The 128,135-nt window shown below is 45.3% G+C and overlaps 1 protein-coding gene, 1 non-coding gene and 1 pseudogene across 4 annotated transcripts; 1 reads left to right on the top strand and 2 right to left on the bottom strand.

The window, feature by feature from the left end:
• Positions 1-53,507: 53,507 nt before the first annotated feature.
• TRNAA-UGC (transfer RNA alanine (anticodon UGC)) lies at positions 53,508-53,583 on the bottom strand. The gene has a single exon. It is a non-coding gene; the product is annotated as a tRNA-Ala (tRNA).
• Positions 53,584-63,465: 9,882 nt separating this feature from the next.
• LOC136311038 (AP-3 complex subunit sigma-2) lies at positions 63,466-127,310 on the top strand. Of its 3 annotated transcripts, XM_066240186.1 has the most exons (10): positions 63,466-63,670; positions 65,837-65,912; positions 68,451-68,583; positions 69,548-69,754; positions 70,142-70,305; positions 85,100-85,191; positions 85,610-85,721; positions 97,095-97,166; positions 124,404-124,511; positions 126,077-127,310. In XM_066240186.1, the coding sequence occupies exons 1-10, from the start codon at positions 63,579-63,581 to the stop codon at positions 126,203-126,205; spliced, it is 1,185 nt and encodes a 394-aa protein (XP_066096283.1). In that variant the 5' UTR covers positions 63,466-63,578; the 3' UTR covers positions 126,206-127,310. The 3 variants fall into 3 exon arrangements, with proteins under 3 accessions (XP_066096283.1, XP_066096282.1, XP_066096284.1); XM_066240185.1 differs by lacking the exons at positions 85,100-85,191; positions 85,610-85,721; positions 97,095-97,166; positions 124,404-124,511; positions 126,077-127,310 and adding an exon at positions 71,615-74,790 and having other exon boundaries at positions 63,468-63,670; XM_066240187.1 differs by lacking the exons at positions 63,466-63,670; positions 65,837-65,912; positions 68,451-68,583; positions 69,548-69,754; positions 70,142-70,305 and adding an exon at positions 77,863-77,994.
• On the bottom strand, positions 89,655-91,984 carry LOC136310657 (arginine/serine-rich coiled-coil protein 2 pseudogene; annotated as a pseudogene).
• Positions 127,311-128,135: the final 825 nt, after the last annotated feature.

Here is a 128,135-nt window from a genome sequence, read left to right as displayed (position 1 = left end):
GAGAACAGGGATGAAACACAGCCCTTCAGTGTTTCGATTGATGTGTTCACCAGAGTAACCGCTGGGAGATTAGCAGGTGATTATTAAGATCTGTTTCTCTCATTGACAGAACCAGACAAACATTTAAAAAAGTATCGGTGGCTTTGCAATATTTAATGTTCGATGTTTAGTACTAAATCTCCCAAATGGAATCGGCCAATGGAAGGTGTAAGACCCCAAGACTGAACTAAGAGGGGCTGCAGAAAGCAGATATTTCATAAATCTCTTTCTCTTTCTCTGTCTGTAAACATTCACATCATCCTTCTTAAGCAGAGGTGGGCCCTGGGCTCACTGGCGATGACAGGGGGACATGGAACTGGTCAAGAGTCACTGAGAACCAAGGTGATGACCAGCATCCCATGGGGGATGTGTTGGGCAGCAAATCAAAATTCTCAGAAGTATATAATAATTTAAGAATAATCTGGTTGGGGGAAATCCAAAGAAAGCAAAAATCTGTGTAGGGTGAACAGCTGACATTTGCAAATGATTTTTTTTCATGAGTTGTGGCAGGGTGCATCAAATTATCTGCCTCTAAGGACCCCACTTGTATCAATGGTGCATGTTTGCCTGGTTTTAGTCCCAATAACTTAACCAGCCTTATTTGCATAAATATAAGACTAAAAATACTCCAAATGAAACATAAGCCATCAACCATAAACAGGAAACTGCCAACTTCACCAGTGAAAATAAAATAAATACATAGAAGCCACACTGATGACACCCATTGCTATGGAAGAGCTCATTGGCACAAAGCCTGAAATATAAGTTAATATTAGCAATCAAGAGAAACTTTAATTCTGTAACTTCAGTTCTAGAAATCTATTTGAAAGGATCAGCATTGTGTATGGACAAGGATATGTGTTAAGGATGTTTATCAAAGTATTACAGTATTTATGTTGGCAAAAGTTACAAACAAAAAAAAGGAAAAAGAAAGAAGGAAGAAAGGAAAGGAAAGAAAGGAAAGGAAAGGAAAGGAAAGGAAAGGAAAGGAAAGGAAAGGAAAGGAAAGGAAAGGAAAGGAAAGGAGGGAGAAAAAAACCTGAGTATTCACAATGAGGTGTTCACATTAAGTATTCACATTAAAGAAGTAATGGTGTGGACATCAGATGTGATACTATAAAACTATTAAGAAATCATGTTTTTGGCCCTGGCCGGTTGGCTCAGCGGTAGAGCGTCGGCCTAGCGTGCGGAGGACCCGGGTTCGATTCCCGGCCAGGGCACACAGGAGAAGCGCCCATTTGCTTCTCCACCCCTCCGCCGCGCTTTCCCTCTCTGTCTCTCTCTTCCCCTCCCGCAGCCAAGGCTCCATTGGAGCAAAGATGGCCCGGGCGCTGGGGATGGCTCTGTGGCCTCTGCCCCAGGCGCTAGAGTGGCTCTGGTCGCAACATGGCGACGCCCAGGATGGGCAGAGCATCGCCCCCTGGTGGGCAGAGCGTCGCCCCTGGTGGGCGTGCCGGGAGGATCCCGGTCGGGCGCATGCGGGAGTCTGTCTGACTGTCTCTCCCTGTTTCCAGCTTCAGAAAAATGAAAAAAAAAAAAAGAAAAAAAAAAAAAAAAAGAAATCATGTTTTTGAAGAATATTTAGTGAATTAGGCAATGTTTGTAGTATACTAAGCAAGATACAAAATTGCATATGGCATATACAGAATTATATAGATATATATTTTGTGTGTGTGTGTGTGTGTGGCAGAGACAGAGAGAGTCAGAGAGAGGGACAGATAGGGACAGACAGCAGACAGGAAGGGAGAGAGATGAGAAACATCAATTCTTCATTGCGGCTCCTTAGTTGTTCATTGATTGATTTCTCATATGTGCTTTGACCTGGGGACTACAGCAGACCAAGTGACCCCTTGCTCGAGCACACGACCTTGGGCTCAAGCTAGTGAGCCCTGCTCAAACCAGATGAGCCCGTGCTCAAGCTGGCGACCTCGGGGTCTTGAACCTGGGTCCTCCACATCCCAGTCCGATGCTCTATCCACTGCACCACCACCTGGTCAGGCCAGAATTATATTTTTGTACAATTTTGTGTATGCTTGGATATTTATTCCCCAAAATACATATAAAATACTTAGAAGAAAATATAAACAAGTTAAAAGTTATTTCCGTTTTCTGGAATTATAGGTGATTTTTATTTTCCTCTATTTTCTTAGCATATTTGCCAAATTTCTATGATCATTATCTTATTTAAAATTTTAAAAACTATTGATTTTAGGCCCTGGCCGGTTGGCTCAGTGGTAGAGTGTTGGCCTGGCGTGCCGGAGTCCCGGGTTCGATTCCCGGCCAGGGCACACAGGAGAAGTGCCTATCTGCTTCTCCACCCCCCCCTTCCTCTCTGTCTCTCTCTTCCCCTCCTGCAGTCAAGGCTCCATTGGAGCAAAGTTGGCCCGGGCGCTGAGGATGGCTCTATGGCCTCTGTCTCAGGTGCTAGAATGGCTCTGATTGCAACAGAGCAATGCCCCAGATGGGCAGAGCATCGCCCCCTGGTGGGCATGCCGGGTGGATCCCGGTTGGGCACATGCGGGAGTCTGTCTGACTGCCTCTCTGTTTCCAGCTTCAGAAAAATACAAAAAATACAAAAAATACAAAAAATATAAGAACTATTGATTTTAAAGAGAGAAGAAGGAAGAGAGAGAGAAAAACATGATTTGTTTTACACCTATTCATGCATTCATTCATTGATTCCTGTATGTGCCCTGACCAGGGATTGAACTCACAACCTTGGCGTTCCAGGATAACTCTCTAACCAACTGAGCTACCCATCCAGGGCATTTATATTATTTTTAAGCAATAACATAGAATTAGAGAACAGAGCCTAGGCCTCTCATTCACTCCACAGTCAAAGGCCCAATTCAGGTCTTCAAGGAGCTTACAGTCCAAAACAACCGAGCAAATAGGAAGTTACGCTGCAGAATGCAGTTACTTCTCCTGCCTTGGAAATATCTGAAGACCTAGAAGGAAAGAGGAACCAGTGTTTTGGTTGCTGATGATTTGCACTCTGGGTTGAATAGACTCTCTATTGTGAAAGTATATTGTGCAAAAAAAAAAGAATGGGGCTTTTTGTGAAGAGAGATAAAGAGTTGTGGGGTGAAAACTGGGAGGATAGGCAGGCCTGGATGCCGTGGGTGGATTGTGGGCAGGCCTGCCCTCAAGGTTGTCCTTCCCAGCCTGCACCTGGGTTGCAGTGTCCAGGGCCAGCCAAGTACTGGGGGGGGCTCAGTGAAAGTGTATTGTTCATAAGAATGGATGAGTGAGTCAGCATGTAACCTCGAGGACCACTCTTATGAATGTCCTTTAAGGTATTAACTAAACATGTTGTCTGGGGACAAAAAGACACCATTGTGAAGTCATGATGATGAGTAAGATGAAAGGAGCAAGGTAGGTGTGTGCGTGTTTGTGTCTCTGTGTGTGTACCTGTTTTAACGTCAGCAAGAACCTGGATTCAAGTTTGAACATGGCAATGGCTGGAGTCTAAGATGCTGCTGGCTGTTTCTACTCGCCAGCTGTGTGACCTTGGCCAGACTCAGTCTCTGAATGCTTCATTCCTTAGAGAATGGTCTCAGGGCGAGCTATGTTGTTAAGAAAATCAAATGAGGCCCTGGCCGGTTGGCTCAGCGGTAGAGCATTGGCCTGGCGTGCGGGGGACCCTGATTCGATTCCTGGCCAGGGCACATAGGAGAAGCGCCCATTTGCTTCTCCACCCCCCCTCTCCTTCCTCTCTGTCTCTCTCTTCCCCTCCCGCAGCCAAGGCTCCATTGGAGCAAAGATGGCCCGGGCGCTGGGGATGGCTCCTTGGCCTCTGCCCCAGGCGCTAGAGTGGCTCTGGTCGCTGCAGAGCGAAGCCCCTGAGGGCCAGAGCATCGCCCCCTGGTGGGGGTGCTGGGTGGATCCCGTGGGGCGCATGCGGGAGTCTGTTTGACTGCCTCTCCCTGTTTCCAGCTTCAGAAAAATACAAAAAAAAAAAAAGAGAAAAAGAAAATCAAATGAGATAGTGCTGTGTAGACTGGAAAGCACTTTGCAAGCGGAACAAACTATTGATTTACTGTGCTTACCTCTAAACTCACAGGTATCACCTGCTTGACAAGGGTGGGGGAGGGGTGCCGTAGGGTGATGGCTTTGCTGTGTTGAATTTTCCGACATTAATTCTCTTTCTGGCCTTCTCCCTTTGCCTTTCCTCTTCACTTCATCAGCACACATGTACTGGGAACCCCTAATGTGCCGGCCACCCTCAAGGGTCTCCCAGGCAACCAAGGGTGATGATGGAAGACTAATGATGACATACAACAACAGAAGGGGGGTGCCCAGCTCTTATCTTAGAAGAGGTGATGTTTAAAATGGGCCTTGAAAGAAAAGTGGGAACCTGTTCAGCAAAGTAAGAGAGACAGGGCTGTGAGCAGGGGACAGAGTTTAGGAAGTTACTTAACTTTTCTGAGCCTTGGTTTCCTGCTCAGAAGAACCCCACCTGACCACCGAAGGATATAACAGCGCCAACGCTACTATATGCTTGGCCTTGCATCAGTACTGAAAAAAAGCCAGTTATTTGTCCCTCTGTATCAAAATCACTTCCTATTTGAAGCTTACTTCCTGTTCACATTTTGTTCTGCCCCCCCCCCAGTTCTTGGGGACATAGTGACTGTTGGCTTGGGCTGTAAGTTATTCAGTCTGCTTTCCAGGATTTGCAAAATAATTTTAAAAAACAGATCATAATTTCTTTCATAAAGAAAATCTCAATGCATTTGAAATACAGCTGTCATAGGGACCACATTCTTTGTTCGCAATATGTTAAAAGAAGAAATTTATATTAGAAATCAACAATTGAAAATTCTCCAAAATAGCTTTTGGATAAAAGAGGAAATCAAGAACCCAGGGTTAATTTAGAAAATAACACAAAGAATTGTACCTACAAAACCCAGCAGAATATGTGCAAAGCTTTACTCAAAAAGTTCTGTAGCTTTTACAATGATGTTATTATTAAACTCTGGAAAAGTTAAACAAAATATTCATGCATTTAGAAATATTAAAAGACAACACCCTGAATAAAGATGAGGAAGGAAGAAATGGGGGGGCTGAGTTCTGAGTCCAGATGGTTTTATTGGAGATGAGGGATGTCATCTAAAGTTTTGAGGCATGGATAACCTCGTGTTATATAAATTATTCCAGAATATAGCATTTCCTATATGAAGGAAATTACAATTTTTTTCCCTAAAAGTTATACAAGAAGACCTTAATATGGAAAGGCATACCCAACCCTGGCGGTTGGCTAAGTGGCAGAGTGTTGGACCACTGTGTGGATGTCCCAGATTTGATTCCCAGTCAGTATACACAGGAGAACAGAAAAGCATAAGTTAGAAACTAGAAAAATAGTTGAACAAATACTTATATCCTTGAACCAGTCCTTTTTTTTTTTTTTTTTAAATTTTTTCTGAAGCTGGAAACGGGGAGAGACAGTCAGACAGACTCCCGCATGCACCCAACGGGGATCCACCAGACACGCCCACCAGGGGGCAACGCTCTGCCCACCAGGGGGCGATGCTCTGCCCCTCCGGGGCATCCCTCTGTTGCTACCAGAGCCACTCTAGCGCCTGGGGCAGAGGCCAAGGAGCCATCCCCAGTGCCCGGGCCATCTTTGCTCCAATGGAGTCTCGCTGCGGGAGGGGAAGAGAGAGACAGAGAGGAAGGAGTGGGGGGTGGAGAAGCAGATGGGCACTTCTCCTATGTGCCCTGGCCGGGAATCGAACCCGGGTCCCCTGCACGCCAGGCCGACGCTCTACCGCTGAGCCAACCGGCCAGGGCCGAACCAGTCCTTTTAATATAAACAAAGTCTAAAGCAGTGGTGGTCAACCTGGTCCCTACTGCCCACTAGTGGGTGTTCCAGCTTTCATGGTAGGTGGTAGCGGAGCAACCAAAGTATAAATAAAAAGATAGATTTAGGCCCTGGCCGGTTGGCTCAGCTGTGGAGCGTCGGCCTGGCGTGTGGGGGACCCGGGTTCGATTCCTGGCCAGGGCACATAGGAGAAGCGCCCATTTGCTTCTCCACCCCCCCTCCTTCCTCTCTGTCTCTCTCTTCCCCTCCTGCAGCCAGGGCTCCATTGGAGCGAGGATGGCCCAGACGCTGGGGATGGCTCCTTGGCCTCTGCCCCAGGGGCTAGAGTGGCTCTGGTCGCAACAGAGCGATGCCCCGGAGGGGCAGAGCATTGCCCCCTGGTGGGCAGAGCGTCGCTCCTGGTGGGCGTGCTGCGTGGATCCCGGTCGGGCGCATGGGGGAGTCTGTCTGACTGTCTCTCCCCGTTTCCACTTCAGAAAAAAAAAAAAAAAGATAGATTTAACTATAGTAAGTTGCTTTATAAAGATTTATTCTGCCAAACTTAGCGAAAATCCGACATAAAGTACTTGGTAAGTAATTATTATTATATGCTTTAACTTGCTGTAACTCTGCTTTATAAATTTTATAAAGTAAAGTTAATTCCCTACTTTATAAATCACTATTACTGTGGAACCGGTGGGTGGTTAGAAAATTTTACCACTAACAGAGATACAAAAATGGGCGGTAGGTATAAAAAGGTTGACTACCCCTGGTCTAAAGAATACAATGGACAAATGCAATGAAGAAAAAAAAACACCAGAAACAAAGCCAACTTAAGGTGAGGTAAATGGTGGCCATCACAACAGAAACAAGCTAAAAATATAAGAGAATATTATGTGGAATTGCTGACAAATTTGAAAACTTGAACGAAATAGTTTCCTGGGGTAAAAAAAAAATAGAGAAGCTTCCTCTATTTGGGAGACTTAGAAGCAGAAAATGTAAACTACTTCCATGGGTTTCTGTTCAGAGGCTCCGTGGACAGAATCCCCTGATCAGCTTTGAAAGCTGCGATCCGTCCCCACCCCCATCCCTGTTTCACTTTCCTCAGCAGCTGATCTGACATATGTCTAATTGCTTACTTGTTTCGCCTTTTCTCTCCCCACTAAAATAGGAGCTTCCTGAGAAGAGAGAACTTTCCTTTGTGTTTCTTTTTTAATCAAACATCTTATTTTGAGATAATTGTAAAAAAACCAACATTGCTTTGCATGCTGCTGTGGCCCTACTCGACAAAACGGGGCCTGGCACCTAGCAGGCATCTGAAATAAACACTGTTTCATAGATAGATGAGTTGAGGAAGAATTTAAAAAAGATAGCAAAAACATTGTCATTCCCAAAAGTTCTTGAGTCCAGATGGTTTTATTGGAGATGAGGGATGTCATCTAAAGTTTTGAGGCATGGGTAACCTTGTGTTATATAAATTATTCCAGAATATAGCATTTCCTATAAAGGAAATTACAATTTTTTCCCTAAAAGTTATACGAGAAGACCTTAATATGGAAAGGCATACCCAACCCTGGCAGTTGGCTCAGTGGCAGAGTATTGGACCACTGTGTGGATGTCCCAGATTCGATTCCCAGTCAGGACACACAGGAGAAGCACCCATCTGTTTCTCCACCCCTACCCCTCTCAATTCTCTTTCTCTCTTCCCTTCCTGCAGCCATAGGTCTATTAGAGCAAGTTGGCCCCAGATACTGAGGATGGCTCCATGGCCTTTGCTTTAGGTGCTAAGAAGAGCTTGGTTGCTGAGCAACAGAGCAACAGCCCAGATGGGCAGAGCATTGCCCCCTAGTGGGCTTGCCAGGTGGATCCCAGTCCAGACACATGTAGAAGTCTGTCTCTCTGCCTCTCCTCCTCTCACTGAATAAAAAAGGGAAAAAAAAGAAAAACATACCCTATGCCTGATGCAAAAGTGAATTAATATAAAGATGGAATGATCAAATTAATTTACAAGTTTAGTACAAATTCAAATGTGAGTCTCTTTCAAATTTTTACTCAAAGATTATAAAATTTATTTAGCAGAGTAAACAGAATTTCAAAGAAAATTCTCTAAATAAGAATAAGGATGGAAAAAATAAACCTTCTAGGTATAAAATATATTAGATAATTATAATATTTAAAATTGTGTGGTATTAAAGCAAAGATGAACAGTTGTTTTAGTAGATTAAATTAGGTGGCTCAAAATGAGAAAACAATATACATACTAATTTTTTTTTTTTGTATTTTTCTGAAGCTGGAATCGGGGAGAGACAGTCAGACAGACTCCCGCATGCGCCCGACCGGGATCCACCCGGCACGCCCACCAGGGGCGATGCTCTGCCCACCAGGGGGCGATGCTCTGCCCTTCCGGGGCGTCGCTCTTACATACTAATTTAATACAATAAAGTACCATCACTGGGAAAAGAAAGGGTTATTTAAAAAATTATTTTGGGTGAACTGGCTACAATTAGGGGAAAAAATTGTACCCTGACCATATATAATACAACAAATAAATTCTACTGCAAAGAATAACAATAGCATTAAAAATTGCAAGGAAAATAAACTAGACACTTTTAAATATCTGGAGAAGAAATAACTTTTAAAGCTTAGAACCATTAGAAGAAATTAAGAGAAAGGAGAATGTTTTGGTTATGTAAATAAGTCAAACTTTACCATGCTAAGAAAATAAAAGTTACCTCCATGCTATATTGTTAAGTGAAGGAAGCAAGTTGCAGTTAGTATAATGTTTGCATACAGAATAAAAATGTACACAGAACAAAGCTATATATTGTTGTGTGAATGTTACATGCAAATGCCTATAGAGTGGTCAGGAAGGACATAATGTGATAGTGGACAAAGGGGACACAGCTTTATTCAAAGTGTATGAATTTTCATTTCTTACAGCAAGAGCATTTCATATATCACTTCTGTCATTTTAAAAGAAAAAGTGTCAACAAAAACAAAAAGACAGGCCCTGGCCGTTTGGCTCAGTGGTAGAGCGTTGACCTGGCGTGCAGAAGTCCCGGGTTCGATTCCCGGCCAGGGCACACAGGAGAAGCGCCCATCTGCTTCTCCACCCCTCCCCCTCTCCTTCCTCTCTGTTTCTCTCTTCCCCTCCCGCAGCGGAGGCTCCATTGGAGCAAAGATGGCCTGGGCGCTGGGGATGGCTCCTTGGCCTCTGCCCCAGGCGCTAGAGTGGCTCTGGTAGCAACAGAGGGACGCCCCGGAGGGGCAGAGCATCGCCCCCTGGTGGGCAGAGCGTCGCCCCCTGGTGGGCAGAGCGTTGCCCCCTGGTGGGCGTGCCGGGTGGATCCCGGTGGGGCGCATGCGGGAGTCTGTCTGACTGTCTCTCCCTGTTTCCAGCTTTCGAAAAATACAAAAAAAAAAAAAAAAAAAAAAAAAAGGACAAACTCCGTTAAATATCTTAAAGGCCATTTTTTATTATATAAAGAGCCCATATAAATGATTTTTTTTAAACTGTAGAATCCCAATAGGTATATAGTCAAAAGACACCATGAGTCATATTGCTGAAGAGAAAATACCAGAAAACGAAACTAGAAGAAAATGTTCGCAGTCACGGTCATTTTAATAAACCCAAAATGGGACCTGGCTGTTTAATTCAGTTGGTTAGAGTGTCATCTCAATATATCAAGGTTGCCGGTTTGATCCTGGGTCAGGGCAGATACAAGAATGAACCAATAAATGCACAACTAGTGGGGCAGCAAATCGATGTTTCTCTCTCTCTCCCTCACTTCCTCTCTCTTTAAAACAAATAAAAATATGGGGCTGCAGGCTCACAGCCCCTGTGTCCACCCACCACCCCTCCCTGGGCAGAATGCATCCGATGGGTACTCTGCGATCGCCATCCACACACAGTGGAGGCATCTTGTCATTTACACGTTCTTCTCATTAAAAAATGAATTAGCCTGACCAGGAGGTGGCGCAGTGGATAGAGCGTCGGACTGGGATGTAGAGGACCCAGGTTTGAGACCCCGAGGTCACCAGCTTGAGCGCAGGCTCATCTGGTTTGAGCAAAATCCCACCAGTTTGCACCCAAGGTCGCAGGCTCCAGCAAGGGGTTGCTTAGTCTGCTGAAGGCCCGCGGTCAAGGCACATATGAGAAAGCAATCAATGAACAACTAAGGTGTTGCAACGAAAAACTAATGATGCTTCTCATCTCTCTCCGTTCCTGTCTGTCTGTCCCTGTCTATCCCTCTCTCTGACACTCTGTCTCTGTAAAAAACAAAAAAAAACAAAAACAAAATGAATTATACTCGGAAAAAAAACCCAACAAATAAAAATAAATAAATAAATAAATAAATAAATAAATAAACCCAAAGTGAAAGGTAAGCTTTAAGGATTAGGATCCAACTTCCTTTCTGGGCTGCAGGACCTGCTCACTCTTGAGAAATGGGTGACTTGGGGAACCTGCGGCAGAGAAGTCAGGAGAGGGAATGGCGGAAGGAAGCCCTTGCCCCAGTCCTCCGAACTGGATTTGGGAAGCATTGGTTGTCCACCCCCTCTGTGTGGTCAGGTAGTCCTCTCCTGCTCCTTTGTTACCTCCCTGCCTTTTCTGTAAAAGGGACAGTGAGTGTGGGGAGAGAGCTCTGCAGAGAACTAGTGGGATGGCCCAGTTTCTAGACAGTGTCCCCACACAGGTATCCTTTCCTGGGGACTGACCACCAGAGCACTGGCAAGGTTGGCTTTAGGGCTTCCTTGAGTTGGGAGGAAAGATCGGGAGAGGTGAGTAGGGTGATGAAGACAAAGGATTTGAATTGATTGGAGTAGAGTATAAAAACCCTTGGGGACAGAGACTTTCTCTTTCACTGTTAGTTCTCCAGCCTTTGTTTGAGCATGAGAGAGAGAGAGGGAGGGGGAAGGGGAAGAGAGAGAGAGAAAAAAATATTCATCTGTTCCTGTAGGCACTTTGAACAGGGACGGAACCTGCAATTTGGCATATGGGGACGGTGCTCTAACCCAGGGGTCGGGAACCTATGGCTCGCGAGCCAGATGTGGCTCTTTGAATGGCTGCATCTGGCTAGCAGACAAATCTTTAATAAGAAAAAAATCTTAAAAATATAAAATATTCTCATGTATTACAATCCATTCATTTCCTTCCACTCATGTTCATGGTTGTGGGTGGCTGGAGCCAATCACAGCTGTCCTCCGGGACAACACCAAATTTTTGTTGGATAATGCGTACCATACACGGGTCTTTGTATGGCTCTCACAGAATTACATTTTAAAATATGTGGCGTTCATGGCTCTCTCAGCCAAAAAGGTTCCCGACCCCTGCTCTAACCAACCAAGCTACCTGGTCAGGGCCTGAAAGGTTTTGACAAGGTGCAGAGGTAATGGGATCATCAGATCTGTGATTCAGGCAAAGACTGTTTATGGTTCAGTTGCCAGGGGGCAGAGAGGCACAGGGAAAAGGAGAGGGTGACATGTATACAGTAGGCTTGGTTCAGGAAGAGGGAAGCAGCACACGTGCATGTCACCCGCCAGCAAGGGAAGCCTCAGCCCTGGCTTAGGTTTGCTGTCCCTATACTTATAGATGTGAGAGGGCTCTGAATGCATCTTGTGGCAGTGATAAGTGTGGGGAGAAGGATGGCAGCTCTCTCACCTACTCCCTCCAGCAGGTAATTTCCTGTGCATGTCCGCCTCTCACATTTACTTTAGGCAGGTTTGCTCTACCCCAGCCCCACTCCCGCCCCCTTGTCCAGCTGCTGAGGGACCATCTTCTGCTCTTCTCTCCTTTCCTTGTGGGTCCAAAATGATCGGAATCATGTGGAGTTGCAAAGACTCACACCTTCCTTGTACACTTGTAAAAAGGAGATGTAAGAGGAGTATTCTTCTTGATACATCTATATCAAGAAAGAGGAAGCCCATAATGTGAAAAGAAATTCACACACAGAGAGCCCCTCCGTCAGCCTTCTAACATGCTCAGAGCTCCCTCAGACCTCCACTGGCGCCTCCATCCGATTCTCGGTAATTTAACTTGCTTTCTCTCAAGCATCAGTATGTGTAACAAATACAGACAAGGTTTCAGATCCAAAACCTTTTTTTTTTTTTTTGTATTTTTCTGAAGCTGGAAACGGGGAGAGAGTCAGACAGACTCCCGCATGCGCCTGACCGGGATCCACCCGGCACGCCCACCAAGGGGCGACGCTCTGCCCACCAGGGGGCGATGCTCTGCCCCTCCGGAGCGTCACTCTGTCGCGACCAGAGCCACTCTAGCGCCTGGGGCAGAGGCCAAGGAGCCATCCCCAGCGCCCGGGCCATCTTTGCTCCAATGGAGCCTTGCTGCGGGAGGGGAAGAGAGAGACAGAGAGGAAGGAGAGGGGGAGGGGTGGAGAAGCAGATGGGCGCTTCTCCTATGTGCCCTGGCCGGGAATCGAACCCGGGATTTCTGCACGCCAGGCAGACGCTCTACCAATGAGCCAACCGGCCAGGGCCCAGATCCAAAATCTTTTTACTTATCACCCATGGTTGTAAGTTTTGCTTTATTTTTCATAGCAAATATCCAAGCATTTAAGCTATATCATGGATTAAAAAAATGTTTTCAGCTAGCTTGGGAACTTCACAATGAAAAATTCTCCTTCCCCGTCCCCGTCCCTGTCCCCTCCCCCTCTCCTTCCATGGAATCCCACACTCTGCAGCTGCCTCAGTGCCAGGAAGGCCCAGTAGGAAGGGTCCCAAGGGTTTGCTGCTCAAAGAGGTGTGCAAACCCCAAAGCTCAGTGCATGAATCCATTATGGTATTCCTTGTGTGAATGACGCTGAGGCCCTTCTTGGAAGAATCCTTTAACAGTAGACTCCACTCCGTTTCTTTATTGAAGCAAGGATCTGTGTCCAGCGTTTAGATCGGATTTTTAGAATTCCTCGGTATTAAGAAGTTTCCAGAAGCTCCAGGGTTCTACCTGATTGGCCATTCTGAGGATGAGTTGGGGAGGGGGGTAGAGCATCAAAGCTCATGCTGAGCAGCAGAAGGTGGAGGGAGTCAGAGTCTTTGAGAAGTCACTCTTGTGTGTGTGTGTGTGTGTGTGTGTGTGTGTGTAGGGGGGAGTGTCTTGTGAACCAGAGGCTTCTGGGACAGAGAACTCTGTCCTCTATGAAACCTTAGGTTGTTATACAACAGGCTGTAATTAATATGACCCAGGCCTGGAAAGACATCCCATCATTCTAATAAAAAATGAAAGCCAACTGGGCCCAGTGCCCAGAGCCTGCAGACACTTGCCAGGCCAGGATCCTCCAGCAGAGGGCGCCCACAGGGGGCCTGAGGTGCCTCATGATAATTAATGCCCTTAAGTGCCGCCACCTGTAGGAAAATTCAGCCCTGGCCCATCTGATCAGCAAAAGCAGGGCAGGTACCAGGAGTCCTGCTGCCCCAGTGGATAAGAGTTATTCAGAGGAGAGGCCTGGGAGTGTCGGGGGCAGGGGGAGTGCTTCCATCTTGGTGCAAAGCTCCGAGGTTCAGCCAGAACTTTCCCTACCTCACAGAGTTGCTGTTGTGAGGATTAAATGTGAGAACACGTATGAACCACATGACTGACACATGATAGGACTAGTAATAAATGTTTGCAACAATGATAATGATACTGCTGTTGGACTAATTCCTCCCTTTGTAACTTCCCCCTCTTCACCCAACTCAAACATTTCCACCCTTCACAGCTTCAAGCTACGCTTCCTTCTGGAAGCCATCCCAGGATCACTTCAGGACAGTGATTTACAAATCTGGGGCCCTTCAGAATCACCTAAGAAGGTGATAAGTTTTTCTTTTTTTTTTTTTAATTTATTACCTTTTTTGCATGGTTGGAAAAAAAAAACCTTTTTATTATAGCTAAAAACACATAACATAAAATTTACCATCTTCATTATTCTTCCATGTACAGTTCAGTAGTGTTAAATATATTCACACTGTTGTGCAACAGATCTCCACAACTTTCTCATCTGGAAAAACTGAGACTTTACCCACGAGACAAAAATTTCCCATTTCCCCTTATCCCAACTAACTTACTTATCTGGTAACTAACATTCTACTTTCTATGAATTTGACTACTTTAGATACCTCATATAAGGTGGAATCTACAATACTGGTCTCTTGTGACTGGCTTGTATCACTTAGCATAATGTCCTTAGGGTTTATCCATGTTTAGAGCTTAACAGGATTTCCTTCTTTTTTAAAGCTGAATAATATTCCACTGTATGTAATATACCACATCTTTTTTACCCATTCACTTATCAATGGACATTTGGGTTGCTTCCATCTTTGGCTATTGTGAATAATGCTGCCATGAACATGATTGTGCAAATATCTGTTCAAGCCCTTGCTTTCAATTCTTTTGGGTATTTACCCAGAGGCGGTATTGCTGGGTCATGTAGTATGTAGTTCTGTGTTAATTTCTTGAGGAACCTCCATACTGTTTTTCATAGCAGTTGTACCATTTTACTTTTTCATTTTACTTATTTATTTTTTAAATTTATTCATTTTTTTTAGAGAGGAGAGAGAGAGGGAGAGGAGAGAGAGACAGAGAGAGAGAAGGGGGGAGGAGCAGGAAGCATCAACTCCCATATGTGCCTTGACCAGGCAAGCCCAGGGTTTCGAACCGGCGACTTCAGCATTTCCAGGTTGACGCTTTATCCACTGCGCCACCACAGGTCAGGCCCCATTTTACAATCCCACCAACGATGAACAAGGGTTCCAATTTCTGTACATCATTGTCTGCACTTGTTATTTTCTGTGTTTTTTTCTTTTGATTTTTTAAATGGTTATTAGGTGATTTTGCTTTTGCTATCTGTGCTGTTAGTTTCATAGCCAAGAAATTATCACAGGCCCTGGCCATTTGGCTCAGTGGTAGAGCATCGGCCTGGCGTGCAGGAGTCCCAGGTTCGATTCCCGGCCAGGGCACAAGGAGAGGCACCCATTTGCTTCTCCACCCCTCCCCCTCTCCTTCTTCTCTGTCTCTCTCTTCCCTTCCCGCAGAGAGGCTCCATTGGAGCAAAGATGGCCCGGGCGCTGGGGATGGCTCTGTGGCCTCTGCCTCAGGCGCTAGAATGGCTCTGGACGCAACAGAGCGACGCCCCAGAGGGGCAGAGCATCGCCCCCTGGTGGGCATGCCGGATTGATCCTGGTCGGGCGCATGCGGGAGTCTGTCTGACTGCCTCCCCATTTCCAGCTTCAGAAAAATGGAAAAAAAAAAAAAGAAATTATCACAAAATCTATGTCATGAAGCTTTTTCCCTATTTTTTTTCAAGGAATTTTATAGTTTTGGGTCCTAAGCTTAGGTCTTTGAATCCATTTTGAATTAATTTTTGTACTTGGCATAAAGGTCCAATTTTATTCTTTTGCATGAGGATATCTACTTTTTCCAGCACCATTTGTTGAAGAGATTTCTGTTTCCTATAGAGTGACCTTGGCACCCTTGGTGAAGATCATTTTATCATATAAGGCTATTTAGGGTCCCTTGACTTGAATGACAAGATAGACTGATTGCTCTGGCTAGAACTCCCAGTATGTACTATGTTGAATAACAGTGGTGGGAGTGGGCATTCTTGTCATGGTCCTAATCTTACAGTATAAGTTTTCAGTCTTTCCCCATTGAGTAGAATGTTAGCTATAGACTTGTTATATACATATATGGTTTTTATTACAGTGACCCCCTCCCCAGTTCACAGTTTCATTTTCTAAGGTTTCACTTACCCATTGGTCAACTGTGGTCTGAAAATATTTCATTGAAAATTCTAGAAATAAACAATTCATCAGTTTTTAAATTGCTCTCATTTTGAATAGCATGATTAAATCTTGCGTGACCTACTCATTACCACTTGGGAAGTGAAACATTCCTTTGTTGGGGTCTCCACACTGTAGTGGACTTTCCTTCCCATTAGTCATGCGGTAGCCATTTTGGTTATCAGATTGACTGTTGTGGTATCTTGATGTTGGTGTTTGAGTAACCCTTGTAACCCTTATTTTACTTAATAAGGGCCTCAAGCACAAGAGTAATGATGCTGGCCATTTGCATATGCCTGAAAGAGAAACTGGAAAGTGTATGTATGTATAAGAAAAAGCACAGTATATATATACAGGGTTTAATACTATCCCTGGTTTCAAGCATTCAGTATGGGTCTTGAAACATATCTGTCCCCTTTGGATGGGGGGGAGGGGAGACTACTGTTTGTTAAGGTAGTTTCCTTCCATTTAGAGTTTATTGAGTGGTATTTTTTTGGTCATAAAACTGTTGAATTTTGTCAAAAGCTCTTTCTGCATCAATTAAAATGATCATGTGGCTTTTGCCCTTCATTCTGTTCGTGTGGTGTATGTATTACATTGATTTTATCTATCTATCTATCTATCTATTTATTTATTTTGGAGGGAGATGAGAGACATCAACTTGTGTTTGCGGCACTTCAGTTGTTCATTGATTTTTTTCTCATTTGTGCCTTGACCGGGGGACTCTAGCCAAGCTAGTGACCCCTTGCTCAAGTTAGCGACCTTGGGCTCAAGTTACTGATGTTGGGCTTCAAGCCAGTGACCATGGGATCATGTTGATGATCCCACACTCAAGTCAGCAACCCCCACTCAAGCCAGTGACCTCAGGGTCAAACCAGGAACCTCAGCATCTCAGGTTGATGCTCTGTCTACTGCGCCACCACCAGATAGGTATGTGGATCGACTTTTTTTTAAGAGAGAGAGTGGCAGGGAGAGAGAGACAGGAACAACAAGCTGCTCCTGTATGTGTCCTGACTGGGGAATCAAACTGGCAACCTCCATGCTCTGGGTAGATGCTCCAACTGACTGAGCACTATTCGGTCAGGGCTTAATTTCTTTTGATTTATTGTTTCAGAGGGACAGAGAGAGGAAGGGAGAGAGAGAGGAGGGGGAAGGGAAGCATTCATTTGTTGTTTCACTCAGTCATACATTCATTGGTTGCTTTTCACGTGTACCCTGACCAGAGATCGAACCCACAACTTTGTTGTTTTGGGATGATGCTCTTAACTGATTGAGCTAATCTGCTAGGGCCTTGATTGATTTTTTTTTTTGACAGAGACAGAGAGAGGGACAGATAGGGAAAGACAGACAGGAAGGGAGAGAGATGAGAAGCATCAGTTCTCCATTGCAGCACCTTAGTTGTTCATTGATTGGTTTCTCATCTGTGCTTTGACCGGGGGGCTACAACAGACTGAATGACCCCTTGCTCAAGCCAGCGACCTTGGGCTCAAGCTAGTGAGTCTTGCTCAAACCAGATGAGCCTGCACTCGAACCAGTGACCTTGGGGTTTTGAACCTGGGTCCTCCTTGATCCAGTGCGATGCTCTATCCACTGCACCACCACCTGGTCAAGCTTGATTGATTTTTGTATGTTGGGTCATCTTTGCATTTCAGGAATAATCCCCACTTGGTCATGACATATAATCCCTTCAATGTGCTGCTGCATTTGGTGGCTAGTATCTTATTGAGGATTTTGGCATCAGTGTTCTTCAGGGATATTGGTCTATGCTTTTCTTTTCTAGTAGTGTCTTTGTCTGGCTTTGATATGAGGGTACTGCTGGCCTCAGTGAATGAGTTTGGGAGTGCTTTCTCCATTCAACTTTTTTTCGAAGAGTTTGAGGAGGTTTGGTGTTAATTCTTCTTTAAATTTTCGGTAAAATTCTCCAGTGAAGCCATCTGGTTTTGGGCTTTTCTTTGTTGGGAGGTTTCTGATTATTCATTAAATCTCCTTACTAGTTACAGGTCTGTTCAGATTTTCTTTCTTCTTTTATTAAAGTATAATTGACACACAGTGTTATATTTTAGTTTTAGGTGTATAACATAATGATTTAATAAGTGTATATGTTCAGAAATAATCACAACAATATGCCTACTTAACATTCATCACCATACATAGTTACACATTTTTTTTCTTGTGATGAAGACTTTTAGGATCTACTCTCTTAGCAACTTCCAAATATGAACTATAGTTTTATTAACTATCATCACCATGCTGTACATTTCATTCCCCAGATTTTCTATTTCTTCATGTTCCAATCAGTGCAGGTGTGCATTTCTAGGAATTATTCATTATTTTTAGGTTGTGCAATTTGTTGCTGTGCAATTATTCACAATATTCTCTTATAATCTTTTATTTCTTTCTTTTTTATTTAGAGGGAGAGAGAGAGAAAAGAAGAGAGATGAGAAGCATCAATTTATAGTTGCATCATTTTATCCTTTTTTTTTTTTTTCTCATTTATCTGAAGCTGGAAATGGGGAGAGACAGTCAGACAGACTCCCGCATGCGCCCGACCGGGATCCACCCGGCACGCCCAACAGTGGCGATGCTCTGCCCACCAGCGGGTGATGCTCTGCCCCTCCGGGGCGTCGCTCTGCTGTGACCAGAGCCACTCTAGTGCCTGGGGCAGAGGCCAAGGAGCCATCCCCAGCGCCCGGGCCATCTTTGCTCCAATGGAGCCTTGGCTGCGGGAGGGGAAGAGAGAGACAGAGAGGAAGGAGGGGGGATGGAGAAGCAAATGGGTGCCTCTCCTATGTGCCCTGGCCGGGAATCGAACCTGGGTCCCCCGCACGCCAGGCCGACGCTCTACCGCTGAGCCAACCGGCCAGGGCCATATAGTTGCATCATTTTAGTTGTTCACACAAGAAGATTAAGGTCGGTTGAGGCCCTGGGTGCAGAATAAAATATTGGGCCCCTTAAAAAAAAAGAGAGAGAGATAGGGAAAATAAAAATACATGTTAACCATACTTTTTTTGAAATATATATATATTTTTAGATTTTTTATTTATTCATTTTTAGAGAGAGAAAGTAGAGAGAAAGAGAGAGAGAGAGAAGGAGGGGAGCAGGAAGCATCAACTCCCGTATGTGCTTTGACCAGGCAAGCTCAGGGCTTTGAACCAGCAACCTCAGCATTCCAGGACAATGCTCCATCCACTGTGCCACCACAGGTCAGGCTAACCATATTTTTAAATAAATAAAAAAATATTATGTACTACTAATGTTAAAATTGCATATATGAAACAAAACTTGGTGTCATTAGAAAAAACTGTAAAGTTGGGGTTTTGCTGAGCCCTTCAGAAGCCAGGGCTCAGGGTGCAAACCTGATGAACCCACCGTTAAATCCACCTCTGGTTGTTCATTGATTGTTTCTCATATGTGGCTTTGACTGGGGGCTCAAGCAGAGTCAGTGACCCCTTGCTCAAGCCGCTGACCTTGGGATTTCAAAACTGGGACATCAGCATTCTAGGTCTACGCTCTACCCACTGTGCCACCACCGGTCAGGCTTATGATCTTGTCTGTAAAATTAGTTGTAATGTCTCCTCTTTCATTTCCAATTTTAGTTATTTGGGTCTTCTTTTTTTTTCTTCATTTATCTAGCTAAGGGTTTGTCAATTTTGTCGATCTTTTCAAAAACCAACTCTTCATTTTGTTGATTTTTTTCTGTTGTTTTTCTAGGCTCTGTTTTGTTTATCTCTGCTCTAATCTTTATTATTTCCTTCTTCTGCTAGCTTGGGTTCAGTTTGTTTTTGTTTTTTCAGTTCCTTGAGGTATGAGGTAAGATTGTTGATTTGAGATCTTTCCTCTTTTTTAATGTGAGCATCTATAGCTATAAACTTCCCCTTAGCTCTGCTTTCGCTGCATCTCATAAGGTTTGGAATGTTGTGTTTTTCTTTTCATTGGTCTCAAGGTATTTTCTAATTTCCCTTGTGAATTATTCTTTGACCCACGGGTTGTTTAAACGTGTGTTGTTTAATTTCCCTGAATTTGTGGATTTTTGACTTTTCCTCCTGCTATTGATTTTTAGTTTCCTTCCATTGTTACTGGAAAAGGTGCTTTCTGGGATTTCAATCTTTTAAAAGTGGTTCAGCATCAGTAGGATTGAGGGGGAATAGAGGGGAAAAGGGTAGGGAGGGAGCCTTGGGAACCTGATGGAGAGGTAGGAGGGGCTGAGGCATTGAGGCATGGAGGACTTTGTGGGCCAGGCTAAGGAGTTAGGCTCTATTCTCAAGACTCTGGGGAGCCATTGAAGATTTTATGTGGTATAGTGAGTCCCTAAAATTTAATTTTAGAAAAAATTTCTAGTAGAAATATGGAAGGTAAATTGGAGAAAGGAAATATAAGCATAAGGGAGACCAAGCAGGAGGCTTTGACCAAAATCTGGGCAAGAAATCTCGGTAGTATAAATTTAAACAGTAAATGTGAAAAGAGTAGATGAATTTCTTAATGTTTTTTCTTAATTTTTTTCATTGATTTTAGAGAGAGGAAGGGAGATAAAGGGGATGGGAGAGACAGAGAGAGAGAGAGAAACATCAACTCGTTCCGCTTAGTTGTTCCAGTTAGTTGTGCGCTCATTGACTACTTTTTGTACGTGCCCTGACTGGGGGTCGAACCTGCAACCTCAGTGCACTACGATGACACTCTATCCATTTAGCCACCAGGCCAGGGCAAAGAATAGATGAATTTAAGAAATACTAAAAAGAAAAGATTGAGGGGAGTTGGTAACCAGGTAGATGAAAAGGCGAGAGAGGCGTCTTAGTGGCATTCATTCACCCTCTTTGAGTCTGTATGCTAGTGAAATAATCCTAACTATTAAAAAGTCTTTATGCTAAAAAGATGTTATTTCCAGGGTTATTTTTGGCAGAAAAAAAATTGAAAGTATTCTGAGCTGGTTTGAGGTGTGTTTCCCCTGTATCCACCCTGGAGACCTGTGGAACTGGTTTAACTTAGAGAAGCAATGACTTAGGTAAGTCACAATTAGTGATTTCTAATGTGAGAATAGTCCAAGGAAGATGATATAGGCCATCTGAGACCTCAGAAGGCCAGAGACATAGTTACTTTGCGAACTCCCACCCCAGGTCACATGAAGCATATTAAAATGCACTTGCATCCACAATGAAATGTAATTAATATCTAGCTGCTATGTAGGAGTCAGAATCCTGTTGCTTGCTTGACACCTAATAATGTTTTGCAGACAAACATTTATCAATAGTGATTCTACTGTGTTTTGGTTTTGGAGTCAATCTTCGTTTGAGTGTTGTTTAATTATTAGGTTGCAAATGTTTTTTTGGTCTCGGCACCGTGCTATGTGCCTGGTGGGTGAAGCAGCGTGGGGTGTGCCAAGGCCAGTGGGTGGTATTTGGGGAGCCTCTGCTGGCTCAACAGAAGGAGCTTTCTAACCATGAAAGAGATGCCTCCATCAGAAGAGCTTCCTGTTCCTGGAAATAATTTTATTTCAGGCCAACTAACATCTGTTTAACACCGAGTACATACCAGGTACTGTCCTGCCATCAGAAACACTGCAGCCTGACCAGGAGGTGGCACAGAGGATAGAGTGTCGGACTGGGATGTGAAGGACCCAGGTTTGAAACCCTGAGGTCACTGGCTTGAGCATGGGCTCACCAGCTTGAGTCACTGGCTTGAGCGTGGGATCATAGACGTGACCCCATGGTCGCTAGCTTGTGCCCAAAGGTTGCTGGCTTAAAGCCCAATGTCGCTGACTTGAGCAAGGGGTCACTTGCTCTGCTTTAGCCCCCCGGTCAAGGCACATATGAGAAAGCAATCGGTGAACAACTAAGGTGCAGCAATAAAGAATTGGTGCTTCTCATCTCTCCCTTCCTGTCTGTACCTATCTGTCCCTCTCTCTGACTCTTTCTCTGTAAAAAAAAAAGAAAAGAAAAGAAAAATAGAAACGCTGCAGGAAGCCTGGCCTGTGGCGGCACAGTGGATAAAGCATCGACCTGCAATGCTGAGGTCATTGGTTTGAAACCCTGGGCTTGCTTGGTCAAGGCACATACAAGAAACAATCAATGCACAACTAAAGTGAAGTAACTATGAGTTGAGTTGGTGCTTCTCTCCCTCTTTCTCTCTCTCTAAAAAAAAAAAAAAAAAGAAAGAAAAGAAAGAAAGAAAAAGAAATGCTGCAGGAAAAATTTCTGGCCTGGCCTTAATGGGAAACAGGAGAACATGGTCTCTGGAGGCTCTTTGAGTTTAATGATTTCATGGGCGTGAAGGCGCGATCTAGCAGCTGCCACCCAAAGTGTGATTTCTGGACCAGCAGCTTCAACCTGGAGCTTGTTAGAAATACGAATCTCAGGCCCCACCCCAGACCTGCTGAATCAGAATTTACATTCTCACAAGATCCCAAGTTACTCTGTCCATGCATTACAGTTTAAAAAGCACCACCTTAGTGCCCCGACATTGCTGTCACCAGCAACAGCTCTAAGTCTAAGAACTTACTTGTAGAGTAGGAATGGACGCCACCCTGAAATGAACTGATGACCACAAATGCATCTCCAGCCAGCAGCTGCACAGAGGCTCCAAGGACGCTGCTCAGGCTGGGGGTGGGGTGGGGTGGTGGTGGCTGTGGTCTGAGGTCTGGGTAGGGCGGGGCGTGCTGAGAGCTCACTCCCAGTCTCAGGTACCGTTCTGTGCCGGCAGACCCTTGGCTGACCTGAGGTTAGCGTGGGGGTATCTTGGCCTTTATTTGATGTTCATGCCAAGGAAGCTGCTGCTATGAGGGGTTCTGTCTTTGTGTGAGGACAGAATGATGCCTGTATGGAGCCTGTCGGGGAGGCTGCAATACTGATTTCGAGCCTGGGTCCTCTGCGTTCCAGTCCGATGCTCTATCCACTGAACCACCGCCTGGTCAAGCTAAAATATTTTTATTTATTGAGTTTTAGTGAGAGAGGAAGAGAGAAACATCAATTTGTTGTTATATTTATTTTTGCATTCATTAGTTGATTCTTGTATGTGCCCTGATGGGATTGAACCTGCAACCTTGGCATATCAGGATGATGCTCTAACCAACTGAACTACCTGGCCAGGGCTATCTTTCCTTTTTAAGTATTCTCATTTTACCTTCTATCCTTTCAAACCTTTTTAGCCTTCTGGTTTCCTTTCATATCTTCTCTTTAATAATCTGTTTTTATTGTTATAGCTCTCTTCAACTTAAAAAATCATATTTTTCTGACTAGAAAAGTATACTGTATTTTTATTGCTAAATGCTTGGAAAATATAAGAAAGGCTTTAAAGAGTAAAATTAAAACATCCCATTAAGTCTCCTCTAGGAATAAGCACTGTTGCTGTTTTATTATATTCTCTTCCACTACTTTTTCTTTCTTTCTTTCTTTCTTTCTTTATTTATTTATTTATTTTTCTCTTCCACTACTTTTTCTATTCATAAACACTTAACACTTAAAGATATTACTTTAACCCTTTGTCTGGCTTTGAGTGTTGTAAAACACTAATGGGTCTACAGCAAACAGTGAAAGTACCCTGTCCCCCACCCCCTCCTTTCACACCTGTCCCTGGGAAAAGCAGCCCAAGGTAACCACCATGCACCATTTTGGCATATGTCCTTGTAGACTTTGAAAATGCAATTTCCTGTATGTTTTCAATAATAAATGTATTAAACACACTATTCCTCTTTTTGCTTTCTCACTTAGCAATACATGATGGGCTTCTTTTTTTTCTTTTTTTTTTTTTTTTGTATTTTTCTGAAGCTGGAAACGGGGAGAGACAGTCAGACAGACTCCCGCATGCGCCCGACCGGGATCCACCCGGCACGCCCACCAGGGGCGAAGCTCTGCCCACCAGGGGGTGATGCTCTGCCCCTCCGGGGCATCGCTCTGCCGCAACCAGAGCCACTCTAGCGCCTGGGGCAGAGGCCAAGGAGCCATCCCCAGTGCCCAGACCATCTTTGCTCCAATGGAGCCTTGGCTGTGGGAGGGGAAGACAGAGACAGAGAGGAAGGAGGGGGGGGGAGTGGAGAAGCAAATGGGCGCTTCTCCTATGTGCCTTGGCCGGGAATCGAACCTGGGTCCCCCGCACGCCAGGTCGGCGCTCTACCGCTGAGCCAACCGGCCAGGGCCTTTTTTTTTTTTTTTTTTTTTAGTGAGAGGAGGGGAGGCAGAGACAGACTCCTGCATGTGCCTGACTGGGATCCACCTGACTGGAATCCACCCTGCAAACCCACTAGGGGTCAATGCTTTTCCCATTTGGGGCTGTTGCTCCACTGTAATCAGAGCCATTATTTTATTGCCTGAAGTGGAGGACATGGAGCTATCCTCAGTGCCGGGGCCAACTCACTCCAATCAAACCATGGCTGCAGGAGGAGAAGAGAGAGAGAGAGAGAGAAGGGGTGGAGGTAGAGAAGCAGATGGGCGCTTCTCCTGTGTGTCCTGACTGAAAATTGAACCTGGAACATCGGTATGCTGGGCTGATGCTCTACTACTGAGACAACTGCCCAGGGAGATGGGCATCTTTTCAATTTTATTTTTTTAAGTGAGAGTAGGTGAGATACAGAGACAGATTCCCACATGTGCCCTGACCGGGATCCACCCAGCAACCCCTGTCTGGGGCCAATGCTCTGTCCACCTGGGGCCATGCTTGCAACCAAGTTATTTTTAGTGCCTGAGGCAGAGGCTCCATGGAGCCATCCTCAGTGTCAGGAGCCAATGTGCTTGAATCAATTGAGCCATGGCTGCAAAGAGGAGGAGAGAAAGAGAATGAAGGAGGAGGAGGAGGGGGGAGAAGCAGATGGTCGCTTCCCTTGTGTGCCCTAACCAGGAATCAAACCCGTGACATCCACATGCTAGGCCAACACTCTACCACTGAGCCAACAGGCCAGGACCAGGATGGGCATCTTTCGACCAGCTCTGAACAGGTGGAGGTGGGGTCTAGAGGGGGCCACAGCCAAGGCAGGGCAGTGGCTTTGTGCTAGGCAACCATGGGAGGCTGCCCTTGGCTGTGATCAGAATGGTTCCTGAAGGAGCTCCTTCCTGAATGTGGGTCAGTAACCGGATGAAGATCACAGCATATTCATTTCATTGTCAACTGAGCAAATGCCTGATACCAGAGAGGCCTGGGTTTGAGAACCAGCACAAAGCATGCGCCTTAATACTTTCGTATCATGGCAGTTTCATTTGACTGCAATTAGCGCACAGGAGGTGAGTTTCAGTTGACATTGCTAGGTGACGACAGGCTGGATTGTTAGAAAGTGGCTTCTCCAGTTGCTTGGTTCCCTCGTGGGAGAGGTGCTAGGGTAGCCAGGCTGAAGAGGGTGGAGCTCTGTCTGGGTAAGGGTTTTCTGAATTTCTTAGATTCCATTGTAATGATGGTTGAACTCAGTGGTCTCCAACCTTTTTTGGGCCATGGACTGATTTAATGTCAGAAAATATTTTTACGGACCGGCCTTTAGGGTGGGATGGATAAATGTATCACGTGACCGAGACAAGCGTCAAGAGTGAGTCTTAGGTGGATGTAACAGGGGGAATCTGGTCACTTAAAAAAAATAAAACATCGTTCAGACTTAAATATAAATAAAACGGAAATAATGTAAGTTATTTATTCTTTCTCTGCGGACTGGGACCAAATAGCCCATGGACCAGTACCGGTCAGCGTCCCAGGGTTTGGGGACCACTGGTATAACTAACACATCGTTATTCTGTGCCAGGTACAGTTCTGAGAAGGTTTTACATATATTGATACTAACGCGTCTAATCTTTATAAGAGCCCTGCAAAGTAAATATTATTTTAATGATATTTTAGTGTAGTAATATTTTACAGTTGAGAAAACTGAAGCAGAGAGTAGTTAGGTAACTAGTCAAGGTCACACGGCGAGCTAGATGTAGAACCTAGATTTCAGCACAGGCAGTCTAAAATCTATGCTCTTAGCCAATGTGCTGTTCTATCTCCCCAGCTAGTTTATAGGAGCTTTTGGTTATTCATGTCATCTAGATCCAGCATCTGGGTCCATGGGACAGTTCCTTCCCACGGAACAACGCCACATTGCTGTCAGTTCTCTGCTTATAAAGTGACAGCTAGACATTGCCTATTGCAGTTGCACTGCAACCATGTGAGCATGGATCGTCATTTGTCTTCTGGGTCAGGAGGCCTGGCTGTAAATTAGCAGGCCCAGCTATGTCTGCCACAACCTCACTCAGGATGCAGCACAGAGCCCCGGCTGAGTCTGGGAGTCTGGCAAGCCCTAAGGTAAGGAGATTTGGAGCTGGTCAGCCGATTGCAGTTTGAAAGCATGGGTGAGGCGTGGCCAGGCCACCCCAAGGCAGCCACTGCTAGACCACCGGGGTGTGCATGGATGGGCAGCATAGAGCAGACCACGCGTGTACATACGTGTCCTTGTTACACAGTGACTTCAGCCCTGCTAAACAGGGCCTGATTTAAACCCAGCTTCTCCTTTCCCCCGGGCTTGGGGTGTGTGAAAGGAGGTGGCAGAGGAGTCTTCCCTACACTTACGTGCAGGACTATGCATTCTTTTTAACCACAGCACATCCCATAGAGGATTAATCTGTTTGCAAATATTTAGATTCTCTCTCTCTCTTTAAATATAAGCAAAGCTTCAGTGGATAAATCTCACTCCTTCTACCAGGCTCTCCATTTTTCCAGAGTTTTTTTTTAAGTCTTCTAATAAGGTTGTATAGTTTTGTCATTCCAGATTTCTTGTTAAATTTATTCCCAGGTATTTTGCAGCTGTGGTTATTGTGAACTTATGATATATACATATATATGCCTATGTGTGTGTATATATATATTCACACATATGTGTACATGTGTATACATATACACACACATATATAGTAGTTTTATATTTTTATATTGTCAAATCTGTCCATTTGTTTTTAATTTACTTACTGATTTTAGAGAGAGGAAGGGAGAGAGAAAGAGACAGAAACATTGATCTGTTTCCCTGTGCCCCTGCCAGGAATGAACCAGCAACCTTCGCAGTTTGGGACAATGCTCTAACCAACTGAGCTATATCTGGCCAGGGCAGCTCTGTCTGATTTTGATACTAAGTTAGAAACGCCTTCTCCACTCCAAGATGATGAAACTATTTGCTTTTATGTTCTTCTAAAACTTACATTTTTACTTAGTATGGTTAAAATTCTTTTGTTTGCATTTGAATAACATAGGCACTTATTTAGGGGCTTATGGTGTGAGGTGGAACTCACCTTTATCTTCCAAATTGTTCGTCAGTTGAACCAATGAAATGTATTGATTACCTATCTTTTCATCATTGATTTGAAATTCCACCTTTATCACACATCAGATTCTTATATCTATTGAATCTCTATCTCAGTTTTCTATTCTGTTCTATTGATCTGTTAGTTTATTGCCAGGCTAGTCTACAAAATGACTTTACTTCTTATTAGAAAAGCAATAAAGGCTTATTACAGAAAAATCAGGAAAAACATCGACACAAACAAACCAAACATAAAACTCTGGTGATTGCATCTGGGGATTACTACCATATTGCTTTGGTTTATATCACCTCAGATCATATAATTCATATAAACACGTGTAAATGTATATTTATACAGTGAAATTAAGACCATGCCATGTAAGTAATTTTGCAAACTTTCTTCATTTATGATACTTCAGGAATATGTTTCTTTGCTGGTAAATACCCCTCTTTTCGGGACTTTTTTGTTGTAAACTATAACATGCATGTAGAAAAGTACAAAAAACCAACACACTTTTTTTTTTAATTTTTTATTTATTCATTTTAGAGAGGAGAGGGAGAGACAGAGAGAGAGACAGAGAGAGAGAGAGAGAGAGGAGAGAAGGAGCTGGAAGCATCAACTCCCATATGTGCCTTGACCAGGCAAGCCCAGGGTTTTGAACCGGCGACCTCAGCATTTCCAGGTCGACGCTTTATCCACTGCGCCACCACAGGTCAGGAAAACCAACACACTTAACTCAATGATTTGTCACAAAGTGAACACCCATGTAACCACTACTCTAAGCCGAGAAATATTACATGTCAGCACCCCAGAAGCCCATTTTGCTATAATTTTTTTTCTTTGTATTTTTCCAAAGTGAGAAGCAGGGGATGGCAGACAGACAGACTCCCACATGCGTCTGACCAGGATCCACCTGGCATGCCCACCAGGGGGCTATGCTTGGCACCCCTGGGGCGTCGCTACACTGCAACCGGAGCCTTTCTAGTACCTGAGGTGGAGGCCATGGAGCCATCCTCAGCGCCCAGGCCAACTTTGCTCCAGTGGAGCCTTGGCTGTGGGAGGGGAAGAGAGAGCTAGAGAGAAAAGAGAGGGGGAAGGATGAAGAAGCAGATGGGCGCTTCTCCTGTGTGCCCTGGCTGGGAATCAAACCCAGGACTTTCACATGCCAGGCCAACACTCTACCACTGAGCCATCTGGCCAGGGCCCATCTCGCTATTCTTGTAGTCCAGTGGTTCTCAAAGTGTGGGCTAAGGCACACTAGTACAAACTAGAAGATTTCCAGTTGCACCCTATGGTATTCCAGAGAAATATGTGCCTGTTGGGGACCAAAAAACCAACAGGGTTTTTTGGAGTTTAGATTTTGGGGGGACAGAGGTGTGGGGAATTGGCTGTAAGTCTGCCCAACTCCCCACCTCACTTGCCTGATTAGGTTGCAAAAGGCTGTTAAGCTGTGGTGCTGGATTGTTTACATTACCCCCAACTTCCTTGTAAGACTGGAGGTAAGTTTCTTCTATCCTTTGTTTGGTGTAAAGTTAAGATGATATGTATGGTGGGGGTTTTCTGCACTTAGTAAAATTCTTGGGTTGCTTTGGAAACATGATCAAAGATCTCATTGATTTGCTAATGGCCCACTTTGCCCTATAAATAAAGCAAGGTGCGGTTTTTGGGCGTGCTTTGTTCTTGCCAGCAGCAATAACAGGGCCCTCCCGACCCCGTATTTTCTTAATCCCATGTATTTTCTTAATTCCGCACCGTTCCCTCTCAAGACCTGGAAATAGCCTGACCAGGCGGTGGCGCAGTGGATAGAGCGTCGGACTGGGATGCGGAGGACCCAGGTTCGAGACCCGAGGTTGCCAACTTGTGCGCAGGCTCATCTGGTTAGAACAAAAACTCACCACCTTGGACCCAAGGTCGCTGGCTCGAGCAAGGGGTTACTCAGTTTGCTGTAGCTCCACGGTCAAGGCACATATGAGAAAGCATTCAATGAACAACTAAAGTGTCGCAATGCGCAACGCAAAACTAATGATTGATGCTTCTCATCTCTCCGTTCCTGTCTGTCTGTCCTGTCTATCCCTCTCACTGACTCTCTCTCTGTCTCTGTAAATAAATAAATAATCTTAAAAAAAAAAAAAAAAAAAAAAAAAAAAAAAGACCTGGAAATACTAGCTGTGCTGGTGTGCAGCATGTGCCCAGATATAAAAATAAATATAGTTACTCTATTATACCATTTCATTACGGAAATACTGCTCCTTTTGTTAACACATTATTATATTTATTATTAACACATCATTATATTATTTTTAGATAAATACACCCAAATAAAATGAATAGATTTCTCAAAAAGAAGCGTGATATTGAAGAATTCGATTCTGGAAGTGAGCAAAAGTTAAGTGTAAATAAAATAGGACTTGAAGGCTGAATGGGCAGAATTTAATTTATAGCATTTTCCATCACTTAACACTGAACAATATGATTGGATTAGAAACCCATTCATGGAAACTTCAAGTGATTTTGGTTTAACATTAACAGAAGAAGAACTGGCAGCTATCTCCACTGATCGTGGATTGATGATTAAACATAAGAAATTGTCTCTTGAAGCCTTTTGGATTTCTATAAAAGAAGAATATGTGGCAATAACTAAAAAAGCTTTGAACATTTTACTACAATTTTCAACATCCTATTTATGTGAATGAGGATTTTCTACCCTCAACACAATTAAGAGTAAAAAGAGAGGAATTCTTCAATGTATTGATGAGAAAATGAATTTGCTTTTCGAATATATGCCCAAACATTGAAGAAATTGCTAGGACAATCAGGCTCATGTTTCTCATAAACACAAGAATGAAAAAACTTAACATGTTCACATCGTGACCTGCTGAATTTACTAAATCTTACTAAGAATGTATCTATATATATAGAAAGATAACTCTTTTGTCGTTTTTTTATTTTTTAACCTCTCTTTCTTAGGAATTCTAAAAAGAATAACTCAAAAAATGTAACATAAAAATGTTTTTTAGCCCTGGCCGGTTGGCTCAGTAGTAAAGAGTCGGCCTGGCATGCAGGAGTCCTGGGTTCGATTCCCAGCCAGGGCACACAGGAGAAGCGCCCATCTGCTTCTCCACCCCTCCCCCTCTCCTTCCTCTCTGTCTCTCTCTTCCCCTCCCGCAGCCAAGGCTCCATTGGAGCAAAGATGGCCCGGGCGCCGGGGATGGCTCCTTGGCCTCTGCCCCAGGCGCTGGAGTGGCTCTGGTCACAACAGAGTGACACCCCGGAGGGGCAGAGCATCGCCCCCTGGTGGGCATGCCGGGTGGATCCCGGTTGGGCGCATGCGGGAGTCTGTCTGTCTCTCCCCGTTTCCAACTTCGGAAAAATACAAAAAAAAAAAAAAGTTTTTAATGTTAGAATAAATTTAATTTTGTCGTATTTATTTCATTTAATTACTATAAAAGCAAGCTTGGACTTTATATTTTTTCTTAATATTTGACTTAATTATTATAGCATATTTCTCAGAAATTTGTATATAGTGCGCCTACAGTTATTTGTAGGATTTTAAATGGGCCCCGACTTCAAAAAGTTTAAGAACCACTGTTGTAGTCACTGCTCCTTCCCACAAAGATAACTTCTTTGCTTTTCTTTTAGGATTTCATGACTGAGAATTTTACAACTTTTATCCCTTAACAACATAGTTTAGTCTTACCTAATTTTTAAACTGTGTATGAATGGAATTATACATTTTATGAGTTCTTTAGTGACTGGCTTCTTTCACTCAGTGTTATTGTAGATATAGTGCATCCATTTTCTTTTTTTCCAGCATTCATTTTCATGGCTATGTAGCAGGGGTCCCCAAACTTTTTACACAGGGGGCCAGTTCACTGTCCCCCAGACTGTTGGAGGGCCGGACTATAAAAAAAACTATGAACCAATTCCTAGGCACACTGCACATATCTTATTTTAAAGTAAAAAAACAAAACGGGAACAAATATAATATTTAAAATAAAGAACAAGTAAATTTAAATCAACAAACTGACCAGTATTTCATTGGGAACTATGCTCCTCTTACTGACCACCAATGAAAGAGGTGCTCCTTCTGGAAGTGCGGTGGGGGCCGGATAAATGGCTTCAGGGGGCTGCATGCGGCCCACGGGCCGTAGTTTGGGGACCCCTGCTGTATAGTATTCCATTATAGGACTCTACCATGCTTGATTGATTGATTGAATTTATTAGGATGACATTGATTAATTAATAAAATTATATAGGTTTCAGATGTACAATCTATAATATATCATTTGCATATTATATTGGATATTCCTTACCCTAAGTAGACTATACCATAATTTATTGATAAAGTCTACTTTTGTGCATATTTGGTTATTTATAGTTTTGAATAATTATGGATAGAGCTACTATGAATATTCTTGTGTATATCTTTTGGTGTACATATGTACATATTTCTACTGGTTGTATACCTAGATGTGGGATAGCTGCATCATAGGATTTACATATGTTTAGCTTTCATAGATACCAAAATAATTTTTCAAATGATTGTACTCTCCTACCAGCTGCATATGAGGATTTTATTTGCTTTATGACCTTGCTAATTTATTTATTTTATTTTTTTGACAGAGACAGATAGAGAGTCAGAGAGAGGGACAGATAGGGACAGACAGACAGGAATGGAGAGAGATGGGACGCATCAATTCTTCATTGTAGCTCCTTAGTTGTTCACTGATTGTGTTCTCATATGTGTCTTGACTGAGGGGCTACAGCAGAGCAAGTGACCTCTTGCTCAAGCCAGCGACCTTGGGCTTTAAGCCAGTGACCTTTGGGCTCAAGCTAGTGAGCATGGGGTCATGTCTATGATCCCACACTCAAGCCAGTGACCCTGTGCTCAAGCTGGTGAGCTTGTGTTTAAGTCAGAGGAGCCCACGCTCAAGCTGGCGACCTTGGGTTTTCAAACTTGGGTCCTCTGTTTCTCAGCCTGATGCTCTATCCACTGCACCACTGCCTGGTCAGGCTCAATTATTTTTTAATTAAAATTTTTTCTTTTTTGCAACCTGGATCCCAAAGCTCCAGGCATTTTTATTTCTGTGGACAGCTGCCAAATTGTTGTTTCTATAGGTGGGCAAGGCTGGCACTGCCTGTTCCACTGTCTTGCTGGCATCACTCCCTTGTTCATTCGTGATATTATCAATAATGTTTAATTTTAGCTATTCTGACAGGTAGATGCTGATATCTCATTATGATTTTAATACCATGTCCATCATGACTTTTTTTTTTCCCATGAGAGAGAGAGACAGACAGGAAGGGAGAGAGATGAGAAGCATCAGCTCATAGTCATGTCACCTTAGTTGTTCATTGATTGTTTCTCATATGTGGCCTGACCTGGGGGCTCCAGCCAAGCCAGTGACCCCTTGCTCAAGCCAGCGACCTTGGGCTCAAGTCAGTGACCATGGAATCATGTTGATGATCCCAAGCTTAAGCCAGCAACCCTGTGCTCAAGCCTGCAACCTAGGGGTTTCAAACCTGCAACCTCAGCACCCCCAGTTGACACTCTATCTACAGCACTACCACCGGTCAGGCCATCATGACTACTGATGTGGAACACTTTTCATATGTTTATTGACCATGTAGATATTATCTTGTGAAATACTTACTCAAACCTTTCACTTTTTTCTATAAGGTTGTCTATTTTTTATTTTTATTTTTTGTATTTCTCTGAAGCTGGAAACGGGGAGAGACAGTCAGACAGACTTCTGCATGCGCCCGACTGGGATCCACCTGGCACGCCCACCAGGGGGCGACGCTCTACCCACCAGGGGGCGATGCTCCGCCGCGACCAGAGCCACTCCAGCGCCTGGGGCAGAGGCCAAGGAGCCATCCCCAGCGCCCGGGCCATCCTTGCTCCAATGGAGCCTCGCTGCGGGAGCGGAAGAGAGAGACAGAGAGGAAGGAGAGGGGGAGGGGTGGAGAAGCAGATGGGTGCCTCCCCTGTGTGCCCTGGCCGGGAATCAAACCTGGGACTTCTGCACTCCAGGCCGATGCTCCACCACTGAGCCAACCGGCCAGGGCCTAGGTTGTCTATTTTTTTAATCAACTTTTGAAGTTCTTTATATCTTCTGAATATGAGTTCTGGCCCTGGCCGGTTGGCTCAGTGGTAGAGCGTCGGCCTGGCGTGCAGGTGTCCTGGGTTCAATTCCCAGCCAGGGCACACAGGAGAAGCGCCCATCTGCTTCTCCACCCCTCCCCCTCTCCTTCCTCTCTGTCTCTCTCTTCCCCTCCTGCAGCCGAGGCTCCATTGGAGCAAAAATGGCCTGGGCGCTGAGGATGGCTCTGTGGCCTCTGCCTCAGGAGCTAGAATAGCTCTGGATGGAACAGAGCGACGCCCCCTGGTGGGCATACCAGGTGGATCCCGGTCAGGCGCATGCGGGAGTCTGTCTGACTGCCTCCCCATTTCCAACTTCGGAAAAATGAAAAAAAAATGGAAAAATGAATATGAGTTATATTTTTATTACAGATATTGCAAATATCTTTTTGTATTTTGTAGTTTGCTTTCATTTGCTTGTTTTAGACAAATTTATTAAGATATGACTCACATGCCTTACAATTTATCCATTTAAAATGCATAATTCAGGGGCTTTTAGGATAGTCACAGAGTTTTGAACAATCACCACAATTAATTTTAGAAAACTTTCGTCACCCTGAAAAGAAATCCTACATCTCTTAGCTGTCATCTCTCAATATGTCCATTACCTCAGTCCCAAGCAACTACTGGTCTACTTTCTATCTCTTTAGATTGGCCTGTTCTGGACATTTCATATAAATAAATGAAAGCTCACAATATGTGGTCCTTTGTGTTGGCTTCTTTCTCTTAGCATAACATTTTCTCCGTGCAGCCATGTTATAGCATTTATTAGTATTTCATTTCTTCTTATTCCCAAATAATGCCCCATGACATGGACAGACCATATTTTGTTTATCCATTCATTAGTTGGTAAACATTTGGGTTATTCTACTTTCAACTACTATGAATAGAAGTTTTTGTATGACCATATCTTTTCATTTTTCTTGTTTAAAAATATGCTTAGGAGGCCCTGGCCATTTGGCTCATTTGGCTGGTAGAGCATCGGCCCAGTGTGTGGATGTCTCAGGTTTGATTCCTGGTCAGAATACACAGAAGAAGCAACCATCTGCTTCTCCACCCCTTCCCCTCCTCTCCTCCCTCTTTCTCCTTCGCTCTCATTCTTCCCTGCCTGCAGCCATGGCTCAATTGGTTCAAGTACATTGGCCCCAGGTGCTTGAGGATGGCTCCATGGAACCTCTGCCTCAGGTGCTAAAAATAACTCGATTGTGAGCATGACCCCAGATGAGCAAAGCATTGGCCCCAGATAGGGATTGCTGAATGGATCCCAGTTGGGGTGCATGTGGGAGTCCATCTCTCTATCTCCCCTCTTCTCACTTGGAAAAGAAGAAAAAGAAAAATACATACACACACACACACACACACACACACACACACACACACTTAGGAGTCGAGTCACTGGGTCATATGGTAATTCTGTGTTTAACTTTTTGAGGAACTGCCAGACTATTTTCCAAAGTGACTATTTTACATTCCCACCAGCAGTGCATGAGGGCTTGTTTCTCCAGATTCTCACTGACATTTGTTGCTGTCTTTTTAATTGTAGACATTCGACAGGGTGTGAAGTGCACTCTTATTGTGGCTTTGGTTAACGTTTCCCTCTTGGCTCATGATGTTGGGCATTGTTTCATGTGCTTATTAGCTACTTGTATCTTTTTTTTTTTTTTGGAAAATTGCCTACTCAGATACTTTGCTCATTTTTATATCGGATTATTTGTCTTTTTATTATTCAATTACAATACTCAGTTTTAAGAATTTTTGTACATTCTGGATACTAGACTGTTCTCAGGTATAGGATTTACAATTTTTTCTTCCCATTCTGTGAGTTGTTATTTTACTTTCTTGATGGTGTCCTTAAAAGTGCAAATATTTTTAATTTTGATGCTTCTCTCTCTTAATGTCATTTTTTTGATGAACAGAAATTATTCATATTCATGAAATCCAATTCATTAATCTTTTCTGTTTTAAAGATTTTACTTATTGATTTTACAGAGAGAAGAGAGGAGCAAGAAATATCAACTCATAGTTGCTTCACCTTAGTTGTTCATTGATTACTTGTTTTATATGCCTTGACCAGGTAAGCCCAGGGTTTTGAACTGCCAACCTCAGTGTTCCAGGTCAATGCTCTATCCACTGTGCCACCACAGGTCAGGCAATCCTTTCTTTTATAGTCAGTGCTTTTGTGTCCTTTAAAGAAATCTTTGCCTATCCTACGAATATGAATATTTTCATGTGCTATCTTCTAGTGCAGGGGTAGTCAATCTTTTTATACCTACGGCCCACTTTTTATCTCTGTTAGTAGTAAAACTTTCTAACCGCCCACCAGTTCCACAGTAATGGTGATTTATAAACTAGGGAAGTAACTTTACTTTATAAAATTTATAAAACAGAATTACAGCAAGTTAAAGCATATAATAATGATTACTTACCAAGTACTTTATGTCGAATTTTTGCTAAGTTTGGCAGAATAAATCTTTATAAAACAACTTACTATAGTTAAATCTATCATTTTATTTATACTTTGGTTGCTCCACTCCTGCCCACCATGAAAGCTGGAACGCCCACTAGTTGGCAATAGGGACCAGGTTGACTACCACTGTTCTAGTGGATGGCCACTCAATGATAGAAATATAACATGAGCCACAAATCCAAGTCATGCATGCAATTTTAAAATTTCTGGCAGTCTCATTTAAAAAAGTAAAAAGAAACAGGTAAAATTAATTTGAATAGTATATTTTATTTAACCCAATACATCAAAATACTATTTATTTATTTACTTATTTTCTTGTGAGAGAGACAGACAGACAAGACAGACAGGGAGAGAGATGAGAAGCATCAACTAGTAGTTGCAGCACTTTAGTTGTTCACTGATTGCTTCTCACACATGCCTTGACCAGGGGGCTCAAGCCAAGTCAGTGACCCCTTGCGAAAGCCAGTGGCCTGGGGCTCAAGGCAGCAACCTTGGAATCATTTCAATGATCCTGACTGAGCTCAAGCTGGTGATCCCACGCTCAAGCCTCCAAGCCTTCACTCTAGTGGGGACCTCAGGGTTTCAAACTGGGGCCCTCAGCATCCTGGGAGGACGCTCAATTCACTGTTCCACCACTGGTCAGACCTAACAATTCTTATGCAGGAACTTTGCACATGTAACCAGCATTGAACCAAAGAGAGGCCAATGCAAACTCTTAGACACCACGACCATTTTTCATAAAGGAGATTTCTTTTCACGTTTACAGCTAAACGCATCTGCTCAGGAAGGACAAGTAGATTTGTACTTGAAAGCCAAGTACAAATTGTAAGTTACTACAACACCATCACCTTTAATGTGAAAATAAGCGTAAAACAATTGGATCAAGCTATGCAAGTGTTTATACAATCACAGCAGAATCAGGAATTATTACCAAGACTGATCATCAGGTAGATAGGTTCACCATATGGCTACCAAGGACAACTATAATACTAAATTTTGTTATACACTCGCTAGTTATATTATCAGTGCTGACATTAGATTTTATCTCAGGCTAAAACAAACAAGTAATTATAGTTTTCGCCAAGATGCTTTGTGAAGGCTCATCACTTTCTAAAAAGAAAAGGGTAACGAATTTAAACACTGACAACAAAAGACTTTCAAAAGACCCATCCCTCAGTCAGGCTGCACTTGTCCATTGATGGTGTCAGGGCCACGAATTAGACTGGCCCGATTATAAAAGGTATCTGTATCACTCGGAGTAGGCAGGACCTTTGGGATACAAGATAGAATTTTGAACCTGGCCTGTGGTGGCGTGGTGGATAAAGCGCCGACCTGGAATGCTGAGGTTGCCAGTTCACAGCCCTGAGCGTGCCCAGTCAAGGCACATATGACAAGCAACCAATGAACAGCTAGAGTAAAGCGGCTACTTCTTGTCCCCTGCCCCCTCTCTGTAAAATCAATAAATAAAATCTTTTTAAAAAATAGAATTTTGAAAAATAAACTGTACTGATTCAAATGGCTTGATGCTTTGTCACTCACAGTCAGTAAAAATGTGGCTCTCTCCCTCTGCAGAGCCAAGACAAGCCTCCTTGATATTCTCTGCAGATATTTATCGAGTGTAACCGTATTCATTGATCTATTGAACACACTCTTGCATGTGTTTTTGAATACACTAAAAGCTTTTTTTTTAGAAGTATTGATTAGTTTTGAACATGACTATATTCCTAGGACTCTTAAATCACCCCATCTCAGAAACAGCATTCCTTAAGACAATGCTACAAGTGCATTCACTCTGTGTTTCTGTATGCACAAATGTGGAATGGATAAACCGCAAAAGAAATAAAAGGATTACAAAAAAAGAGAGAGAAGAAAGAAACGATGGTCCATGAAGGACAGGAAGGAAATAGGGTAAAACAGACAGAAATAGAAGTCATACTTTTCTGAATGTGCCTGGTTTTGTAGATTTGACTCTAGAATTATGTGAATGCTTACTATAAGAGTAAAACAAACTTAAGTCAAAATATATTGGCAATTTGTGCCTTCTTTTTTTTTTTCTTCACCAGTCTATCTAAGGTTGATCAGTTTTATTGATCTTTTCAAAGAACCAGCTTTGGCCCCATTGATTTTCTCTAATGTTTGCGAGTTTATTGATTTCTGCTCTTATCTTATTTCTTTCTCTTTACTTACTTTGACTTTAATTTGCTCTTCTTTTTTAGTTGCTTAAGGTGGAATGTTGATTTTAGAAATTTCTTCTTTTCTAATAAAACATTCATGCAGCTATAAACTTTCTCTTAAGAAACTCACTGGCTTGCCTGATCAGGTGGTGGCACAGTGGATAGAGTGTCGGACTGGGATGCGGAAGGACCCAGGTTCAAGACCCTGAGGTCGCCAGCTTGAGCGCGGGCTCATCTGGCTTGAGCAAAAAGCTCACCAGCTTGGACCCAAGGTCGCTGGCTCCAGCAAGGGGTTAATCAGTCTGCTGAAGGCCCGTGGTCAAGGCACATATGAGAAAGCAATCAATGAACAACTAAGAAGTCGGAACACGCAACGAAAAACTAATGATTGGCCCTGGCTGGTTGGCTCAGTGGTAGAGTGTCAGCCTGGCGTGCAGAAGTCCAGGGTTCGATTCCCGGCCAGGGCACACAGGAGAGGCGCCCATCTGCTTCTCCACCCCTCCCCCTCTCCTTCCTCTCTGTCTCTCTCTTCCCCTCCAGCAGCCGAGGCTCCATTGGAGCAGAGATGGCCTGGGCGCTGGGGATGGCTCCTTGGCCTCTGCCCCAGGCGCTAGAGTGGCTCTGGTCTCAACAGAGTGACGCCCCGGAGGGGCAGAGCATCGCCCCCTGGTGGGCAGAGCGTCGACCCCTGGTGGGTGGGCACATGTGGGAGTCTGTCTGTCTCTCCCCATTTTCAGCTTCAGAAAAAACAAACAAACAAAAAAAAACACTAATGATTGATGCTTCTCATCTCCGTTCCTGTCTGTCTGTCCCTGTCTATCTCTGCCTCTGTAAAAAAAAAAAAAAAAAAAGAAAGAAAAGATACTCACCGGCTTGAGAGTGGGATCATAGATATGACCTTGTGGTTACTGACTTGAACTCAGAGGTCACTGGCTTGAGCCCAAAGTCTCTGGTTTGAACAAGGGGTCACTGGCTCGGCTGCAGCTCCCCAGTCAAGGCACATATGAGAAGCAATCAATGAACAACTAAAGTGCCATAACTACAAGTTGATGCTTCTCATCTCTCTCCCTTCCTGTCTGTCTCTCTCTTTCTCTCAAAAAAATAAAATAAAATAAAATAAAAAAAAATCACAGCCTGACCTGTGGTGGCACAGTATACAAAGCTTCAACCTGGAGTGCTGAGGTTGCCAGTTCAAAACCCCTGGCTTGCCCCATCAAGGCACATATGAGAAGCAACTATGCTTCCCTCTTCTTCTACCCTCTGCTTTTCTCTCTTTCTCCTCTCTCTAAAATAAAAAAGTCTTAAAAAAATTGCCTGATGAGTTGGTAGCACAGTGGATAGAGCATTGTCCTGAGATGCTGAGGACCCAGGTTTGAAGCCCTGAGATCACCAGCTTGAGCACAGGCTCACCAGCTTGAGTACGGGGTCACCAGCTTGAGTGTGGGATCATCTACATGACCCGATGGTCACTGGCTTGAGCCCAAGGTCACTGGATTGAGCAAGGGGTCACTGGCTCTTCTGGAGCCCCCTGTCAAGGCACATATGAGAAGCAATCAGTGAACAACTAAGTTGCTGCAACTACAAGTTGATGCTCCTCATTTCTCTCCCGTCCTGTCTGTCCCTCTCTCTCACTAAAAACAAATAAACAAACAAACAAACAAAACCAACTTATTGCATAGGTAGGTGCCTGAACAATCCATTTTATTTTGTTTTACTTGCTTTGGAATCTTATAAAAAGATGTCACTCTGTGTGGCCCTCTGAGACATGCTTTGTTTCACTCATCATTATACTGTCTAGATTCAGGTTGCTGCCTGAAACCACAGTTCTTTCATCTTCACAACTGTCTGATATTCCATTATTTGAACATACTAAGGTTTACTTATTCATTCATTCTCCTCCTTCCTACCAGCTCAGGAGGATTGGGAAGTATGTGTATAGGTGTATGGGTGTATGTGTGCATGCACACGCATGCTCTGATAGCAAGAGTTCAATCTTCATCTTCTCCAGTGGAAAGTCAACAGATAATGACTAAAACTGAAAAATCAAGAGGGAGCAATAGATGCATATCATTCAGAGATAAAGAAGTAAATATGAGAAGAATCTGCTAAAGGAGTGAAAGTGGTTTCCTCTGGGGAGGAGGAAATGGTGGGGGGAGGTGAGGATATGCTATTTTTCATAACAAGAGTTATACAATGATTGGACTCTTACATTAAGTATGCATATAACATTGAAAAAAGCTGAAAACGTTGAAGGTTAGTAACCACCAGAATAACAAAAGTAGGATACAGAGCTTGCAAAGTATCTGTGAGAAAAAAAATAGAATAAAGAAATGTGATTAATCCAACAAATGGTAGGAAAAGAAAGAAGAAAAACAATTTTATGAAATATATTAGTTTCATTAAAAAAAAAGAAAGAAAAAAAAGAAAAAAAAAAGAAAAAGATAGTAGCTTCCTAATGCTCCCATCAAAAATTAACATAAACTTAGTGTCTTAAAACAACACAAACTTACCATCTTCCAGTTCTGTAGGTCAGATTTCAACGTGGGTCTCCTTGGGCTGAAATCCAGGTGTCGGCAGGGCTGCATTCTTGTGTGGGGGCTCAAGGGCTGAGCCCCTGCCTTTTCCAGCTCCTAGAGACTACCCTCACTCCTTGGCTTATGGATGCTTCCTCCACCTTCACAGCCAGCAACGTCGCATCTCTGTGCTTCTCTGCCATCATCACATCTCCCCTGACCTTCCTCTTCTGCTTGCCTTCTCCACTTAAGGACTCATTGGACCCATCCATATAATCCAGGATTGTCTGTATTTTTTTAAGTGAGAGACAGAGAGACAGACTGAGAGAGAAAGGCACAGACAGACAGGAAGGGTGAGAGATGAGAAGCATAACTCATAGTTGCGGCACCTTTAATTGTTCATTGATTGCTTTCTCATATGTGCCTTGAGCAGGGGGCTCCAACCAAGCCAGTGACCCCTTGCTCAAGCCAGCGACCTTTGGGCTCAAGCCAGCAACCATGGGGTCATATCTATGATCCCACGCTTAAGTTGGTGAACCTGCGCTCAAGCTAGCAACCTCTGGGTTTCGTACCTGGGACTTCAGCATCCCAGGTCAATGCTCTATGTCAGTGGTAGTCAACCTGGTCCCTACCTCCCACTAGTGGGCATTCTAGCTTTCATGGTGGGCGGTAGCAGAGCAACCAAAGTATAAATAAAAAGATAGATTTAACTATAGTAAATTGTTTTATAAAGATTTATTCTGCCAAACTTAGCAAAAATCCGGCATAAAGTACTTGGGAAGTAATTACTATTATATGCTTTAACTTGCTGTAACTCTGCTTTATAAATTTTAGTTTTTGTTTTTTTTTTATCTTTTTTATTTTTTTATTTATTCATTTTTTTAATTCTTTATTTATTTATTCATTTTAGAGAGGAGAGAGAGACAGAGAGAGACAGAGAGGAGAGAGAGATAGGGGGGAGGAGCTGGAAGCATCAACTCCCATATGTGCCTTGACCAGGCAAGCCCAGGGTTTCGAACCGGCGACCTCAGCATTTCCAGGTCGACGCTTTATCCACTGCGCCACCACAGGTCAGGCAACTGCTTTATAAATTTTATAAAGTAAAGCTACTTCCCTAGTTTATAAATCACCATTACTTTGGAACTGGTGGGCGGTTAGAAAATTTTACTACTAATAGAGATACAAAAGTGGGTGGTAGGTATTAAAAGGTTGACTACTCCTGATCTATGTGATAAGATTATTTTTAAAAAGCAAAGGAATGGTTCCCTTGCCGGATAGCCCTGCTAGTTAGAGAGTCATCCTGATGCACGAAGGTTATGGGTTTGATTTCTGGTCAGGGCACATACAGGAACAGAGCGATGTTTCTCTCTCTCTCTCTCTCTCTCTCTCCCCTTTCCTCTCTCTTTAAAATAAATAAATAAATAAATAAATAAATAAATAAATAAATAAATCGAACAAAGGAACAGTAAACACAAGATTTAAGATGGTGGCTACCTTCAGGTGGGGGAAGCAGACCTGGGAAAGGCAAGGAACCCATAATTAGTTATTGGCTAGTTGGATGGTGGGTTTATGGGAGTTCATTATATAAATAAATGCAAATCAAAGTCAACGAAAGGAGAGAACATGCATAGGCTAACCACACAATGATTATGTGTTCTTAACTATTTAAAAGTGTTCAGAGTAGTACCGTGTGTCATGAAAAAAATTCTGGAAAATTGTATCAAATTGAATTGTTTCACAAATAATATCTTCTTCTTCAGTTTTTTTTTTTTTTCTGGACTAATTATGTATTTCAGCATTGGACTCCCTGGACTGATCCTCTGCTTTCTGTTTTCTGTTCTCTATCTTTGTCTCTTGTTCTATTGTTCTGAAAGATTTTCTCCACTTTAATTTCCAACTCTTTATTTCTCCGTCATGTTTTTGATTTCCACAAACTCAATTTTTATTCCCCAAATGTCCCTTTTCTACAGTCGTTTTTCTGTATCTACCTCCAAGTTAAGCTCTAGGATTCAGCTTTCTTGGGTTTGCTGCGTTTTTACTGCCTGTCCATCTATTTATTGTCTTGTACTCTTTCTCTCTCTCTTTTTTTTAGAGAGAGACAGACAGACAGGTAGGGAGATGAGAAGCATAAATTCATAGTTTCAGTACTTTAGTTGTTCACTGATTGCTTCTCATATGTGCCTTGACGGGGTGCTCTAGCAGAGCCAGTGACCCTTTGCTCAATCCAGTGACCTTGGGTTCAAGCCAGAGATCTTTGGGCTCAAGCCAGTGGCCATCAGGTCATGTCAATAATCCCATGCTCAAGCCAGTGACCCCATGCTCAAGCTGGTAAGCCTGTGCTCAAGGCAAATGAGCCTGTGCTTAAACTGGTGACCTCAGGGTTTCGATCCTGGGTCCTCAATGTCCCAGGTCAATGTTCTATCCACTGTGCCACCCTGGTTAGGCAATCCTCAAATACTTTTTGATTCTTAGATGTGTGATTTTCTTTGTGTTACAGTGTTTTGTTATCTCTAACAGAAGACTGGCAATGGGCCACTGATAGGTATTCCTCACTTCTTGCTTCCTCACAGAACCCTGATTGTGTTTGAGTAGTCATATACCCAACCAGCACAAGTGACAAAAAAATGATTGTGCTAAGTGAATTGTAATTCCAATGCCTCTTTCCCAGCCTCCATTGCAGCTAGAGCTGGCATAAGATAAAGTTCTAGCCAATGAGATATAAGTGGAAGCCTACTGAGAAACTTCTGGGAAATTTTTTACTTTATTATAAAATGAACATTTGTGTGAAGAAAACTCAATAATACTACCTCTTTTCCCCTTTATTTTCCCTTTAACATAGGCATGATGTCTGGTGTGCAACAGCCATTGTGTGACCATGAAGCAGCTATACAGTAAGGATGGTAAAGTGGAAAAGTAAGAAATCTGTTTTCTGATGTCTTCAATTGAGTCAGAGGTGCCAAACCTGAGACCACCTCTATACACCTTGTGATGTGTTTTTGTTAAATATCTTTTTCACTTGAGTCACTATTAGTCAGATTTTTTATTACTTATTAAACATTCCTGACAACTGTGGCCACTCTGCAAAAACTGTAACTGTTTTTGCTACATCCTAAATCCAATCACTATGGTGGAAGAATGGAAGACTCTGCTGGGTGGGGTTAGCCAGTAGCTTATGCCTTTGGCTGAAGAAGCTCCTTCTTGGCTCTCAGTATTGGTGGCCTTTCAGTGCACTGCCTTGATTTTTGAGTTCAAGTGCCCACCTTACTACTCCAGGCTGCAGGCAGTACTCTTCAGGGCACAATGAGGGGAGGAAAGCGGAGAACAAGTCTCTCGTTCCTATTGTGATGCCTCAACCAACCACTTTCAAGTAGCCCCATTGCTTTTCTCTGTTTTCTATATCTACCATGTCTAAGTTTAGAGCCTCTAAACTGCCTTTGACTTCTGTAGCAGTCATTTTCTTGCATGTGGTTTATGCCACAATTTCCTCCTTTAGTCTAGTCTCATTCTCTTTTTTTCTTTCAAGGGTCCCTGACCATTTTGAGAACACTGCTTGTTTTCCAGTGTTGCTGTAGTGTTGTGTGTGTGTGTGTGTGTGTGTGTGTGTGTTTGTGCCTACCTCACATTTGGTCCAGTAACTATGATTTATATTAATGAAAAGAATTAATCATTTAATCACTTGACCAAGTGGTGACACAGTGGACAGAGCGTTGGACTAGGATGCAGAGGACCCAGATTCGAAACTCCAAGGTCGCCAGCTTGAGCACAGGCTCACCAGCTTGAGTGTGGGGTTGCTGGCTTGAGTGTGGGAACATAGACATGACCCCATGGTCACTGGCTTGAGCCCAAAAGTCTCTGGCTTGAAGCCCAAGGTCGCTGGCTTGAGCCCAAAGTTGCTGGCTTGAGCAAGGGGTCACTTGGTCTACTATAGCCCCTCAGTCAAGGCACATATGAGAAAGCAATCAATGAACAACTAAGGAGCTGCAACAAAGAATTGATGCTTCTCGTCTCTCCTTTATTGTCTGTCTGTTCCTATATATCCCTCTCTCTGAATCTTTCTGTTTCTATAAAAAAAAAATTTTTTTTTAAGTATCTAAACCCCCTTGAAAAATCTCTCTGAAGAACCCTGGCCTGTTGCTCAATGGATAGAGCATCAGCCCAGCATGAGGAAGTCCTGGGTTTGATCCCCAATCAGAACACATGTGAGAAGTGACCATCTGCTTCTCTTCCCCTCCCTATCCCCATTCTCTCTCTTCTCTTCCCGCAGCCAGTGGCTCGATTGGTTCAAGTGTCAACCCCAGGCTCTGAGGATAGCTCAGTTGATTCAAGCATTGGCCCCAGATAGGGGTTGCTGGGTAGATTCCAGTTGAGGCACATGAGGGAGTCTGTCTCACTATCTCCCCTCCTGTCACTTAAAAAAAAATCTCTCTGATGAGATAGCAGAATTGGGGTCAAATGTATACACTAAAAGATTGCTTCTCCAGTGCTGTTTATGTAATAAGGTTAATATCTCAGAAAGGATCCAAATCTTTTCCAGAACATGACTTTCTATTTGACTTGAAGCACCCATCTTCCTAGAGGTGGCAGAGGAGGTGCTGGAATGAGAAATATTAATGTTTGCTGTAATTTATAATTTCTTTGAAATTGGGGTGTGTCCTACGATCAATAGCTGTTGGCAAGGCAATAGTCATGATAGGGTTGTCGTTGCTGCACATACACACACTTGGTCTGAAAGTCTATTAACACCTTCTGCAAGACTTTTAAAAGTCTGAGGAGGTGCAGGGTGGGTGTCAGCAATTAGGAAGAAAATTACAGAGGCAGCGGCAGATCTCTTCATCTCTGGGTAAAGAGATCCTTTGTCAACAACATTCTAGATGCACAGACAACACTGTGGAGAAGGCTTGGTCTTCCCCAACTCTGAGTTGAAAAGGGATTCAGGGCCTGACCTGTGGTGGTGCAGTGCATAAAGCGTCAACCTGGAAATGCTGAGATCGCCGGTTTGAAACCTTGGGCTTGCCTGGTCAAGGCACATATGGGAGTTGATGCTTCCAGCTCCTCCCCCCTTCTCTCTCTCTGACTCTCTCTTCTCTCTCTCTCTCTCTCTCTCTCTCTCTCTCGTCCTCTCTCTCTCCTCTCTAAAAATGAATAAATTTTTAAAAATGTTAAAAAAAAAAGAAAGAAAAGGGATTCAGAAGAATCATTTTCTGTAAAGAAGTTTTAGGAACAGTTTCCAATTTATTTCACTTCTATTTTCCTTTTTACCTATGCACAAATGTGACATGTATATATACATATATGTATGTGTGTATATGTGTGTATATATATATATATGATAAACATGTACGTCTTGAATAAGTCTGAAAAGAGCTCTTTCAGTAAGTACAAACCAAAAATTTAAATGCTAAGAAAGCATTATTCATCATTTAATTGGCAGCTTGCTTTATTTCCCTGGGAGCACCTAAAATAACAGTGCGTCTTCTAACTGATGGCATTCATTTCAGTGAAGTGCAAAATTATAGAAAGAATGAAGAGAGAAAGAAAGAATTAGTATCCAACTTCTGACATTCAAAATGGAATTATGCAGGAAAGCATTAGCCTTCAAAATGGGTGTCTGCCTTTTATTTATTTTAATTTTTAGAAAGAGGAAGGAAGAGAGAGAGAAAGAGGAAGGAAGAGAGAGAACATCGATTTGTGGTTCCACTTATTTATGTATTCATTGGTTGATTTTTTTCCCCCTTCTTTTCCAGTGAGAGAGGGTAGATAGAGAGACAGATTACCGCATGCACCCTGACCAGGATCCACCCACTACCTCAGTCTGGGGCTGATGCTCTGCCCATCTGAGGCCATGCCCACAACCGAGCTATTTTTAGCACCTGAGGCAGAAGATCCACAGAGCCACCTCCAGTGCCTGGGGCCAAGGCTCTTGAATCAATCAAGCCATGGCTGTGGGAGGTAGGGGGAGAGAGAGAGGACGGGGAGGAGGAGGGGTGGAGAAGCAGATGGTTGCTTCTCCTGTGTGTCCTGACTCGGAATCAAACCTGGGACATCCACACGCTGGGTCAATGCTTTATCATTGAGCCAGCTAGCCAGGGCCTTTTGGTTGCTTCTTGTGTGTGTCCTGACTGGGAATTAAACATTGGTATGTTGGGATGATGCTCTAACCAACTGAGCTACTGGGCCAGGTCCTGGGTGTCTGTCTTAAAGATCTTTGAAATTATTTTCTTTGGATCCTAGACACACTTGCAAGCCCCTCCTTTAGCATTTCAACAGCCGAGCCCATAGGTCTCAGTCTGTGGGGTCCTTTTTAGGTGGAGAGGGTAATCCCTCCCTCTTTGGAAGACAGGCCACAGGTTTGCTGGACTACATAGGAGGAATGGTGGCAGAGCCCTGGGGAAAGCAGAAATTGAAAAGCAGTGAAGCCTGACCAGGCGGTGGCACAATGGATAGAGCGTGGAACTGGGATGTGGAGGACCCAGGTTCAAGACTCCGAGGTCGCCAGCTTGAGCGCGGGCTCATCTGGTTTGAGCAAAAACTCAACAGCTTGCACCCAAGGTCGCTGGCTGGAGCAAGGGGTTTCTTGGTCTGCTGTAGCCCCACGGTCAAGGCACATATGAGAAAGCAATCAATGAACAGTTAAGGTGTTGTAATGAAAAAACTAATGATTGATGCTTCTCATCTCTCTCCGTTCCTGTCTGTCATGCCCCTATCTATCCCTCTTTCTGACTCTCTCTCTGTCTCTGTAAAAAGAAAAATGAAAAGCAGTGAAGGAGGAGGGAGAGAGCAAGTCAGGCAGAAGTGAGCCCAAGTTAGATAATCCAGTAACCTAGTGACACCTGTGATGGAGAGGGCTGTGCGTCTCTTCCGGCTTGGAGCCCCAGGAAGAGGCCACACTGTCACATTGGAAAGGCCCCGCGGTTCCTGCTCCTGAACCTCTGCAGTACTCCCATGGACAGATGGGATCCTGACATAGCTGAGGGTGAGCCGTGAAGTTGCAGGAGAGGATACTGGTGACACGGCAGCACCCTGGATTCAGAAGGGACCCGAGCAAACCCATAGCTAAAGACCCCAAGTCCCCTTCTCACACCTGCCCCTGGATCTGAGAAGACACACTCCATCCTCTTGTGCTCCCCAGTCGCCATCAGGATAGGAGTGGAAGACTCATCTTTTTTTCTTAAAGAGACTGAGCATCACATGTAAGGATTATTGCGTAAGAATAAGATTTTTTTTAAACTTTTTTTAAGTGAGAGGAGAGAAGACAGAGAGACAGACTCCCGCATGCACCCCTACTGGGATCCACCTAGCAACCCCCATCTGGGACCGATGCTCGGACCATCCAAGCCATCCTCAGTGCCTGGGGCTGACGCTCAAACCAATTGAGCCACTGGCTGTGAGAAGGAAAGAGAGAGAGAAGGGGGAGAGGGAAGGGAAGAGAAGCAGATAGTCGCTTCTCATGTGTGCCTTAACCGGGGATCAAACCCAGGCTGTCTGCATGCCAGGCTGATGCTTTATCCACTGAGCTGACCAGCCAAGCCATAAGACTGATTTTAAAGGTAATTTTTTCCTCACTCTAGTCAGATACTAGGATATAAGAAGACCAGAAAAAATGAAATAGTTACATTTTTTCATCACACCCAGATATAGTTGGGTTGCATTTTGAGACCTGATATATTTATTAGAAGGAAAGCTTGGAGACGACTTAAATGTTGTAAGAGAATAGTTTAAGAAGTTATTACATGTGCATAAAATATAATTGTATCCATTTATTAACTTATTATATGGACTATTTTAATTATACAGTAAGTGGAAATCAGGGAATAAATGTATATATACTGGAAGATCTCAGTGTTATATAAATATAAGAGGCACTAAAAGGTTAACAACAGTTACTTTGAATGGAGGAGTCTGGGTAATTTTACTTTTTTTTTTAAGAGATAGAGACAAGGAGGGAGAGAGAGAAGGAGAAAGATTAGAAGCATCAATTTATAATTGCTTCACTTTACTTGTTCATTGATTGCTTCTCATACATGCCTTGACCAAGGGGCTCCATCCAAGCCAGTGACTCCTTGCTCAAGCCAGTGACCTTGGGCTCAAGCCAGCAACCTTGGGATTGTGTCGATGATCCCGCGCTCGAGCTGGTGACCTCGGGGTTTCAAACCAGGGACCTCAGTGTCCCAGATCGATGCTCTATCCCATACATGAACACTGGTCAGGCTAATGTTACTTCTTTGTGCTCCTCTGTATTTTCCAAATTTTCTGCAATGAGGATGGAGACTTAAAACAAAGGCTAACATAGCAAGTGTCCCAAATGGATTCCTGGAGCCCCTCATTCTTCTGAAATCGACACCAACCAGCTGAAACAGGATGTAGATGACTGGGCTAAAGGACAGTGTGGGAAATGGTCATTCTTTCCTGTTCCCTGATATCCAGTTCAAGAGTGTCAGTTTGCAGGGAAGAGTCAACAGGTTATCGCTATAATTCTAGCTCTCAAAGATGAAGTGGAGCAGGAGAGCCTCTCCAAGATGGCTCCCAAATGTCGCTATTTAACATCACTCATCTTTTCATGAACATATCAGTGAGGAGTTTTCTGTGCAGAGTGACATCCGTGCTGGCTGCTCTACGAGGACACTCGATCCTGGTGTTCTAATCCTCGGAGATAAAGCTCCTTCTCCATAAGCGCCAAGGACAAAGATTTAAATACAGTCATGCCTTGATGTCTGATCAGGCAGAACAGTGTCCAGCGATCAGAGCAGGGGAGCGTGGCTGGAGGCCCCTCAAGTGACACTCAATGGAAATCCCATTGGCCTGTCTTTATTGCTGCTCTGTCAGAGGGTTTCTCCTATGATCATCAGCATGACTACATTTGCAACTTTGAATATTCAAACATCTATTTTCTAAAACTCAATGTCTTGTAAAGAGCATGGGAGGTAAAAACACCTAAGAAAGAGGACAGTGTTTGGAGGGCCTCTTAGGTACTGTAGATGCAATAAGAAACTGTTTTAGGCCCTGGCCGGTTGGCTCAGCGGTAGAGCGTCGGCCTGGCGTGTGGGGGACCCGGGTTCGATTCCTAGCCAGGGCACATAGGAGAAGCGCCCATTTGTTTCTCCACCCCCCCTTCCTCTCTGTCTCTCTCTTCCCCTCCCGCAGCCAAGGCTCCATTGGAGCAAAGATGGCCCGGGCGCTGGGGATGGCTTCTTGGCCTCTGCCCCAGGCGCTAGAGTGGCTCTGGTCGCGGCAGAGCGACCCTCCGGAGGACAGAGCATCGCCCCCTGGTGGGCAGAGCGTTGTTGCTGGTGGGCGTGCCAGGTGGATCCCGGTCGGGCGCATGCGGGAGTCTGTCTGACTGTCTCTCCCCGTTTCCAGCTTCAGAAAAATACAAAAAAAAAAAAAAAAAGAAACTGTTTTACTTATTATTTATTTCTTGGGGGAGTGTTCTCAGCACCTCTGACATCCTAGCTGCCTCTTGGAAGGTCTGTGCCCAGTGCAGAGACATCTAGTCCAGGCAAGAGCAGGTTTAATCCATTCCTAACAACGGGAAAGTTTCATGTGCTCTGGGCAAATCACCCCATGGGGTGAGCAGCAGGGGTCCATCGACTGAAAGAGGACGCTCTAATATTCTGGAATGTGAGTCTGGGTATCCCCGTAGGCACCTCTCTCTTCAAACAGTCAGCTCAATGGAAGTTTCTGTCACTCAGATTATGCCTTAGCATGGAAGTCCCTCTGGGCAGAGAGAGACCTGCCTGGGAAGCCCAGCATCCTTATACCCTAAGCCAGTGGTTCTCAAAGTGTGTGCCCTAGAAGATTTCCAGGTGCGCCCTATGGTATTCCAGAGAAATATGTGCCTGTTGGGGACCAAAAACCAACAGAGTTTTTGGAGTTTAGATTTTGGGGGGACAGAGGTGTGGGGAATTGACTATAAGCTGACAGTCTGCCCAACTCCCCACCTCACTTGCCTGATTAGGTTGCAAAAGGCTGTTAAGCTGTGATGCTGAATTGTTTACACTACCCTCCATGTTCCCCAGAAAGACTGGAGGCAAGTTTCTTTTATCCTTTATTTGGTGTAAAGTTAAGATAATATGTACAGTGGGGGTTTTCTGCACTCAACACAATTAAGAGTAAAAAGAGAGAAATTCTTCAATGTATTGACGAGAAAATTAGAGTTTGCCTTTCAAATATATGTTCAAACATTGAAGAAATCACTAGGACACATCAGGCTCGTGTTTCTCATAAACACAAGAATGAAAAAACACATTTGCGCTGGGACCTGCCGAATTTACTAAATCTTACTAAGAATGTATCTATATATATAAAAACGTAACTCTTTTGTTGTTGTTTTATTTTTTAATTCCTCTTTTTTGGGAATTCTAAGAAGCATAACTCTAAAAATGTAACATAAAAAATGTTTTTTAATGTCAGAATAAATTTAATTTTTTTATATTTATTTCATTTAATTACCCTAAAAGCATGCTTGGACTTTATATTTTTTTCTTTAATATTTGACTTAATTATTATAACATATTTCATATTTCTCAGAAATTTGTATATAGTATGCCTACAATTATTTGTAGGCTTTTTTTTTTTTTTGTATTTTTCCGAAGCTGGAAACGGGGAGAGACAGTCAGACAGACTCCCGCATGCGCCCGACTGGGATCTACCCGGCACGCCCACCAGGGACGAAGCTCTGCCCACCAGGGGGCGACGCTCTGCCCCTCCGGGGCGTCGCTCTGTTGCAACCAGAGCCACTCTAGTGCCTGGGGCAGAGGCCAAGGAGCCATTCCCAGCGCCTGGGCCATCTTCGCTCCAATGGAGCCTTGGCTGCGGGAGAGGAAGAGAGAAACAGAGAGGAAGGAGGGGGGGGTGGAGAAGCAAATGGGCGCCTCTCCTATGTGCCCTGGCCAGGAATCGAACCCGGGTACCCCGCACGCCAGGTCGACGCTCTACCGCTGAGCCAACCATTCAGGGCCTATTTGTAGGATTTTAAACGCGCCCCAACTTCAAAAAGTTTGAGAACCACTGAAGCCCTAAAAGATTGATTGTGACTTCAGGGGCTCTCTTTGGTCTGAAATAGATAGATATACTTGTAAAAATATGTGCAGGAAAGAAATTCAAGGTCAAATTAAGAAGAGTGACAAAGGGGCACTTGCCCTATCAGTTATTGGAAAATCTCATAGAACTGTACAGAAATGAAAACATCATGGTCCTACTCGGACAAGTTAGTAGTGTTTTCAACTGCTAGTCCATGGCCACCAGACATTTCAAGCCTGTCCGTGAAAGAGTTAACCACCTTGATGTGGTATGAAGATTATAGATTCAATGTTCTTAGTCAAATTTGCTTATGCTCAGGGTGATTTCTCTGCCTTAGCAGTCCCCAAAATAATTCTCCTATTTTCACCAGTGCCCAAGTATAAATAGGTCGAAAACTACTGGATTAGTGGGACCAGAATAAAAAGCCAAGAAATGTTTGCAAGTACAGTAGCCATATATATATATTTTAAAGGATATACCAAAGACAGCATTTCAAATAAGCTTTTAGGGAGGCATTTAGGTTTAAATATGACAAATTGTGGAGAGGAATATGAGGTGTACTTATAGATGAACAAGAATTAGCTTATATTTGATAACTGTGCACTCTGTGGCTTACATATATATGCTCATTTCCATGAATAAAACATACTCATTTTCTCATATCCTCATCAACTATGAGCTTTATTAGTTTTTTAAGTCCTTCCTAAAAAAATGTTATTTCCATGACGTTTTAATTTGCATTTCTCTGATTACAACTGAGATTGAATATTAAGATGTTTCCACAGTTTAAAAAATTAACTAGTTTTTAATTGAGAAAGTAATTCATGTACATGGTGAAAATATCAAACAGCATAAAAGGATACATCAGGAAATGTTTGTCTCCTTCCTGCCCTGGAGCCCCAGTCCCCGAGGCAGCCACCACGACCAGAAATATTTTGTGCGTAAACAAGCTCATTATGCAAAAAGAAATGCATTTATGTACATCTGTATCTTCCCCTTTTTTTTAATACATGAGAACATGTTTTTAGAGGAAAATACAAATTCTAAGCCCTGCCTACCGCTCAGACGTCATGTGGCCTGTTCTTTCCACTGGCCACCGTGCTCCAGCCAGACTGGCCATCTTTGTGTCCGTTGGCATTTTAAGCTCTTTCCTGCCTCTGGACTTTTTTTTCTTGCACTTTACTGCCTCAACTCAAATGGTATCTTGAGAGAAGCCTCTCCTGACCCCGTGTTCTCAAGCAGACTCAGTGCACCCAGTGGGTCACTGTCACACGCTTTTCTTGCATTTCCTTCCTAGCATCTAACCACTGTCGGAAGTGATCTCATTTCTAGGTCATCTTATTTGTTCATTGCCCTCTCTTCTACCCGGATGTAAGCTTCTTGACGGCTTGAATCTGAGAAGTTTTGTTTACCTCTGTCTGTCCAGGACCTAAGACAGTTCCTGGCATTAAGGAAATGCTTGATTAATTCAATCGTCCCTCCGTGTCTGACGATGATTGGTTCAAAGACTCCCCTGTGGATACCAAAATCTGGGGATGTTGAAGTCTCTTATATAAAATGGCATAGTATTTGCATATGATTTATGCACATTTCTCTTGTTTACTTTAAATCATCTCTAGAGTACTTATAATAAAATCTAATACAATGTAAATGCTATGTAAATAGATGTTGCATTATATTGTTTAGGGAATAATGACAAAAAAAAGTCTGTACATATTCAGTATAGATGCAGCCATCACAGGCTTAACTAAATAGTACCTGGCAGCAACAACGTAATATTTTCTTTCGATTATTTTCCATCGGCCATTTGTTGAATTATGGACGCGGAACCCACAGATTGGGAGGGCTAGCTGCATTTGTTGAATGAGTAACTGTTGGGCACACTGTATTGTTCTTTGCTGTTTCTACTTTATAATAAGTGAAATACATAGTTTGATATTGCATGCACAGTCCCTAACAGACTCTCCAAGCACTGTACTCTTTCTTAGATGCAAGGTGCAACAATTATCCTTTACTTTATTATTTATTTATTTATTTTTTTTTTCATTTTTCTGAAGCTGGAAACGGGGAGAGACAGTCAGACAGACTCCCACATGCGCCTGACCGGGATCCACCCGGCACGCCCACCATGGGGCGACGCTCTGCCCACCAGGGGGCGATAATCTGCCCATCCTGGGCGTCGCCATGTTGTGACCAGAGCCACTCTAGCGCCTGAGGCAGAGGCCAAGGAGCCATCCCCAGCGTCCGGGCCATCTTTGCTCCAATGGAGCCTTGGCTGCGGGAGGGGAAGAGAGAGACAGAGAGGAAAGCGCGGCAGAGGGGTGGAGAAGCAATTGGGCGCTTCTCCTATGTGCCCTGGCTGGGAATCGAACCCGGGTCCTCCGCACGCAAGGCCGACGCTCTACCGCTGAGCCAACCGGCCAGGGCTATCCTTTACTTTAAAAGAAACGACTCATTGTATCCAAGACTACTAGATTCCTAAACCAATACTCATTTAGAGACTAGGGTTATAACCAGAGGGTCATTCAACAGATCCACTGGACCAACCAAAAGAGTTGTGTCAAAACTCCATTTACTGCCTGGCTTCCATAAACCCATTGTAACGGGAATACCATGATGACATTTCAGGTCCTTTGGTAATCTAATCAGCAGAGACCCATATTTAATAGTTCTTTAAAATTCTGGATAGCCCCTTACCTTAGTGCACAGTTACATAGTCAATGGCCACAGATTCCTTTAGAGGAAGGACTGGAAGATTATTTAGACGTAGACTTGTGGTGGTGTTTGTGGTATAATAGGAAAAACATTGGCCTTGGCCAGTTCGCTCAGTCAGTTAGAGCATTGTCCCAAAACACCAAGGTTATGGATTTGATACCGGTCAGAGCACATACAGAAAATGACCAATAAATACACAGCTAAGTGGAACAACAAATGAATGCTTTTCTCTTCCCCTTCCTCTCTCTGTATCTCTAAAAATCAATCAATCAACCAATAATAATAATAATAATAATAATAATAAAATATTTAGTCTTTGGCATGATTCCTGGCACGAAACTCCTAAAAACCCCAGAATTTCCTTAATGATAAAGGTGATAGGAGCATTATTTATTCTAATGAGACAAGTTTCAGTGGGCCCCAAATAGCATTAGTTTGGGGACTAGTGGCCAGAAAGACCAAGACTTGATTAGAAGCTTGGAAATTTCAGCACAACCTCCCAACCTCCAGAGAGGGGAGAGGAGCTGGAGATTGAGTTAATCACCAAAGACCACTGATTTCATCCATCACGCCTGTGTAGTGAAACCTCCACAGTAACCTCAAAATGATGGGGTCAGCAGAGCATCTGGATTGGTGAATGCATCCACGTACCAGGAGGATGTCACACCCCAATTCCAATGGGATAGGAGCACCTTGCTCAGGACCCTCCCAGACCTCACCCCATTCACCTCTTCATCTGACTGTTCATTCGTATCCTTTGTAGTAACTGTAATAGTAAATATAACACCTTCCTGATTCCTTGAGTCATTCTAGCAAATTATCAAACCAGAGGAAAGGGGCTATGGGAACCCCTGGCCTTGTAGCCGAGTCAAACAAAAGAGTGGGTGCCCTGGGGACCCGATACTGAGACTGGCATCTGGAGAGGCGGGCCGAGCCCTCAAACTCGTGGAGTCTGATGCCAACTCCAGATAGTGTCATCAAAGGGGATTCAGCCCCAGTTCAATGGACTCTGGATCTGAAAAGTGACTCAGGTCTTGGTATTGACAAGGGACCATAGTTGTTCACAGCGGTGGATGACATCAGCCTTCAACTCATCAACTCTTGAAATATTTACATATAGCTGTATCATAAATCTATATTATATAGATATATAGGTATACAAGGTGGCACAAAAGTAGTTTTACAGCTGTTCATATGGAAAATAATGCAATAATAAATAAATAATAATACAAAAATAAACTATTTCTGTCCTGGCCAGATAGCTTGACTGGTTAGAGCAACATCCCAAAATGCAGAGGTTGCTGGTTCAATCCCTGGTCAGGGCACACACAGGAACAGATCGATGTTCCTGTCTCTCTGTCACTCACTTGCTAAAATCAATAAATAAAATAAATTTTTTTTTCACATACTCAACTGTAAATCTACTTTTGCCTTAGCCTGTATATAGAGATATAGATACATACTATATACAGATATAGAGATATATTATATAGATGTAGATATATCTCCCCTTTTATTTGGGAGTCTAATTTCATGGCAGTATCTGTCTACCCCATCAACTCCACAGGGCATCTCAGAGATACCAGTGGCCCCGTGCTTCCTCAGTGCCTCTGCGCCCAGTCAAGTGGCGGCTTCTCCGGTCTTATGTCACAAATCCCTCTAACACTCCCCTCATCCTGAGCTTTGTAACCATGTTCTGGATACTGTGTCAAGGAAATTCTGGCATCTCTACCTCATTGTTCTGTATGTAGCCATTTCCACATACTACGAAGAACAGCTCCAGGTTCCCTGGCTAGAATATTGAATGCCTCATCACATGGGGAATGCCCATGTCAATAAATTCTCTCCAGCCTAACCTTATTTTCCATTTCCCTGGTCAGTGACCTCAGATCCATGGCCACGTGACTGTCTGTTATCCCCCAGGGCATGTGTTGGCCAGATCTGCCATTCTTTGGGTATTTAAGCTAATTCTCTGTAAGTAGAGGCTGTACCTTCCTTCCAGCTTAGGTTGTGGTGAGAACCAATTTAATTGTCAGCCTGGATGCAATGAGTGGTGACAGAGGCAAGTCTTAAACAAATGACATCTTGCAAGTTACCTGCTTCCAGTGAGGTCCCCACAATGTCTCCAAATTAGAGGAGGGTCAGCTTCTGCTAGCCAGGAGAGTTCAGGGGAATTTGGAGTTCAAGGTTTTCAGACTCATCCTCCCACCCAATGTCCCCATCCCAGAGTCCTATGCTTTCCCTAGGGGGACCCTGAATGTGACAGGACATCAGTCAAAGCTGCACGTTCAGCCTCCTGTGGCAGTTCTATCTCCCTTCCAATCAGCTGCAGCTGTTCAGTCTGACTTTGCCATTTTCCCTGAAGCAGCAAGAGACTAGAGCACGGGTCCCCAAACGTTTTACACAGGGGGCCAGTTCACTGTCCCTCAGACCGTTGGAGGGCCGCCATATACAGTGCTTCTCTCACTGACCACCAATGAAAGAGGTGCCTCTTCCGGAAGTGCGGGGCGGGGGGGGGGCACGGATAAATGGCCATGCGGCCCTCAGGCTGTAGTTTGGGGACATCTGGACTAGAATCTCCTTAGGAACTGTAAAAAGTTCCCACGGCTTCGATTTGTTCTAAGGTGACTTTTTTTTTAAGCAAGGTTTCCAAAGTGGTTAATAAAAGTTGGCTTAGTCTACATTTGTTAGCATTATCGTCACCTCCATACCAATCAAATGCTACAGGCACTCTGTCTGCAGCTTAATTTCACCTGCACCTCACCCCCCATTAACCAGCGATGAAACCTTAGTAATATTTTGTGAGAGGGGGAGGAGAGAGATGAGAAGCATTGTTTATTGCCTTCTCATATGTGCCTTGACTGGGGGGCTGCAGCTGAGCCAGTGAACCCTTGCTCAAGCCAGCAACCTTTGGGCTCAAGCCAGTGACCATGGGATCATGTGGATGATCTCACACAGAAGCCGGCAACACTGTGCTCAAGCTGGTGAGCCTGTCCTCAAGCTGGTGACCTTGGGGTTTCAAGCCTGTGTCCTCAGTGTCCCAGGTCGATACTCTATCTACTGCACCACCACCAGTCAGGCTAAACCTCAGTAATTTTTTTTGGGGGGTATTTTTCTGAAGTTGGAAATGGGGAGGCAGTCAGACAGACTCCCGCATGCGCCCGACCAGGATCCACCCGGCATGCCCACCAGAGAGTGATGTTCCACCTATCTGGGGCGTTGCTCTGTTGCGACCAGAACCATTCTAGTGCTTGAGGCAGAGGCCACAGAGCCATCCTCAGCGCCCAGGCCATCTTTGCTCCAATGGAGCCTTGGCTGCGGGAGGGGAAGAGAGAGACAGAGAAGAAGGAGAGGGGAAGGTGTGGAGAAGCAGATGGGCGCTTCTCCTGTGTGCCCTGGCCGGGAATCGAACCCGGGACTCCTGCATGCCAGGCCGATGCTCTACCACTGAACCAACCGGCCAGGGCCTAAACCTCAGTAATTTTAATGCCACTTCATGTCAATGCTTATCACTACCCTCTTACCATAAGCAATAATGTTCTTTTTGCCATCAGAATAACAGGCAATCCAATTTCACAGTGCTTCCCTGAGAGTCTTCTTGTAAGGACCCACCCTTGGGACCAATTGTCTTTGGGAGCAAGTGGTGTGGTGTGGCCATGAGGTGAGGTGTGGAGGCTTGCTTCTGCATGCAGTCAGTTGAAGGCCAAGCAGAGTTGGTCTCCATGACAGAGAGGCTGGGACGGGGTATGTCAAAGGCCCTGAGAGAACAAGAGGCTCTGATGTGGCATGAAGAGCTGTCTGACACAAAGGCATATCATAGATTTTCTTTCCAAACGAGGCCTGCCCTATTTGCATTTATTGATGCAACGTGATGGATAGGTTTAGTTCTTATTCTGGCATCTTATTTTATGTTATGCGTTCTCTCCTGAGTGCTTCCTTTGTTTTACATCTTTCGCTCTGTGCCGTGTACGTATGTTTTCTTCGTGTTGTTTCACTGCATTGTGGCAATTTGGCATCTACTATAGTTCTGGAACCACTAGACTTGGTCAGATAAGACATGTCAGGTATGCTAAGATGTGATCTGATGCATAAAACCTGACTCCATGCACACACGTGTGTCTCCTTTGTTTTCCTATTAGTTAGCCTGCACCCTCCAGGGATCCCAATAAATTCTATATTGCCCAATGCTCATCAAGGTAAAAAGCCCTGGATAGATAGCTGCTTGGTTAGAGCATTGTCCTAATAAGTAAAGGTTGCAGGTTGGATCCCCGGTCAGGGCACATACAGGAACAGATCAATGTTTCTGTCTGTTTGTCTCTCTCACACTCTCTCTCTCTCTCCCCTTCCTCTCTCTCTAAAATCAATTAATATTATTTTAAGAGGAAAAGAATGTTAATGTGTTTATAATTCCTTGCATAGCTTTAGCGAGAACACTCCGGAAAGAACTTTCATTTTGACAATGGTTAACAAGAACCAATCCTCTACTTAAAATTTTACCTGTCTGATGAGGGGGAAATTTTCTGCCACCAGCTTCTGGCTCTTTATGTTTCACATTTTGTTCCTTCTCCAGTCCCCACAGGCACTGCTGGACACGTTTTAATGTGACAGGACCCTTTACCTGGCTCCTGCGTGTCACATGTTTTGTGCCTTATACCACATGTTTTGTGCCTCAGCACAGAGGGTGGTAGGGTGCTCCTAAACTGGTACGGCAAGGTAAAAATGGAATTCTGGATGGGAGAGGCTACAGTCCACATAAATCTATTCCGTGAAACCCAAACTGAGCATGTCCCATGTCAACGTTCCCTCTCTCAGATCCATTCCACCATTATCCAATATGAGATAAAGAAGAATTCCAAGCAAAAAGATCGTGACAGCATCCAAATACCTTACCTATGAAAATGTGACCAAACCACTTGCCCACATGAACACATTGTCCATGGAACAGAGGGGTCTAAAGCTTAGGCTGTCTCCATGTTGTACCTGGTGGTTTATAATTCAATACAGAGACAATAATAACCTACAAATAGGTGTAAGAAAGTCCAACAGTGTTCTTTGTTTTTCCTACAATCATTCATGTTTTTTAGGAAATAAATATCAAAACCTTTCCCAAAAAAATGTTTGCTTAATTTTTTAGGTTCCCTGTCTTGCTGGTGCCTGGTCGGCCGTTCGTGCTGATGGGTGAAGTTACGGAGCTCAGTAAACAGGAGATTATGCTCCCCAAAAAAGGACTTGCAGCAGGACATAGTCTGTATCTGTACTGTCCACAATGGTAGCCACGAGCCACATGTTGCTAGCTACTCAGCAGTTGAAATGTGTCTAGGCCCTGGCTGGGTGGCTCAGTGCATCAAGTGTTGTCCCAGCATGCCAAGGTCACAGGTTTGATCCCTGGTCATGGCACTTATGAGAGGCACTCAATGAGTGTACAACTAAATGGAACAATTAAGTAGAACAATGAGTTTATGCTTCTCTCTCTCTATCCCACCTCAACTTCCTTTTTCTGTCTCAAATCAATGGAAAAAAAATTTTTTTAATTCTTCAGTGAGAATGAAGAATTGAATTTCAAATTTTATTTAGGCTTAATTAATTAAAATTTAAATTTGAATAGCATATGTGGCTAGCAGCTACCATATAAGGCAGCAATGATTTGGTGCCATTTGAGGGGAAAAATGACACAGACAGGGGAAGGAGGAGGGGGAACCCCAGTCATGTGGCTGTGACCAGACTGGGGAGTTTTTGAGTTTGTTTTTTAAACCATTTTATTGAGGTCTGACTGACATACAGAAAGCGGTGTATATTTAACGTGTACAGCATGATGAGTTCGGAGAGAAGTGTATACCCATGAAACCCTCCCCACAATTTATGCCATGAACATAGCCATCACCTCTGAAAGTTTCCTCTGGTCTTCTTACTTATTCATTATTGTTTTGTGTGTATGATCAGAGCACTTTACATCATCTCAGTCCTCTTAGTAAACTTTTCAGTACATAATACAATATTGTTAACAACAGGCACGGTGCTATCCAGTAGCTCTCTAGGTCTTACTCATCTTGTATACCTGAAACTTTGTACTCTGTAATATTACCTCCCTGTTTCCCCTTCCCCCAGCCCCTAGCAACCACCATTCTACCTACTCTCTGCTTCTATGAGTTTGATTATTCTATATTCCAATTATTTATGCATTCATTGGTTGATTCTTGTATGTGCCCTGACCAGGGATCGAACGTGCAACCTTGGTATGTCAGGATGATGCTCTAACCAACTGAGCTACTCAGCCAGGGCTTGACTATTTTATATTCCTTATGTAAAAGAGATCATGTACTGTTTGTTTGTCTTTCTGTGCCTGGCTTCTTTCAGGTCCATGTTCATCCATGTTGTTACATTTGGCAGGGTTATTTTTCGAGGCTGATAAATAGTATTCCATTGTATCCAGATACCACATTTTTTTTTTCTTTTCTTTTTTCGTTTTTTAAGATTTACTATTGATTTTAGAGGGGAGAGAGAGAGAGAGAGAGAGAGAGTGAGTAACGGTGGGGAGGAGTGGAAACATCAAGTCGTTGTAGTTGCTTCTCGTATGTGCCTTGCCAGGCAAGCCTGGGGTTTTGAACCAACGACCTCAGCATTCCAGGTCGATGCTTTATCCACTGCGCCACCACAGGTCAGGCACCATATTTTCTTTATCCATTAATCCACAGATTGCTTCTATGTCTTGGCTGTTGTGAATAATGCCGCAGGAACATGGGAGTGAAGATGTGCCTTTGAGGTCCTGGTTTCAATTCCTTTGGATAAATACCCAACAGTGAGAATGCTAGATTATAAGGTAGTCTGTTTTTAATTTCCTGGGAAACTTCTGTACTGTTTTCTAGAGTGGCTACACCAATTTACAGTCCTACCAACAGTGCACCAAGGTTCCCTTTTCCATATCCTTGCTAACACCTACCTCGTCATTTTTGTTTTGTTTTTACTTCTCAATTTTAGAGAGAGATAGGAAGAAAAAGAGAGAGAGAGAGAAACATCGATTTGTTGTTTCACTTATTCATGCATTCCTTGGTTGGCTCCTGTGTGTGCCCTGACCAGGGATTGTACTTACAATCCTTGGCACATTGGGATGGTGCTCTAACCAACTGAGCACCTGACCAGGGCTCTTTTTTTTTTTTTTTTTTTTCTGAAGCTGGAAATGGGGAGAGACAGTCAGACAGACTCCCGCATGCGCCCGACCGGGATCCACCCGGCACGCCCACCAGGGGCGACGCTCTGCCCACCAGGGGGCGATGCTCTGCCCCTCCGGGGCATCGCTCTGCCGCGACCAGAGCCACTCTAGCGCCTGGGGCAGAGGCCAAGGAGCCATCCCCAGCGCCCGGGCCATCTTTGCTCCAATGGAGCCTCAGCTGCGGGAGGGGAAGAGAGAGACAGAGAGGAAGGAGGGGGCGGGTAGAGAAGCAAATGGGCGCTTCTCCTATGTGCCCTGGCCGGGAATAGAACCCGGGTCCCCCGCACGCCAGGCCGACGCTCTACTGCTGAGCCAACTGGCCAGGGCCACCAGGGCTCTTTTTTGTGTGTGACAGAGACAGGGACAGATAGGGACAGACAGACAGGAAAGGAGAGAGATGAGAAGCATCAATTCTTCTTTGTGGCACAGTTGTTCATTGATTGCTTTTTCATATGTGCCTTGACGTGGGTGGGGGGAGGGCTACAGCAGAGCGAGTGACCCCTTACTCAGGCCAGTGACCTTGGGCTCAAGCTGGTGAGCCTTGCTCAAACCAGACGAGCCTACACTCAAGCTGGCAACCTCAGGATTTCGAACCTGAGTCCTCTGTGTCCCAGTCCAATGCTCTATCCACTGCGCCACCGCCTGGTCAGGCAATGTCATCATTTTTATAATAGCTATTCTAACAGGTGTAAGGTGATATCTCATTGTGGTTTTGGTTTGCATTTTCCTGATGATGGCTGAGCAGCTTTTCAAATACTTGTTGGCCATTTGATGTCTTTTTTGGAGAAATATCTTTTCAGTTTCTTTGTCCGTATTTTAATTGGGTTATTTGTTTTTTTGCTACTGAGTTATAGGAGTTTCATAGCATGTATAGTTTTGAAAAGTGAGAGAGCCAAAGAACAGTTCTGCCCAGAGGGGCTCCCTACTGGAGTTCTATGTCCTTCCTTCTCAGACATTTTTGGAGCAGCCAGGTAGGCCAGACAGGGGATGGGCAGACCAATCCATTAGGCACAATGCCTAGGACCCATGAAATGTCTTAATTTCTTTTAAAATCAGAACAAAAAAACAAATTTGGGGACCAAAGAGAATGTTTCAATATATAACAATATATTCATCTTTATGTCAACTCAGTCATAAAATATAATTTTTAAAATATTTGGCCCTGGCCAATTGGCTCAGTGGTATAACATCAGCCAGCGTGTGAATGTCCAGGGTTTGATTTCCAGTCAGGGCACACAAGAAAAGCAACCATCTGTTTCTCCACCCCTCTTCCTTCTCTCTATCTCTCTTCCCCTCCTTCAGCCATGGTTCAATCTAGCACATCTATCTGGGCACTGAGGATGGCTCCATGGAGTACTCCTCCTCAGGTGCTAAAAATAGCTTGGTTGCAAGCATGACCCCATATGGGCAGAGCATCGGCCCCAGATGGTGGTTGCTAGGTGGATCCCGGTTGGGGAGCATGTGGGAGTCTGTCTCTATCTCCCCTCTTCTCACTTGGAGAAAGAAGGAAAAAAATTTTAATGTTGGAAAGAACCCTGGAAAACAAACATACTCAAGACCAACAAAAGTCATGTGTGTATGTGGGGGAGGGAGGAACGGAGTGTTTCTTCTACTACTGACAGCTCTTCTTGGGCTACCAGGTATCTATCTGGCCACCTTCCCTTTGAAAGCTTCCTCAGAGGCCACACCTGGGCGCCATGTATGGGTCCACCTGCCCCAGATCTTGACATAAAGGAGTCAACAAAAGTACCAAGGCTCTGCAAAACATCCCTGGGTCAGAAGAGACCCCGGTGCCCAGGCTTGGTCAGCGCTTCCCTAGATGGGTACATACTTGGACAAAGCAGTAGGGAGCTGGGCAGGGGTCCAAGAACGGTGAGGGAGGACAGAGGGACGATGCTGTGTTATAGAGAGTTTATTAATCTTTCCAGCCCCTCTGAGACTAACCCCATTTTACAGAGGAGGACTCACGGGCTCAGAGAGACTGAGGAACTTGCCAGAGCTCACCCAGCTGGGGTTCCAAATCTTGGTAAGTCCTTCATCTGACACTCAAGCCTAGGCTCCTCCGTCCCAGATCCCTGGAACCTCAGCCACTGTGGGACCTCGGGCCAGGCCTAAAGAGCAGCCGTGCTCAATGCCCGCCCCTCCCTAATGCCTTTTCCCTTGTCTCCATTCTCTCTGAACTGATCCTATATGATCTGTGGTACTCAATTTCTCCTTTGTGCGTCTGTTGGGGCGGGGGGGGGGGTCGCTCTCTAATAGTGGAAGAGGGAGAGAAAAGGGAAGGAAGTCCTACGGCCCCAGGGTCTTCCCGGAAGCCCCCTCCCACCGCGCGAGGACCCCTCGGGCGGGAATGTGGCTCGGCCCCTTTAAGTCCCGCCCAGGAACTCCGGGGCCACCGCTCCCTTCCCGGATCTGCAGCCTGGAATCGCTGGGCTCGGTGCGGCTTCCCCGCGCGTCCCCTCGCGGTGTCCCGGGGTCCTAGCACAGCGGCCTGGGAAGAATGAGCCGTATCTACCAAGACAGCGCGCTCCGGAACAAGGCGGTGCGGAGCGCACAGCTGCGCGGAGCTTGGGAGTCCGTCGCCCACCAGGGGTAAACCCATCTCGTCCCTCCCTGCGCCTCCGCCCGGCCTCCCGCCGGCTTGGAGCCTGGGCGCCGGGATCGGGGAGGGACGCTGGGTCGGGGTGCTGGTGAAAGGAAGGGCCGGCGGTGCCAAAGCACCTCCAGCGCTCCCCTCACCTCTCTATCCGCAGCGCACTCCTAAGACACAGATCGGCTGAAATCCCCTCTGAGATCCTTGGGAGAAGGTCGAGTCTCGACTCCCAAATAGGACTCAAAAAATGGTGCTCGGTTCCCAAGACCTTTGTCTCCACCCCAGCCCCAGGGCCGTAAACTCCAGCCACTTGCCAGGCTGCAGTACTTTCCTTCAGGCCTTTGCACAGGCTGTACCTGGCTCCAGAAGGGACAGTATTGTGCTGTGACCGGAACGGCGGTGTCAGGCTGAAGGGCGGGTGTGGGATGATGGGAAGGCCAGGCTTGCCATCTGGGACGCCCCGGAGGTTGTGAGAACGACTGGACCATTTCATTTGCAATGAGTATTGAAGGGGTGGATAGGGAGCTGTCACATTTCAACCCGTCCCTGCAGCTGTTCCACCTCCTCTCCCATTTCTGTGGTTCCCAGAAAGAAAGCCCACAGGTTCTGCTTTCATGAAAACTGGAACAAGGAAGTGGGGTCCAGCTCCTGGCAGTGGGGACCGTGCGCTCTTAGGCCATGGGCTTCTCTACCTCTGAAGTGGTTGAGAACAGGAATGTGAAAGTGCTTTAAAATAGGTGAAAAGGAAAGATATTATTATTATTATTATTATTATTATTAAATGGGAGGCAAGGAGGCAGAGAGACAGACTCTTGCATGCTCCCCCATGGGGATCCATGGGCAAGATGCTCGCTCATCTAGGGCAGTGGTTGGCAATCGGTGGCTCATGAGCCACATGTGGCTCTTTGGCCCCTTGAGTGTGGCCAGCTTAGGAGTACCCTAATTAAGTTAATAACAATGTACCTACCTATATAGTTTAAGTTTAAAAAATTTGGCTCTCAAAAGAAATTTCATCGTACTGTTGATATTTGGCTCTGTTGACTAATGAGTTTGCTGACCACTGACCACTGATAGGGCGTACCTCCGCAACCAGGTATTTTAGCGCCTGAGGCCAGGCCATGGACCTATCTTCAGGACCCCAGGCCAACTAGCTCCAACCATTCAGCTTTGGCTGTGGTAGGTGGAGAGAGAGAGAGAGAGAAGGGGGAGGGGGAAGGGTGGAGAAGCAGATGGTAACTTCTCCAGTGTGCCCTGACCAGGAATCAAACCCAGGACTTCCACATGCCAGGCCAATGCTCTTCCACTGAGCCAACTGGTCAGGGCCAAGGAAAGATACTTTATAGCAACTTAGACACCCCTCCTAATTTGGTTAAATAAAAAAGTGAAATCACTTATATTTATTAAAAGCTGAATTGTTTACCAGACACCTTTGTGTACCTGATCTTATGCCATCATTGTAGAAACAGAGCGAGGCAGCTGTTACTCTCCCATTCCCCCCTCCCCCCCAAGCTGGAAACGGGGAGGCAGTCAGACAGACTCCTGCATGCGCCCAACAGGGATCCACCCGGCATGTCCACCAGGGGGCAATGCTCTACCTCTCTGGGGCGTAGCTCTGTTGCATCCAGAGCCATTCTAGCGCCTGAGGCAGAGGCCACAGAGCCATACCCAGTGCCCATCTCTGCTCCAATGGAGCCTCTGCTACGGGAGGGGAAGAGAGAGACAGAGAGGAAGGAGAGGGGGAGGGGTGGAGAAGCAGATGGGCACTTCTGTGTGCCCTGGCCGGGAATCAAACCCGGGACTCCTGCATGCCAGGCCGACGCTCTACCACTGAGCCAACCGGCCAGGGCCTACTCTCCCATTTTATAGATAAGAAGACTGAGGCTCTGGTTATAGGACTCCCTACAGGAGTGGCCACAGCTTGGTCTCGCAGCCTAGGTTTCCCTCCTACCCTTTGGGCAGTGCCCTAGCTTTTGGGACTCTCAAAGGAATGGAGGCCCCATGTGGGAAGCACAGAGAAAGGGCCTGCTTGGTGGGCCAGGTGAATAGGAGATACACATGGGAGTTTCTTCTTTCCAGTGCAGACTCTGACCTGGGCCATCGAAGTTGTGGCTCTTTCCTGAGGACTAGCAGGACCAGCTGATCCCTCCATTTTCTCTCATCCCTAGGGGGAACGGTGTCCTGCTGGAGGGAGAACTGGTTGATGTGTCTCGGCACAGCATCGTGGACGCCCATGGCAGGAAGGTGAGGATGATGTGGGGCACCTGCAGGAACAGACACTGGCCTCATGGTCCTCACCCACCAGGGCATCTCCCTGTGCTTGGCTGGCCAGCGCCAACCCTTGGGGTCCAGCTCTTTCCTTGAGGGACTCACAGGGCAGGTGGGAGGTGGGTTGGGAGATTAGCAGCCAGAAGGAACAACCGAGTGGAAGGGGATCAAATACAGCATGCTAGGCTGCGGGCAGATGGGAGGGTCTGGGTTCTTGCTGAGAAGACAAAGCAGGGCCTGAACTCAAGTGGTGTGTTTGGGGCAGAGGTTGTGAGGGTTGAGAACAGGAAGGGGTGTGGTGAGTGGTTCGGGCCTGAGGCTATGAATGCCGAGTGGGCTGCAGCTCAGAAGAGGGCTGGTTGCCTGGCTGGGTTGGGCAGGATAAATGGCTCTATTCTGGGTGGACTGAGGGGTGTCTCCTGCCCCCTGATCTGGTGGTTCCCATTGCTTGTCCTGATGGACAAGGTCCGAGCAAGGTCTCAGCCTGTGTGGGTTTGGGGTCAGCAGTGACCTTCCCCTTTCTGGGTATCAACTCTGTTCCCAGGAAGTCCTGTGTACTTTGAATTTTTTTGGAATTGAATTACTTTAAATGCACTGGTGGAGTTTGCTGTTAGAAGAGCTTTGAAGTAACTTCATTTGCAAAGTGGTGAATCCCTTGGCATGGGCTCGCTCATCTTTTAACATCACTCCGTGCTGCTGCCCATTTTTGGAATTTTGGGTTTTTATAAAACAAGTCATCATGTGTGGACGCGTGGGGAGCACTGGGGTGGGAGGAGGTTTGTTTTGTTCTGCGCCTTTGTTTCCAGTGTGAAGTCTACATCGCTGACACTGCCCAGGGCTTCAGTTCCCATGTCTGTCCCCTCTCCCTTTGCCCTGTCACCCTTCTGGGGTCATGCTCTTTATCACCATCTCATCTCAGGCGTCTGCAGACACACCTGGTGTCCACCATCTGGTACTTGTCTGCCTCTCTTTCCTGAGTGCTAGTTCTGAATGTCCACCCCCTTTTTCAATGTGCTGACAACCTATCTCCTTGGTCTCTAGAACTGAGCTCACCAAAACCCCATCTCCAGGTGGGTCAGAGCCCCAGTGCCACAGGGAGCCAGTTTCTCACTGCCTCCCCTGGGAACTTCCTCTATGACCAGCTTAGCTAGCTTCATGCAAGAGATGCTTGGCTGCACCATGCCCTTCCTAGCACACAGGTTAGCAGTGTGGGCACACGTGGAACCCCCAGTCAGTCTTACTGGGAGAGCCCAGCAGTAGCCCCATGATGGTGTGGTCTCCTTGGCTGCCTTCAGACAAGCAGGGCATTCTCTTAGCTCCTCTCCAAACTTGCCTCCTCTGAGTTCCTTGTTCCTGATGAGAGTGCCTGCCCTCCCCACCCCCCACCTGCAAACCTCCACTGTCTTTTCTTCCCCCAAGTAAGAAGTGCCTGGTCCTGTTGGGCTCTACCTTGGCTATCCCATCCTCTGCCTTCCCTCCCTCTTTCCATGGCCATTCACCTCACACGGGTGCTCAGGAATTCAGCCTGCCCTTATTAAACCTGGCACCTGCCTCTCCTGCCTTCTGGCTGCCCCCAACGCTTGTTCGTGCTGCCCTCCTGTTTCCTGAGGGCCTTACTGCTGCCCACAACCTTTCAGGATTCCTTCTTGTTCACCAAATAGAATCCAGAGTGCCAATGCCAGCTCAAAGCTTGTCTCAAACCAATCCCACTTCCATTCCCATCCTGGGCTCCCACGAGGCCTCCATGGGCCCTAGGTTGCTCAGCCACTCGGACCTTGACTTTTATGTATCTGTTACTGTTCTTCATACGCCCTTATTCCCGCAATTGCAGGTCTCTCCACATTCAAGACCTCATCTTTGCTGTTTCTTCCAGAAGGCAGTTTCCTCCTCTCTGGTCCCTGGGAGCACTTCGCCACCTGCTTTGATTAGAACAGCTGGCAGCCAGAATTACAACACTCTTCATGCTCTTTGCTGTGTTTGTTCCTTCATTATCTTACCGAACCCGTATGACGTTCCTGAGAGCAGATACCACACTGTCTCCATGAGACAGGGGAAACTGAGGCTAGGATTTGCCCCAGGCCCCACCTCTATTGGAAGAGGCACAGTGGCTGCCTTCACTCAGAACTTCTAGTCAGTGCCCAGGGCACCTTAACTGCTTCCATGCCTGCTTTGTGGTCTTCGGGGCCCTTGGCGCTTGGGTTAGGGTTGTCTGAATATATTTTCTGTCTCGGCTGTGTGGGGGCCTTGGGGTCAGGCCGTGGGCCCCCCCATCATGGACATCTAGCATGGTTCATTGTGTGTGGCAGATGCTCTATTAAACACACGGATGAACGAGTGAATGAATGGATATTGGAGTGCGGATCTGCACAGCTTGAATATCTTTGGAGCTGAGAGTGGGCTTCCGGGGTAGAGAGTGAGGTTGGGGAGGCTGCATATGAGCCCTGTGGGGATTGTGTGTATGTTAGAGGGTGGGGGAGTGGAGCAGCCCCCTCACTCTCTCTGCCTGCCCCCCAGGAGCGCTACTACGTGCTGTATGTCCGGCCTAGTTGTATCCATCGTCGTAAGTTCGACCCCAAAGGAAATGAAATCGAGCCCAACTTCAGCGCCACCAGGAAGGTGAACACGGGCTTCCTCATGTCATCCTACAGTAGGTACCTCTGCCCTTCCTCCCTCCAGCCCTCCTACACTCTGGCCTTCCTTTGTCTCCGGGGGTCTCTTGGCCCCTAGAAAGTGTCTTTTTCAGCATGGTTGTCTTTAAAGCGTATGTCCAGCCTGACGGTCCCCTACTAGACTCCTTCCTGTACCCTATCAGAGGATCCCAGTCCCCCCCCCCCTCAGTCTGGCAGAATCGTCCAGAAACCTGACTCTGGGTTCTAGCTGCCTTTGTGAAGAGCCCAGACCAGGACCCAGGTGGCCTCCACTTTCCTACCAAAATTCTCATTTGGTTCTTGGGACTTTTTTTCTCTTTCCGGTTTTAGCAGTAGAAGGAACTCTGCTGTCTGCCCTGTGTGAAGTTTTCAGGTTGAGTGGGAGTGCATCCACCCCTCTAGCATTGCATTCGTTCGTGTGTTCTGTGGTTCATTAGTTCTCTGAATATTTAATGAGCACCTACCATGAGCCAGGCCAAGAGCTCATGCCTGGACCTCCTCTGTCATGGGCTCCTTGGTGAGTCCTGGAAGAATGGGTGCTCAGTCCGACCTTCAGGAGGTTGTGAGCATGTAAAACACTCAGCCTTTGCCTCACGGAGGTGGTACAGCAGATGGAGCAATGTCCTGGGATGCTGAGGTCCCCGAGGTTGCCGACCTGAGCGCAGGCTCACCAGCTTGAGTGTGAGGTTGCTGGCTTGAGCGTGGGATTATAGACATGACCTCATGGACACTGGCTTGAGCCCAAAGGTCACTGGCTCTGCTGGAACCCCTTGGTCAAGGCATGTATGAGAAAGCAATCAATGAACAACTAAAGTGACACAACTACAAGTTGATGCTCCTCATCTCTCTCCCTTCCTGTCTCTCTGAAGAAAAGAAATCCTCTGAGCCCTTAACTGGCTGCTGAGGCCTTCCCTAAGTGCTGTTCTTTCAGTGGGAATAATCCTCTGTGCTGTGTGTCTGCAGAGGTGGATGCCAAGGGGGACACAGACAGACTCACGCCGGAGGCACTGAAGGAGCTGGTAAATAAGCCAGAGCTGCTTGCCCTGACGGAGAGCCTCTCGCCCGAGCAGACGGTGGCGTTCTGGATGCCTGAGTCAGAGATGGAGGCGCTGGAGCTGGAGCTCGGGGCTGGAGTACGGCTGAAAACTAGAGGCGATGGCCCCTTCCTGGGTGAGCAGTGCAGCCCTCACTGTGGCATCATGTTCACATTTAGCCTGCGAGGCATCCTGGCCTCCTGTTCTATCCCCCCCCAACCCCTCCTGCCTAGAGCTCACAGGAACAGGCCACATCTGGCCTCTGTGGGGACATGACCCCTTGAGATTTTTCCCTAAACCCCTAGACAAGTGCACTGAGGCCAACAGCCTAGACACCTGTGGTACTGCCGCCCAATCCCGTGTTCCCTGTGGAAGGCTTCTCCTATCTGGTACCTTGGGGGTCACTCCAGGGTCTCCCTGAGGTCCACACCCAGGCCTCACAGACACCAGCAGAATGGGCCAGCACCCACTATGTTTCTGCCACAGAGAGAGAGAGACCACTCAACTTCTTCCTTTCTTTCAGATTCATTAGCCAAACTTGAGGCTGGAACAGTGACCAAGTGTAATTTTGCTGGTGATAGAAAGACAGGGACATCATGGACAGACAACATCATGGCCCAAAAGTCTTCCGCGGGGACCACGGTGGAAAGCCGCGAGCAGGGGGACGGGGCGGAGGACGCAGAGTGGGTAGGTAAAAGGCAACGGCCGTGGACTTGGTGTTGGTGTGCTTTATCTCCTGGCGGGAGTTTTATATCAATACATACTAGTGGTGGTTGTGTGTAGGACAGGCAGACAGCAGCATAAACTTTTCCCTCCAGCCTTGATGTGGCATTCCCGAGAGTGTATTAGCTTCAGGAAAATTCCTTCAAGGTGTGAAGGATGACAGTCAGAGACCTTTCTTTTTGCTGGGGGGAACTGTGGCAATCTACAAGAAAGCCCCAAAGATTTATGAAAGGCAAGGACCAGAAAGAATGGACAGCCGAGGGGACCAATGTGACTTAATATCAAGTCTCCAAACATTGTCACGTCATGGGACTACATTAGCCGTGCTGAAGAAGTCACACAAATGAAAGCTTTTTTTTCCCCCCTCCTTCATTCTGGGCTCCCTGCCCAAAGTGGCTAGGGAGTGGCTGGCTTGGTCCTTCGTAGTTTTATTGTTTGTTTGTTTGTTGCCAAGGGTCAGCCCCCTAGTTGACTGCAACCTCCTCACAGTTGATTTGTTTCTCTGAAGTATATTTCACCTCAAGATTTGAATTGATGTCAAAAGGCCCCAAATTGAACATTTAAAAACAAAGTCATGGAAAAATGGGCTGTTTATCTAGGTCATGAAGATGATGACCTTTGCTAGGGAAAGCAGGGGCAGGTAGAGTAGACGGGCTGGATTCTTTTTTGTCTTCATAAAGTGAGTCTTGGACCGAAAAATGATTGCAGATGCCAGGCGGGCTCCCTGGTCCACCCCTAAGGAGGTGAGGCTGAGGCAGGTGGCCAAGGGCCCCTTGGTACCACTCAATTGAGCCCTTGTTGTCCGATGACTTGAAGACTTTTATGAAATATGCTCTGAGGCCCTGGCCGGTTGGCTCAGTGGTGGAGCGTCGGCCTGGTGTGCAGAAGTCCCGGGTTCGATTCCCGGCCAGGGCACACAGGAGAAGCGCCCATCTGCTTCTCTACCCCTCCCCCTCTCCTTCCTCTCTGTCTCTCTCTTCCCCTCCCGCAGCGAGGCTCCATTGGAGCAAAGATGGCCTGGGCGCTGGGGATGGCTCCTTGGCCTCTGCCCCAGGCGCTAGAGTGGCTCTGGTCGCAACAGAGCGACACCCTGGAGGGGCAGAGCATCGCTTCCTGGTGGGCAGAGCATCACCCCCTGGTGGGCGTGCCGGGTGGATCCTGGTCAGGCGCATGCAGGAATCTGTCTGACTGTCTCTCACCGTTTCCAGCTTCAGAAAAAAAAAAAAAAAAGAACGAAATATGCTCTGTTCACATTTCTTTGCTTTATCTCCAGGACGACTGAGGTTCCTGGGAGATGCAGTGTTCCCGGGGCTCACCAGTGCTGTGGAGAATTTCTTTCATCAACTTTCATCGAGAGAAGCAGTCCCCTCAGCCTTCCCTGGTTCTTCCCTACATCACCGTGGAACACGCTTTGAATAAGCCCTGCTGAGATCAAATCCACGACCACAACGTTAGCAGTGGGGCCCTGTGCTGTGGCTCACAGAGGGTCCCTCCCTGAATGTGAGTTCAGCCTTCCTAGATTTCATGGTGGCCCCTGCCCTGGCCTGGCTTGTCTCTGGAGGCAGGTGACGAGCAAGTGCCCCAGGGTGGTCAGAGGAGCTGGACTTGGTCTTGGTGCAGAATTGGGGAACATCCCTTCTCTACATGCAGAGTGGCCCAGGGGAGAAGTTAGCGGGGCTCCTTCCTCTGTCCTGCATTCCCCACTTTCCTTTCATACTGCCCCCTCCCTGGTGCTCTGTGCTGTGCTCACTGCTCTCCTGCTCAGTCCTCCTTGTCCCCTGTGCCCTTTTCTTTCCCCGAAGCTGCCAGTCCTTTATTCCTCTGCTGGTTCCCTTCCACTTTGGGGTTCCTGCCTCCTGACCTCCCCAGCTGCTTTCCTGGGGATGTTGTACTTGGGCATGGCTGGCTGGTCCCATCTCTCAGACGCGCTCTGCCGGCCACATTTTTCATAACCTCTTTTTTGTTGGTGTTTTGTACCTTTTTTTATAAATGAGTACATCTTCAGACAAGGATTCCCGGCTATACCAACTGGTTATTGTCAGGTGGTAACAGTCTTCCAGCTGAGCAAGTTCCCCATAAGTCAGAAGCCATTTCTTTTAGGTCGTGACCATTGCCTGGCTGGGTGGTGTGCCTTCCCCCAGATCTGGGAAGAGATCTGGAATTAAAATTTACATGTCCTATGAATAGGTAGGGACTTGGTGGCGTTTGGATCCTGCTTGCCTCAGGGAAAAGAGGTGGTGGTGAACTAACAATTATTGAGTCCCCTAATATGTCAAGCACTGTACTAGGCACTTTCCATCATAATAATTATAGCCACTCACTACTGAGTGCTTGCTTCCTGGTATAGTATTTGTGCTAAGTACTTGCAATATCTTACTTGTCACAATTCCGTGAGGGACATGAGATTATTATCCCCGTTTTTATCATGAGACTGAAGCTTAGAGGCTCCATCAATAGTAGGTATATAGAGGAGAGCCCCGGCAGTCAGATTTCAACCACATTCTTAACTACTGGATGATTATGCTTTCACATGTATACTACAGAGGAGAAAGAGGGTCTCAGAGATGTTAAGCAACTTGCCCAGAGTTACACAGCTAATAAGAGACAGAGCCCAGATTCAAATCCAGAGCTGTCAAAAGCAAAGCTTATGTTTCTTCCCTGTCCCCTGCTTGCTTGGCCTACAGAAGGGCATTGGACACAAGGGTCAGGGGAGGTCCTGGCCCTGGGAAGTAAGGTTATATTCCCAGACTTTAGGGAACTTGCCTAAATCCTTGGCTGCTGATCCGTCTGCCCAGGCAGAAATCAGTGCTATTGGTATCAGCAGATGAGCAGGTAATGCTATGCTTCCAGCATTATCATTATGCCTTAGACTTTCATTTGTTTTTGTGCACATTTGACCCTGGGCTCAACAATATGGCTGTGAGGCTTGGGACTCACACTTCAGTTAGGCTGCAGTAGTCGGCAAACTCATTAGTCAACAGAGCCAAATGTCGACAGTACAATGATTGAAATTTCTTTTGAGAGCCAAATTTTTTAAACTTAAACTATATAGGTAGGGACATTCCTTATCGAAGTAGCGCTCACACGTTGTATTGAAATATTTTGTGGAAGAACCATACTCAAGGGGCCAAAGAGCTGCATGTGGCTCGCGAGCTGCGGTTTGCTGACCGCTGATTAGGGTACTGTGGGGAAAATGGCTGTTAGGCTTGCTTGTAGTTTACCGGCTGGGCTGCAAAGCACTTTGCCTGATTGGTGCGTGGGCGCGTGGCAGCATCACATGTGTATGGTCTATGTAAGGCTATAGGTGCTTCCCCTGGGCGGTGCTTCTCTCATATTGCTCTCCTGCCATCGTGAGGTGCAGTTTTCCCTGCTCCCTTTCCCTTTCTGCGAATAGCAGATTTTCCTTTATTAGTTCTTTTCCTTTTGTTGTTTATTTGCTCGCCTGTCTTTGCGAGCCTCCAATAAAACGGCTTTCCGGCTCTGCCATTCCTCTACCATCTGCCCAAATTCAATGGGAACCTGCCTGGCCTCAACCACCGGCATTATAGGTACCTGGGCTGCGCATGGGTCTCTTCTGTTCTTGTTGCCCTCTTCTTACTTCAGATCCTTGTGATCGCTCACCTCAACTATTGTCGAAGACGCACCCTGGTGTCTGAATGGGGCTGGTTTACTGTTGAGCATGCTGGGACTTCAGCCATAGTGGTGGCCAGGAAAGTTGTTAAGCAGGAGGACTGGGGACACCGGCTGGGGGTAGAGGCACCTAGAATGGCCTCCACATGCTCATGTGGGCAGGCTGACTTTCCAAATGAGGAGTCCCAGTGTGTCAAGGAGGAAGTCTTGGGCAACCAATGTGCCTGGTGTCTTGGGGGGAATTCCTGATAGAAAAGGCCATGTGGCTGGTGTTCAGGGAATGGGTGGAGGTGGAGGTGTGTTTGACGTGAGCGTGGAGATCGGGCATGGCATCTTCAGCATGTTAAGTATTTTGGGACTATCCTCAACATTCTGGAGGCCAGTGATCCCAAGGAGAGTAGTAAGGTCTCATTTGTATATTTTAAAGATCACTTGAGGACAGAGAAACTAAAGGCAATGATCCCAGCTAGAAGACAGCTGAAAGTGTCAGGGCAAGAGGCTAGAGTGGTTTGGTCCATAGTGGTGATAGTGGAGATGGAGAGAAATGCAGCTGGACAAGAGGAAAGGGACTTTCCAAAAAGAGCACCAGCAAAGCCATGGAGATGGGAGAGTGACCTGCTCCTGGAATACACAGTTCCTACACTATTGTCATCATACTGTACCTACTCATAAAATCAATAATCCTTTTTTAGTTGTTAATCACTTTCCATATTGCTACCTAGTCTTCATAACCATTGTTTTCAAGATTGACTGCCATTTAATAGCTCCATCATTGTCCACAGTTTTTAGGTAATTGGTCACTTTTTGGAGCTTATATCATCAATGTGTCAAAAACTGTTGTAAATTATATAGTCCCCTCAGTCTCACCCCCCCAATCTCCACTTACCCCCCCTTCCCACTATATTTTTGAGTTATGTCTTTAGGGACAAATTTCCAGGAGTCAGATTACTGGGGACCTGGGAATTTTTTGTTAAGGCCTTTTATATCACCAAATTGCTTTCCAAAAGGATTGTTTGTCTTAATTGGGATGACCTTGGCTAATAAAATTATACAGGTTTCAGGTGTACAGTTCTATAATATATCATCTGTATATTGTAGTGTATGTTCGCCACCTCAAGTCAAATCTCCTTCCAGGCCCTGGCCGGTTGGCTCAGTGGTAGAGCGTCGGCCTGGCGTGCGGGGGACCCAGGTTCGATTCCCGGCCAGGGCACATAGGAGAAGCACCCATTTGCTTCTCCACCCCCACCCCCTCCTTCCTCTCTGTCTCTCTCTTCCCCTCCCACAGCCAAGGCTCCATTGGAGCAAAGATGGCCCAGGCGCTGGGGATGGCTCCTTGGCCTCTGCCCCAGGCGGTAGAGTGGCTCTGGTCGTGGCAGAGCGACGCCCCGGAGGGGCAGAGCATTGCCCCTGGTGGGCGTGCCGGGTGGATCCTGGTTGGGCGCATGTGGGAGTCTATCTGACTGTCTCTCCCCGTTTCCAGCTTTAGAAAAGTACAAACAAACAAACAAAAAAACCAGACCAAAACAAAAAATCTCCTTCCATCACTATTTATCCCCCCTTTACCCTCTTCTACTCCCCCCCATCCACTTTTTCCTCTTGAAATCACCATACTGTTGTCTGTGTGAATGACAAAAGGGTTGTTTCTAAGTTGTAATTTCACTAGCAATGTATGATAACATTTTAAAAAATTATATTTGAGCCTGACCAGTGGTGGCACAGTGTATTGACCTGGGACACTGAGGACCCAGGTTCAAAACCCTGAGGTCACTGGCTTGAGCGCAGGCTCATCTGGCTTGAGTGCAGGGTCGCTGGCTTGAGCATGGGATCATATAATGACCATCTGAACTATCATAGTAGGGTTTTTTGTTTTGTTTTTTTTGTGACAGAGACAGAGAGAGGGACAAATAGGGACAGACAGACACGAAGGGAGAGAGATGAGAAGCATCAATTCTTCATTGCAGCACCTTAGTTGTTCATTGATTGCTTTCTCATATGTGCCTTGATCGGGGGGCTACAGCAGACCGAGTGACCCCTTGCTCAAGCCAATGACTTTGGGCTCAAGCTGGTGAGCCTTGCTCAAACCAGATGAACCCACACTCAAGCAGGCGACCTTGGGATTCCAAACCTGGGTCCTGTGTGTCCCAGTCCGATGCTCTATCCACTGCGCCACCACCTGGTCACCAGCTTGAGCCTAAGGTCACTGGCTTGAGCAGGAGTCACTGGCTCAGCACATGTGAGAGAGCAATCAATGAACCACTAAGGTGCCTCAACGAAGAATTAATGCTTCTCTCTTCTTCCTGTCTGTCCCTATCTGTCCCTCTCACTAAAATATATATATATATATATATATATATATATATGAGGTAGTACTCCATTATATGCCATGTACTGTCCAACTGCTTACTTACAACTTCTTTTGTGTTCATAACAACTGCCTAAACACATTTTTGTCAAGTAGAAAACCCCCAGCTTTAATGTAAAGGAAACTGATGTGCCAGTTTTTCAGATGAAGACACTTGCGCATGGTGCCCAGATGGTCAGCAGAGCCAGGGATGTGGTTGTGTGAAAAGATTCAGTTGTAAGAATGCATACTTTAGGAGTGTTAATACAGGAAAAAAGGGAATCAGGGCAGTGTGTTCCAGGCACCTGTGCTGAACACTGTGGTGCTGCTACTCCATCAGACAATGACTCATATTTTGGTGTATCTATTAACAATTTTGGTGTCCCTATACATACTTTGTATAATCTTTTCACTTACAGATATGTCATGAACATTTTTCTATACCATAAGTCTTTCCCTAGATGATTTTCCCCCTACTTTTTTTTTTTTTTTTTTTTTTTTTTAAGAGAAAGGAAAGGAGAAAGTAAGCGAGACAGAAACATTGATCTGTTTCTGTATGTGCCCTGACCAGGGATGGAACCGGGAACCTCTGTGCTTCTGGACAATGCTCTAACCAGCCAAGCTATCCATAGGGCTTCCTTATATTATTTTTAATACCTATTTAACATTTCTGAACTCCATGTGGATCAATGCATTTAACCAGTTTCTCATTTTGGAATAGTTTGATTCCCCTTTTTTCCTGTATTAATACTCCTGAGGTATGCATTCTTACAGCTGAATTTTTTCACACATCCACAATCGTTTTATTATAAATTCTTAAACTGGAAATGCTAGGTCTAATGTTCTAGATATTTTAAAGGCTTTTGATACAAACTGGAATCATTTGATAGATGATACCAGTTTGGAGCTCTGTCTGCAATACAGGGATATATGCTCCACCTTACCCCGACTAAGTCATTAAACGAAAAAAGCAAAAATTTTACCCATTTAGGGTCGCGGTACCTTTTAAATGGGATTGCGGTTAGGGATACCTTGATTCTACCATTCCCTATCTACCATGGATGGAATGCCGAAAAATGAAAATGAACTTAATGTGCCCCAACTGGGGAATGGCTAAATCAGCTGGCACCTCGGAATGACACCCGGAAGGCAGGACATTTATGTTTTGGAGCAGACGGTGAGAAAGAGGCCCCTGCTGCCCCTTCCCTGGAGCTCGGCAGCGGGTAGGAGTTCCTGCATCTGGACCTGCTTGCATATTCCCACATGCTAGGCTTTGCGCCGCAGCCCCGGTTCTGCGACAAGCAGTCGGCCTGGGCAAGGGACACATCCGGCCTCGCACCGACTCGCCAACCGACGCTGACCTAGGTGACGATTATCTTAAGCTTCAGTGTCTCGGTGACCCCACCAGCCCTTCCTCGGCGAGGCCGCCACCCACCCTGTAACCTTTGAGGTTTGCCGAAAAAAACCGGACTCCTTGCGACCCGGCCCCTAGTCGCCAGGGAACATTTCCGCCGGCCACGTTCCGCGGTGCAACCGCCGGAAGTGTCCGTATTGTGGCGGAAGTTGATTTTTTTCTGGAAGCAGCAGCGCTGAGAGAAACGTGGGCCGCAAAGATGATTCAGGCGATTATGGTTTTCAACAACCACGGGAAGCCGCGGCTAGTCCGCTTCTACCAGCGTTTCGTGAGTGCGGCCCGGCTTCGTCACCTCCCTTCAGGGCACCCGCGTTCCTTCCCCTCAGGCCCCGCCGGCACACGCGGACACCGCCCGCTCACCACCTCGGGCTTCTGCACTATGCATGACCCTCACACTCCTTAACCTCCCTCCCCGCACCCAGGCCACTGTCAGGCCTGGCCCACGCCCCACTGATCCCGGTCTCCCTGACCCCTTCCTGGACCCCGGCATTTCTGTGCCATTTTGTGACACTTCTTGGGTCTCAGGGTTCTGTGACAGTGAGGTGTGTGCCTCATTGAGAACCTGATTTAAGTCACTTGAATCTCACTGAAATTTAGTTTCACGAGGAGGAAGAAATATGCAGCTTCTTATCCTCTTTGCTTTAGCCAGAGAGTCTGGAAAAGTGCTTTCTGGGAATAATTTTGCTTCGTTGTTGAGTGGGACTGTTAAGTGACTGGAGGCCCCTCATTCTGTAGACTTGGAGAGTCAGTTTAAAAGTGGGAAATGAGACCTATAAATGCTGCCACGTGAGGGCTCAGTAAATGATAGTGTGAACTTGAATTTTCTAAAAGTGTTTCTCTGGAAAAGTACACACATCGTTTGCCTCCTATCCCCGAACATTTTATTTTTTCGTGGCTAGGTTTCAAAATGTTCCGTATTACGTATGTAATTGATGGACTGGTGAAACAGAAGAGGGGAAAGCCAAAATTTATGTTTAAGCCTTAACTCCACATTTTTATATCCTGTACCTATTGACAAGTTAACAAACTTCTTTCAGACTTTATTTCCTCTTCTGTGAAGTAGAAATAAAGAAAACAGCTACCTTTTTTGTAGAATTTTTAAAACTAGATAACATTTTATTAAATAATTATATCGAAGTAAAAATATTAGCATGCGGTATAATTACTCAATTTCTATTTGCTTATTGTGTGCATGAAATTTTCCTTCAGTTTTTTTTTTTTTTTTGTATTTTTCTGAAGCTGGAAATGGGGAGAGACAGTCAGACAGACTCCGCATGCGCCCGACCAGGATCCACCCGGCACGCCCACCAGGGGGCGATGCTCTGCCCCTCCGGGGCGTCGCTCTGTTGCGACCAGAGCCACTCTAGCGCCTGGGGCAGAGGCCAAGGAGCCATCCCCAGTGCCAGGGCCATCCTCGCTCCAATGGAGCCTCACTGCGGGAGGGGAAGAGAGAGACAGAGAGGAAGGAGAGGGGGAGGGGTGGAGAAGCAGATGGGCGCTTCTCCTGTGTGCCCTGGTCGGGAATCGAACCCGAGACTTCTGCACGCCAGGCCGACGCTCTACCACTGAGCCAACCGGCCAGGGCTTTCCTTCAGTTTTTAAATTTTATTTATGTTTAAAATTTTTACATTGATTTGAGAGAGAGAGGAAGGGGAGGAAGAGAGACAGAGAAGCATCAACTCATTGTTTCACTTAGTTGTTTCATTTAGTTGTGCACTCATTGCTTGTTTCTCATATGTGCCCTGACAGGTCGAACCCATGACCTCTGGTGCATTATTTTGATGCTTTAGCCACCAGCCTCAGTTTTTAAAAGTGTTATTGAGATATGTCATATAGCAGTGTTTTTCAACCTCCAATCCATGAAAGAGTTGACCACCCTGTTCTTGTGAGTCATCTTCTTACAACACCAGGGTAGTTAACTCTTTTGCAGGACTGGTGGTTGAAAAATACTGACGCATACCATACAATTCACCTATTTAAAATGTACAGTTCACTGGGTTTTTTTTTTTTTTGTATTTTTTCTGAAGCTGGAAACGGGGAGAGACAGTCAGACAGACTCCCGCATGCGCCCGACGGGGATCCACCCGGCACGCCCACCAGGGGCGACGCTCTGCCCACCAGGGGGCGATGCTCTGCCCCTCTGGGGCGTCGCTCTGCTGCGACCAGAGCCACTCTAGCACCTGGGGCAGAGGCCAAGGAGCCATCCCCAGCGCCCGGGCCATCTTTGCTCCAATGGAGCCTTGGCTGTGGGAGGGGAAGAGAGAGACAGAGAGGAAGGAGGGGGGGGGTGGAGAAGCAAATGGGCGCTTCTCCTATGTGCCCTGGCCGGGAATCGAACCCAGGTCCCCCACACGCCAGGCCGACGCTCTACCGCTGAGCCAACTGGCCAGGGCCAATTCACTGGTTTTTAGTAGGGTCACAAAGTTAAGCAATCATTATCACAATTTTACAGTATTGTCATTACTCCCAAAAGAAACCCCTATCCATTAGGAATCTTCTGCATTCCTCCTCATATCCCCCAGCCCTAGGCAACCACTAATCTTTCTCTCTCTAAATTTGCCTATTCTGGGCATTTCATATAAATGGAATCATATAAGATGTGCTCTTTTATGACTGACTTCTTTCACTTACTACAGTATGTTTTCAGGACTTATCCATGCTGTAGTGTTTATCAGTTCTTCATCTCTTTTGTTGCCAAATTATTGATATATTTCATTGTATGGATGTAGGACATTTTGATTGTCCATTCATCAGTTGATGTTTCCATCTATGGCTCTTGTGATTATGAACATTCATGTACTACAAATTTTTGTGTGGACAGGTGTGGTTTGTTTTCTTTTTTTTTTTTCTTTTCCAAGTGAGAGGAGGGCAGATAGACTCCTGCATGAGCCCTGACCAGAATTCACCTGGCAACTCCAGCCTGAGGCTGGTGCTCTGCACATCTGGGGACGTGCTTACAACTGAGCTATTTTTAGCACCTGAGGCAGATGCTCTACAGCAGGGGTCCCCAAACTACGCCCGTGCATGCGGCCCCCTGAGGCCATTTATCCGGCCCCTGCCGCACTTCTGGAAGGGGCACCTCTTTCATTCGTGGTCAGTGAGAGGAGTATAGTTCCCATTGAAATACTGGTCAGTTTGTTGATTTAAATTTACTTGTTCTTTATTTTAAATATTGTATTTGTTCCCGTTTTATTTTTTTACTTTAAAATAAGATATGTGCAGTGTGCATAAGGATTTGTTCATAGTTTTTTTATAGTTGGGCCCTCCAACGGTCTGAGGGACAGTGAACTGGCCCCCTGTGTAAAAAGTTTGGGGACCCCTGCTCTACAGAGCCATCCCCAGTGCCTGAGGCAGATGCACTCAAACCAATCAAGCCATGGCTGTGGGAGGAGAAGAGAGAGAAAGAAGGGGGAGGGGGAGGGGTCGAGAAGCAGATAGTCACTTCTCTTGTGTGCCCTGACTAGGAATTGAACCTAGGACATCCACATGCCGGGCTGACACTCTGCCACTGAGTGAACTGGCCAGGGCTGGACATGTGTTTTTTGTTTCTGTTGCTTTTATACCTAGGACTAGAATTGTGCTTGGTCATGTGGTAACTATATGGTGAACATTTTGAAGAACTGCCAAATTTCAAAGTAACTGAACCCTTTTACATTCCCGTTGGCACATTGAAATTTCTCCACCTCCCTAGTAACTTTTATTGTTTTTTTTTTTTTTTTTTTTTTTGCATTTTTCTGAAGCTGGAAACAGGGAGAGACAGTCAGACAGACTCCCGCATGCGCCCGACCGGGATCCACCCGGCACGCCCACCAGGGGGCGATGCTCTGCCCACCAGGGGGCGATGCTCTGCCCATCCTGGGCGTCGCCATGTTGCGACCAGAGCCACTCTAGCGCCTGGGGCAGAGGCCACAGAGCCATCCCCAGCGCCCGGGCCATCTTTGCTCCAATGGAGCCTTGGCTGTGGGAGGGGAAGAGAGAGACAGAGAGGAAGGCGCGGCGGAGGGGTGGAGAAGCAAATGGGCGCTTCTCCTATGTGCCTTGGCCGGGAATCGAACCCGGGTCCTCCACACGCTAGGCCGACGCTCTACCGCTGAGCCAACCGGCCAGGGCTCTTTTATTGTTTTGAATAAAGATGCTTTAGTGGGTGTAAAGTAGGATTTTATTGTGGCTTTAATTTCCATTTCCCTAACAACTACTGATGTTGAGCATCTTTTCATGTTATTATTAACCATTTGTAGAATGGGTTTGAAGAACATAATATCTTTATAAGAACCATATTAGCTTGTGAATGAAAATTACCTTGAGGCCCTGGCCGGTTGGCTCAGTGGTAGAGCGTCGGCCTGGCGTGCTGGAATCCCGGGTTCAATTCCCGGCCAGAGCACACAGAAGTGCCCATCTGCTTCTCCACCCCTCCCCCTCTCCTTCCTCTCTGTCTCTCTCTTCCCCTCTTGCAGCCCGCAACGGAGGCTCCATTGGAGCAAAGTTTCCCTGGGAGCTGAGGATGGCTCTGTGGCCTCTGCCTCAGGCGCTAGAATGGCTCTGATTGCAGCAGAGCAACGTCCCAGATGGGGAGACCATTGCCCCCTGGTGGGCGTGCTGGGTGGATCCCAGTCTGGCACATGCGGGAGTCAGTCTGACTGCCTCCCCGTTTCCAACTTAAGAAAAAAAAAAAAAAAAAAAAAAATTACCTTGAAAAATGCAGAGTACTGCCCTGGCCAGTAGGCTCAGCGGTAGAGCGTCACCCTGGCGTTCAGGGGACTCGGGTTCGATTCCCGGCCAGGGCACATAGGAGAAGCGCCCATTTGCTTCTCCACCCCCCCCTCCTTCCTCTCTGTCTCTCTCTTCCCCTCCCACAGCCAAGGCTCCATTGGAGCAAGGATGGCCCGGGCGCTGGGGATGGCTCCTTGGCCTCTGCCCCAGGTGCTAGAGTGGCTCTGGTCACGGCAGAGCAACGCCCCGGAGGGGCAGAGCGTCGCCCCCTGGTGGGCGTGCCGGGTGGATCCCGGTCGGGCGCATGCGGGAGTCTGTCTGACTGTCTCTCCCCGTTTCCAGCTTCAGAAAAATACCAAAAAAAGAAAAGAAAAAAAAAGAAAAATGCAGAGTACTGAAAGATATGAGGGATTATTAAAATAATTGAGGCCTATAAACAATTGGTAGTTTACCTTTTTGTTGAATTAGAAATTAGGTAGCTTCACTATTTTGAAACACTTTCCCACTGGCTGCTGCCACTTCCCCTACTGTCAGATAAAAGGCTTTAGTTTGAAGTACATTTTTGTCGATTTTAAAAAGTGCTGATGCTTACTTAGCATGTTTTGTATTTCCGAGTACACAGTTAATTCTGGCATTTGTGAACTTCTTTAAATAGAAACCAGGAAAGTAGTGAATGATTTACTAGAACTTAGAGGCCAGTGATTAGCACGTTTTCATTCATCCATTCAGTAAATACTGAGAGCCAGTGTATACCCATGTTGAGTCAAAGTTATGACAAATAAGTTCTCCACAGTGACATTTTTCATGTTTTTTTTAAACCTCTATTTCTGTTAAATGACTAACCATTTCAAGCCTAAATTTAATGCTGCAGAAAGAAAGGTATTCTGACCCTTAGGGCAAGTCCATTCTGAAGATTTTCTTTTTATTTTATTTCATTTTTTTTATTGAGAGGTGGGGAGGCAGAAACAGACTCCTACATACACCCCAACTGGGATCCACCTGGCAAACCCCTACCTGGTGCTCTGTCAGGCTGGGCCGCAGCTCTATTGCTCAGCAACCAAGCTATTTTAGCGCCTGAGGCTGAGGCCATGGAGCCATCCTTAGTGCCCGGGGCCAACTTTGCTCAAACCATTGGAGACATGGCTGTGGGAGGAAAGAGAGAGATGTAGAGTGGAGGGGGGGAGGGGTGGAGAAGCAGATGGTCACTGAGTGTGCCCTGACTGGGAATCGAACCTGGGACTTCCACACACCAAGCTAACACACTGACACTCTACTGCTGAGCCAACCAGCTAGGTCCTGAAGGTTTCTTAAGCTTTGCTACTTAAAGTATAGTCCCCAGACCAGCAGCATTGTTATTACCTAGAAGCTTGTTAGAAACAGTCTCAGGACTTACCCAGATGTACTAAATCAGAATCTGCATTTTAATAACATTTTCAGGTGATTTATTGAGATTTGAGAGCACTGTTCTAGAGCTTTTAATTTCTTCTGTAATGACTTGTTTCTCACTTCTTGGCCTTTTGTCTAAGATCAAGTGTAATGACTTGTTTCTCACTTGTTCTCACTCCATGATCCTTTTTTTTTAAGATTTTATTTATTGATTTTAGAGAGAGAGGAGGGGGTGAGAGAGAGAGATCATAGTTGCTTCACTTTAGTTGTTCATTGATTGCTTCTCGTATGTGCCTTGCCCAGGCAAGCCAGGGGTTTCAAACTGGCGACCTCAGCGTTCCAGGTTGACATTTTATTCACTGTTTCACCACAGGTTAGGCCCCATGATCCTTTTCTTAACCATACTTATTATGACCCTTACATGTATAAATAGCAATCAAATGTGAGTTATCAAGAGATTCCATCACAGTTGAGCTTTCTCATATGTAGTAAATAAGAAAAAGTATTTGTAGCTCTGTGATTATTCAAAATTCTTACCGTACATAGAACTTTTTCTTTCTCAGTAGCACTTTGTTGATTACACAATATCATATGTAATATCTATATTACCAATAGAAAAGATGTCAAGTTCAGTTTTTTAGAACATGTACATGAACCATGACCAGGTGCCTCAGTGGACAGCACACCAGAGGTCATGGGTTCGACCCCACCAGTCAGGGCACGTAAGAGAAGCAATCAAAGAGTACACAACTAAGTGGACCAACTAAGTGAAATAATGAGCTGATGCCTCTCTCTCTCTCAAATCAATGAAAAAAAAAAATTAAAACGTACATGATTACATCTTGACCTCTTTAAAGTGTTAAGACATATTGACATTGTCATTTACCTTAGCATGGATATTTTCTAGGGGAAGACAAAATATTTTAGGGCTATACCTTCTAGTTATTCTTTCACCTTGCTTGATGTCAATTCTTCTTTCATTGGTTATTAACTAAAGAAATAGCAGCTTACCTATAAGGACAAAAATGATTAGTGACTACGTATCTATGTAAATATAAATACCCTTTGTTAATTCCTGTAACAGAGCCTTGTCCTCTTGTCCAGCTTTCCATAGGTTCCCCTTTTATTTTATTTTTTTCTTGCTTTTATCTTTTCTGGAAACTGATCCCAAACGTTTAGATCCTTCCCAGTTTGGAAGCACTCCTTCCCCTGTCCATCTTCATCCGTGGGATGTCTTTTCAGACGTCCCCGCTGATTCGCTTTTTTTTATTCCGTAGCCAGAAGAAATTCAACAGCAGATTGTTCGAGAGACCTTCCATCTAGTTCTCAAACGGGATGACAACATCTGTAACTTCTTGGAGGGTGGAAGGTAAATGACCAGCTTTCATCCCCCCCCCCCCCCCCCCGCCTTGGGTGGCTTTTCTTGTTATATTGATTCTTGGGACACAACTCAAATGTCAGGTGGGTACCCAGTGCCACTTGAGCTGACCTTAGGATGATCGGCCGAGGGAGAGACCTGATTCTGTTTGGAAGCTGTTGGAGAGTTGGTTTCAGATGGTACTCACTGAGATGTTTGGTTCCTGGGGGGCAGACAGAAGAAAAGGTGAGGTAAAGTAGCTTTAGGCACCACTGCCAAACCTGGTTGCTTTAACCTGGTGGAAATGGACCATTCTTTGGCCCGTCCTCTCCTTTTCTGTTGGGTCTGTTCTCATTCCCTGTGACAGGATTTCTCTCTTTGACGTGTTTCATTAAGACACAGGCATTTAAATGTTTCCTGTCTTCCACAGTTTGATTGGTGGCTCTGACTACAAACTGATTTATCGGCACTATGCTACCCTCTACTTTGTATTTTGTGTGGATTCATCAGAGAGTGAACTTGGGATCTTGGACCTCATCCAGGTATGTGGTGGCAGCTAATGGGGGCAGCCACGCTAGAGAGTTTGCGCTGGGTTTTGAGTACCACCCGCACATCCTTTTGTCAGTCTCTTGACTGATATTGGTAAAAGTTGCCAGATGTCCAACAGATGGCGCTATAAGAAAGCTCCTTAGCAACCCTTACATACTTGTTAGAGCTTTTGGAGTCATTGGTTTCTACCCAGCCCTCTCGCTGCCCTTGGTTTTCGTGTTCAATTCTGCTACCATTTCCAATGCATATGTTTCCCCCACCACCAAAACACAGTGAACTCAGTTCTCCATGGACGCTGATCAGGTTGTCCCATAAATGTACCGAATTCTGACACTGTATCTGGAAATAGACACCAAACACAAGGCTAGGTAGTCTGTCACCTGTGCTTCTGAATGTCTCTGGATCAGAGGTTCCCATGACTTCCTCCTCGGGTTTGATTAATTTGCTAAAGTACCTCACAGAACTCTGTAGAGAAACATTGTACTTACTAGATTACTGGCTTATCATGAAAGGACATCACACAGAACAGCTAGGTGGAAGAAATGTGTAGAACGAGGTATGGGGACAGGGCACAGAGTTTGTGTGCCCTCTCTAGCAGACTACTGTCCCCGGCTGTCCTGGTGTTCACCACGCTGGAAGCCCTCAGAACCCTGTCCTTCGGGTTTTTATGGAGCCTTCATTACATAGATACCATAGATACGGTTAATTAAATCACTGGCCATTGGTGATTAATTTAACCTCCACCCTCTCTCCCCTCCCAGTGGGGCCACTATAAGTTCCAAACCCTCTAATCACATGGTTGGTTCCCCTGGAAACCAGACCCCCATCATTAGGTGTTTTCCCAAAGTCACCTTAGTGGAAACTAATAGTTTCCTTTTCTTTCAGTAGGTGCTGAGAGAAGTGATTATCCAAATTATACTCCTGAAATACTCATAACTTGCGATAGGAAGCATTTTTTTTTTCCAAGTGAGAGGAGGGGAAATAGACAGATTTCCGCATGCACCCACACAGGGATCCACCCAGCAACCCTTGTCTAGGGCCGACACTTGAACCAGTCGAGCCACTAGCTTCAGGAGGAGAAGAGGGAGACAAGCAGAAGAGGGTGGGGGAGAGGAGCAGATAGTCCCCAGTGCTCTATCCACTGAGCCAACTGGGCAGGGCCAGGAAGCATTTTTATTTCATCATTTAGTGCATGTTTGTTTATTTAGCATAAACTATTTATTGTTGAAGAAATAATACTGTACATTTATGTGGTTCAGAATTCAAAAGGCACGCCAAAAGTAACAGTGACATATTTTTTCTTCCCCATCTCTAAGAAATGCAAAAGTATGTTTTAATGGGAAAAGAGCAGTAATGGGTTATTGGCTTTTCTAGCCTTAAGATAGCTTTAAGAATATATAATGTTTGCACATGAAATTATCTACCTAGAAAATCAAAAACAACTGGAAAACAATTACAACTAATATTGGAGTTCAGTAAGGGGACTGGATACATGTTTAGCATATAAAAATTACAGCTTTCTTTATGCAATAAGTTAGGAAACAATATTTTTTAAAAGGCCCACTTATGCCTGACCAGTGGTGGCGCAGTGCATAAAGCATCAACCTGGAGCACTGAGGTCGCCAGTTCAAAACCCCAGGCTTGCCTGGTCAAGGCACATAATGAGAAGCAACTATGTTTCTCCCCTTCTTCCCCCCCCCCTTGCTCTGAAAGATAAATAAATTAAATAAACGCATTGCTTTCTTTAAAAAAAGGGGGGGGGGAGGCCCGCTCACATAATCAGAAAGATCCATAAGCTACCCAAGAATAAATATAAATGTGTAAGGTTTATATGAAGAAAACTAAAACTCTACTGAAATATTTTAAAAGAACAAAATAAATAAATAAAGCAGTCTTTGCCTGTGAGAAAACTCATTAAAATGTTCATCCAGATTATAAATTACTGAAAACTCTGTTAGAGTCTCAGTAAGATTATTGTTGTTCTATAAATTATTTTTTTTGTGTGAAACATATTGTATATACAAAAAAGTATGCAAAACATGCTTATATAGTTTAAAGAATGCCAATAAAAAGAAACTATCCCTTAAAGTTCTTGTATGTCCCTCATTCACAGCATCCATCCTCAGACTCTTTACTTATCATTCCTTTGTTTCTCATTACAATTTTACTGTGTGATGTATATTCCTTAAAAGATAAAAAGTTAAGCACAGGCCCTGGCCAGGTAGGTCACCGGATAGGGCTTCATCTCAGCACACCATGATCCTGGTTTGATCCCTGTGCAGGGCACATACAAGAAACAACCAAGGACTACACAACAAAGGACCTAGTTGATGTCTACCTTCCTCCCCTCCCTTCCCCTCCCCTCCCTTCCCCTCCCCTCCCTTCCCCTCCCCTCCCTTCCCCTCCCTTCCCCTCTCCTCCTTCCCTCCTTCCTTCTTCCCCTCTCTCTCTCTCTCTCTCTCTCTCTCTCTGAAATCAATGCGGGGCAGGGGAGGGGGGAGCTAAGCACACACCTGTATAAGGAAAGAATAATTTGCCACTTTTACATAATGGCCGAGAGTTTTCAAGAGTCCCTTCTGGCCTGACCTGTGGTGGCGCAGTGGATAAAGCATCGACCTGGAACACTGAGGTTGCTGGTTCAAAACCCTGGGCTTGCCTGGTCAAGGCACATATGGGAGTTGATGCTTCCTGCTTCTCCCTCCTTCTCTCTTTCCTCTCTCTCTCTCTCTCATTCACTCTCCTCTCTAAAGTAAATAAATAAAATCTTAAAAACAAAAAAGTCCCTTCTGGGTGAGTTCATGTGAGTGAACCTGGAGTAACTTAGAATGCTTGGATATTTATAAAAAATTATAATTTTTTTCCTTTCATTGAGATATGAGTGACATATAACATTGTGCAAGCTTAAGGTTTATTATACCTGATTTGACATATGTATAGCAAAATGATGACCACCATAGCATTATCTTTTTTTTTTTTTTTTTGTATTTTTCTGAAGCTGGAAATGGGGAGGCAGTCAGACAGACTCCCGCATGCGCCCTACTGGGATCCACCCGGCATGCCCACCAGGGGGCTATGCTCTGCCCATCTGGAGCGTTGCTCTGTTGCAACCAGGGCCATTCTAGCGCCTGAGGCAGAGGCCATGGAGCCATCCTCAGCACCCGGGCCACCTTTGCTCCAATGGAGCCTTGGCTGCGGGAGGGGAAGAAAGAGACAGAGAGGAAGGAGAGGGGGAGGGGTGGAGAAGCAGATGGGCGCTTCTCCTGTGTGCCCTGGCCGGGAATCAAACCCGGGATTTCTGCACTCCAGGCCAATGCTCTACCACTGAGCCAACCGGCCAGGGCCAGAGAATTATATATATATAATTATATATGGGCAGATAGGCGCGTCTCCTATGTGCCCTGGCCAGGAATCGAACCCGGGTCCCCCGCACGCCAGGCCGACGCTCTACCGCTGAGCCAACCGGCCAGGGCCGAGAATTATATATAATTTTTTTTTTTAATTTTTTTTTTTTTTTCTGAAGCTGGAAATGGGGAGAGACAGACAGACTCCCGCATGTGCCCGACCGGGATCCACCCGGCACTCCCACCAGGGGCCATGCTCTGCCCACCAGGGGGCGATGCTCTGCCCCTCTGGGGCGTCGCTCTGCGGCGACCAGAGCCACTCCAGCGCCCGGGGCAGAGGCCAAGGAGCCATCCCCAGCGCCCGGGCCATCTTTGCTCCAATGGAGCCTCAGCTGTGGGAGGGGAAGAGAGAGACAGAGAGGAAGGAGGGGGTGGGGGTGGAGAAGCAAATGGGCGCTTCTCCTATGTGCCCTGGCTGGGAATCGAACCTGGGTCCCCCGCACGCCAGGCCGACGCTCTACCGCTGAGCCAACCGGCCAGGGCCGAGAATTATATTTTTTAATAAAAATGTGACACCCATGCAAGCTAGAATGCTAGCTGTTTGGTGAATATAAGGACCTAATATTAGAACAAGAAGTCTGTAAAGTCCCAAACTTCAAAAGTGACATTTTTTAAACTTCATCCTCTTACACTGAACATGTGAAGGACACTGCCATTCCTCTTGGTGTGTGGGTTTGTAATCTTGCCACTTCAGATTGAGCTGCTAGATTTCCAAATACTTCTTTCTGTTGTTCAGAGTCTTGCTATTTTCTTTATCAACTGAGCTACAGCCAGCTTCACCTTCATGCCTAATTCCCATTTATTTTCTGAATTTGACAGGTTGCTTTCAAAATTCAGTTGACCCTAGCCTGACCAGACCATGGCTCAGTGGATAGAGGGTCAACCTGAGACTGAAGATCCAGGTTCGAAACCCTGAGGTCTCCAGCTTGAGTGCAGGGTCACCAGCTTGAGTGTGGGATCATAGACGTGACCCCATGGTTGCTGGCTTGAGCCCAAAGGTCACTGGCTTGAGTCCAAGGTCACTGGCTTGAGCAAGGGGTCACTGGCTCAGCTGGAGCCCCCCCCCATCAAGGCACATATAAGAAGCAATCAATGAAGAAATAAAGTGCTGCAGCTATGAATTGATGCTTCTCAGCTCTCTCCCTTCCTGCCTGTCTGTCCCTGTCTGTTCCACTCTCTTTCCCTACCCCCCACTAAAAAAAAAAATTCAATTGACCCATATTTAAGCAGGCTTGGGTATTTTTGTTGTTGTGTCTTGCCTCGCCAAAAAGTTTTCTTTTCTTTTTTTCTCTTTGTTTAGCAAAGGGTGGATTCACAGCTGCTGATTTATAATAACTAAATGTGGTTATTCTCTCTGCCAAAGCTTTAGCTCAAAGGGCTGCCATTTGAGCTGTCATTGCCATGTGTTGCTGGTGCCACCGGGCAACCACATTGGGAAGAGAATCTCCAGTAGCTGCAGCTACATCTTGTTTTTGCTTTCAACCATTTCCTTTTCTCGCTGTTCCTGTCATGTCTCTGCCCTTGCCAACCTCCCAGCTAGAGCTTCTTGTGCATCCATTGCCATGTTTCCGCCTCTGAAGAGAGGTGGGCTAGCAGTCCGATGTCAGCTTTCGCTAAGTCTTGTTAGTTTTTCCATTCCCTTCTTTCTCTTCTGAATTCTGCTTTCTGTGCCACTCCTGCTGCTATCCCCTGATTTTGAGCAGGGACGAGATCTGATCCACAGTTTTCTTTGCTGCTGGATCATGATCTCTTCTGTTCCCTATTTCTGAATCGGGACTTTTTCCACTTCCTTCTTCTACTCCGATAGCACCTTTTATGAGACTGAGATCTTGAGTGACTTCTGCTTGATAACTTCCTTTGCATGTGTGTGTGTCCTCACCATTTTCAGATGAATTTAGTCACTCTCTTTATGAGGCGAACATTCTTTGTTTTATGTTCCTCGGAATTGTGTTTCTTAGGGTATTTAATTGTAATTTTTCCATTGGTGTGAGGGGAAGAGAGAAACAGAGAAGCATCAACTTGTTGTTTCACTTAATTATTCCGAGGATTTAATTTTAGATACATGTCTTCTTTTGCTCTCTTAGTCTGCAGTATCTTCATTTCAGTCTCTTTGTGCATTAACATGTTCTTTGCCTCTGTTCTGACTCCTTTAGTTTCTTTTTGTTGATCTTGATCATGATCTTGAATAATTGTATTTTGACTGCTCTTTAGTGATCTCTGTCTGGAGTTGTCTTTTCTGGAGCTATTCTGTCTCATTCTGTATCACTAGCCTATTTGAGAAGCCAATTGTTATGGGCTAACTTGTGTCCCCTAAAATTCACACGTTGAAGCCATTAACCCCCGATGTGACTGTATTTGGGATGGGGCCTTTAAGGAAGTAGGTTAAATGAGATGATAAGGGTGGGACCACATTCCCGTACAACTGGTGTTCTTGTAAGACAAAAGACACCAGAGCTCGCTCTCTTTCCACATGCATGAACCAAGGAAAGGCCCTTCAAGGCGACAGGGAGAAAGCAGTTGTCAGTGAGCCTGGAGGAGAGCCCACATTAAACACCGATTCTTTCAGACCTTGATCTGGGACTTCTAGCATCCAGCACTGTGAGAAAATAAATTTCTCTTGTTTAAGCTGTGCGGCCTGTGGTATTTTATTATGGCAGCCCAAGCTGACTAATACACTAATCTTAATTTCATTAACCCTCTTTAATGAAAGCAGCCCCTTGGCCCAGTGCTGCTGAGAAGTACGGTCTGCCGCTCCTCACACAGGGCTGGGCATCATAGTCCAGAGTCCCAGCTACTGGGGCTTTCAATAATACCAGCCACCCAGAAGCTTCCCCCAGACTGACTGAATCTCCCATGACAGACCCAGATGGCACAAAAGAGGCCTCCCATTGCTGTATTAGTTTTTATTTTATATTTAGCTCATGAATAGCTGTAAGGTATTTTTATATCTGTATTGAGATGTGTAACTACCTTTATTTTATCCCCAAAGAATACCCATTTGTCCCAATACTATTTATCAACTAGTTTCATCTTTCACACACCAATTTAAAATGCCACTTTTATAAAAAATTGTGTTTTCTTTGTATGGAGGCCTTGTGCACAGTGAAGTGCTGCCAGCCCCAAACGTTCCAGGGCAGGGAAGAGGAGGGGACCTCTGTAATCGAAGGACAGGAAGAGGATTTTGGTGGTGCCAGCCATTGGGGGCTACATGAATGCTGGCACCAGGTATGGGAGCTACGAGTGTGGAGGCAACTTAGTGACAGGACCCTTCACAGTCTGCTATGACTGTCATGATCTGGGATCTTCCCAGAGCATCTGTAAGTATTGTACCCCAAATCAACTTTTTATTCCAATTTTCTCAAACTTCACAGCCCGAAGTGTTCGTGCTGTGCTTCACTGGTTATTTCAGTGGTGGCTTTCACTGCAGTTTGTCTGAAACAGCCTGCAGAATTTTAAGACAGTGGCAGTTTTTATTATGATTTGCCTTTGAACTTGGTCTATTGAGATTCACAATAAGTGGAAAACAATTTTCAGAGAATATATTTTTGTTCAGAATTGCACAAAATTCTAAAGCCAGTATATTCATCATTACAATAAAAGCCCACCTTTGCTTTATATGGAAAGTAAATGATACTTTAGTTACGGGACAGATAATGATGCATTTTAATCTACTTTTGTCTTCATCTACAGCATGTTTTGTGTGAATCTAAACCTTTTAACAGATTTCCAAGACTGGTTTATGCCTTTGACAGTAATGAAAATGATTTACCACATCCAGAAAAACAACCATATATTTTTATAATCATGTGAATGTTTCAGTAATCTGTCTTCTGTCCCATTGACTCATACTTTATTCCTATCTTAGTATTACACTATTTTAATTACTGAAGTTTTGCAATGACTTTTGATACCTAGTAAGACCAGTCATTCCTTATTGTCATTGTATTTTCTTTTTTAATTATTTATTAATTTTTTTTGGGGGGGGAGAGAGAAAGAGAGAAAGAGAAAGAGAAGGGGGAGGAGCAGGAAGCATCAACTCCCATATGTGCCTTGACCAGGCAAGCCAGGGTTTGACGCTTTATCCACTGCGCCACCACAGGTCAGGCATGTCATTGTATATTCAACGTATATTTTCACATTTTATATCCTATAAGAACTTTAGACTTTGTCAGTTTAGTTTCTGGTCAATTGCATTTGTTGTGAGGTTCCACACTTCTAGTTCTTCCTTCAAAACTATATAGAACATGAATATTAAAAGAGTGTGTGTGTGTGTGTGTGTGTGTGTGTGTGTGACATACAAGGTCAGAAAGAACAGGAGAGGAAACAATAGCAAGGAATTCTTTTGAAAGCAGGAAAGAATATGAAAGCCTGGTAATTGCTTCAGCAAGCCCAAGGAAACCACATCCCAGGCCAGCAATAGGAAAAGCTGACAGCCAACTTTACACCTGACAACCCTCAAATGGTCCAGAGCTGGTGGCCCAAACCCAGTGGCCTAGACCCTCACTGGGGTGTGGGTGTGGAGCAGGCAGAGAAGCTGTCTGAGAACCAGTTTGATCCCTAAGTCCTTTCCCCATTTCTAGTTCTCTGTTTTGGGGGACACCAGATATAAGTGGACGTACACCTTGTGAATATTATATACTGATGTTCCTGCCCTTTTCCTGCCACTCAGCTCCCAAATTTCTGGCAGCTTGTCTTTTACTCTTCAGGCAGGACATCATAAAATTTCTTTGGGAAATCCAACCAACCTCGGGAAAAGGAAGAAAAAAAGCCCAAAGTGGGTAAAGGGGAGAATCCCCAACAAACAGCTATGATGGCAGAGCCTCCAATCAGCCTTTTATTCCTATGAATAAAAAGCCAAGGATAATCAGACTACTCAGGAAAGCCTCTAACATGGAAGATACAGACTAAAACGAACGAACAGTAAAAATCAATCTAGAGGAAGTAGAAACTGTAACAAAGAAAGGATAACAATAAGACAAGCCCTTTAAACCACAGAGAAAGATGAACGAATGAGCTGCTAACTAAGCAAACAAAACTCTTAGAAATTAAAAATCTGAGAGGAAAATGGGAGAAAAGTAAAAAAGAGAAGGAGGTGCCTGACCAGGTGGTGGTGCAGTGGATAGAGTGTTGGACTGGGATGCAGAGGACCCAGGTCTGAAACCCTAAGGTTGCCTGCTTGCGCATGGGCTTATCTGGCTTGAGCATGGGCTCACTAGCTTGGCAGAGGTCCCCAAACTTTTTACACAAGGGGCCAGTTCACTGTCCCTCAGACCGTTGGAGGGCTGCCACATACAGTGCTCCTCTCACTGACCACCAATGAAAGAGGTGCCCCTTCCAGAAGTACGGCAGGGGGCCCGATAAATGGCCTCAGGGGGCCGCATGCAGCCCGCGGGCCGTAGTTTGGGGACGCCTGCTTGAGTGTGGGATCATAGACGTGACCCCAAGGTCGCTGGCTTGAGCAGGGGGTCACTCACTCTACTGTAGCCCCTGGTCAAGGCACATATGAGAATGCAATCAATGAACAACTAAGGTGCCACAACGAAGAACTGATTCTTCTCATCTCTCTTGCTTCTTGTCTGTCTGCCCCTATCTGTCCCTCTCTCTGTCAAAAAAATATATAAAGAGGTCCAATACCCCAGTATTAGCAGTTCCAAAAAAAAAAAAAAAAAGGTTAGGAACCTGGAAGGGAGGAAATTCTCAACCAAATTATAGTGGTACCTTGAGATACAAGCAAACCAACATACGATTTTTTTTTTTAAGATACGAGCTGAGACTCGGTCCGTATTTTTGTTTGAGATTCTAGCGAAATTCCGAGATATGAGTCATGATTTGGCCAACTAGCTGCTGCTAGTTGGCGCACGGGTCCAGTATCCGCAGTTTGATATATAAGTTAACTGACTTACAAGCTCGGTTACAGAACGAATTACATTCGTATCTCAAGGTACCATTGTATTTGATTGTTTTCCTAAACTGAAGAACTTTGAGTTGATGGGTTGCAAAGGCTTGCAAAGTGCCCAACACAGTGTTTGCAAATAAATCCATAATTATGTTATCTATCCTGACCAGGCAGGGGTACAGTGGATGAGCATTGGCCTAAGATACTGAGGACCTAGGTTCGAAACCCCTATGTCACCAGCTTGAGCGCGGGGTCATCATAGACATGACCCCAAGGCTGCTGGCTTGAGCCCAAAGGTCACTGGCCCAGCTGGAGCCCCCCAGTCAAGGCACATATGAGAAAGCTATCATTGAACAACCAAGGTGCTGCAACTATGAGTTAATGCTTCTCATCTCCCTTCCTGTCCGTCTGCCCTTACTGTCCCTTTCTCACTCTTTCTCTCGCCTGCTTGAAAAAAAGTTATCTATACAGTGAACTCATCAGTCACAGTTAAAGACGGAAAGAGTTAAGAATAATGCTGTTAAATTATTCTTTGTGTACCTAGAATTGCTGGATTGCAGAGTATTAGTAAATTATGTCAAATAGTTTTCCAAAGTGGTTGGAAATATGACTTCCATTTATATCAGTTTACACCCAGTCCAAACTGAAAACAAATGTCCTGTCTATAGGAGAGAGGATAAATTTTAGTATGAAATACTGTACAACAGTGAATATGAACTAGCTTTTGTGTCAGTAAGTAACATGGAGGAATTCATAACCAGTGTTGAAAGAAAGAAGCCAGACAAGAGGAGTCAGTGTGTGTGACTCTGTCTGTGTAATTTCAGAGACAGGCACAACTTACCTGTGATTATAGGAGTCCCGGTAGGCTTACCTTTGGAGAAGGGGTGCTGTGTGAGGGGGCATGTAGGGGACTTCCAGCAAGCTGATAACGTCCCATTTCAGTATCTGTATGATGGTTATATGTTCATTCTGAAAATTTGTTAAACAGTAAAATGTACCTTTATCATTTGTACACCTTTCTGTTTAAATGTTATATTAAAAAGTTAAAATTGGCCCTGGCTGGTTGGCTCAGCGGTAGAGCGTCGGCCTGGCGTGCGGGGGACCCAGGTTCGATTCCTGGCCAGGGCACATAGGAGAAGCGCCCATTTGCTTCTCCATCCCCGCCCTCCCCCCTCCTTCCTCTCTGTCTCTCTCTTCCCCTCCTGCAGCCAAGGCTCCATTGGAGCGGAGATGGCCCGGGCGCTGGGGATGGCTCCTTGGCCTCTGCCCCAGGTGCTGGAGTGGCTCTGGTTGCGGCAGAGTGACGCCCAGGAGGGGCAGAGCATCGCCCCCTGGTGGGCAGAGCGTTGCCCCCTGGTGGGCGTGCCGGGTGGATCCCAGTCAGGCGCATGCGGGAGTCTGTCTGACTGTCTCTCCCCGTTTCCAGCTTCAGAAAAATACAAAAAAAAATAATAATAAATAAATAAAAAATTTTAAAAAAAGTTAAAATTGTAAACATGTTATTTAGGTTAATTCATGGAAAGGTGTTTTGAAATTAATTGAAATTAGGTGAAAACTGTTAAAGCTATAGTAGCTACATGGAGGCTTGGGGAAAGGATATAATATTATAATGAGTATTTCAATTTGTTACTTTTTTATGTAAATTAGCTTCTTATAAAGGGAGAAAGAAAGAACATGAGTCTGATGGTTGGTATACTAAAACAAGATTTCCGTGTCCTAGATTGTCCCCTCTGAATTGGGGTAAGTAGGTGATCGGCTCATGATGGTATTTTATTTTGTTTTGAGATTTACTGTAAGGTAAAAAGTATCATGATTACCTCTCTTACTTTTTTTTTTAATGTTGATTTTATTGATTTTAGAGAGGGCAAAGGAGAGAGCAGGAAAGAGACAGGAAGATCTGTTTCTGTATGTGCCCTGACCAGGAATCAAACCTGCAACCTCTGTGCTTAGGGACGATGCTTAACCAACCGAACTATCCCGCCAGGGCCCCCTTTACTTTCAAATGCAGTATTTTTGAAGATGTGAATATTCCCTATTTCTGTTCTTACCTATTTCCTTTTGTTTCCTAGGTTTTTGTGGAGACCCTGGATAAATGTTTTGAAAATGTCTGTGAATTGGATTTGATCTTCCATATGGATAAGGTACCTTCTCTCCCAAACCAGGGTTACTAGGAAACTAAGAGCCTCAGACATCTCTAGCCACCTCTACACTTTCATGGTCTTTCTTTTGTTACTCTGGAGATATTCCTAGAACCTGTTTTTATTTAATAACTTAAGTGTGATAGTTTTAGGGATATTGTGCTAAAATCTGTTACCAGTCTTAACACACAAAGATTACTATTGGCCTGTATCACGATTCATCTTTGCAGATAGACTTCTTGGTAGGGGCAATGAAGTTACTAACTAGAATGACTGACAGGCTGAAAGTGAGATAAGTAGTTTTATGTTGATTATAAAATGACTTTCCCAGACAGTAGTCCAGAGAGATTGAAGCTTTGATGCAGAGACTTTGAGTTTATAAAATTTATATTTTTCTATAGGAGTAATACAATGACTAAGACATCGGTAACATGGTTTAAAGTCAGGTGATACTCTTAGGGAAAGCAGTGCTGTCTGGCAGAATTGAAGTAGTTCAAAGTACATGTTCTCAGAGTGTGTTGCTAGCGTAACTGACATGGCCGATGTCCTCACGTGCCAGATTAAAGATTCAACGTGGGAGATAGCCAGCAAGGGGATAGGAACTGCTACATTTATTTTATCCAGCTGGGCACATGCTATACCCAGTGCTATTCACTGGTGGAGGTTGATGCATCTTGGGTTTGCTTGGTCCTGGTTTTTCTTCAACTGATTGTTGTCACTATGATCCATGGCCCTTAGAGGGAGATACTGAATTTTAGGTACTTACTCTTTGCTAAGCCACGATCCTTTATTAATCTGTTTTCATCACGATGAGGTAGGTGCTTTTAGATCCATCATTGCTTTCATTGCTATCTAGAGCATGGTTTCCAGCCGCCGGTCCGTGGACTGGTCCACCTATAATCGTCATACAACATCAGGTGTTAACTCTTTTCACAGACCAGCGATTGAAAAGCACTGGTTGAGAAGACTTTCTTGTCATTTTCCAGTAGGATCTTCAGTTTTAGTTAACTCTTTCAAGGGTTCTCAGATGGCACTTCCCAGGCTAATGCAGTGAGGGCATTCATGAGGTTGGATGTTGAATGAAGTTTCTTTCAACGTCTGACTTGACTCTGTGGCTCCACGAGGAGTCTGGGGTAAGAGAATCAGAACCCCATTCCTTTTGTATCAATAGATACAGCAGGTCCTTGAATAATGTGCTTTTGTTCAGGGTTGTTTCATTATAGCACTGATGAGATGCTGTAGGGACTTAACTCTTGTTTATATCAATTAGCCCATGGTAAAATTGGTTTCATTATAGGTCATTTCACTTGAAGTTGCTGAACCTATTGTTAGTATTAAGTGAGAACTTAACTGGGCCTCACAAGGCTTTCAGAGCTTGGTTTTTTTTTTTTTTTTTGAGGTGGTCACATTTCCTTTATATATGAAAGGATCTTAGAAACTTTGAAGACTTCTTAGCCTCCTCTTTGCAAGAATTTAGAGTTGTTTTAGGTGTGTCAGTTGTTAGAGATCTCACTATCTTGTCATTTCTGTGAAGGAGAGCCATAGTTCTAGTCTAATTGCCTTCTGTACTAGTAGGGAAAGAAGGTTAAGATGAAAGAAACTTTAATTAATTTAAAACAATTTAATTTAAGATTAAAAGTTAAGATAAAGAAAATATGGAGGAAATGGCAGAATACCTTTTATAGGTCTTACTGTTATTATTTTAAGATGGTTTTCTTAAATTGTGGAATACAGGTGTTACCTTTGGGGTCACCACCTGGTTTCAAAGCGGATTCCTTTGAGGAGTCCACCTGTTGCTTTCCAGGCTGGAGATGAATCCACATCTCAAAGCATGGATTCCCTGATAGGTTTTACTAGGGAAAGGGGAAAGTCCCCATCAAGGGAGGAGAAAGCACAGGTACCCTGTGCTTCTGTTGTCCCCTGGAAAGGTGTGTCTGGCCCCTCTGCTATACTGACTTCTCCTGTCCCCTCTCCCAGTGCCCTCTCTTTCTGTCAGGCAGCTGTGAGAGACGCTTACTAGTGAGGAGATACTCCATCTCCCTGGACACCAGGCAGTCTGTATTTGGGTACCAGCTATTTGTAGAAGTAGTCTGAGAATGCCAGCTGCCCCAAACCCGAAACTTCTGGGGCCTTTGGGACTGGTTGACTTTGTGTCCTTTGCATTTTATTATACAATTTAGAGTCAGCTTGTAAGTTACCCATACAGACACCCCATTGGAATTTTGATTGGAGTACATTGAATCTTTAGATCACCTGAGGAAAAGTTACGACTTACAATACCAAGTTTTATCCAATATCAACGTAATCCATTTCTTTAGATCTTGGAGGTTTCTCGATTAACTTTTTTTTTTTTTTTTTTTTTTTGTGAGAAAGAGAGAGAAACAGACAGGAAGGGAAAGAGATGAGAAACATCAACTCGTAGTTGTGACACTTTAGTTGTTCATTAATTGCTTTTCATACATGCCTTGACCGGGGAGCTCCAGCTGAACCGGTGACCCCTTGCTCAAGCCAGTGACCTTGAGATCATGCTGCTGATCCCATGCTGAAGCTGGTGAGCCTGCACTCAAACCAGCAACCTCAGGGTTTCAAATCTGGATCTTTAGCATCCTGGGTTGACGGTCTATCCACTGCATCACCACTGGTCAGGCTCTCGATAAACTTTTATAATTTTGCTCATAGCAGTTTTACAGCTTTTATTAAACTTATTCCTAGGTACCTGTTTTTAATGTAGATGATGTTTTAAATATTTATTTTTTTATTGGTACTATATCAAAATTACTTTATTTCTGTATGTTGTTGTTGAATTCAGAGATTGTGTTAAACTCTTGTGAATTCTGATAGTTTATCTTTAAGTATTTTGCCCATTTATTTCTAGTCCTAGTACCTTCCATGGCTTTTTCTTGCTCTCCCCTGCTGATGCGGAACTCTACCTTGCTGCTGCATAGTAATGACGGTAGTGGGCATCTTGTTTTGTCCCTGATTTAAAAGGCAAGCTTGCATCTCGTCACAGTGAAGCATGGTACTTGCTGTAGTCTTTCACAAACAGTAGATTTGTTAGTAAATACTCTTTATCAGATTGAAGAACTTTCTTCCCTTCTCTTCCTAGTAGTGGCCAAGAGTGTTAAAATGTATCAAAAGCTTTTTCTCATCTCCTAAAATAATCCGATTTTTTTGCCTTATCACTTTAATATAGTTTTTTAAATATTTGACAGTACCTGCTAGAGCACTGAAGTAGCTATAAAGTAATTTCAGGCCCAATTACCTTATTGGGCCTGGTTTTAAAAGCAAATAAAAGGCCATAAAAAATGTTATTGTTTCTCATATGTCTTATCTTTAAGTAAGTTTCATATAGTATTTTGATGTCGCTGCAAATTTCTTTTACATTTTATAGAGCTATAATTTTGGGTTGTTCATATGATAAGAGGAAATTACTCTATCTCCTGGGGTTTCTGAAAAGTGATACTGCAAAGAGTCAGACTCACTTCGCTCACCTTCAGAATGTATGATGGTGTTTTCTGGCATGTCACTTTCTTTTAGTGGGATTTCAAGCTTACCTTTGCCCTCATGTAGAGCCATTTCTAATTCAGGCATATCTTCTATTGAGAGTAGAAAACGTGGTCTTTTTATTCAGAAGCAAAGGACATGTAAGACAAGAGGGATACTACCTTGAACTCTGCACTCTTCTTAATTGAAGGATCATCAGTCCCTAGATAGACCTTTACACTGTCCATGGTGTTGTCCTGGGTGCTGCCCATTGCCCTGCGCAGATGTGGCTGGAGTGGCAGGCCTGTGAAAGGACCAGAGATGACAATTTTTGTTGTGCTTATAGTTTGTTTGCTTCTAATCTTGAGGTTTCTTTTTCATTTCCTATGTTGTTTTTGTTGATATCCTCTCTCATTACTGCTGCTCTCTTTACCTCTTTTCTCTCCCTTTCTTCCTGTTTTTTTTTTTTTTTTTTAACGAGAGGTGGGGAGACAGAGACAGACTCCTGCATGTGCCCCCACTGGGATCTGCCTGGCAAGCCCCCTACTAGGGATGCTTTGCCCATTTATGCCATTGCTCGGCAACCAAGCTATTTTTAGAGTCTGAGGGGAAGGTTTCAAGGAGCTATCCTCAGCACTAGAGGCCAACTCGCTCAAAACAATTGAGCCATGGCTGTAAGAGGGAGAGAGAGAGAAAGAAAGAGAAAAGGAAGGGGGCAGGGTAGAGAAGCAGATGGTCACTCCTTCTGTATGCCCTGACCGGGAATTGAACTCAAGACATCCATACGCCAGGACAATGCTCTACCACGAGCCAACCAGCCAGGGCCTCTTCCTGTTGTAAAGGAAGGTTTGTGCATTCCATTTCTGGAGATTAGTTCTCTTTTTCTCCCCAGCATGTACCTATCTCACTTCTTCACCTCATCTCCAAGGTGTGTTTTACTGGTTCCTTCTGTAACCACAGATCTCCACAGTCCTCCCTAGTCCTCCCCAGTCTCTTGCAGAATACTGCTCCTCCCGTGCTTCTACCACCTCTTCCAACTGTAGTTCCATCTCCGCCATTCATTTAAGGAGACCTTAAATCAGTGAGTGGTATATACCCTCTCCTGCATGTCTCCTTCTGTTCCCTTTCTGGGGCCCAGTTGCCTGGTTTCACTCTTGCCCAAATTTCACTGGTGATTTCCTGATCCTGTTTGCCAATCACCACTTTTTTTTTTAATTTTTTAAAGATTTTATTTATTCATTTTAGAGAGAGGAGACAGAGAGAGAGAGACAGACAGAGACAGAGAGAGAGAAGGGAGGGAGGAGCAGAAAGCATCAATTCCCATATGTGCCTTGACCAGGGAAGCCCGGGGTTTTGAACCAGCAACCTCAGTGTTCCAGGTTGACGCTTTTACCCACTGCGCCACCACAGGTCAGGCCCAATCACCACTTCTTCATTGTCTCTGCCGTGCTTGGTTCTTTTGGTCATTCCGTGGGGCACTTCCTCCTTCCTCTTCGTGCTGCATGGTTTCTATCACACAGGCCTCTCCTGGTTTTTCTCTCTCAGTCTTCTCACCTTCTCGCCTTCTCCCAGTGAATTACATTGTCAGTCAGCTTTCACCTCACTCCTCTCCATCTCCTCTTTCTGTCTGAGAGCTCATCCATTTCTCATACTTCAGCTGTTACCCACTTACGGCAGGTAGTTCCCACGTTGATCATCTCTAGCCCCGGTGTATGGCCTGAGTCTTGTTCTTATTTTTCTAACTGCCTGAAGACATTTCTTCCTCATTTCCTTCTAGCATCTTGTTTCTAACTGCTGCTTCTTACCCAGAGCCAGATTAAACATCTGTGTCCTGAAAACTGTTTCTTCCCCCAGCATCCCTCTTCCAGGGGTGCAGTCACTGTTCTTTGTCACATACACTCCCTCTTCTTCGCCCTCAACAGCCAGCCAGACACTGAAACCTGAGCTTCTTCCTGAAGAATCCTTCTTGTATCTTGTTCTCAGATTCACCATTTAGTCATATTTGTCACAATTACATTTATATCTCTCTAGATATGTACTTTTTTTCTGAACCACTGAACCACTTGAAAGTTGGTTGCAGACATTATACTTTTCTTTTTTTTTTTTTTTTTTTTTTTTTTTTGTATTTTTCTGAAGCTGGAAATGGGAAGAGACAGTCAGACAGACTCCCGCATGCGCCCGACCGGGATCCACCCGGCACGCCCCGGGCGACGCTCTGCCCACCGGGGGCGATGCTCTGCCCCTGCGGGGCGTCACTCTGCTGTGACCAGAGCCACTCTAGTGCCTGGGGCAGAGGCCAAGGAGCCATCCCCAGCGCCCGGGCCATCTTTGCTCCAATGGAGCCTTGGCTGCGGGAGGGGAAGAGAGAGACAGAGAGGAAGGGGGGGGGGTGGAGAAGCAAATGGGCGCTTCTCCTATGTGCCCTGGCCGGGAATCGAACCCGGGTCCCCTGCACGCCAGGCTGACGCTCTACCGGTGAGCCAACCGGCCAGGGCCGACATTATACTTTTCATCCCCAAATACTTCATCAGACATGTCCTAAGAACAAAGACATTTTCTTATATAATATGTTATGCCTAATTCTCTAGCATGCTTAATGGCAATATAGTTAGTTAACAACAACAACATAATTAACATATCTAGGAAATTTAATGTTAATAAGCATAGTTTTTCAAATATATAGTTCATATTTCATGTTCCCTATCTGTCCTATTGATATCCTTTATATGTGTATATTTTAAGCCTAGATTCAACTATGGGTTAAGCACTGTCTGTAGTCATAGTGTCTCTTGATTTCAGTTGTGCCTATCAGGTTTTAGAACCTCATTTTCTCTTCTTGTTGATTCGTTTTCCTAAGGCCCCTTTAGACTAGCTGCTCCCTTGACCGTGTTCTTGTTTTCGTCCCCCATAATCAAACCTTGACCACTAGCCAGGTATTCAAAGCTATCCACAGTTTGTGCCTATTCTGTCTTGATCTTACTTCCTGTTACCTCTAGCCAGACAGATCCCTTCTGCTCCAGCCAGAGTGGGCCAGTCTCAGTCACTGTGTCATTCCTGCCTCGGAGCCTCTGCCTGGATTGCCCCTTCACATCTTTTTGTAACTGAATCCAGCCTGTCATTCAGCTCAGCTCAGTTCCTACCATCCTATAGCTTGTCGTTGTCATCCTGGCCTGTCATGATTTCTGCAGACCAGATGCAGTGCTATTTCTACGCTTATTCTTTAATTTATGTGAGTTTGTTCACTTTCCCTATTTGATTAGACCATTTTTACCTTTGTGTTTACCCTGCCTCCCTTACCTGGTGCCTTTTACTGAGTGAGGTAGTCTTCAGGTGAGTATCACTAGAAACTTCTCAGGTCTCTAGCCTCATAAAGTTGTTCATAATTTAAAATGCTGCTGCTTGTAGTAAAGTCTGATTGTATGTCTCTGGGCTAGTCCTTAGCTCTCCAGACCTTTCCATTTGGAGCCTATCTTGCCCAGGCAGTAGGTTCCCTGTTGCTTTCTCTCCAAACATAGCTCAATATTATGGCTGAGTTGATGTTAATTTTGAGTATTGAATTGTTCAGGGAAAACCATGTGGTTCTGTAGTCTGACATTCTGATCTGGCAGTGTCAGCAGCAAAGCTGGATTTGGAACTCAATTGGGCTGTCAAGATTTGGTCATCAGAGTCACAATTCAGTGACTATGTCAAGGGAATTTATCCAGCCTTTTTATACTATAGATTGCATTCAGCAATGTACTATCTCAAGAGAGTTGGAACATAAGCATTTGGGCGGGTCTGAACCCAAGAAACATCATAGTGTGGAATGTAAATTCTCTGATTAGTGTAAGCTGCTGAAATAGAAAAATGCTGAGGATTTGAAACTGAAATGAACTGGTGAGCCCTAAGATGAAAGGATCAAAAACACTAGTAACGGATGGTGCTTGTTAAAGGTCTCCTTTGGGAACAGAGCTTGTGATCCGAAAGCTCATTAAAAACACACTGTACAGCCTAGTGATGTTGAAGCTGGTATGCTGATTGCTAGTCTCCAGGCATGGAGGACACGTGTTCTTAGTTATGAAGGAGGAGCTGTTTGGACCTAGAAGACTTAAGACATTCTGTTTGAGGTTTAGTTCTTGTGAGATGCTGGTTGGCATGCCTGACCATCCTGACTGTCTCTCCTTCTGGGTACGCCTAAGAGAGATGAGGGCGCCGGGGCCAGTCTCTGTCCTGAGCCCTTCTCTGCTATACTTGAGAGAGAAGAATTTCATGGTACAATATCTTTCAGAGGCCAATATCTTATTTTCTCAGGACAACTGAAAGACTAGTAATAATGATTTTTTAAATTTCTGACATCACTATACTTAAAAAGAGTAAAGCTCAGACTGCTCCAGACCACACTTAATATCTGCTATGGTACGTTCTCACTCACTGTCCTTACTTGAACTTTGCACTGCCTGACCGTCTCATTGATTGTCTGCCACTTGAAATGACAGAGAACCTTTTTGGCGTGTTTTATTGTTCCTTATTATTACTAGTTAAGGGCATTAGGATGACAGTGTATACAAAATAACAAAATCTGCCCTTCAGAGCTATTTGTTTGCTATTCTATCTTTTTAATAAAACCCGGTGTTTGTCAAGATTATAGTCAGTAGCAGAGCTCATTACCAGTGATATTACTTAGATGTGTTAGAGATAAAATAAATTGTATATCCTTTGATTGCTAACTTGTAGGTGCCAGAAAAGCTGGAATTGAGATTCAGTTCTACTGTTCTTGCTATTATCCTGCTGGCGTAGAAGAGGATTGTCTTACATTGGAAAAAAAACCCAACACAGAATTCCTTCCCTCCCTCCCTCCCTCCCTCCCTCCCTCTCTCCTTCCTTCCCTCCCTCCCTCCCTCCCTCTCCTTCCTTCCCTCCCTCCCTCCCTCCCTCCCTCCCTCCCTCCTTCCTTCCTTCCTTCCTTCCTTCCTTCCTTCCTTCCTTCCTTCCTTCCCTCCCTCCCTCCCTCCCTCCCTCTCTCTCTCCCCCTCTCCCTCCCTTCCTCCCTTTCTCTTTTTTTTAGAGAGAGAGACAGAGACAGACAGGAAGGGAGAGAGATGAGAAGCATCAGCTTGCAGTTGCAGCACTTTAGTTCGTTGATTGCTTCTCATACATGCCTTGACTGGGGGGCTCCAGTCAAGCCAGTGCCCTTGGGCTTCAAGCCAGCGACCTTTGGGCTTCAAGCCAGCGACCTTTGGGCTTAAGCCAGGGACCATGGGATCATGTTGATGATCCTACACTCAAGCCAGCAACCCCACACTCAAGCTGGTGAACCTGCACTCAATCCAGATGAGCCTGCCTTTAAGCAGGCAAGCTCAGGGTTTTGAACCTGGATCTTCGGTGTCCCCGGTCACCGCTCTTATCTACTGCACCACCACCGGTTAGGCAAAAACAGAATTTCTTTATCCCTACCTGAGAACTCTTTGCCATATTTGATGTTGGTATCAATCTAGGTCAACTCCAAATATCCAATAGCTTACAGCAAAACGGCTTATTTCTCACTCGTGCTATGTGGCCATCGTGATGTCTCTGCTTACTATAGTCACTTGGGGGTCCAGGCTCATGGAAATGCTCCTCAGTGTGTACTTCCACTGGCACTTGTGTGTTGGCTCTTAAAGGAACACACCCCTTTGCCCTCACATTTCACTGGTCAAAACAAGTCACATGCCCACACAGAAGGGGCTAGGGAAGTGCAGTCGTACCATGTGCTCAGGATAGGGGAGAACCTGACATGATCTTGAATATTTCTGATGACTAGCACAGTTTTTTCACTTATTTTCTCAGAGGGAAGCTGACACTTGCTTTAGTATCACTTTATAGGTGGGAACCTAGAAATTTTACTATCTGAAATACAGGGGCACGCTCTTAAGGAAATAATTTGCACAAGGTATAACGAGGGGTGGAGAACAATGTGTGAACATTAGGGGTGCAGGCCACGGGGTGGAGATTTGGAACTGGGTATAGACTCCAGTTAGATGAAGCATCGCCATTGGAGGCACTGGTGACAGTTTAGGCAGTGCTGACCCCCTCTACTAAATGCCAGTAGGGCCCCTGCCTGATACCCCTCCAGATGCCCTCAGGTGAGAGCAGTACTGTCCCAGACGCAGAGCACTGGAGTAGGGTACAGGGCGTGTGTGTGGGCTAGTTGAAGAGAAGCCTGAAGAAGAAATCAGACTGTGGGGAGGGAGCCTTGTCCTCTGTGTTTCTGACTCCAGTGGACACTTCGTAGTGTCCCTTTCACCAAGCAGTCTTGATATTTCCTCATTCTTTTTTCTTTTTTTTTGTATTTTTCTGAAGCTGGAAACGGGGAGAGATAGTCAGACAGACTCCCGCATGCACCCGACCGGGATCCACCCGGCACGCCCACCAGGGGCGATGCTCTGCCCCTCCAGGGCGTCGCTCTATTGCGACCAGAGCCACTCTAGCGCCTGGGGCAGAGGCCAAAGAGCCATCCCCAGCACCCGGGCCATCTTTGCTCCAATGGAGCCTCGGTTGCAGGAGGGGAAGAGAGAGACAGAGAGGAAGGAGAGGGGGAGGGGTGGAGAAGCAGATGGGCGCTTCTCCTGTGTGCCCTGGCCGGGAATTGAACCCGGGACCTCTGCACGCCAGGCCAACGCTCTACCACTGAGCCAACCGGCCAGGGCTCTTTTTTCTTTTTTTGACAGAGAGAGAGAGAGAGTCAGAGAGAGGGACAGATAGGGGCAGACTGTAAGGGAGAGAGATGGGAACCATCAATTCTTCATTGCAGCATCTTAGTTGTTCATTGATTGCTTGTTCATTGATTGCTTTCTCATATGTGCCTTGACCAGGGAGCTACAGCAGAGCGATTGACTCCTTGCTCAAGCCAGCGACCTTGGGCTCAAGTCAGCGAGTGACCTTGAGCTTCAAACTAACGATCTTTGGGCTGAAGCTGGTGAGCCTGCACTCAAGCCAGTGACCTCAGGATTTTGAACCTGGGTCCTCCACGTTCCAGTCCAATTCTCTATCCACTGCGCCATTGCCTGGTCAGGCAATATTTCCTCATTCTTAAAGCATTCTTTTTTCCTAATTTCCATGGTACTCATTCATCTGGCTTTTTATCTTTCTGGCTATTCCATCCGGTCTTTTCTTACCTCTTAAATGGTCCCTTGTCTCTTTCTTTTTTAGACATTCTCTTAGGACATTTCATACAATACCATGATTTCAGTTATCTGTCTGTTGGTGACTCCGAAATTACCATTGAAATTCACTTCACTTCAAACTCAGTTATCTCTAAAAAAATCTCCAGCCCCTGCCTCGCTGGACTGACAGTTCTGTCTTTAAAGGAAATTAGTCTTCATAAAACCTTTCCTGACATTCCTGTCCCTGCTCAATGGGTGAAATAGCCATACTTGTCTTATCTGTCCCCCTCCCTCCCCAACACCCTCCACTACTGTTGCCATTGCATTTTACAGTGGGCTGTTTTGCTTATTTGCCTGATGAAGAGCAGACACTAGAGCCTGCATGGCTGCACTTGCGTCCTGGCTCTGCCCCCTGGGAACTGTGTGTGGATAGGCAGTCATGATAGCCCCGCTTGTATGGTGGATGTGAGCATTAAATGTATGGAATGTGCTTAGAACGGGGCCCGTGTGTAGTATTTCATTCTTTTATTTGTCCTCCCCCTCATTCCCAGGATATTATTAAGGTAAAGGTCAGACTGCCTTGTTTACCGCTGCTTTTCCAGGTGTTAGCACAATGCTTAGCACCTCCTGGTTACTCATTGTAGAATTCATTTATCCATCCACTGTTCCAGGTGCTGTGGAGATAGTTAATAAAACATTGTGTCTTGCCCTGGCCGGTTGGCTCAGCGGTAGAGCGTCGGCCTAGCGTGCGGAGGACCCGGGTTCGATTCCCGGCCAGGGCACATAGGAGAAGCGCCCATTTGCTTCTCCACCCCTCCGCCGCGCTTTCCTCTCTGTCTCTCTCTTCCCCTCCCGCAGCCAAGGCTCCATTGGAGCCAAGATGGCCCGGGCGCTGGGCATGGCTCTGTGGCCTCTGCCTCAGGCGCTAGAGTGGCTCTGGTCACAATATGGCGACGCCCAGGATGGGCAGAGCATCGCCCCCTGGGGGGCAGAGCACCGCCCCTGGTGGGCGTGCCGGGTGGATCCTGGTCGGGCGCATGCGGGAGTCTGTCTGACTGTCTCTCCCTGTTTCCAGCTTCAGAAAAATGAAAAAAAAAACAAAAACAAACAAAAAAAAACATTGTGTCTTCATAAATCTTAGGGGAAACAAAATAAATGTTAGGTAGTGATAAATGCAAGGGAGAAAATAAAGTAGGCTAAGGAGTGGGTACAAGTTTTATATGTGGTGTTTGGGGAGGGCATCTCTGAGAAGATGGTATTTGAGCAAAAACCTGAGGGAAGCAAGAGAATGAGAGGTGTGTGGCTCTCTGGAGAACATTCCAGGTGGAAGGAAGAAGTGCAGAGACCTTGAGGCCACTATGGCTTAATGGAAGTGCTTTAGAAAGGTGGGAAGGAGCAGGTGGTGAGTAGGGTTGGGGGGAGGTGAGCTTGGTGAACCTGGGGATTGACTTTCAGAAATGTTGTACCATGTGCATATATCGCCTGCTATTACCCTGGGTCCTTTGGGCCCACTGCACTGAAAAGTACAGGAAGCCCTCTCTCTCTCTAAGCTTTATTGCCTAGCACGGTAAACAGTTTAAATCTCTCTGCTACTCAGGCAAAGTCTGAGCTGGAAGCCAGATAAATTGATAGATTGTCTGCACATTATCCCTTCACTCTAGCCCAGGACCTAGATGAACTCCTCGAGTTGCAGTGGGAGGTCGTGGGAGTGTGTGCACAGTGATGGTAATAGTCCAGACTGCAGGCGTCCCCAAACTACGGCCCGTGGGCCGCAATTTGGCCCCCTAAGGCCATTTATCCAGCTCCTGCCGCACTTCCAGAAGGGGCACCTCTCTCATTGGTGGTCAGTGAGAGGAGCACTGTATGTGGGAGCCCTCCAATGGTCTGAGGGACAGTGAACTGGCCCCCTGTGTAAACAGTTTGGGGACCCCTGGTCCAGAGTCTACCTCGGGACGCATTGATGGATCTGAAAGCAGATGGATCTGTTAGCTTGGTGAGAACACACTACATTTATGTCTCTCTCATCGATAAATCTTGGTGACCCTATCTGCTCTGTGACCTTACATTCTATAGAGAACAAGTTGCTGAGCCTGTTTCTGAAGTCAGCCAAGTCTGTGCCATGAGACACTGTCCACAGCTGTGGCAGAGAATGGCCCAGGCAGAGGGAGGCCCAGGCCACTCTCCCTGCGGTGTAACTGCTGGTGGCCCTGAGGGGAAGTCATCCTATCCCAGCCTGGAGCCCTGCACTTCCTGGGTCCCCAGTCACTACCCAAGTGCTTCCCTTTAGATTCTCCATCCATGTGCCTGAATTTACCTGTAAATATCATGTTTAAATTGGTAATGGAAACCTTAGGGTAGGAGTGGGAGATTCCCACTGCCTGAGCCTGACCCCCTGAGCTTTAGACTGCAGCTCCTTTTCCTGCTCAGAGTGAGAGAAGTGGGCACATTCCCAACAGCTCTGTCGCCGCTACCCTGGGGTACTCATCTGCTGTGATGCAGATGGGGACACATCTGTATCTCATTCTGACCCAGGTGAGGGCTGTGCTTCCGGGAGGGTGTGGCACCTCTCCTCCCGGAAGGCCTGTCCCACTTCTGTCTCAGCGTGCGCCAAGCCACCGCTTTCCCCTCCCAGTCTGTCAGTGATGCCCATCAGGGCATGAAATCTCAGCGTTGCCTACTCTCCCTTCTGTTTCCCAGTGGTGACCAGATGGCATTTGTTCTTCAGCTCCATCTCTTCCTCTTCTGTTTCCAAACTCCCTTTACCTGAACCCACGTAACTAATGTTTCAGCTCTAGGTAACTGCAGCAGCTCTACCCAGTCTTTCCCCCGCCTCCCTCACCTATGTAATCTTCCTTGGGAAACATTTCTCCCATGTACTCTTCCAGCTACATTCCTCCCTCTGGCCTCCAAGGATCTCTGGATTATAGACCTTCCGGGACCTTAGGCTCGTCCTGCCCTGGGGCGCAGACCCCCTCAGGCCCATCAGGGGCCTTGCTCAGTTTTCTACGCATACCATGCCAGTCCCCATCTCTTTGCCTTTGTCCCTGCCCCTTCCCCACCTACAAATAGCCTCACTGTCCCCCACCAAGCTTTCCAGTCTTCAGGGCCCAGCTCCAGTTTTACGTTCTCTGACATCTTCTCTGATCTCCAGCATTGTCATTCTCCAACCTGCCTATCTTCTTGCTCGTGCTTTAAAGGTTGTCCTCCTAATTGTCTCTAGTGGAATAGTGATGGTACATAATACTTTGTTGGCTATCTAAACAGTACGGGGCACTGAAATGTAGTTGGTTGGTTGATTGATGGCCTAAATTTTGTGTGGTTTTTAATATTTTTAATTTTCGTAGTACTTTTCAGATACAATGTCTGATGCACATATTTAAAAAATGTATTGATTGATTTTTGAGGGAGGAAGTGGGAGAGACACACACACACACATACAGAAACATCAATCTGTTTCTGTATGTGCCCTGACCAGGTATTAAACACACAACCTTTGCTTATTGGGACGAAGCTCTAACCAACCAAGCTATCTGGCCAAGGTTGATGTTTGTTTTAAAAAACTGGATTCTAATTAGAACCTGACTTCTTTTAGGGTGATGATCTATATGTGTGTGTGTATATATATATACATACACATGCTTGCTAACTTCAGGGTTCTAATTGTGTGACTTAGGTAACCCTCTTAAAGACCTCTTTGTGCCTCAGTTTCTTCAGTTGTAAAGTGGGGATGATGCCATACTTCTTCAGTTCTTATACTTCTTTTTTTAATATTTATAATTATAACATCAAATCAAGATTTGTCTTGCAGTCATTGGCATTTATAATTTAACTGACACTGTTTTCCTTTTTTTAGGGGAATATAAAATAATGATGTGATTTATAATTGATGGAGTCTTGGCTTTGATGAAATACATTAACATTAGTAAATACTTAGCTCAATAAATGGTGATTTTCGTACGGTTCTCTCTTTCTCCAAATTCTCCCCTAAATGCACCTTTTACACAACTGCCTGATGACATATTAAAAGTGGTTTTTGACTTTCTGACCCCCTCATTTGAACAATTCTGTGGTTCTCTACCCCCCGCAGCAGCAGTTCTTATGGAGAAGAAGGACATGTCTCACTCCTTTGCCTGCTGTCCTCAAAACCCTTCTGAATGCTGACTACACTGAGTGGTTGAGGGACATGTTCTATGCAGGTGAATTCCCGGGAGTGTAGACAAAGAGTTGGGACCACTGCCAGAAGGATGAAGCTAAGGCCCCTTCACCTATTTATAAAGACCTCCAAGACCTTCCCTGCCCCCGCCCTTGCTCACCACTTGCCCTTTTCTCCCTTGCTCTTTGTGCTGCAGCAACACTCAGCTATTTATATACCCTGTCTGTAGGGAAGTTACAGCTCTGTAAGGTTTTTATTTAGCAACTGAAGGGCTAGAGAAGGCAGGGTGGGTCCCAGGCCGTTCCAGGGACAATGCTTGAGATGGAACAGGAGCCGTGGTGATGGAGGTCACCTCCTCAGAAACAGGCTTATGGATCCAGGCATGGCATTTGGACATGTTTCTCTTCTCTTCTCTTCCCCTTCCCCTTCTTCCTTTCTTTTCCTTTCCTTTCCTTTCCTTTCCTTTTCCTTTTCCCCTTCCCTTTCCTTTTCCTTTTCCTTTTCCCTTTTCCCTCCCTCCCTCCCTCCCTCCCTCCCTCCCTCTTTTCCTTCCTTCCTTCCTTCCTTCCTTCCTTCCTTCCTTCCTTCCTTCCTTCCTTCCTTCCTTCCTTTATTGACTTGAAAGAGAGAGAGGGAGAAGCATCAACTCATAGCTGCTTCACTTTAGTTGTTCATTGATATCTTCTCGTATGTGCCATGACTGGGGCAGGGGGGGCTTAAGCTGAGCAAGAGGCCTCTTTCTCAAGCCAACGACCTTGGGCTCAAGCCAGTAGCTTGGGCTTCAAGCCAGTGACCTTTGAGCTCAAGCCAGCAACCTTGAGATCTTGTTGATGATCCTTCATTCAAGCCAGCAACTTGGGATCTCAGCATTTGGGGTCGATGCTCAATCCACTGCGCCACCAATAGTCACACTGGAAATTTTTCTTGATGGCCAAATAAATTGTGCTTCACTTACCTGACTACCTGCCATCTGATCAGATTAGGAAGAATGATAGAATCCTAGGATGGCGGGCAGGGACTTATTCTTTGCTGTTCCAGAGGGGACAGCTTGGGCTGGGGATGGAAATGGCTCCATGCACATTGCAGCTCAGTATCATTCAGAACTCTCTGACAGTTGCTGCTGCTGCACAGTAGACCAGGCAGCTTGGGAGCAGTGTGAGCTCTGCAGTGAGGTGAAGGGTCTAGTAGTCTGTGTCAAGCCAGAAAATAAAATCCTGTACTGGGAAGGAGGTTGGTCAAGAAGACCAAATGTAGTTACTACATCAGCTAGTAGTTATCAAGTCCTTAAGTGTCGGACACATAATAGCTTAGTACTTTAAATACAGTATCTCATGTATTTTCTGCATTATCTTGTTTTATCTTTAGAAACACATATCAAGAAGTTTTACATTATCCCATTTTACAGATGAAGAAACTGAGCTATAGAGCCAGGACATCTGTTTCTTCAAGGTCACGCAATTAGCAAGTAGCAGAGACAGAATTCAGACCTTGAACTCGACACTGTGGCCCTGAGTGACTCTCCTGCTTCAGCATCCTCAGTGTAGGGAGAGGAGTTCGGGTCATGTTTTGTTAGTACATAACCAACCAGAGAGGATAAAATTCAGGAGGACAAGGCCTGGATCATTTTCTTTACCCAGTTCTGTGCTTAGCATTTGGGACCAGTACTACAGACAGGCAGGAAACAGGGGCAGATGGAATAGTAGAAGAGAAAGAAAAACTCCTGCTGGAACATTTTAAAATTACTTCACAGGGAACTGTGCACTCATAATAGGAATTCCTTTTTTTTTTTTTAAAAGGAGAGAATACTATGCAATGAGTACACTTCGCTGCAGTCAGCTATACATATGCAAAGCCAAGGAGTGAGTGACCCTTCAATTAAAGAAGAATTGTTAGCAGAGCTCAAAGAATAGTTAATGAGTTCCTGGATATTTGTCATTCCCTTCTCCACTTACCAGTTTTTTTCATTTTTATTTATTGATTTTAGTGAGAGGAAGGAAGGGGGAGAGAGAGAGACAGGAACATCAGTCTGTTTCTGTATGTGCCCTGACCAGGGATCGAACTGGCAACCTCTGCACTTCGGGATGATGCTCTAACCAACCAGGCTATCTGGTCAGGACCATTTATCAGTTTTTCAAAGGTCCAGCTCCCTCCTCTGAACTTTTATAGCATTTTGTCCTTAGTCATGGTACTTATCGCAGTCTTTCTTTTATTACAGTTAATTCCCAACATGTTTTATGTTCTGTACTTGAGTCTAAGCCCTTTAGGACAGAGTCTACTTCTTATCATCTTATCTTTATTTCCTTCTTCCAGCCTTTAATATTCCATAACGTGAAGCACCTTTGAAGGTAAACATGTTGCAGATCACAATTTCTCGGTAGTAATAAGTGAAAATGGCGCCAACACCGTAGCTTGTGTATAGTGGCCCAGTGGGCTTCCATAGGCAGATTTAGCTTACACAGATCAAACTGCAGCCATTTGGCAAAAACAAAGAGAATAAAAATTCTAAATACAGACTGAGTCTGCCCACCGTTCTACTTAGTCAATGTGTGCCTGGAGTGAGACGGAAGATTTGAATGGGCTCTTCTTTGCCTCTGCTCTCCCGTGCCTGTCATTTGCCTGTCATAGCATCACACGGTGCCTGGAATGATTTTCGTGCTTAAAGATACAATGCAGATTTTCAGTCTATGTGACCTCTAAGCAAACCACTTGCTTTATCTGGTGCTCACCTGGAAAAACTATTCATTGGTGGAGGAAAAATTAGGTTGGACTACATTGGTGATATAAGCGATTTTTGGCTGTCTCATTTTCATCTATGTTGGTAACTTTAGAACTTGATCTTCTGTAAGACAAGATCCCACTAGATTCATTTGTTTTTCATTGAAAGAAAATACGACCATGTGAATGAGAGAGATGAAAGAAAATTGAGAGCTGGGGATTGAGTCTTGAGACATCTGGAGAAAGCTGTGGAAATGTCCAGTCTGAAGACCAAGGAAGGTCATAAAAGCAGTTCAGGAGACACTAATAGCAAGAAAAAGAAAAAAAATGGAACTGTACAAAGCACATTGCTTTCTTTGCTTTAGCAGAGCTGCTGGGGGCCAGGCAGCCGCGTGTGCTCAGGAGTTCCCAAGGGCATCTCAGCTCTAGTAAGTTCATTAAACTGCGTTAACAACGAGTGGCAGAGAAAAGGCTAAGTTTCATTCCGAATTTTTGTTTTAGACGTCATGGGAGGGTACAGTACACTTTTGAAGATTTTCATTAAAATAGTTTAATGGTCACTGACTCTTTCATGCAGTGTTTTGTCTCCATGGCTAGAAAGTCAGCTTCCCAGGGGAACCAGGTGTGCCCGGTGCTGCCTTGTGTGTTCCATATTGTTCGTGGCAGTTATCCCTGCAGATGCACAGCCGACAGTTAGAACACATGGATCTAATTACCATGTGTTCATTTGCACTGATAAAACACTGGACTTTGGGCAAGAGAGAGGGCTTACGTACCAGGTTTCTGGAGGGCGTTTTTATGCCCTCTTCCCCTTTTATTTTATTTTTCTGAAATGGATAATGTGGGAACTAGAAACTAACTCTGGGCCAAGATGACTCAAATAATTTCTTCCTCTATTACAACTGCTCATTCCTCTTAAAGTGTCCTCTGTACCCAGTGGTTTATTAACACACCACCACACCCTCTAGCAGGATCAAGGAGGTGATCCGTACTTCACCCTAACAAGAATTTCCCCTCCTTACTGTTGGGAGCCCTTTCCTGAGAATTAATGAAACTAACCAAGCCAGTAGGGATAGAAAAAATTATACACACCTGGCTTTTTATATAGTAGACTAGATATTTAATTAGTGATTACCTTTGTTTTTAAAACTTCAGTGTTGCAATGTTGGCATTTTCACATTTCAGTTTGACAAGCACTGTATTTACGGTCTTTTTGTTTTGATTAGTTTTATTGTCTTCTGTGTGATGGCACAATTCTAAGAAAGAGGTGAGAGTATGCATCAGCAGTGTGATGTGAACCTTGTTTATTGTTGTACAACAGGCTTTTTTTTTTTTCTCTTTTTTATTTTTATTTTTCTGAAGCTGGAAATGGGGAGAGACAGTCAGACAGACTCCCGCATGCGCCCCACCGGGATCCACCCGGCATGCCCACCAGGGAGCATGCTCTGCCCACCAGGGGGCGATGCTCTGCCCCTCCGGGGCGTCGCTCTGCTGAGACCAGAGCCACTCTAGCGCCTGGGGCAGAGGCCAAGGAGCCATCCCCAGTGCCCGGGCCATCTTTTGCTCCAATGGAGCCTTGCTGCAGGAGGGGAAGAGAGAGACAGAGAGGAAGGAGAGGGGAAGGGGTGGAGAAGCAGATGGGCGCTTCTCCTGTGTGCCCTGGCCAGGAATCAAACCTGGGACTCCTGCACGCCAGGCCGACACTCTACCACTGAGCCAACCGGCCAAGGCCAATGAAAAGCACCTAGGCCCTGGCCGGTTGGCTCAGTGGGTAGAGCGTCAGCCCAGCATATGGACATCCCAGGTTCAATTCTCAGTCGGGGCACACAGGAAAAGCAACCATCTGCTTCTCTTTCCCTCTCCCCCTTCTTTCCCTCTTCCCCTCCCACAGCCAGTAGCTCGATTGGTTTGAGCATCAGCCCCAGACACTGAGGATAGTTCCAGTGGTCTGAGCGCATCAGCTTCAGGCGCTAAAAATTAGGCTCTGTTGATTCGAGCATGGGCCCCAGATTCACCCAGCACCTGTCCGTTGCCTGGTGGATCCTGGTCAGGAAACATGCAGAGTCTGTCTCACTGTCTCCCCTCCTCTCACTTTAAAACAAACGAACACCTATAGAGGGATTGCTCTAGTCTAGAGGTTTCCTTGGAGGTGACTGAGCTTGGTTTGTGGTGTATGTTAATGCGCCACTGGTTATACACACATAACACAATGTTATAGAGAGCAGAAAAGCTACTCCTGGAGGGAAAGGGGGAGGGCATTGTAGGGAGGGGGAAACAGGGATGTTGTGGGGAACATGGGGGAGGGTGGGGTGCATTTGAGGGGACACTAGAATCTATGTAAACACAATAAATTAAAATAAAAAAAATGTGCCACTGGGTGTCTCAGAAGATTGTACCCGCCCTCTGTGCACATGGAGTTCAGCTAGGTGGGCTCCTGCCATCCCCATATAGAACAGCAGTTTACTGTAGAAACTGCTATTTATGATACTTCAATGTAGCTACATTCCAGGGAGTGTTATATATTAAGTCAGCTTTTGTGAGCTATTCACATGAGAACCTTACTTATTATACCTATAGAAAACTACTGTACACTGTAAGTTTAATAATGAAAAATAAACTTTTAGAGCCTGGCCAGGTTAAGGTTTGGAAACTGTTTTTACTAGAGGAAAAGAATAATATTTATCTTCAGGATCCAGATTGTTTTTGCTTCTTTTTTTTTTGGGGGGGGGGGGTTGTTTGTTTGTTTTTGCTTCTAGTGACGGTCTCTGTTGACCTGGGATTGGATTCAGAACTTTCTTGACTTCAGTAAGAAACCTAAAGGATGGAACTCTTGAAGATCTTGAAATCTCTGTTCTTGGTGGGTCGTGTTGAGACTCACTAGAAACTTAAAGGATGGAGCTCTTGAAGATCTTGAAATTCTCTGTTCTTGGTGGGTCGTGTTGAGACTCACTAGAAACATAAAGGATGGAACTCTTGAAGATCTTGAAATTCTCTGTTCTTGGTGGGTCGTGCTGAGACTCCCTCGCCTCCATCCCCAGCAGTTCCAGAGCTGTGCCCCGAGGAGTGCCTCTCTCCTTGAAGTGACACTTTGTCTTTTCTCTTCGTAGACTCTGTCCATCCTGAGATGAAACTAATAAGCTTATTGTAACCCGCTTTTACCTGTAGCAGTTAACTTGGTCCCAGGCAGGAGTATGTGTTTCCCAGTGACAAGAATGGGAAGCCAGACCAACTCGGAAAGCCGGTGTCTTCTCAAAAATCCATTCAGCTAGCGTCTGTGAAGTAATGCTGTTACCAAGCACAGTGCTTGGCACTGGGTACCCAGAGATAAACATGCATAGAACCTGCCCTCAAAATCATGGTCGAGGAGAAGAGGCAGACAAGCAATAATACGTCAGTACACTGAATTAAGTACCCGGGTGGTAATGCATACTGGGCACAGTAATGTCACAGAGAAGAGGACAATCATCTCAGCCTGTCCTGAGCCTTTCTTGAGTTTACTTTGCTCAAGTCTTGGGTATCCAGCACCTCAGATCTTGGAAGACTGATTTTTACAGAACTATTTAGTAGGATCTCTCCATTGGAGAGTAGGAGGAGGTGGTGAGGGTTAGGATTTGCAATAGCAGTGGAGTCAGATGCACTACCATCCCTTGGTCCAGTTTGGAGAAGTGCTTTCTTTCCATCAAGAAGTTGCAGTAGGTTAGACAGTCATCTGACATCCTCTGGTGCCTCCCAGTGTGATCCTTCCCTTTCTGTGCACGCTCACAGTGGCACTGCTGGCCAAGCCTTGGTTAGAACAGAACCTCTGATTCAAGCTCCTCAAAACGGGAGTCACACCCTCCAGGAGTCCCAGAGGTGTGCCTGAGCACTATCGAATCCTCTGCATCTACCCGATTGGCTCTCTCATTTCATCTGTTAGTAAACTGGGTCACAGAAAAACTTTCTGGGGGAGCCCAGGACACAAACTTATATAGGTCCCCATCTTGATGAGGACAGTCATAGTGCCTCCAGGGCACAAGGTGGGGAAAGGCTCAAACAGCTTACATGGACAGAAAAGAAGAGCGGGCCAAATTGGACGCCCAGTGGATCCAGTTATAGAAGCAGATACCTTCAGGGGAGTGAGGGCGATGGGACAGCTTCCTGAAAAAGAAACATCAAGGGAAACAATGTCCAGATGTGTGGGGAGTAGAGAATAGAGGCTGATAGTGGGTTAGATTGCTGTCAGAGGAATAGACATTTTGATTTTGGTAATCATTTCTACTTTTTAATTGTTTGGTTTTCTTAATTTATTGATTTTAGAGAGAGAGGAAGGGAGAAAAAGAGAGACATCTATTTGTTTTTACACTTTTTATGTATCCATTGGTTGCTTCTTGTATGCACCCTGACTGGGGATCAAATCTGCAAGCTTGGTGCATTGGGACGACACTGGAACCAACTGAGCTACCCAGCCAGGTAGCCTTAATTGCTTTGAAGAGTTTTAAGATAAAATTTTTAATAATACAGAATTATAAACTCCAACTTTCAGTCACTAGAGTGTGACCATAAATATTATGTATCTTGGTCTTGTAAAACATCAGTTTCCACCCAGCATTTTACCTGTTGAGATTTCAGATTCATCACTGAAAATATTTTCTCTGTTGCCTACCTCTAACCTCGAGATAACCTGCTGGATTATTAAGGTTATCATAATCTTTATGTTCAGGCGAAACTCTTCCTGGTTGTGATTGTTCCTGGGTCTAATTGCCAGTAGATTTGCCAGGAACTAAGGAATCAGGAGCACTTTTGTTCTCTGCACAAACACTTCTGAATGAATTCTGCTGGTGTCATTATTGGAGGTGGCTGCTGAAGTGGCAGAATGCTGTGAATTATTAGTCGGTGATGCATGTTTGTTCAGTGCACACCATGTTAGTCTGGGTTTGGGGTGCTTGAGGACCTTTACCTGTGCTTTCTTCTAATTGTGTGGTTTTTATTGCCACCTACACGACTCGGATTTCAGACTTCATTTTCCCCTGCCTCCCTTTGTCAGGTTGGTCCTTTAACACTCAGGGTTCTTTCAGATGTTCACCCACATTTCTTTCTCTTGATGTCCTCAAGATCACTCCCTCAGTCATTGAACAGAACCATTCTTTGTGATCTGATTGTTATCTCCAGTTTGGTAGTTACATGAGTTTAGTATTGATTCTTGGCTGCCTTCTCCCCACACCTGTGCTTGGCAACCTCCAACTTTCTCAAGTCCCCTCTGTCTCCACTCAGAGAAACAATAACCGTCTGTCACAGTCTATTTCATGTTCAGTGGAAGAGCTCTTCCCCAACTTGTCAGATGAACGTGGGCAACTGGTCAGCTGATCTCTGGTTGCTCATCCTTGCTCATTTACACTACAAGTGACTGCTCACCAGAGGTTAGTGTGATGTTTTCAGACCTATTGATGCCAATTATACTGGTATGTAATCATGCAAGTTACTTAATAATATACGGGTAAACCATATGTGTGAGAAAGAGAATTGTTCTGTAGAAACAAAGGTGAGTGCTTTGGAAAGGGCATGAAATGAAGTAGAATTAAGTTTAGGCAAGGTAACCATAGAAGACAGGGGGTGGGGGGCTCCAGAAAATCTAGATAGATTCTGTACTGACTGCTTCATGGAGTCTGAGTTCTCCCTTTACTTCAGAGAAACTGGAATTGTGGAGAATGCATTATGGGTGAATTTCATGCAAGAAGAAAGGCATAGAACTCTCATCAGCAGAAAAGATCTTGTTGGCCCTAAATCAAAAGTTTGGTGGCTCGCAAGGTATTGTTTCTAACAAACAATTGTGGGCTTGGACATGGTGGGGAAGTTGCAATATAGGTCATAGTGCGGCACTGGCTGGTTGGCTCAGTGGTAGGGCATCAGCCAGGTGTGTGAATGTTCTGGGTTCAATTCCTGGTTAGGGCACACAGGAGAAGTGACCATCTTCTTCTCCACCCCTCTCCCTCCCTCTTCTCTCTCTCTCTACCTCTCTCTTCCCCTCCTGCAGCCATGGCTCAATTGGTTTGAGTGCATTGGCCCCAGGCACTGAGGATGTCTTTTGGAGCCTCCACCTCAGGCACTAAAAATAGCTCAGTTACAAGCACGGCCCCAGATGGGGGTTGCCAGGTGGATCCTGGTTGGGGCACATGCAGGAGTCTGTCTATCTCCCCTCCTCTCACTTGGAAAAAAAAGGAAATGAATGAATGAATGAATGAATCGTACTTGTTTCTTTGTTACATGAGTTGTCAGTTTTGATATCCATCCGCTCAGTCACTGAGGATGAGGAATCAGTGATGTTTTTGTATTTGCCACCCTCCTTTTCTTCCCCTTGTCTTCCTAATTTTCATAGCTGTAGCTTTTCTAGGCATTATAGACATTCTGTTGTCATTCTGATCCCCTTTAGTCTTAATCTTACCATTTTGTAGACTCAGCACTCCCCACCCATCTTTCTGCTGTCAATTTTCCAGTCATCACTTGGCTGCCGAAGTGTGTCCTTCTGTAGATTCCTCAAGAAAGACTCATGGGAGCAATAGTTTCCACTCTATCCCTGTTTTATTGTTTATTTATTGATTTTAGAGAAAGAGAGGAAGGGAAAGAGAGAGAGAGAGAGAGAGAGAGAGAGAGAATCATCGATTGATGCATTCCTTGGTTGATTCTTGTATGCGCCCTGACCAAGGATCAAACCCAAAACTTTGGCATCTAGGGATGATGCTCGAACCAACTGAGCTACCCGGCCAGGGCCACTGTATTACTCTTGATTTGCCATCAGTGGGGTATAAAATGCTCCATTCACACTTTCTCTTCTTGGGCATTTTGTAAGTATTGCTTTTTTTTATGCTAGAGGGTTATTGTGGAAATTTTCAAGATTTTGCCCCCTTTTTAAGTGATTAAATCTTTTTACTAGGTTGCGTGAAATCCAGAAGTCTTTCCCTCAAGGTCTGTCTAGGCACTGACTGTTGAGAGTTCATTTTCCCTGGGACCCACTGTGTCTTTTCAGCATGGAGCTCCTCTCTCATCCCAGAAACTCCTTCAGTTACACCATTATAAGGCCAATCTTTACATATTTGTCTCATTCCATATTAGTTTTCTTTTAGGCATGTGTTGCGTCTCCTTTGCTGTCTTCTGTAACTCATTTTCTATTCCTTTTAACTCTTTCTTGTTTGTTTCAATTTGCTTTTCTTCATTTCTCTCCTTTTTACTCCTGACTGTTTTTAGCAGGTCTCTTCTCCCTGTTGTTCCTTGCAGTTTCACCTTCATTTCTGTACGTTCGTCAGCTCACTTCTTTTCTGAGCTGTGCTGGTAGGTATCTTCTTGTCTCCCTGGCTCTCTCATAAGCTCTTGCTTGCTTCAGTGTTTTGTTTTTCTTTCTTTTTAAAAAAATTTTTTTGCAAAATATTTTATGATAATTTTGTCTGCTCCATGGCAGCATTTACCCGGTGTGTAGTGTTAGTCTGCTTTTGGCTTTCCTGTTTGTTTCTTGTTTCTTGTTGCATCTTTATAGAAATCCTTTTTTATAAGTTATCTTTAAATTAGTGAGATTTTCAGGGACCAGTTGTTTGCAGAATGCTTGTTTAGGAAGGTGTCAAGTGTTTGATACCCGGCTGGCTGCAGTTCTCACGATGTAGGGTTCCTGGTGAGTTTGTTTACCCTGTATTTTATGCAGCCAGTAGAGATAGGCCAGTGTGAGCTTTTCGCAATGCAAAGCTTGTTGTCTTTGCAGCCACAGAGACCAACTCTGTGAGGCAGACATAGCTTGTTTGTGTGGTTTCTCATTCAGCCGCAGCTCCTGGCCCAAGGAAGTTCCTGTAATCCAAAAACAAGGGATCTGCTTGGTCCCAGAGGGTGTGCCCTCTACTTACAAGAAGTGTATTTTTTGCGGGTTGTTCTGAGCTTTCTAGTCTGTCTTCTGGCTCCATAGCATTCTTCCATCCCTTTCTTCTCTGAAGGAAAGGAGCCCTTGCTTACACTCCCTGTTTTTGACAACTTTTTCACCTGTCTGGGGCCTGGGCTTCTAGTTGTGTTGAAAATAGAGTTAGCATTTTTGTTTATTTCTCTTTTTTGCACCTTGCACTTAAAATCCATGTTGAGTAGCATTTTAAAATTGTGATTTCATATACAGTGTTCAAGTCAGAACTCTTAATTGACCTTGCCGATTAACCACTGGTCCTATATTAGGCCTTTCACACCTTCTCTGTAAAGTCTCCACCACCATACAGTTATTCATCTTCTAAGCACGAGGAATGAGCTCCTCAGACTTATGAAAAGGCTTTCATTCATTCAGCGCACCTGTTCTGCCCTGGGCACTGTTCCAGGCCCTGGGGATAAAGCATGGAAGAATTCATACAAGTTTCTTGACATGCTAAAGACAAGCCTTGAAAATGAGTCATATGGATTAGGGGCGAGGGATGTGCAGAGAGGAAGGCACACTTGGGGATTTCAAGGAAATGTAGTGGAAAGGGAGAATGTACACTCTGCAGTTAGATAGCCCTAGGTTCAGGGCTCAGTTCTGCTGCTAATAATATACTTAGTATTTGATTGACTTGCCATGCATCAGTTTTCTCATCTATAAAATAAGATTACATTACCTATCTCAGGTGGATGTTGTGAAATGAAGTTATATATCAAGTGCTCAGCACATCTTAGTGCTCAGCACATACTAATCCCCCATATAGAAGGGGTTTGGATTAATACTAGGGGTATTGGTATAGAGATCTATTTTTTTTTAATTGTAGTGAAATTTACGTAACAGATTTTACTGTCTTTTTTTATGAGTGTTTTTGTTCAGTAGTGTTAAGCGCATTCACATTTTTGGGCATCCCACCTCCTGAACTCTTTTCATCTTGCAAAACTGAAACTCTGTACCCATTAAACAGTAACTCCCCATTCTGTCTTTCCCTCAGCCCCTGCAGCCACCATTGTACTTTCTGCCGCCATGATCTTGACTACTAGGTACCCCATAGGAGTGGGTTCATACCCGATTTGTCCTTTTGTGTCTGGCTTGTTTTACTTAGCATAATGTCTCTAAGGTTCATGCATGTTATAGCATGTATTAGAATTGTCTTCCTTTTTAAGGCTGAATTATATATAGTCCATTGTATGAATATACCACATTTTGTTTATCCACTCATCTATCGATGAATGTCGATAATGTAATGAGTGTCCTCATTTAAAAAATGTTTTATTACTAATTTTAGAGAGAGGGAAGGAAGGGGGTAAGATAGAAAGAAAGAATAATGTTACTGTATTCCTGTATGTGGCCTGATCAGGGATTGAACCCGCAACCTCTGCTACTTCAAGAGGATGCTCCAACCAACCAAGCTATTCAGGCAGGGCTGCCATCATTATCTATTTAGAACTCATTGTGTGTCAGGCACCAGATTATCTCATTCAGTCTTCACCGACATCCTGGAAGGAAGCTGAAGCATTGAAAGGATAATGTGCCGGAGTTCACAGGCTAATAGCAGAGCTGAAATTTAACCAAGGTCTGTCTGACCTCAGAGCCTGTGCTCTCAGCCACCACCTGCCTGCCTTGAGTGTGGCCAGGTACCTCTACCACAGCTCAAGGGAGAGATTCATGTGGCATGTGAGCGTGGGGAAACCCCTGGTCTCACACAGGGGTGGATGATCCAGGGGCTTAGGTGTCTGTTGTGGATCAGGAGCCGGTGTCAGGTCCGACTGCCCTGCTGCTGCAGGTGAGCCTACGAAGTTTCCTTTTGGGCTACACTAAGAGTTCTCTGACCCTTCTTATTTTTGCTCCCTCTTTAGGTACACTACATCCTACAGGAGGTGGTGATGGGTGGGATGGTGTTGGAAACAAACATGAATGAAATCGTGGCTCAGATCGAAGCTCAGAACAGGCTGGAGAAATCGGAGGTGAGTGCACAGCTGTACTTGACCCTGTCTGGTTCGGGAGCACCTGGGTAGAAAGGAGTGATACATGGGTTGGTCTGTACTTCTCTGGAACCTTAGGAATGTTTCACATTCACCTTCTTGCTTCCTTGAGTCCATCAAAGCTCATTGATTTGAAGGCCAGGTGAGAAGGAGGCTAAACGTGTGGATGGAAAAGGCAGATGGCACAGGAAGGCAGCTTTAGCTGTGGGGGTTATGTCCCATGCTTGTGGCTTATAATTCTTCCTCTCAAAGCCACACATAACCCTGGAAAGGCTCAGTGTCCCCTGCTCTGATTCCAGTGTGGTTTCCTAGTTTGTGTGCTATAAATGATCTCCCAGCAGCCATTTCTCACAGTTCCTTTCAGACCTCAGAGCTGCCAGTTTCCTTATTTCCAGTTATCCCTATAAGAAACTATAGTAGAGTTTGGGCTGGTTTTGAAAATAACACGCCCCGGTCTACACCATATAGTACAGATGCTCCCAGTAAATTTTTTCTGTCCCCCTGGGGTCTGTCACCTTCATCAGCCTTACCAGGGAGGAGAGGTTACAAAGGTACACCTTCACACACAGTGGAAATCCCAGAAAACATTACTGCTATAATTTTCCAAGTGTCTTAAACAACTTCCTTGCTTTGTGCTGTGGAACTTGATCTTGCGAAACCAGGGTTTCTCTCTGTGAGGACTGGCAGTCCTGCTGAAGAAGCTTTTCCAGACCGCAGCTATTGTGGCAACTGGAGTTCTTCTAGAAATGCAGGCTGGGAAGTTTCCAGGAATAGTAAGTGAGTCAGAGGAAGGGGGTTGGAAACCAGAAGCAGTGGAGACTTGCTAGGCGAGGGTGGAATCAGTCGGGATTCAGGAGGTGGACAATAAGGAGGAAGTGGTTTTGAGAGTCCTTGTCAACCTCTCCACTTCTCGGCACACCGGGAGGGCCTGGAGGGCGAGGGCTGACCATGGACACCTTCACTCTGTGTTTGCTAGCGATCCCTGAGAGCCTGAGTGTACACCCAGCTTCCTGCTGGTCCTTCGCCGCCTTGTTGTCTCATGACATTGTGAAAGCCTGTTCTTTTCCATCTCACATCATTAGTTGGCAAGCAGGTGCTTTGAGCCATGACATTCATTTTCCTTTTAAAAACTGCCCCATGACTGCATTTGCCTATGTGTCTTTGGTCTCTTGAGGAAAGCGTTTTACTTTGTTTTGTAACCGAAAAGTGCTCCCAGTACTGATCATGACTTGCTTAAGCTATCTTGGATTAGTCCCGCAAGCATTTATTGAGCACGGACCATGGGCCAGGCACTGAGATGCTGAGGCTGTACAACTGCATGAGCCGCCATGCCCCCTTCAGTAGCTCCAGGTCTGAGTTCCTATTACTATAGCCCCCACCACACCTGAAGAGTGTTTCATTGGCTCCCTTCAAGGAACAGGGAAGAAAAGGGGAGACTTGCATTTTGTGTGCTCAGGTCGGATGTTTTCTAGGCCTCTTTCACTGGTTTTTTCTGAGCATTAAGTAGATGGCCCTGAGGGTCTGTTCATCCCCCCATGTCTCCACAGGGTGGCCTCTCAGCAGCCCCCGCCCGGGCCGTGTCCGCTGTGAAAAACATCAACCTGCCGGAGATTCCTCGGAACATCAACATTGGTGATCTCAACATCAAAGTCCCCAACCTGTCCCAGTTTGTGTGAAGGTTGAAGACTGGGTTGAACCGGAGTCCTTGAAACAAGCAAAGCCAAACCAGTCCTGCAACAGAACCCACTCTGAGCCTTGGGAGAGCAGCTCAGGCCCTGACCACGCTGTCATGGAGCGGGGAAGGGAGGCCTGTGTCACTGCTTGCAAGTGCTCTGTGCTCACATGTGCAGCCTTGCTGGTCTCTGACACATGTGACCACTGCAGATGTGAGGCTCCCTGAGTGGGTGGGTCAGTGTGCCCAAGCCACTTTAGCCCTCTCCCTCCCACATACAGCCATTTCCAGGGATTGGGGGCCATACTGAGAGGCCCACCTGCTTCCCAGGATCCCCACTAGGACCTTGTCTGACTAGAGTCTTCTTCCTCAGCACCACAAGGCATCTGAGGTCCTGTAGCATTTTCTTTTGCTGGTGAGGTGCCATAACAGGAAAAGGGCTGAACCCTTAGATCTGGGATCTGGTGAATTGCAGACATAGCAGGATCTTACAAGAACCAGCCAGAGTGGCCCAGTGGCTCTGACAGGTTGTCAGCCCCAGAATCCTTTCGTGTAGCCAAGCTTCCTGACTACCACCTCCTGAAGAAGGCATCTCCCACTGCGTCGTCCTAGCCCTGCCCTCCTAGGTGTCTATGATCATAAGCCTGGTGCATGCCCACCACCTTCCTGCTGATCAGGAGAGCACCCCACACAGCCCTCACTTCAGCACAGCTGGAATCATCCCGCCTTAAAGGGGAGAGGCCCTGTGTCTGTAGGAAGTAAAGCCGGCAGTGTGTGGAGCATCTCAGATTTACGACTCTTTCTGGATTTAAAATACGTTCTCCTCACGAGGAGCAGACGGGTCAGTTGCTGTGTTGTGAATGATGAGTCTTCTCTGTGTGGGAAGACACTGCCATCTGCACCAGCTTCTGGAGCATGAGAGCCTGGGCTGGCAACCAGCCATTCTAGTCCTAGCCAGGAGAAGGTTGGGAACACGGGAAGCGCGCTGGTAAGACTGGTAGCAGGCAGCATCTCTTCCCTGAGTTCTGCTTAGGCGGACCTTGTTTCCCACAGGTGACATTCTTGCAGCCCCAGCTTTGGAAACCTATAAATGTTTATGTGCGATCAGAGTCCTTCTGTGGTTAATTTAGAGCTAGAACTGCTCCTCGGGGTAGTGTCTGCTGCTCCTGCACGGCCTCAGTCAGGTCTCAGGGGCAGTGTTGAGCTGCTTTGAGATCAGGCAGCTCTGTGCACCAGTGAGGCGCCTCCTGGCTGGGGCCAGACTTTCCTCAGGCCTCCTGATGCTGTCGCAAAGCCTGTGCGCGATGGTGCCCAGCAGGACCGTGTGTGTGGGCCGCGTCTCTTCCCTCTTTGGACAGTGCTTCCTGTGGCCGCTTCCCATTGCTCAGGCAGCCTCTTGTCCTCAGTTTTTCAGATCCTCTCTGGTAACCTCAGAGAGGGGTTGTGTTGCTCAGAAGCCCTCTTATGTCAGAACAGGGAAATGCAGGCGAATAATCTAATGTCAAAACCTTGAGGAGGGTTTAATTTTTTTATAGACATTTCAGCACATTCATATCCCTTTCCCATTTGCTGAATGTGAAGTAGGAATGAAGGAAGGCTACTGATGTTTATTTTGCACCTGCCAGAAGGTGGCTCGAACAGAATCCTTCCACAGTCCTTACAGCAAACATCGTCATCTCCGTTCTCCAGTTGTAGAAAGTAAGATTCAGAGAGGTAACCGGCTTTAGGTCACACAGGGCTAAGAATTGAGCCTGCCTAACTCTAAAGTCCTTTTTTCCCCCCACTACTCACAGTGACTTCTTCTAGTTTTATCTTTTTTTCTTGTGGATGCGGAAATAGTCCCACAGAGATTAAGTAGCTTCTCAGAAACTTATTAAAAATAGGCTTGATTTTCTGAGGAAGCCCATGACAACATCGTAGAGTAAGAGCTGGAG

This window comes from Saccopteryx bilineata, chromosome 7 (assembly GCF_036850765.1).
Source record: "Saccopteryx bilineata isolate mSacBil1 chromosome 7, mSacBil1_pri_phased_curated, whole genome shotgun sequence".
NCBI classification, from domain to species: Eukaryota; Metazoa; Chordata; class Mammalia; order Chiroptera; family Emballonuridae; genus Saccopteryx; species Saccopteryx bilineata.
Note: the sequence above shows the minus strand (reverse complement) of the source record. Positions and strands in the feature narration are given on the sequence as shown.

Coding starts and splice junctions, on each gene's coding strand:
- LOC136311038 (XM_066240186.1), top strand. CDS start 63,579: ATGAGCCGTATCTACCAAGACAGCGCGCTCCGGAACAAGGCGGTGCGG. Junction 69,755..70,141: donor AGGCGATGGCCCCTTCCTGG/GTGAGCAGTGCA, acceptor CCTTTCTTTCAG/ATTCATTAGCCAAACTTGAG. Junction 97,167..124,403: donor TGATCTTCCATATGGATAAG/GTACCTTCTCTC, acceptor CTCCCTCTTTAG/GTACACTACATCCTACAGGA.